This window comes from Ambystoma mexicanum, chromosome 11 (assembly GCF_040938575.1).
Source record: "Ambystoma mexicanum isolate Mex_15411 chromosome 11, UKY_AmexF1_1, whole genome shotgun sequence".
Taxonomy (NCBI): Eukaryota; Metazoa; Chordata; class Amphibia; order Caudata; family Ambystomatidae; genus Ambystoma; species Ambystoma mexicanum.
Genome location: NC_090934.1, coordinates 200447517 through 200591695, shown reverse-complemented (window position 1 = coordinate 200591695; position 144179 = coordinate 200447517). Strand labels below are relative to the sequence as shown.

At 47.0% G+C, this 144179-nt stretch overlaps 1 protein-coding gene across 2 annotated transcripts; it reads right to left on the bottom strand.

Annotated features, from left to right (window-relative positions):
• Positions 1-27719: 27719 nt before the first annotated feature.
• On the bottom strand, positions 27720-89703 carry LOC138503240 (uromodulin-like). 2 transcript variants are annotated; one of them, XM_069622829.1, is made up of 10 exons: positions 89580-89703; positions 53182-53257; positions 49677-49772; positions 48422-48633; positions 47458-47618; positions 39167-39415; positions 36285-36438; positions 32300-32383; positions 30575-30607; positions 27720-29190 (listed from the first exon to the last, which is right to left on the bottom strand). In XM_069622829.1, the coding sequence occupies exons 2-8, from the start codon at positions 53228-53230 to the stop codon at positions 32363-32365; spliced, it is 942 nt and encodes a 313-aa protein (XP_069478930.1). In that variant the 5' UTR covers positions 53231-53257; positions 89580-89703; the 3' UTR covers positions 27720-29190; positions 30575-30607; positions 32300-32362. The 2 variants fall into 2 exon arrangements, with proteins under 2 accessions (XP_069478930.1, XP_069478931.1); XM_069622830.1 differs by lacking the exon at positions 89580-89703 and adding an exon at positions 86200-86298.
• Positions 89704-144179: the final 54476 nt, after the last annotated feature.

Sequence of the window (144179 nt, the reverse complement as noted above, 5' to 3'; positions counted from 1 at the left end):
TAGAAACCCCTCCTGCATCTACGAGAAGCGGATCGAAAAGCGGCTCGAAGAGGCGGTAACGAAGGCAGTGATCCCGAGCGTCCGAAGAAGAAAAACATGCGAACAGTGAATAAATAGACCAAACAGTGTGGCAAAGGGATGCATGCATAGTAAATAATGGAGAGTAACGGAGGGAGGTGGGATAAAATATAACGCAAGAGTAAGTGTATAATATATATGTATATGGGAAACAAGATATTGAATTGAGTGTGGCCGAGCAATATATATATAAAGAATAATAGTTGTCAGTGAGGCCATGATAAGAGGATATGCCCTGTTCCTAGACTTCAAATAGTGCTAGCAGAAACTTCAATCTAGAATGCCATAAGTGGATGACGTAGGAGACGGGATCAATTAAAGACGATCCAGAAAGAGATAGGTTTAAATTACAATTGGAGCAAATTTTAGAGGGCAAGGTGAGTCTTGAGAATAAGATTGGGAACAGTATATGTGGCTGATCAAGTTTGTCTGTTTGTTTAATGTGATTGAAAGGTGTGATGACGTCAGATTTGAAAGAAAATTCTTTATGTACTAGAGAAGCGTGAAATTGAGACACGGAAATTGATTGTTTTAAAAATTGTATGTTGATGGTTGTATTTTAGCAAGATGAAAGTAAAAAATTGTGTTATGACGGGATTGGAGCTTGTGACGATTGGTGCTCGCTCATAAGTGTATTTTGATTTAGACATATTTAAAAAAATATTGTGATTGAAAATTAAGTGAGTGGTAGCAAAGAGAAAAATGAAAGGTTAAAAATGGAAGAGGTTACTCCATTAGTGCATCTTTGCAAGCAGCTGCCGAAGCACGTGCTTATACTTAAACAATACAGTGCAGAGTGGATTAAAGGAACCGCAGATAAAATGTTTATGCCATGGCCACAAGGCAGATCATTATCGAAGGCAGTCCTGTAGCATATGACGACACATTTGCATGCACCGTATACAGGAAAAAAGCTAGAAAAGCACCTAGCAAGTCTAGAGCTTTGGAAAATTTACCAACAAGAAGGGAAGGAGGAGCCTCCTTTAGACTGGATACTAAATGTATGTAAAGAGGAGGGTGAAGAGCCTTCTGCTCTGCCCGCCCCGTCTGAAATAAAAGATGAAACTAAGAATGATGATGGGTTATACCCATTAAGGGACTAAAAGCAGCAACGGGATACAGTAATCTGTCATATGAGTCAGCTACGCAAAGTAGTGACGAGGGCACAGAGAAAGATACAGAGAAAGATGTAACCTCCAAAATCCCGAGGGACAATAAGAGAAGCGATAAGGAGAGAAGTGATCGCGCAAGCACATCTCTAGATATAAGGAGAGAAATAAAGAGATGGAAAGGAGACAAGGATAAAACTGATGAGATTGCGCTCTTACTGAATGGATGGGAGGTCAGATTTTACTTAAACTCAATGGTAAAGGCATTGAGGATGTAAGACAAAGGGGAGATCAAGACGAACGATACAGATAGGACAAAGAAAGGGAGGAACGATTGAAAGATGAAGGAGTGAAAAGAAAAGATAGACAACAATGAGAACAGTTACATCAAGATGAGCAAGCTAAAAAAACAAAAGAGAGCAGAAGAGCAAAGAAAACGCAACAACAGAAAAAGAATAGAAGATGATGAACAGGAATGGATAAGAGAGAAAAGAATACAGAGACGAACGGATGAGGAGATATGAAGGGCATATGAACGAAGGGATATGAAAAAGAAAGAGGAAGGCAGAGTGAGAGAAGAAGCAATAAAGCGCAGAAAAATGGATGATGACATGGAATGCAAAAGAAAGCAGAGAGCACGCAATCTCGATTATTTGGAAAGGGAAGTAAGAAATCCCAATCCTCAGGTAGCATGGGAAGACATAGAGAATTTTTTTCCCGAATCCGAGTCATTACCAGGCACATCTAGAGCAAATCGAGAAGACAAGTTTAACTTGCAGAGTATTGGGGAAGCGATCGATAAAGTATATCACGAGAAAGAATCAAACCGGAAGGGAAAACATGATCGTCTGGAGAGCACACAGTTGTATGACACGGAGGAAGCCTCCTGTCGTGCGAGACATGAGGAGCTGTCTTTAGACAGACTAACATTGAATAGAGATGATAACAAGAGAAGTTGCATGACTTGGTCACAAGAAGTATCAGATGAAGAAAGGGAAACCTTCCAAAGGTAAGAAAGAAGTAATGTATGTGGTCCAGAGGATATTCGCCTATGGATAAGTAAGTAGGATGGTCGGATTTAAATTACCTATGTTTAAGGCATCAGAGCCACTGACACAGTCAGACCGACATAAGGGGCAACCACATAGTCAGAGGGGGGAGTCCCCGCCTTATGTAAGCCGTTTAAGATCATTGCCAGGTAGATGACGATGTGGGAATACTACCCCGGCGGTAGACAAATGAGAGATGAGACCGAGTTTGGGGCGTCCCAATTTCCTTTGCTAGAAAAGGGAGGGGAGTTCCCTTTAGTCCTGAACCCATCTACAATTATATGTAATATACCTGTTGATGCACGATATTTCACGGTGATTGACTTGAAAAATGTGTTTTTCTCAATCCCATTGCATAAAGACTCACAAGATTTGACATTGTTTACTTTTAGACAAGTGTGATTAAAAATCACAAGGCTGCCCAAGGGGTACTGTGAGTCTCCATCAATTTTCAACAGAATCCTTTAGATGGACTTGCGCAATATTGCTTTAGAAAGAGTTGTGCTGCAATAGGTAGATGACATTTTAGTTTGCAGCACCACAGAGGAAGAGTGCAGACGCAATTCTGTTCAGCTGATGATTATACTCGCTGACAAAGGATATTATGTTGACAAGGAAAAGTTACAATATTGTCAACAAGAAGTGTTGTACAAATGCCAATTGATTTCACATGAGGGAAATAAAGTTACTCCTGAAAGAGCTGAGGCCATTTTAAAAACAGCTAAGCCACACAAGATAAAACAGATGCAGAGTTTTTTGGGACTATGTAATTATGTCAGGGCCTGGGTCTTTGACTATAGCTTGTATACAAGGCCTCCCTTATAGGCCTTGAAGAAAGCACAGGCGACACAAGAAAATATTGTGTGGACTAAGGTAAAGGAAGGCAATCTGCACAGTCCCAGATCTAGGGATCCCCAGTTATGCAGAGGAATTCTTTTTATTCTCACATACAGATGGCACTTTTATGACAGCGGTAATCACACAGAGAACTACATTGGGGTACAAACCCCTTGCATATTACAGTGGAATCTTAGACACAGTAATGAGAGGTTACTTTCCATGCAAACAAAGCATGACAGCCACTGTGTTCGCCATAGAAAAGCCTACAAGTATAGTGATGGGATGCTGTGACGTTATTTGTTGAACACGCAGTATTTGCCATTTTGCAAAAACCGAAATGCACGTTGACTTCTCAAAGGGCTTCTGCCTATGAGATAGTCATATCAAATCCAGCGATTAAAATAGTTTGATGTAAAATAGTGAACCCAGCAATATTTATAGCTGAGCCTATTACAGAAGAAGCGCCGATGCACGACTACGCGAAATATGAAGAGTTCTGTGATGAGCTCCCTAGAGTAAAGGAGAATGCACTAGCAGGGGGAGAGATTGTTTTCATTGACAGGTCTTCAAGAATCGATCAAAATGATGGCCAAAGATACACAGGTGCCGCTGTGGTGAAACATCTGGTAAATGGAGAATTTCGAGTGCTCGTTAGTACTTGATTGCCATCTGATTATTCAGCGCAAGCTGTAGAATTATTGGCGTTGATACTCGCGATTGAGAATCACGCAGACCAGGAAGTAACAGTGTACAGCGACTCCACCTATGTGATGTCGACGGTGCATGCAGGATTAGCACGATGGAAAAGAAGGGGCTACCTTTGAGCGGACGTCACGCCAATGCAGCACACAGCCTTATTGGACAGGCTTATTAAGGCACTACAAATCCCAGTGGGCATAGCAGTCGTTAAATGCGCAGCTCACACCAAAGGAATAGATTTTATCTTGCACAGAAATCAAGCAGCAGACGCTGAGGCTAAACGTATAGCAAATACAGATATAGGGATGATGAATGTGGAGACTTTTGATGTGAATGAAAGGATGACTGAAATGAGGATTGTAATGGAAGGTTAATGGAGCTCCAAAGGGAGGCACTGCAAGAGGAAAATAATTTGTGGAAGCGAAGATGGTGTTCTTTACACCCCTCTGAAGCATTGTGATGACAAGACAGCACTAGTGAACCAGTGATGCCTATAGTCTTATCATGGGTGGCACTGGAACAGCTACACTACCCAGCGCAAACAACTAAGGAGAACCTTGCTGTAACTATTGCTGAGAGTTGGTTTGTGCCAAACCTAATAGAACTTGTTGCATTTTATTATGGTAAATTGTATTATTTGCCAAGAACTCACAGCTGGGCATACACTGTGCATAGTAAGGGGAGACATTCCGAGACCCAATGGCCCTTTACAGCACTTACATATCAACTATGTCGACATGATACAAGTATGCAATGGATATAGATACTGGCTTGTTGTAGTGTGTCCTTTCTCAAGACGGAGAGAGGCAGGTCCATGGACACACCCAGACTCTATCTGTGCAGCCAATGCTTTAGTGTGAGAAGTGTTTGCTAGAAGGGGAGTGTGAGAGGTAATGAGATCGGACCATGGACCTCATTTTGTTAATACAGTTTTCGAGCAGATCAGCTTGTTGCTTGGTATAAAGCACAAGTTTTCTTCGGCTTATCATCCACAAGGAAATGGAATCTGTGAAAAGCTCAATGGCCTGTTAAAAGAAAGAATAGCCAAGTTGAAGCTTACCCTGAAGATAGCATGATTGCATTGCCTACCACTGGCATTATATGCATGGTGGAACCAACCAGGTTCTGACCACCATCTGACGCCACACAAAATCGTTACAGGAAGGTGAATGAGAACACCCTAAATGCCTCCATCCCAAGTTAGAAGTGATGCTCAGCCAACAGCAGAAGTTCTAGGATTGGAATTGCAAAAGTATTTGAAGACTCTAGACCCTGGCCACAACCACCACAGCATATCACACCCCTGATGGCTTATAACTCAGTATCACTCCCATTGATTGAACATTTTTACCTGCAGCATATGCTCAATTTTAAAGTCTGCTGACACCACGCGTTTCCTTAGAACAGTTTCAACTTGCCTGCGCACAGCACGGATGGCAATACTATCCTTAGGACACCCCTCATTTTCAGTAATTACGAACATCCCGGACAGCGCAGGCTTGGCTAATACATTAGTACCACCTGTCACCTAAATAAATGCAGTATTCCACCCATCTCTTCCTCCCTAAACCTCCCCAAGCACTCTTGCACAGCAAAACACTCCCCAAAACTGCATTTCGCCTCTGTTCGCCGCCGCGCTGTCGGCGGATCCAAGATGGCAGGCGCATCGGAACAATCTGACGCACATCACGCCTCACTCCAGTCAATCGGCGGACACGTCGCTTATCCGTGGACATGACACCAGCCTATTACCCAATCGGTGTCCTGTCCGTGGAGTGAACATGGAAGTGTCTCTGCAGAGCGAACATAGATATCACTAATTTTTTTAGACCTACTTGTTCGTCATTTTAAAGAAAACTCCTGGACGGATTGTCACCAAATTTACAAAAGCACACTTTCGGGGACCAAGCCCCTGCTCCTGTTTCAAATTTGGTGAAAATCCATCCAGCGGTTTGGGCTGTAGGCGTGCACAAAGTTTTTCCCCCATTCAGTCTATGGGAAAAAATACATTTTGGGACCCCCCCTATAACTTCTCCCCCCTGGACCAAGCCTCACCAATCTTTGCAAATTTATTCAGAGTGGGTCACATACTTTGCTTTCAAAGTTTGGTGAGGCTTCGTCCAGGGGAGCGGAGTTATAAGCCGCCCAAAAAGTGCTCTTCCTACGGAAACAGCAACTTAACCATAACTACACAGCCACTAGCGTGGCTGTGTAATACATATGGACAAGTAAAGGATGGTTGTTTCCACTACACATATAAGCAGTACCGAACAAAGCAAGAAGGCCTCATTTCAGTGTCGCAGTAAAGAAAAGCAATTGAATTTACAGAAGGAATCTCAGCTAAAAGAGTTCACTGAGCCAAGAAAGCCAAGGCCTTATCAAACTGGAATTGGCTGACATTGGATACAATTAATGTGAAAGAACAGAGGCTCCTGTTCAGAGTGGTCAAGCAAAACAAAAGACATCAGAGGACTATTGGAGAATAAAATCAAATACACAAAAAGGCTCAATTTCATGGTGTCCAGGCCCGTGATAGAGGGAAGTTGGACAAATGAGATGGTCAAACCTACGCACAGAGGCCGGCTGGTGTCCATACTCCTTAAAAATTCTCAGAACACAATACAGACTTAAAATCAATTTCAAAGCACTAATTGATACTGAACCATTGAAGTGATGATGGATGATATGCTAATTGGTGGGAAGCTGGTGCTAAGAGGAGCTCACCCGCACCTGGTTGTTCGGTCTGCATGCTGCTAGACGTAGGTGGAAAAGTACTGCCGGGGGTTAGGAGCTAACCAATTGCAGGGGACCACGTAGTTAGGGGTCCTATAGCTTGTGTAGCAAATGGGAAGTCATACATTTAGTGACGTTCATAGTTGCCATTTTAAAGGGAAGGTTTTAATTGCCCCACCTGATGTTAATTATCCTACCACCTTCTTTCGTTACTCCATACAGATATAGAGCTTATAGTTAGAACTTTACTTAGATCCAATGACACCTTCTGTTTTTGTAGTTTGCCATGTAGGATGATGTTGGTAATGACGCAGGTCAAAAAGTCAATGATGACCAATTATGGATACAAAAGCCCCGTTTTTTTATGAAGTAAGTAGAGTCAGGGTTTCGAGAGATTGTTGATGTTCGTTTTACTCCCTGTTTTAGATAATTGACATTAAAACAGATTAACTTTGCCAAGCTATTTGTGTTGGCTTTTTATGAATAAAGTCTGCATCTCCATCCATCTCCAGGGTATTGCTCCTCATCTTAAAGGGCTGTCTGGGAGAACTCCCAGCTCACTTGGTAGAGTTGGATGGTTACATAATATAACCATTGGCCCTCAACATAAGTAACTTTAGAGTCTCAGCAAAATTGCACAGCCTTTTCCATTTGGCTGACAGGACGTGAAGCTCCCCATAGATAGTGGATAGAATAAACAACTCCTTGCAAGGTACGGTTTGATAGGAATCCTATTTTCAGATAGAAACCCCTCCTGCATCTACGAGAAGCGGATCGAAAAGCGGCTCGAAGAGGCGGTAACGAAGGCAGTGATCCCGAGCGTCCGAAGAAGAAAAACATGCGAACAGTGAATAAATAGACCAAACAGTGTGGCAAAGGGATGCATGCATAGTAAATAATGGAGAGTAACGGAGGGAGGTGGGATAAAATATAACGCAAGAGTAAGTGTATAATATATATGTATATGGGAAACAAGATATTGAATTGAGTGTGGCCGAGCAATATATATATAAAGAATAATAGTTGTCAGTGAGGCCATGATAAGAGGATATGCCCTGTTCCTAGACTTCAAAGAGTGCGAGCAGAAACTTCAATCTAGAATGCCATAAGTGGATGACGTAGGAGACGGGATCAATTAAAGACGATCCAGAAAGAGATAGGTTTAAATTACAATTGGAGCAAATTTTAGAGGGCAAGGTGAGTCTTGAGAATAAGATTGTGAACAGTATATGTGGCTGATCAAGTTTGTCTGTTTGTTTAATGTGATTGAAAGGTGTGATGACGTCAGATTTGAAAGAAAATTCTTTATGTACTAGAGAAGCGTGAAATTGAGACACGGAAATTGATTGTTTTAAAAATTGTATGTTGATGGTTGTATTTTAGCAAGATGAAAGTAAAAAATTGTGTTATGACGGGATTGGAGCTTGTGACGATTGGTGCTCGCTCATAAGTGTATTTTGATTTAGACATATTTAAAAAAATATTGTGATTGAAAATTAAGTGAGTGGTAGCAAAGAGAAAAATGAAAGGTTAAAAATGGAAGAGGTTACTCCATTAGTGCATCTTTGCAAGCAGCTGCCGAAGCACGTGCTTATACTTAAACAATACAGTGCAGAGTGGATTAAAGGAACCGCAGATAAAATGTTTATGCCATGGCCACAAGGCAGATCATTATCGAAGGCAGTCCTGTAGCATATGACGACATATTTGCATGCACCGTATACAGGAAAAAAGCTAGAAAAGCACCTAGCAAGTCTAGAGCTTTGGAAAATTTACCAACAAGAAGGGAAGGAGGAGCCTCCTTTAGACTGGATACTAAATGTATGTAAAGAGGAGGGTGAAGAGCCTTCTGCTCTGCCCGCCCCGTCTGAAATAAAAGATGAAACTAAGAATGATGATGGGTTATACCCATTAAGGGACTAAAAGCAGCAACGGGATACAGTAATCTGTCATATGAGTCAGCTACGCAAAGTAGTGACGAGGGCACAGAGAAAGATACAGAGAAAGATGTAACCTCCAAAATCCCGAGGGACAATAAGAGAAGCGATAAGGAGAGAAGTGATCGCGCAAGCACATCTCTAGATATAAGGAGAGAAATAAAGAGATGGAAAGGAGACAAGGATAAAACTGATGAGATTGCGCTCTTACTGAATGGATGGGAGGTCAGATTTTACTTAAACTCAATGGTAAAGGCATTGAGGATGTAAGACAAAGGGGAGATCAAGACGAACGATACAGATAGGACAAAGAAAGGGAGGAACGATTGAAAGATGAAGGAGTGAAAAGAAAAGATAGACAACAATGAGAACAGTTACATCAAGATGAGCAAGCTAAAAAAACAAAAGAGAGCAGAAGAGCAAAGAAAACGCAACAACAGAAAAAGAATAGAAGATGATGAACAGGAATGGATAAGAGAGAAAAGAATACAGAGACGAACGGATGAGGAGATATGAAGGGCATATGAACGAAGGGATATGAAAAAGAAAGAGGAAGGCAGAGTGAGAGAAGAAGCAATAAAGCGCAGAAAAATGGATGATGACATGGAATGCAAAAGAAAGCAGAGAGCACGCAATCTCGATTATTTGGAAAGGGAAGTAAGAAATCCCAATCCTCAGGTAGCATGGGAAGACATAGAGAATTTTTTTCCCGAATCCGAGTCATTACCAGGCACATCTAGAGCAAATCTAGAAGACAAGTTTAACTTGCAGAGTATTGGGGAAGCGATCGATAAAGTATATCACGAGAAAGAATCAAACCGGAAGGGAAAACATGATCGTCTGGAGAGCACACAGTTGTATGACACGGAGGAAGCCTCCTGTCGTGCGAGACATGAGGAGCTGTCTTTAGACAGACTAACATTGAATAGAGATGATAACAAGAGAAGTTGCATGACTTGGTCACAAGAAGTATCAGATGAAGAAAGGGAAACCTTCCAAAGGTAAGAAAGAAGTAATGTATGTGGTCCAGAGGGATATTCGCCTATGGATAAGTAAGTAGGATGGTCGGATTTAAATTACCTATGTTTAAGGCATCAGAGCCACTGACACAGTCAGATCGACATAAGGGGCAACCACATAGTCAGAGGGGGGAGTCCCCGCCTTATGTAAGCCGTTTAAGATCATTGCCAGGTAGATGACGATGTGGGAATACTACCCCGGCGGTAGACAAATGAGAGATGAGACCGAGTTTGGGGCGTCCCAATTTCCTTTGCTAGAAAAGGGAGGGGAGTTCCCTTTAGTCCTGAACCCATCTACAATTATATGTAATATACCTGTTGATGCACGATATTTCACGGTGATTGACTTGAAAAATGTGTTTTTCTCAATCCCATTGCATAAAGACTCACAAGATTTGACATTGTTTACTTTTAGACAAGTGTGATTAAAAATCACAAGGCTGCCCAAGGGGTACTGTGAGTCTCCATCAATTTTCAACAGAATCCTTTAGATGGACTTGCGCAATATTGCTTTAGAAAGAGTTGTGCTGCAATAGGTAGATGACATTTTAGTTTGCAGCACCACAGAGGAAGAGTGCAGACGCAATTCTGTTCAGCTGATGATTATACTCGCTGACAAAGGATATTATGTTGACAAGGAAAAGTTACAATATTGTCAACAAGAAGTGTTGTACAAATGCCAATTGATTTCACATGAGGGAAATAAAGTTACTCCTGAAAGAGCTGAGGCCATTTTAAAAACAGCTAAGCCACACAAGATAAAACAGATGCAGAGTTTTTTGGGACTATGTAATTATGTCAGGGCCTGGGTCTTTGACTATAGCTTGTATACAAGGCCTCCCTTATAGGCCTTGAAGAAAGCACAGGCGACACAAGAAAATATTGTGTGGACTAAGGTAAAGGAAGGCAATCTGCACAGTCCCAGATCTAGGGATCCCCAGTTATGCAGAGGAATTCTTTTTATTCTCACATACAGATGGCACTTTTATGACAGCGGTAATCACACAGAGAACTACATTGGGGTACAAAGCCCTTGCATATTACAGTGGAATCTTAGACACAGTAATGAGAGGTTACTTTCCATGCAAACAAAGCATGACAGCCACTGTGTTCGCCATAGAAAAGCCTACAAGTATAGTGATGGGATGCTGTGACGTTATTTGTTGAACACGCAGTATTTGCCATTTTGCAAAAACCGAAATGCACGTTGACTTCTCAAAGGGCTTCTGCCTATGAGATAGTCATATCAAATCCAGCGATTAAAATAGTTTGATGTAAAATAGTGAACCCAGCAATATTTATAGCTGAGCCTATTACAGAAGAAGCGCCGATGCACGACTACGCGAAATATGAAGAGTTCTGTGATGAGCTCCCTAGAGTAAAGGAGAATGCACTAGCAGGGGGAGAGATTGTTTTCATTGACAGGTCTTCAAGAATCGATCAAAATGATGGCCAAAGATACACAGGTGCCGCTGTGGTGAAACATCTGGTAAATGGAGAATTTCGAGTGCTCGTTAGTACTTGATTGCCATCTGATTATTCAGCGCAAGCTGTAGAATTATTGGCGTTGATACTCGCGATTGAGAATCACGCAGACCAGGAAGTAACAGTGTACAGCGACTCCACCTATGTGATGTCGACGGTGCATGCAGGATTAGCACGATGGAAAAGAAGGGGCTACCTTTGAGCGGACGTCACGCCAATGCAGCACACAGCCTTATTGGACAGGCTTATTAAGGCACTACAAATCCCAGTGGGCATAGCAGTCGTTAAATGCGCAGCTCACACCAAAGGAATAGATTTTATCTTGCACAGAAATCAAGCAGCAGACGCTGAGGCTAAACGTATAGCAAATACAGATATAGGGATGATGAATGTGGAGACTTTTGATGTGAATGAAAGGATGACTGAAATGAGGATTGTAATGGAAGGTTAATGGAGCTCCAAAGGGAGGCACTGCAAGAGGAAAATAATTTGTGGAAGCGAAGATGGTGTTCTTTACACCCCTCTGAAGCATTGTGATGACAAGACAGCACTAGTGAACCAGTGATGCCTATAGTCTTATCATGGGTGGCACTGGAACAGCTACACTACCCAGCGCAAACAACTAAGGAGAACCTTGCTGTAACTATTGCTGAGAGTTGGTTTGTGCCAAACCTAATAGAACTTGTTGCATTTTATTATGGTAAATTGTATTATTTGCCAAGAACTCACAGCTGGGCATACACTGTGCATAGTAAGGGGAGACATTCCGAGACCCAATGGCCCTTTACAGCACTTACATATCAACTATGTCGACATGATACAAGTATGCAATGGATATAGATACTGGCTTGTTGTAGTGTGTCCTTTCTCAAGACGGAGAGAGGCAGGTCCATGGACACACCCAGACTCTATCTGTGCAGCCAATGCTTTAGTGTGAGAAGTGTTTGCTAGAAGGGGAGTGTGAGAGGTAATGAGATCGGACCATGGACCTCATTTTGTTAATACAGTTTTCGAGCAGATCAGCTTGTTGCTTGGTATAAAGCACAAGTTTTCTTCGGCTTATCATCCACAAGGAAATGGAATCTGTGAAAAGCTCAATGGCCTGTTAAAAGAAAGAATAGCCAAGTTGAAGCTTACCCTGAAGATAGCATGATTGCATTGCCTACCACTGGCATTATATGCATGGTGGAACCAACCAGGTTCTGACCACCATCTGACGCCACACAAAATCGTTACAGGAAGGTGAATGAGAACACCCTAAATGCCTCCATCCCAAGTTAGAAGTGATGCTCAGCCAACAGCAGAAGTTCTAGGATTGGAATTGTAAAAGTATTTGAACTTCCAGTTTTTCTGTCATTTCAGGACAGTTGCAGAGACGAGGGTGCAGAGCAGTACAGAACACAGAAGGAGATGGTTCAACAACCCAACCTCCGGAATTTCGTCTTCCCCAACTTTACCCCAGAGATGCGGTCCTAGTTCATAAACACACAAGGAAAAAGTGGGACGAGCCCTGTTTCAACTGTCTTTTTGTCATTGAGGACATAACGCCATCTGCTGTCAAATTGCAGGGTAGGAGCACTTGTATCTTCTTAGGAGACATAAAGATCTACTCTGGAGGAACCCCTCTGCCTACACCCCTACGCGAAGAAGCTACAATAATCATGGAAGAACCACAGCACGTGCAGTCGAGATCTATGACGAGGAAGAAGGACGCATAACCTGAAAAGTGGAACGAGTAAAGAACCTTTTAGTTGGACTGTGGCTTGGCTTTGGACACTCCCTTTTGAGCTATAAATAAAAGGGTCAAAGGACACATTTGAACACTCTGTGCATCTTAGTCACAGAGTTAAGGGAAGATATGCATTCTTAAAGCCACAGTAGCTTATTGACTTTGGACTGAGGCGTACTTAAAGCCTTGATAAGAAGAGGAGTATGCCAGATTTTGATTGTGGATACAGCAATTGGAAGAGGGTACAATACCCTGATTCTTTCCACACAGAGTTCTTGTTTGGATCTACTCATGGTGTTACGCAATGATGACCTTTCTAGGAACATACTCACATATTTTTAGTTGGTGTTGCGTTCCTATCCTTCACTGGTGGGGAGAACTTGCCGCATTCCAGCTTTCATTCGAGATCCTGACAATGAGAAAATTGTAAGAAGATTGCTTGTAATCATCACTGAAGAATTCTTGAAGTTACCTGAGTACAGTGAAGAAAATACAAATGCCCTTATCAGCCGACGTAGCACATAGACTAGTGAGTGTGGTGTTCTTTCGTATAATTGGAGAATACACACATCTTGTTGGAAGATAGACAGATGTGTTAACTTTTCTGAGAGATTCAAGAAACACTGCAAAGCTGAATGTATTCTTTGAAGGGATGATCATTCAGGTGAGCTTCTATTCTGAAAAAAATCACAGAGCAGTATAAAAAGTTTCCACCGAGGGACAGATTGAGGTAGTGAATAAAAGACAAAGGGCCTCATTATAAGGGTGGCTCTCCCGTAATGAAGGGGGCGCTGATTACAAGCTTCCCTTTGCGGGACCCGGATCAGACGCCTGGTAAAACCAGGCATCCTTTCCGGGTCACGCGAGCGGAAGAGGGAGGTAATAACGGGCCAGATGTAATCTGCCCGTTATTACCTCCTTCCCCATTCCCATTGAGCCCTATGGGGGCTGAAATGGGAATGGGGAATGGTTCCTGCAAGGAGGAACTACCGGGTCCTCCTATGTCAGAATGACCCGGTTATTCCTCATTGCAGGAACCCGGTAAAGGAGCCCTGTTTGGAGGCAGCCATGGAGCTAAGAGCTCCATGGCTGCCTCCAAACTTATAATGAGGCCGAAAACCTTTTGTTCATGTTGAGAGGGAAGCAACATGTCATCTGGACTGAAGCAAATTTGAGGTATTGATTGGGTGCTGATATAGGAAGCAGAGATCATTTTTATTCACGATAAAAGAACATTTGCATCTCGGTGAAAAAAAAAAAACTGGTTCCAGATATACAGACAATGGGCCTCATTACACGGTAGGCGGTGAGCCATGGCGCTATTAGCGCCATGGCTCATGCTGGTAAAATACCGGCACCGCCTTGGCGGAAAGGGGATTTACCGCCCCATTCCAAGGTTGGAGGGGCGGTAAATCCCCTTTCCGCCATTGCCCTTCCCCATTCCCATTTCTGCCCCATAGGGCTCTATGGAAATGGGGAAGGCGCTAATTACAAGAAGCAGGCGTTATATCCTCCAACCCGCAAAGGGACCTCGTAGTACGGCGGTAAGGGTTAACGGTCACCGTTGCCATTAACGGTGACCGTTAACCCTTACCGCCTTCCGTGTAATGAGGCCCAATGTCGTTGTTAGCATCCAGAAAGCAGATAACTGATCAAGGACGAATGCTGAAGAAGACAGCAGCTTCCACAAACAAGCTAAAAAGGCAGAACCATTAAAATATGTTTTTCCTTCCTTAGCATCAAATGGGGAATTTCAACAGTAGCATTGTATTGCCCCATGAGGACAGGCACACACTTTGTCCAAGAAGCAAATGTTGCAAAGTGACATACCTCTGTGTTATCTACACCCTCATTGTGTTTATAATCATATTGCTTTCACTAACTGTGAGAACTGCATTTTATATAGGAGCAAATGGAGCTCAGACTCCTGTATATGTTTCTGAGCAGAAGGAAAAGATGAGTGTGGCGACTGCAAGGCAGCCTATACCCTACATAGTTATTCCTGTCCCAAGAAAAAATGACAAGATACCAGAGCTTGAAATGGATGTTGTTAGTAATCAGTCCCACACAGCACTTGTTTCAGAGAATGCTTTTGAACGCCGGAGACTGGGTCAGCGGATCAGGCAAACTAAGGGGTTAATAAAGTTTGGGCCTACCCAGGTAGTGCATGCAGACACACCTGGTCCAGTGACACAGGATTCAAGCACAAGTCTCAAAGAAAAGTCACGCATAGAGATTATAGCAGAATCTTTATGGCCGTCATTAGCTGCTGCTAGAAAAAGGCAGATGGATAGAGAAGGACTTGCTGAACTTTCTGCTACACAGGGAACCCGGACGGATGTCCCTGTAAACAAACTCATAAGCAGCTATGTTGATACATTTAGAGACACAGGGCCTCATTACGATCCAGTCGGCCACGGAATGTATGGTGCGGGTAAGGGACTGGTACCATTCATTCCGGGCCGCCCTATTATGAGGTCTGCAGTGGATCCTGCTAAGGAACACCTGGTCAGACCAGGCATCCTTAGCGGGAACCCCTAGCAGACGAGGATGCTAACAACGGGCTCGTCATTAACCAGCCCGTTGTAAGCATCCTCCCTATTCCCATTGAGCCCTATGCAAATGGGAATATGGATACATTTTTACTGGGTCCCATAAAAGGGCAATTACCATGTCCGCCAAGGTCGGCATGACCCGGTTAGTGCCCTTTTCTGGGACCCGGTAAAAAATCATTACCGGCGGCAATAAGGGCATGGCTACTGCCAGGGTCGTAATGAGGCCCATAGTCATAGAAAACTACATGAAGAGTTTGAGAACCAAATGAAGCACACAAGAAGATAATTATGAACTAAATAATTACCTGGACATTACAGCACACTTGGGAAATAACATGTGGTACCAACACATGAAAGAAGTTGGAAGAAGGATGTCAGATGAAGAATGCTTCATATGTGCACTCTTGCCATACAGTATGGGAAAATCAAAAATCTTCATAGCAGTTGAAATTGATGTCCAAACAGCACATTGTGTTTCACACATAGCACTTTGCAAAACAAGAGGCCAGTTCATGGGAAGCAGTGCTTCTCTCAAATGGGCAACTGAAAAGACAGATCCAGTTGAAGATGAGTATGTTTAAAATATAAAGACATGAAACAATGCAAAGACAAAGAATCACGTGATAAGATATGAAAACCGTGGAGTAAAGGAGCAGAAATCAGAAGAGAAGTGAACAAAAAATGGGGGAACACAGGAGAAACGGCAGAAGGAGCTCCTAGATGGAAGAACAGAGGTCATATGTAGATCTGGGGAACAATACTATCACCAGATAGATGGGAAAAAGGAATGATGATCTGCAGAGCCCAGATGGTAACTAATCGTCCTGAATCCACTATTTTGAATGTCCAGGAGATATGCAAACCAGTGTGGTCAAAACTTTCTAAACTATTGACAGGGGTCAAAGACAGAGGAGGACCCTTGCAAATAGTGCCTTTGGACAGCTCGAAGTTGTGTTTTAGACCGAATGGTACAAGAAAAGTTGGAGAAAATCAGAAGTGCGATCTTATCTTTGATACATCAAGAATGGTGCATGGAACAGGAGTAATCATGGATCATTATTGGGCTTGTGGCTCCAAAGCATACATCAGAATGTCAAAAGATTGGGGGGGAATCTGCACATTGGTGAATGTCCATGTTCCTGCATTGGTGATTCCAAAAAGTGATTTGAACCTTGACATTTTCCTGAAAGCAGATGTTCATCTGAGAAAGAAGAGATTTGTGGAGCTGATAAATCGAATAAAGAGGGAGAGCTAATCGATAGAAGCCTTTGATGCTATTCCATATGAACACAGACTATTCAGCCAGACTTCTTCAGTGTTCACGTTGCTCTTCATCCCAAGGATCCAGGTTGGAGCAAATACCAAGTGGCTTCAGATCACCAGATGGGAATTTCTGCAGACGAATAATACTACCATAAAGGGATTCAATGCAATCAGAGAAGAGATGACAGCCATACGTCTGATGACTCTCCAGAACAGATATATTTTGGACATGATCACAGCTCTGGATGGAGGTGTTTGTGCAAAAATTGGAGAATCATGTTGCACATGTATACCTTCTCATGATGACGAGAATGGAAACTTGACAGAGGCCATAGACATGCTGACAAAACTCCATGGCCAGATGTTAGAAGAGGTAGAAGACATTGCTGATGACAGCTGGTTTTGATCACTCTTCTCATGGGTTCCACAATGGATGGCAGATATGTTAAATTTTTTTGGAGCCTTGTTGTTATTAGTGATGCTTGGATTCTGTGTCATCAAGATGATCATCTCTCAGTGCAAGAAGACAGCAAAGAAAGCCATAGGGATGAAAATCATGATTGATGTTGAACCAGGATGGAAGCCTAAAGATATGACTGATGAAGAAATCAGAGACTTTGTAAAGGCCAGTATTCATGCAACTGAGGGAACAATGTTCCTGTATCCAAAGGACCATAAGAAGTATGTGGGAAGATGGATATATTGCAGTCCAAGTGGACAGTGCATGCTCATGGCATGGAACAAGGATGAGCATGTGAAATCAGCTGGATGCTTGAAGGGAGTCATAAAAATATGGATCCCTAAGAAGCATTTCTTCAGACCAGGATTTCTAGATGTAAAGGATGATGTGAGAGTGGTTGATGAATCACCCAGAGGGGGGAGTGTAGAGGAGGAGCCAAGTACCCCGACTCCAACTGCCCCACCTACATTACCTTAAAAGTTTGAACCAAAGTATGTGACGTATACTGAACAGTTAAAACAGCAAAGTGATGAGAGTGGACTCTGTGCACTACCCATATGAATACCTATACCTAAGAGACTATGGGAGGTAAAGTACCATTGAGGAAACCATACTGGCATACAAGACAATATGATGGCCATTTGAACGAGATCTCTGAAGAAGCAGAGAAACTAAATGGCAAGGATGAATGGTGACATCACACAAAATCAAATTAACACCCATTGAAGAGATAAACAGACCAAAGGATGCAGACGATTCGTAAACATCAAGAAGTGCCAAGGATAAGTGACATATTGGGATCAAGGTAAAGAACCTTATGCCAGAGACCTGATGAAGACAGTTAGTTTAAACGTGTACAGATGCAATGAAATGCAAGCAGCAAAGAAATCATGAAGATAGCCACATTGTTATATCTTAGTACATGAACATGCATTTAGTTAACACCTTTATATGTAATTGTGGGACAGTGATGTAATAGAAGAGGTAATATAGAATGTGGAACTCAGGAGAAAGGATGCTGATCTGAGTGAACTGAGAGAGGAACGAGCTGTGGTGGAGCCAGTGGGTTTATCTATGTATCTTGAATAAACCAATTTATCTACAATACTGTGTGAGCCAATACTTCACACATGCTTTTGAATAGTTAGACCACGGCAAGCGCCAACATATTCATATATAGATACATATGGACATTAAAGAATGGTTGTTTCCACTACGCATATAAGCAGTACCGAACAAAGCAAGAAGGCCTAATTTCAGTGTCAGAGTTAAGAAAAGCAATTGAATTTACAGAAGGAATCTCAACTAAAAGAGTTCACTGAGCCAAGAAAGCCAAGGTCTTATCAAACTAGAATTGTCTGACATTGGATACAATTAATGTGAAAGAACAGAGGCTCCTGTTCAGAGAGGTCAAGCAAAACAAAAGACGTCAAAGGACTATTGGAAAATAAAATCAAATACACGAAAAGGCTCAATTTCATGGTGTCCAGTCACGTGATAGAGGGAAGTTGGATGAACTAGATGGTCACACCTATGCATGGAAGCCGGCTGGTGCCCAAACTCCTTAAAAAATTCTCAGAACACAGTACATTCTCACGGCCAACTTCAAAGCATTCATTGACACTGGACCATTGAGGTGATGATGGATGATATGCTAATTGGTGGGAAGCTGGTGCTAAATCAAGTTCACCCGCACCTGTGTGTTTGGTCTGCATGCTGCTAGAAGTAGGTGATATAGTACTGACAGGGGTTAGGAGCTAACCAATTGTAGGGGACCACATATTTGGGGGTCCTATAGCTTGTGTAGCCAATGAGACATCATAGAGTTAGTGACGTTCATAGTGGCCATTTTAAGGAGATGGCTTAGTTGCCCTACCTGATGTTAATTATCCTACCACCTTCTTTCGTTACTCCATACAGATATAGAGATTATGCTTACAACTTTACTTAGTCTCAATCACACCTTCCATTGGGTTTTTGTAGTTTGCCACGTAGGATGACGTTGGTAATGACACAGGTCCAAACATCAATGATGACCAATTATGGGTACAAAAGCCCTGTTTTTTTATGAAGTAAAGTGAGAGTATCAAGCGATTGCTGATGTTCGTTGTACTCCCTGTTTTAGATACTTGACATTAAAACAGACAAACTTTGCCAAGCTATTCGTGTCATCTTGATTACTAATGTATCAATAAAATCTGCATCCCCATCCATCTCCAGGGTATTGCTACTCATCTGAAAGGGCTGTCTGAGAGAACACCCAGCTCAGCTGCTTTCGGAAAGAAATTTCTCTCGACAGAGGGCGCTGTATAAAATGATGTCCCTCGAGTGCCTCTGTCGAGAGTCGATGTCATTGTCAGTACAAATAGAGCATGCAGCGCCCAATGGCTTCAGTTCTGTTTTTTCCTTTCCCTCTTATTCGAGGGATTAACCAGGCATATCCAAGACCATAGGTTCTCATAAAGAGCAGAGTGTAATACACGTAAATTGAACGGCGGGGTAGGCTGGGAGGGGCGATGAGGAATACGTGGGAGAAACATCCTATCGAAAGAATGTTACCAGGGGTAAGTAACTTGTTCTTCGAATTGATTGTGTCCTCCCACATATTCCTCATATTATGATAGACAGTGACAATTTGGAGGTGGGAGTATCAATCAATTTGATCATGGACCGAATGGTGGACAGCCTTTGCAAAAAGTCTGCCCTGACTGGAGGAAGAATCCAGGCAGTAGTGTTTGACAAATTTATAAATGGATGACCAAGTAGCCGCTGAACAGATGTCATTAATTGGGACACCACTTTAAAGAGCTGCAGAGGTTGCCGTGCCCCTTGTGGAATTATCCCTTAGGACTTCCGTTATGTCCTTTCCTCCAAGTCTATAACATTCTCCAATGGCTAGTATAATACACTTGGATGTTGTTTGTTTTGTGACTGCCAGTCCAAATTTGGGGGCAGTATATCCAATAAAAAGTTGATCATCTTGTCGGAATTTAGCCATTCTTTAAATGTAAAAGCTTAGAGCCCTTTTCAGGTGTAGCCTATGTAGTCTCTCTTGCTATTTGCCTGAATGAGGAGGAGGATAGAAAGTTGGTAGTGTTATCTTCTGCCACAGATGGAAGTCAGAGACTACCTTCGGTTGGAATGATGTTTTTACCCTGAGGATGAATTGATCTTTATAGAAAGTAGTATGAGGAGGCTTGAAAGAAAGAGCCTGCAACTCACACTGCAGGATGATGTTATTTTGAAAGGTAGGACTGTTTTAAATGTTAGAGCCTTAAAGTATATGAATGTAAAGGCTCAAATGGGATACATGACAGGAATTTTAATACATTAAATGGAACTGGAGAGTATACATTAGTAAGTCCCTTTCGAAATTGTACAATCAAGCGGATTTTGAAATAGGTAACCTCTTCTGAAGAGCGCTTAAAAATGGAAAGCGCTGCAAGGTATCTTTATATGGTTTAAATTTGGAGGCCCAGATTGGCTAAAAGCAACAGGAAAGAAATCGCCATAGGTGTGCTACATTGGAATGGATCCACATTCTTATCCTTTCACCAGTAACTGAATTTATTCCAACGACACCGGAACAAGGATTTGGTTGCTGGTGTTCTGGTCGAAAGCAACATCTCCATTACGTCATCTGAGAGGTCCCAATCCTTGTATCTCAACCTCTCAGAAACCATGGATGAAGGCTGAGTATTTTGACCTCTGGATAGAGAACCCGACCTTCCTCTTGCGAGAGAATATCCTCCCTTTGTGGAAGACGTATTGGAGGGCAGATGGACATGTCCAGAAGGGCAGGGTGTCATGTCCTCCTGGCCCAATCCAGAGCAATTAGGATCATGGATTTCCGAAACTATCTCAACCTCCTGATCACTTGAGGAATGACGGGGACTGGAGGAAAGACGTACAGGAATGGACATTCTCAGTCCACTAAAAACGTGTCCCCTAGAGCTCCTCTTAGGGGAAATTCCCTGGAGCAATACAGTTTGCACTTCCGGTTGGTACCAGTCGCAAACAGATCCACTTGAGGGGGTCCCCAAAGGGTGAAGTTCTCTTGAAGGACTTCCTGAGCTAGTTCCCTCTCATGGGAGACTGTGCTCTGCTTGCTCAGAGCATCCGCCACCGTGTTCTGCTCTCCGGCTAGGTGAACTGCCTATAGAGAGATTACTTCTGGTATTGCCTGGAACCAGAGCTGCATTGCCTCTCTGCACAGTGGTAGTGACCCTACACTTCCTCTCTTGTTGAGGTATTACATGGACACTGTGTTGTCCATCATTATCAGGACATTCTTTCCCAGTGCAGATGGCACAAAGGCCTTCAGTGCTAACTTGATTGCCCTCCGCTCCAACAGGTTGATGTGTAGTTTGGACTCAGATGGAGACCAACGACCGCTGATTGTCAGTTCGTTGGTGTGGGCTCCCCACCCTGTAAGTGAGGTGTCCCTCACTATCGTTATCACAGGCCATGGTTGCCAAAAAGATTCTCCCTTGCGAATGTTGTCTTTGCAAGCCCACCATAGAAGATTCTGAGCAACTCTGCTCAGAACCTGCAGTTGGTCTGACATATTCCCTGAGAATTGAGACCACTGAGTCCTGGAAGCCCATTGAAGGGATCTCATTCTCAATCGGGCCTCTAGCACCAGAAAAATGCAGGATGACATGAGACCGAGCAACCTGTGAAAATAGAATGGAATTTTGTTACCATCTGTTGAATGTATTGAGCTCTCACCTGGGGAGGCGAGGCTTTCCATGAGGAAGTATCCAGTACTGCTCCAATGGATTGGAGTCTTTGGAATGGTATCATATGGGACTTCTTGTAATTGAGGGAGAAGCCCAGTCTGTGAAGGGAGTGGCAGGTGATACTGAGATGTTCCTGGGCTTGTTCGGGTGAATGAGCCGTGATCATCCAAATAGTCCTGGTAGGGGTAGACGTGAATCCCCCCATTCCTGAGACTTGCTGCCACTACCGCCATCAACTTGGTGAAAATCCTCGGGGCGGGGGTCAGCCCGAATGGCAGAACTCGAAACTGATCATGAAAACCACAAACCGCGAACCTCAGGTACTTTCTGTGCTTGAGATGGATTGGTACATGAAAGTTAGCATCTTGAAGGTGCAATGATACCAACAAGTATTGGAGTTGGAGAGCCTGAAGGACCTGAGAAAGGGTAACTATCTTGAACTTGCGCTTCCAGAGGAACTTGTTCAAGTTTCTTAAGTCCAAGATGCGCCTTAATCCTCTGTCCTTCCAGGGAATGAGAAAGTAGGGGGAATACCAACCCTTGTTTCTCTCTGCTACAGGTACACATTCTATTGCACCTTTCTCTAGCAAGATTAAAATGTTCTGCACAAGGAGCGGATCTGAAATTTTAACAGAGTTGGATCACGGTGGAAGATTTTGAGGCGTTTTTTTAAAAGGAAGGCAGTAACCTTGGGCTACCGTTTCCAAATAAAGACCCACCATTTGTTCAGATGCTGAGAAATTCTGCCTTCCTCCAGGGTCTTGTGGATCAAGGCCTCAGAGTGGCTTAGAGGCGGCTGCAGTAGTGGCTGAGGGTAAAGTTGCCACTGCTGGGGCTGATTTAGCACTCCTTCTTTGTCCACCACGAGGGAATCTTCTTTGTCCCCTTTGTCCGGCATGTCCTCTTCCTCATCCAATTGAGGAATAGAAACAAAAACAATGGCCCCTCCAGGAAGACGAGCCTGAATAGGGTTGTTGAGATTGTCGAATGGAGGCGCTAAGGGATTTATCTGCCGCCTTAGAGGTCTGCAACTTCTCCAGACTTTCATCCGCCTAGCTCTCAAACAACCTCGAAACATCAAAGGACATGTTCAGCAGTCTGGCCTGCACATCCGGTGCAAACCCTGACTTCTCCAACCACGCAAACCTGCATATTACAGTGCTAGCAGCCATTGATCTGCTGATGCTGTCATAATTATCCAAACCTGATTGGAGACATTCTCCTATTACCTCCTTTCCATCTTTAACTATAGCCAGGAAGCCGTCTCTTTCTTCGCTTTCCGGGATGTGATCAGCCGCCATGGCAACACAGTCCCACAGGGTATAAGTGAATCTTGAAAGAGTACAGGAGACGTTGGTAGATTTCAAGGCCATTCTGCCTGACGTGAAAATCTTACGTACCCAGGCACCTACCTTCTTGTCATCGCTATCTGGGGGGATAGAGGGGTAAGCCGATTGCCTGGTTGATGTGGCAGACTGAACTACCAAGCTCTCAGGTGTTGGGTGCTTGGTCAGATATTCCGGATCGCTGCTGGAAGGCCTGTACTTCCTTGCAAAGTTTCTGTTAACTGCAGATCCAGATTCCAGGGCTTCTCAATTTGCAGTGACCGTACTCTGAAGGGCTTTGTGGAAGGGCAAAATTGGATCCTTCTGAGGCCCTTGGTCTAGGATGTCACTCATATCATCCTGTTCATACGTAGGGGATGCTCTGCTCCAACCCATATACTCTGTGACCCTATAAATGATATTTCTATTGGCTGAATCTGCATGTTCCAAAGGGTAAGGCCTGCCAAATTCCAGTTATGTCAAGGTTTCAAGACCACTAGCCGACTGGAGAGAATCATAAAGGTCTCTCATTTTGGACTCTTCATTAATGAGTTCTTCTGGCGCATTCTGAGTGCCAAATTGTAACCCCAAAAGGAGGGAAATCCTCTTCAGAGGGCTGTGCCTCCTCATATATTGAAGACATAGGGCCTCATTCCGAGTTTGGAGGCAGCCATGGTGCTAATTGCACCATGGCTGCCTCCAAACCTGTGTCCAGGACCGGGTAGGTGGAATGGGGACTTACCGGGTGATTCCAACCTTGGAGGACCCGATATGTCCCCATTCTGAAAACCATTCCCCATTCCCATTCGAGCCCCCATAGGGCTCAATGGGAATTGGGAAGGAGCTAATAACAGGCCCGCAAATAGCATGCCCATTATTAGCTCCCTGATCACTTAGCGGGACCCGCTAAGGGACCTCGGAATGCAGCGGTAGGGGATTAACGGCACCAGCATCCTTACCGGTGCCGTTAACCCCCTACCGCCGTACTTGTAATGAGGCCCACAGACTTAAAAAAGTATTTCTTCGGAACAGGTTTGTAAACCTTGTCCTGAATGGGCAAAGGCCTCGACAAAGTCGAAGTGGCCGTCGACAGTGTCGAATATGGCTTCGAAAATGGTGCAGGTTTACTCGGCATCACCTTCGAATTTGGCATTGAGATGTTTGACTCACTATCGAGTCGACAAATTCGTCGAGTTCTTCGAAGATTTGTGTTTTTTCATTGGTATCCAAGAAGGACTCGGTTTCCGAGTCGATACTCTCAAAGACTTCTCGTTGGGTCGAGAACTGTCTCAACATATTGCCGGCTTCATGCACAGCTTCTAAGTAGTAGTCTTCGACTTCCGTAAGTCGTGCAAAGGAGCGACCGTGGCATGGATTTTGTGCGATTCTTTTGAGGGGGTCAAGGATGCGTTCTCTAAAATACGCATCATCTCTGATCTAAAAGCATCCCATTTTCTTGGGGAATCAGATTTTTTCAGGCATCTGATTACCTCAGTAGAGGAATCGGATGATGAAGAGGGAGACCTATGGCATCTCTTCTTTGCCTTCCTTGAGGAAGACGAAGACTGCCTCGATCGACTCCTCGATCGGGACTTCTTCGATTTCTTATGCCGGGAGGAGTCTATAGACTCGCCTGACTTTTTTTCTTTCTTCGAAGAAGATTTCAAATCCACCCTCCCCACTGCCAGTTTACCTCTGCGCTCCCTGAGAGCTTTCTCTATCATGGCCTGACAGGACCCGCAGCCGTCGGTACAGTGCCAGGAGCCCAGACACCACAGGCAGAGGCAGTGAGGATCCAGAATAGAAATTTTTTACCCACGGTCGTACCATATTTTAAAACCAGACTTTGGTGTCGAAGGAGTCGATGATGAAGACATTTTCTTACGAAAAAAACGGAAGTGCGCCGTTAATAACTGTCGGGAGAAAAAATATTCTGAAGCAGCAAAGCTGCTGAGATATAATATCATAAGATGAGGAATACGTGGGAGGACACAATTGATTCGAAATGTATGACCCTTTGCTAACTCCCTTAATGAACACATAACTTTCAAACGAGTGCATATGAAAGTCCTTTAATTGGACCCCTTCAGCTCTTTTGATTAAATCCATCTTGGGTCAATCTTTGCCTAGCATGTTTTCGCTTAGTGGCCACCTTCCAACTACAACCATCAGTGAACAACAATTCCATAATGGATCCCCTTTCGTCCGGCTTCTGTCTGTCCTATGGGATACAGAAACCTCTGATAAATGTTACTGGCGTGATGATGCATCTTTGAGGCACATCTGGCTATTTTGTTCTTGTCCTCCGTCACATGGTGAAAGGCTTTTTCATCCCTCACAATGACATCCTGATCAGCTGTTTAGATTATGCCGTGGGTCCGTCCAGGTCTCGCTTTTCTTGCTGATACTTTCTTTTAGATTTAATGCCATTGCAAGTGATAGTCAACCATTGGATTGATAGGTGTGCAGGGGACGGGGGGCACCAGTCTTTCCAGCCTTGTTTACTGTTTATGTTTGGCAACCATGTGATCTGTGGAGACCAACAGAGTTGAGATTCTTACCTATACAGCTCCACGTTATTCTTGAGGCTATACAGTGTAGAGGAGGAGACAAGTACCCCCACCCCAACTGTCCCGCACATATTACCTATATGTTGGAAACCAGAGTATACGACATACACAGAACAGTTGAAAAGACAAAGGCCAAAAGGAATACTAGAGGCAAGATTTGCATTGAGAAAACCATACCTGCTTACGAGAAAATATGATGGTTGTTTAGATGAGATCCTTGAAGAAGCAGAGCAAATAAACGGTAAAGAAGAGTGGTGACGTCACCAACCATCACCAGTAAACGATACACAGAGTTGAGCTGAGGTATATAGAAGATGCAGAGACAAGAGAAGGAAGATATTCTATAATGCATCAAGAAAGTATCAAGGATGTCTGGGGAGGATAGCTTAGGGGCAACGTGCTTGCCTTGGAAGCAAGATGACACGAAGCAACACAGGTTCGATCCCTGGGTCCGCGCTTAGAAACCTCTGGGTATTAAACATGTTATAAACATCGCATATTATATCATAAGTGACATCTCGGGATCGAGGTGAAGAAGCTTATGCCACAGAAACAGATGAAGACATCAAGCTATTTTACACGTGTACCTGATGCAAAAGAATCACAAGCAGATGAAGTAATCTTGAGGCTAGCTTTATAGCAAATAGATTGCGGCAAGTGCCAATATATATATATATATATATATATAAATATATATATATATATATATATATATGGGCAAGTAAAGGATGGATGTTTCACTACGCATTATAGCAGTGCTGGACAGTAGAAAGAAGGCCTAATTTTTAGTATGTCGCAGTTAAAAAACAATTGAATTACAAAGTGAATCTCAGCAGACAGGGTTGGATGAGCCAAGAAGCCGACGTCTTACCAAACTGGAGTAAACTGACATTCGATAAAAATCATGTGAAAGAACAGAACTCTTGTTCAGAGGGCATGAACAAAACAAGAAAGATGTCAGAGGTTTCTTAAAACATAGTATTTTAAATGCACTAGAAACTCCATTTCATGGTCTCCAGTCATGTGGAAGAATGAAGTTGGACGAACGAAATTGTCACACCTACACACAGGGGCAGACCGTGCCTTCACTCCCTGAATTTCTCAGAGCTAAGAACACTCTCATGGCCGAGCTTCAAAGCCTAATTGACAGTAGACCACTGAGGTGATGATGGATTGATATGCTAATTGGTAGGAAGCAATGGTTAAGGCGAGTTCACCAGCACATGGATGGCCAGCCTGCATGCTGCTAGACGTAAGTGGAAAATTACTGACGGAGGTTAGGGTGCCAACCAATTGTAGAGGACCGCATAATTAAGGGTCCTATAAATGTGTAACCAATGGGACGTTGTGTATTTAATGACGTTCATAGTGGTCATTTTTAGGGAAGGGCTTAGTTGCCCCACCTGATGTTAAGTAACCAATTACCTTCACTCACTATCTCATACTAGTATGAATCGCATACTTAGATGTTCACTGAGAGCCTATCACTCATACTCATAGGTTTTTGCAGTTTGCAACCTAGGATGATGTTAGTAAACACGAAGGTTACCTTCACCGATGACGTGTTTTGTGTCTAAAATATCATTTTTTTCTAGAATGCATTGAGTAAGAGGATCGAGAGAGTACGTTGATGTTCGTTGTACTCCCTGTTTTAGATAATTGATATTAAAACAGCCTTCCTTTTGCCTGAGTCATTTAGATTATTGTTGTATGAATAAAAATCTGCATCCCCATCCATCTCTGGGGTACTCATCTTCAAGGGCTGGGTTATCCAGTACAACATCATCAAATGTGATAACATTTGGGGGTTATGGTCTTCATTTCGTACTTCATAGCCAATTGGATGCATGCCTGCAAACTTTTACCATAAAATCATTCACCTGTGTTCTTGGAGTTGTGGACACTAAATGCTTTGGGGGAACGGTGGGTCAATCTAACGCTGCTCCCCCCCACAGCACTCCTTACTGTATTTTTTGTTGTTGCTGTAGCTCCTTTAGATGCACACCTTACAGTCCTTTTCTCCATGTCCTTTATTATTTGAAGTTCATCCTCGTCACCAATGTTGTAAAGCCTTATGCTAGACATTCAGAGTGCACTTCTGAATCACAGACCAGATGTATTCTAGATTGGTTCCAGGTAGGTTTTATTTCACATATGTACAATCTGTACAATACTCCAGTTACTCTTATTGTATTTACAGCACGCATAGACATAGACAGGAACATGGGAAGGTATAACATTACTTATAAAAGAGCTGACCCACCAGCCATCCATTCAACCCAGCTCATGCCCCCAACTGACACTCAAAGGACATTCACACACAGAGCCACCCAACATTCTCCTGAGCTACATTCATGCAGCAACATTCTACAGCAAGCACACAGGCCAGTGGCAAGACAAGACTACACTACAACAGCCATCATCCTCCTATTCTTCCGGCGGGTAAGAGTGGTGCAAAAAAGAGTCTGTAATAGCCGGAGGCTCATGGAATGGCTAATCTTAAAGCTGTAGCCTCTGGAGCATAAGTGGGTACTGGAGCACTGACAGATAATGACCTTCATGGACTATTCTCACTCACTGAGAGGGCCCCAAATCTATTGTGCTACATTCTCCTGTGGGTTAGTTGGTTGCATGATCTCCACTTTCACTGAAGAGTGTCTATGCCATCCTCCACAAGTATCAATGGCTTCCTTTGGCAAGAATTAGGGACTGTGGATTTTCACCCATAAAATCTAAATCAATCTACACTGTCTCTTGCCCAACTCCCTGAAATGGATGCCCATATTTAGAGTATTATCCATCTACAGCATGGTCACCCTTAAATGTACTGTGCTAAGGAGTGCATTTTATAAAATGGGCACTCAATAACAGCAAATAACATAAGATGCACAATACAAAACACGGCAAAGCTGCAATTTCTATAAAGTTTATTTAGTGCACGAGAACGAGTGATTACACTTAGAGCGGCCCAGTGCATATTGCCTGCAGTCCAAGGAAATATAATATAAATTAAAGTCATTATTGAACTGAGGCGGCATGGAGGAATGGTGTGTTCTGCTGAGTGAAGGCTGCAGCCCCTGCACGACAAATGCCAGTCCTGCAACAAAGCTCCCCTTTCCACAGACCTATTACATGTGCATCGCTCCCACACACAGATATGCTTAATAAAGCATTCTTAAAGAAACCCTCCTGCAGTCCCACATCATGTGCAGATCCTTTAATGGGTATCGGTACCCCAAGGCGGTCACAGAGAAATGTATAGTCAATTCAAGAGGCAAGGTCAATGTCCGTAAAAGGTTGCAAGCAAGGCTGAGATCTAGCCCCTGCCCCCATGTCGGATGGTAGTTTCGGAGAGCGGTCCCTGAGAGATCCAGGACTGCTGCGGATGGAAGAGGAAACCCCTTGGCCAGTTACGTGCTCCATCCGATATCCTGGAGGCTTGAATGCAGTGATGCCTGCTGACCAGTCACAGTTCCAGGGATGGATTATGAGAATGTTCCTGCGTTGGTCAGCGGTGGACATTCTCTGTCATTTACAGGAGTCTCAGTCTGAGCAGGGAAAGCACAAGTGAGTTCACGGTCCAGGTCCAGGAGAAGCCTAAAATCCAAACATAGTTCATTGAATTAATGTGGTTCATCCATACGTGCATCACATATCGTCTCAGTTATCCAGTAATGAAGATCTCTGTGCTGTTGGCTTGAACAGTCATGCAGTGTTGAGAGCCAGGCTACACATCTACACCTGAGAATCAGTAGTTAGAGGAGCCTAAGCCAAGGGATTGTGAATGTTTTATGCACATTGATAGAAAATGACATAGGTCCCTATGGATATATATGATGACATGATGAGGAACACCTTCATGGAATCTTTCCTTGGAGGCTCAGACCCAACTGTTGGTTTCCTGGCAATTGGCAATGTACCAAAGGATCCAGCCTGACCAAAAGCTCTCTTTCACTACCCTTTCCCATCCAGAGTCCACTCCATTCCTATAGCCACCGCAACTGCCCCCTGGAAACCAGATGTCCTAGACACCTCTCTCGTATCACGTACTAGAGACACCTCTACTTCTTGTCTATTAGCAATTTGAAAAAAATACAAATCTCTCCAGCCTTAACAGAGACATCTCCTCTTCCATGCTAACAGACCATTCTTAATATTGTCGCTAAACATATCTTATTCAACACTTACTAAACACATATTGTATTTTTTCTGTGAACCTCCACGGTTATGTCACTATTAATCATTATCCGCTAATCCACAAACCGCTAGCCCCCAAACCTGCAACAGACATCCCCCACACTTTTCTGTCACCCCCAACATCAACACCCCAAAACATTAGCCTCTACTACAGCAATTCCGTCACCCAGAGAATGACCAGTGGAGGCCCTGATACCTCATCTCATTCAAAGCCCAAAGGAGGGCTGATAAAGGCCATCACACATCACTGTCAGCCCAAATTACGGTCTAGCAGGGCCATGACTTCTCACAGCCTGCCAGATTGCCATTGCTTCAATGACACATCACTGTTAGTACAGGGGGTGTTCAATAGGAGCCCTGACTACCCACCCCACCCAAAAATAACCAAAGGGATACAAGGCATATTAGAGCTAGCCCAGGGGGAAGGGGGTGCCATGCAACCTCAATCAACTGAAGGATTGATACTGGGGTAATGCCAAGTCAAAAGGTGACCGTTTGGACTATAAAATGGTGAATGAGGTCCAAAACACTTTAATGACAGTACATAGAACATGTCCAACTTCACTTGGAATCATTCACTAAGGTTTTCAGTGAGCAGGCAGTTGTGTCTCTTCTCTGCATGAACCTGTGAAATCTTGTACAATAGTTCTCACTATATGAACTAAACGGCAAGGGCGACTATTCTTTGGTGCAGTTTCCCTGATTCAAACGTTAACCTTGGGCTTAGGCTACATCTTGCACCTAATGGTAACTATAAAAAATAAGAAACGCAAGTCATACTTACGGTCAGAAGCCCCGGATGTTGGATCTGGTGACACTAAAAGAGAAAAGGTGGGATATATTTACTGGCATCACACATAGTACAATACTTTATCTTTCTTTATTATCCCTGCTTAGCAGTTCTCATTTCATATCAGACAAATAACCTATGGTGGCCAAAACCAAACCTGATGTATGTTTGTAGTGGATAACCTGGCCAAACAGGCTCGGACGATCCCACATCCGCAGAATTTCCTCTGTATTCGGGGATTCGCTGCCCTTCTCAAACCTTTAAGAGATTTGGCCAAAGAATTTCAGGCATCCAGATTGGACTCTTTGTAAATAACTTGGATGTGGAGATCTTCACCAGTTAATTAAGTTTTTCAGAGAGGTAGGAGGGTGATGTTATTTGGTGTTTGAAAGCTCAAGCACTTTATTTTAGGCAAGGCTAATAGGCATTGATTTCTTTGTGTGATTTTAGAACCGAACATCCTGTGATTATATTTTTTAATTTTAAAAACATATTTTGATGAAATTATCTGTATTTCATAGAAGGGAAGGCTAACCAAGCCTTGCTAGAGATTTTGGGTTTTGCTTAAGACAGATTACACTTTGCCAGGCCAATCTTTTGCTGGTGGCTTGATTGAATGCACGCTCACAAACGATTAGTGGCAGGGTGATTGGGTGCGTGATGCAACACACCTCCTGTCTAGATGCAGGAGGATTTGCACCGGGAAGGCTTGATTGAGCGCGTGCCCTCACACATGACATAGTTTAGGGAAATAGCTTACCTGATCACATGCATTTCTATCATTATTAGCACACTTTCAGGAAGAGAACATATTTGTTGGTGTGCTGGAGATCGGTTATTTGCTGTTCACTCAAATGTTGATCAGCCTCGCCTCACGTTCCTGCAGTTTATCTCAACCCACAAAGTAAACAGCAAGTTGTGCGTTTCCCATATAGGCATCCAAACTCACTTCCCACCTAAAAGCTCACCTGAATCGCACAAAAACATCACAATCTCAGCTGAGATTCTAAAACCTTAGCTCTGAATCTTGGGAATGGCTTCCCTGTCTAACATAAGATACTTGGATGTCTGGAGTCATGTACAGGCTCTCCTGGATCCACGTAAATCCAGTGGTTGAGTCTGCAGGGATTCTTGGATGGGTTTTTGGGAGACTTGCCCAGGGCTCGTAATGGCTACTCTTTGCACATTAACCTTTGTCTCATTCATGTAGCTACACTCCCTTTAGTTCCCATTTCCTTTTGACAGTGGCGATGCTGTCATCTGAACTTATTAATTGTCCCTTGTATTATAGACATCCTGGTATCTCTGCAACTGAAGGCATGATCAGACCTTGGGCCAGAACAGGGTCTCAATGTTGCACTGCTCGCCATTTATGGTTTCCTGCCACAATAACAAGCAGTAATGTTGGAAAACCATATGATTGCACGTTTTCTCCTGCATGATCAAGTGCTTTAGAAATTAAAGGATGCATTAAACCACTATTTGTAGCATCTCAAATTAAAATAATTAGGGAAAAGTTAATGCTGCCTTCTCTTCTCTTAAGCATTTTAAGATGCCCCCCTTATTGTCACATGTATCTACCGGCTTCAGCGGGAAAGCGGGCAGGGTGCCCTGTGCTGTCAAGGAATCTGACAGCAATAGCGCATGCTCCAGGAAAACCTTTCTAGTACTAGAGGTCAATGTGTGCAGAGTGGAAGGCAAGACAAGGTGGTCACTCACTTTCTTCAAAGGGCCCAGTGCCCACTTGGCCTGTAGATGAGTCTCCAGTCTTTCCGATACAACCTAGCGTGCACCATTGCAACCCTACAAAACAAAGCAGTGCGTTACTAAAAAATGACAATATCTGTGGGTGATACCGGTCTACCAATCAGTTAACAAGAAAGGGCAGCAATCAGCCACAGTCAGGGTGGGTCACATCTGTCAATCAATTACCCAGCTAGTACAGCAAATCAATTGAGGACACGTGTTTATCCATCAGCAATCAAGCATCAGCAGAGGACATCCCATCCATCAGTCAGCCACCTATGTAGGTCGGCACAAGGATCTATCAGCCAACAGAAACAGACAGTTCATCTTTCAATCAGCTCTCGGAAGAGGAAAGCAAGCATCTATTGATCTGCCTCTTTGGAGGGCAGCGTGCATATCAATGACACATCAATAGAGGACAGCACTTTCATCAATTAGTCAACACCAGGTGGCAGTGCATGCCTGTCAATCAGATACCAAAGGAGAACAACACACCCATCAATCAGTCATTAAAGGGGGACAGCAAGTACCAATCGGCCATCAGTGGAGGATAGCAGGCCCGCAAATTAGTCAACATGGAGGCTGCAAGCACAGTGCCTGCCAATCAGCGATGAATGGATGGCATCATTTCTATCAATCAGACAATGTTCATGGATCGGTTATCAGCTCAGGGCAGCACATTTAGGCTCTTGGTCCTTTGCCCAGTGAATCTGGGCCTTCGCCGGCATTAATCTCCCGGTATTTTTGCTTCTGTTCTCCCTTATATGTGTGCACTACTTCATCTTTACTGATATCCTTACACATTTTTGACAGAAACACTGCGACACGCAAAAACGTAGACGCAATGTCATCGTCAACGCAAGTACAGAGTGGGAGAAACACTTGAGGGTGGGGATAGGTTGCAGCAGAGAGTTGATACTGGAGTGAGTGGCCCCATAGCTGCAGGCCCTCTCCGTTTGACTGTGCCTGGCTTCAGAGTGGCTTCTCTACTGAGTTGCTTGATAACAATTAGAAATGGCGATCCTGCTTATGAAATGTTTTTTCTTTCAGCGGCTTTGTGGATCAGTTATGGAGGTGTCGACGGGGAAACCCTAGAGGAGGCGCCCAGATAACAGGGCAGCGTCATGCTTCCTCCCCCCTGGGCAAGGGGGTGGGGTTGGGCAGGTGTTAAGCCCAGAAAGAGCTTTCAGGGGGCGGTAAGCCCCCAAACATGATAAGAAGCTAATGAAAAGGCAACAAAGGAAGGGGCGTGCCCTTTAGGATATGCCAGCTCCATCTGTTCACCCAACGAACATAGGAGGAACGAGGCCGGGGGCAGTTATGTGTTTGGAGCAGTTTGTTCATTGAGAGACGGTGCGTGTGCCAGGAAGCTGCCGTGAAGATCAGGAACATGCCGACCGGAATCCAGCAGTGAGGAAGGGCTGGCGTGGAAGAGCACTGGTGAGAGGGAGCAGCACGGTGAGTTGAAGGTGAAGAGGGGGTACCCCTCCGTCACTGCGGCACAGCGGGTTCACAGCCTTAAACTGCACCCCGGCTCGAGGAGCAGCAAAGATCAGAGTGTGGGCGGGCTGCAGGCACCGTCGAAGTTGTAAGGACCAACTGGCTGCAGCGGTGAACACTTGGTATAACAGCACTGCTGAGGAGCAGAGTGCATAATGGGCACAAACAACAAAAGTGGCTGGTGGCGGTGAAGTTTGTGAAACAGCTCTAGGGGCAGTGCGTGTCCTCCCGCAAAGGGGGACACCAATCAGGGCATTCATATTGATTTGTGTGTTTTGGGTATTTCAGAAACAATAACACTCCACAACAAATCAGCATCTTAAAAAGAACTATAAGGGATAACAAGTGAGGGAGCTCTTTTAAAAATCCTTCAGGACACACAAGATGTCGACCCAAGGGGCGGGTACACCAGGAGGAAGCAGTGCCGAAAAGGATCTGGAGCAATTTATTCAAATAGCAAGAATGGCAGCAGCCAGGCACGGGGCAAGCTGGCCACAAAGGGTGGCAGCAGAACTTGATGGAGAAGTAGATGGTCCTTCAGATGGCAGGTCATAGTCCCCTTTGTTGTTTCCCACCTACACGGAGGAACAGGCCATGCAAGAGTTACTGGCCATTGAAGAAGAGGAACCTGAGGCCAAAAGAAGGACATTAACTCTGAAAGCGAAGGCGATTAGGCAGCAAACTGAAGCAGCCAAGAAACTAAGAGAGGCAGAGAAAGCAGCTGGGGGAGATAAACGCAGAGGGAAGAAGCAGGGGCCTATTGCCAACCCGGCGGCTCTTCCTGCAGAGGTTCCATGGACTAGCCGTGGGAAAGCGTGAGAGGTTTTCGCTCCTCTCGCAATCAGCGTTCCTCTGAGGCCTAGCAGCAAGGGAGCTGGAGGTATATCAATGAGGGTTCGGCTTCCTCTGGCAAAAACAGCCCTCCTCCAGCCCAGGACCACCTGCAAGGGCAGGCGGGCACAAACAATAAGGGTTGGGGGAGCTTTGGCCTATAGTGGACTTGGTTGGAATATGGGGGAATCAATGTTTTGAGATGGAGTAGTCGGCTTGTCGCCGCACCTGGAGAACGATTTCACAAACTTGTCGCATGTAGTGTTTAGTAATGTTGTGATAATAAACCTGCAGCCATTTATGACAACAAAAGAAGAATGTCTCCATCTGCCCTTTTTCCAGAAGAGGGAGGTAGGGGTAGCGAATGGAAAGAGCAATAAAGTTGGTATAACTGTGGACAAATGCCCAGGTTATGTGAAGGCTGGAGAACTGATCTACCCTTCACACATGGGAGCTGCTGCTGACGTTCAGCAGCTGCACCAGCACCTGAACGGGGGGGTGGGTGGGAGAGGTGCAGCTGGCAGAGGGCTGTCCCTCCGGCCCTCAAGTTGCCTACACTCCTCACAAGGGAGGCCCGGAAATGGGAGGCCGGAAATGGAAGGGCAGAGCCGTTGGGGGGGGGGGATTTACTGGATGATCCTAATTCACTAGAAATCAGGCTGCGGATGGTAGCCAAGAGCATTAGCGCTGGCTGCAGAAGCCAGGGCAGTCACCCTTAAGGACAACTGGACTCCTTAACAACTGCAGAGTGGCCTGGGATCTGCTCCATACAGGAGTATGGGATGTACAGACTGTCCCCAGTAGGAAAGGATACCTGAGGCGTGTTCTAACTGAGAAGGACTTACCTGGAGTTCACACTGAAGGGTTATAAACCCTTTTTGGAAAGCCCAGGAAAGGAGAAGGCCACCAGGGATTATGCTCAGGACCTGCTTTACTAAGGGCTGGTGCATTGCAGGGATCACAGGGATTATGTTTAGGGCCTGCTTTACTATGGGCTGATGCATTGCAGGGATCACATGGGTTATGTTTGGGGCCTGCTTTACTATGGGCTGATGCATTGCAGGGATCACAGGGGTTATGTTTAGGGCCTGCTTTACTAAGGGCTGATGCATTGCAGGGATCACAGGGGTTATGTTTAGGGCCTTCTTTACTAAGGGCTGATGCATTGCAGGGATCACAGGGGTTATGTTTAGGGCCTGCTTTACTAAGGGCTGATGCATTGCAGGGATCACAGGGGTTATGTTTAGGGCCTTCTTTACTAAGGGCTGGTGAATTACTGGGATCACAGGGATTATGTTTAGGGCCTGCTTTACTAAGGGCTGATAGATTGCAGGGATCACAGGGATTATGTTTAGGGCCTGCTTTACTAAAATTGCCCGTAAATTGACTCGTTAAAAAAGTGACCTGTGTTGTTCCAAAAACAACAGCCTGTAAATTATTTAATGTACACTATTCAAGGGGCCCTAGAGGGCGCTATGCTCGTTCTGTGTTTTTTTATGGAGATTTTTAACTGGCTTTTCAATGAGTTGGGAGGATGGGAAACGGCGCCAGGAGACTAGAGAAGAAGGGCGCAGGCCACATACACAGCATTGCATGCACAGCGGAACTCAGAGCCTGTGGTACTTACCGGGATACACTGAGCCCGACAGATGGTAACGTCGGCGAACAGGTAGAGGTAGTCGGAGTTGGTGATCTTGAACACTTTGATCTCAAACCGAGCCTCGCTGGAGTTTCCGTTGTTACGAATGGTCAATGAATCTGCCAGGTCAGCAGAGGGGCACCTGCAGAGGAGGAAGAGGAGGGAGCCAGGTTTACATGCAGACATTCAGTGCCCATGCCTAGGTAGAGAAAAACCCTGGTGCCCATCTTCCAGGCAACCGATGCCCATACATAAACACAGCACAGCCCTGGGGGTCCACGGATCTCTGATACATATAATGTCTGTCTCCAGACCCCATGCTGCCACTGGTGCCCAGCCCCCAGGCGTGCATTGTCCATCTTCGACACAGCACTGCTCCTGGTGCCCACCCTCAGACATGTGCTACCCATCCCTGAATATGGGCCACCTCCTGCACCAGAAGTGCAGTGCCCATCCCATGACATAGCATTGCTCCTGGTGTCTACTCTCCAGACTTCCAGTGGCCATCACAAGACACCATAATACCACCTGGACATGCAGTGTCCATCTCTAGAGACAACACTACCCCTGCAGCCCACCGTCCACATATGCAGTGCCCACCCCCAGAGCGTGCAGTGCACCTGGTGCCCACCCTCCAGACATGACCTACCCCTCCCTGATCACAGGACTCCGCCTGCTGCCCACCCACCGAACATGCGGTGCCCATCCCACCCACTACCCAGCATTGCTCATGGTGCCTACTCTCCAGGCATCCAGTGCCCATCACAAGACACTGTAGTGCCACCCGGCCAGGCTTTGCCCATCTCTAGACACAACACTGCTCCTGGTGCCTACTCTCCAGACATCACAAGACCCTGCACTGCTACCTGGCCCTTAGACATGCAATACCCCTCCCTAAAAACTGCACTATTCCTAGTGCCCACCCTTATGATATACAGTGCCCATCCCTAGAGACCGTGCAGCGACAGTGGCAACCACAAAACACAGCACAAACACTGGTGCCAAGCTCTATGACAAGCAGTGACAATCTCTAAAGCCAACATTCCCCCTGCTGCTCACCCTCCAGACATGTAGTGGCCAGTCCTAGGCACGGACATGCTCCTGGTGCCCACCCTCCAGACGTGCAGTGCCCATCCCTGGGCACGGAGATGCTTCTGGTGCCCATCCTCTAGACGTGCAGTGCCCATAACTAGGCCCAGAACTACCCATGTTGCTCACTCTCCAGACATGCAGTGCTGTGCCCATCCCTTGCGTAGTACCTGGCCTGGTGCCCACCCACCAGAAATGTAGGGCCCATCCCTAGACACTGAACGTCAATGAGTGCCCATCTATAAACATGCAGTGCCATTAGCTAGGCACTTCTCATCCCATGTGAAGCAGCAATGCCATCCCTTTCACTCAGGACGCTGACACCATATCAGCTTCAAGAGGATGGCGAGCGGCGCCCTCACTTCACCTGTCACTGCCATTCACACTGCAGGATTACTGATGGAGGACACCCCGTGTCATACTGCAGCGGGCAGCGGCCCTGACAGTAGGCCAGACCCTCACTCACACTGCAGCTGTCACCACAGTAGACCAGACCACAACTCGCACTGCAGCTGTCAGTGCAGGAGACCTACAGGAAGGAAGAAACACCCACTCACACTACAGCGATCACTGCACGAGTCCTAACAGAGGAATCCCCCACTCACACTTCACTGTCACTGCAGGAGAAATACTGGAAGAAACACCCACCCACACTGCAGCTGTTACTGCAGGAGAGCTACTGGAAGAAACAGCCACTCACACTGCAGCTTTGAGTAAAGAATCGCTCGCACTGTAGCAGATCAATTTAAGACTTCTGATAGAGGAGATGACCACTCACACTGCAGCGGTCACTGCAGGAGACCTACTGGAAGAAGCATCCACTCACGCTACAGCAGTCACTATAGGAGCCCGGACTTCCACTCACACTTAAACTTCCACTGCAGGGTCCCCACCAGAAGAAACACCTACTCACACTAATAAAGAATCGCTCACACTGTAGCAGACCAATTCAAGACTTCTGATAGAGAAGATGAACAATTACACTGCAGCGGTCAATGCTCAATGCAAGAGTCCTATCAGAAAAAAACTCACACTCACACTGCAGCAGTCCCTGCAGGAGCCCTGACTTCGACTCCCACTGCAGGGGTCCCGCCAGAAGAAACAATTCCTCACACGGGAGCCATGAGTAAGCGAGCCCAAACTGATGAGATCTCCGCTCACACTGATGGAACCACAGCAAGAGTCCTGACAGAAGAAGCCCCCTTTGCCAGTGCAGTAGTGGCTGCAAGGCCCCTCAAGAAGGAAACCCTGGCACACACGGCAGCGATCACTGCAGGAATATTAACAATGGAGGCTGTAAGCAGACGCCAGCATCAGAGAGGACGGCTAGCACTGCGCTCACTAGAGGTACACTGATAATTCAGTGTGAAATGTGCAAGAGGACGATTGCTGGATGACCCAAAGGCTGCCCTTCCTTTATGTTGTCCTCTTTCTGTCTCGTATTATTAATATTACTAACAACACTGCGGCTAATAATGGAAATACTAGTGATTATAAACATAATAGCCATAATACCTCTTGGGAAGCCATAGTGTAATACCAGATTGTACAGACTGCTTAACCAAATGCTGTGCATTGATGAGTATTGCTACACTTGCACTGTCCTGTCTTTAAAACTTTATTAAACAGACGTTTGAAACAATCTGCAATAATGGCTGTACTTTGGCCAGTTTTGTATGTCGGAAGTGTGGGTGGTCTGCCCATGGAGGTAAAGGCACTTGGACATGAGGCCAGCAGGGCCTTCTGCTTTGGCATATGGCGGGACCTGTTATGAGACTTACCTATCGGTGATGATGTCATATTGCGGTGTCGCGTTGGGATCGTTGACGCCGGTGGCGTAGAGGCGCGTGACTGCCAAAGAGAATGACGCAGCGTCAAGGTCCGGTATAATGACGCTAATGTAGAGGGGGTCCTCGACATTCAAGGTCAGGGTAGCTCCGGTGTAAGGGACTGCGAAGGCAGGATCTGTGTAGCCGAGCATCATAACAAATACTGTGCCGACCCCTCCTGGGAGCTGGATATTGCTGACGCTGGAATAGAAATAGACGATTAGCTGTCATGTCTCATGTGCTAAAGCAACAGGCCTCAGTGGTGCTGGCTGATATTGCATATGTTACGCGCTATACAAATAACGCATCATCATTATCGTCGCACAATGAAGATTACCCCTGCTAATAGCACAGGGAGTCTTGATTCTATTAAAGACAAGGAAGCGAGCATTATGCGTCACATGTATTGCTGTCTCCAGCAGTTTCAACAAAACCAAAACGTTATAACTTCCCAGATGGGAAAAACACATTTTCTTTTTTTTACATTTCTTGAAAAACTACAATTACCTTAGTTCCAGTCTTTCTGTAGTCCATCATGCCTGTGCATGTGATCATAGTCCTTCCTGTTCCCGTCATCTCCCTCTTCTTTAATGCTCTTAACTGCACTCCAACAAGGAACTAAAAACTGTGACCTTGTCCACATACAGAGCCTCCTCTCTCATCTGCACTACTCTGCTTGGTCTCTGCATAGGCCTGACGGGCTTCGCAGCTCGATCAGCCTATGCTCTCGCTAGCCTGACTCAGTTGTTCTTCTGGTCATCTCCTCCAAAAACATAAAGAGCATGTTAGGGACATAGATACACAACCCTATCCCAAGAGAAAATCCATCATAAACATAATCATAGACATTGACATTAACTCTCCTGTGTATCTAGGGCAGGAAGGTAATGCTCGCCTCCTTGTCCTTAATAGAATTAAGACTCCCTGTGCTATTAGCAGGGGTAATCTTCATTCTCTGTCAAGACCGGAGGTGAGCATTATGCTTGTTCAAAGCTTGTCATTACTGTCGCTGCTACTGATTGCACAGGTGTGAAATAGAATGTTCTAAACATAGTATCGCTGGACCAGACGGCTGCTTGCAGAATATCTTGCAACTTCGCGCCTTGCGCTGGTGCCTTTGCAGCCATTGCGCACCTCACGGAATGCTCTCCAAATCTAGACATGTCTGCTCCTACTAATTGCATCACCTTGCGCACCCATCTTGCTATGGTGACCATTGCGACTGCTTTGTGAGACTTCCTGCACGCTATAAACAATTGCGTTGTCGCCATTGGTCTTCAAATACTCGTATTCCTTTATGCAGGCTTCTACACACCATTTGGGGTTATTTAGCAGGTATGGGTAAGCTATTGTTGTGGAACCGGTCTTTGTTCTCCTGACTAATGTACAGGAACCTCCTTCTGCTCCAGATGCCTTTTTTGTTCACGTCCAGCACTCTGACGTCCAGTACTCTCCTACAGGAGACTAGGGATAAAAGCATTGCTAGTTTCCCTGATGGTTGTTTCAACAACAGGAATTTGTTTACTGGCCAGCCGGGGAGTAGTTTCAGAACTATTGTCACATCACATAGGACGTTGTATCTTTGTTCTGGTGGTCTCCAGAATCGTACTCCTCTAAGGAGACGAATGACTGATGCGTTCTCTTCTACGGGCATGCCCTCGACGGGCAGATGTCCTGCTGATATGGCAGACCTGTACACTCCTATTATCCTGTACGTCTTCCTGCCTTGCAGCAGCTCTGCCAGAAATATTCAAGACCTCCACTACAGGGGCCGAAATGGGATGAAGATTTCTCCCTTTGCACCATCGAGACCATCTGCTCCAAGCTGCATCATTGCTCCGTCTCGTGGACGGCGCCCATTATTCTGTGATGAGGTGAGCAGCTTGTGACGAAATACCCAGGAGGTTACAGACAGCATCTTCTGCTATCGTGCACCCAATCAGCAGGAGAGTCCCTCTAAACTCTTAGAGGATGATATGACCCAGCTGTGTCTGTGAGTAGGTTGTCTCCTGGCAGAAGTACTCTTGGGTAATCGGTCACCAGTTTCATCATCATCGGGAACCATACTTGCGACTTCCATATTGGAGCCACTACTATCATCTTCGTTTCCTCTCGGTGGATTTTCGCTAGCACTCTGTTCATCATCATGAATGGTGGGAAAATGTAGTGCGTGGCTCCCATCCTCTCTTGAAGGAAAGCGTCTACTCCTGCCGTTGTCGGATCTAACCTCCAGCTGGATCTGACCTGCTCTTCTGAGCCTTCAACGTGGATACAAATTGGTCCATGTGGACCGGTCCCCATAGCTTCTCGATCTGTTGAAAAATACTCTTGTCTATCATCCAGTCACTGGAGTCTGAGAAGTGTCTGGAGTTCTAGCCCACTACTATATTGAGCCAGCCCGGAAAATATTCTGCTACAACCAAGGTCCCTGATTCGAGGCAGAAGTGCCAACAATCCTTGGCTAGCTCCACCAGCAATCTGGATTTCATGCCTCCTAAGTGATTGATGTATCTGACCGCTGATATATTGTCCATCTTCCGCAGAATACAGGAACTCACTTTGCCTTTCGTGAAAGCTTTGATTGCGAATGACACGGCTAGCAGTTCCAGTTTTTGTGCATCTTGAGCTCTTCTGCGCTCAATTTTCTCCCTGTTTCTCGTTCCACGCAGGGGGTTCCCCAGCCTGCTCTGCTGGCGTCTGACTGTATCATCAGATCGGGTCAGTCTATGAATATGACCTTCCCATTCCAGGCATCCGTATTTTCCAGTTCTGTCCTGGATTCTACATTGAGGGGTTCTGTTTGGTGGTACTTTAGCCCCTGTTGTAGGTGCTTTATCTTTAGTAATTGCAGGGCCCGATAATATAGGGGCCCTGGAAATATCACGTGAATTGATGCAGCAAGTAGACCCACTACTTTCGCTATTGTCCTCAGGGACACTACGCTCTTGTCTATGCAGCTTCTTATCTCTCTTTTCATATCTCTTACTTTCCTCGCCAGTAGTTCTATCATCTTGGTGTCTATGATGAACCCGAGGAAGTCTATTAGCCTTGTCGGGATCTTCTCTGAATTCACTAGGAAGCCTAGTGATGCTAAAGGCTCCTTCACCCAGCCTGTCTGATACTGGAGCGTCTCTCTGCTGTTCGCTAGCAAAAGGATATCGTCCAGGTAAATAATCACCCTGATCCCTTTCTCTCTGATTGCTGCCTCTATCAGCTTTATGCACTTCGTGAAGTCCAATGGCACTGAGGCTGGCCAAAATGGCATTGTCGTGAATTGCCAAAATTGTCTGTCGCAGTCGAACGCTAGGAAGGGTTGGTATCTCCTTTGGACTGGTATTGTGAGGTAAGCGTCCTTTAGGTCGATCCTCTTGAGCCAGTCGACCTGTCTGTGGATATCCTAGAGCTGGTGAATCCCTTCCATCTTGAAATGGTGGTTTGTTACCCAGCCGTTCAGCTCTTGTAGGTTTTTTATGGGTCTTACTTTGTCTTTCCTGTGCACCAGGAACATGTTGCTTATGATTTTGGGGTTGTGGTGCACAGCTCTATGGCTCTCTTCTGCGCTAAGCTTTGCAGTTCCGTATATAAAGTCTCTTTCTCTACCTGCGCCATGGGCATTGGTCGGGAGGTTGGGCCTGCGTGGGTACCCATATACATTCTAGTTGCAACCCTTTGATTGCAAAACTCAGGCGTCACTGGAAAGTGCGCGCCCGTTCTCCCAGAAGCATTGTGTTCTCCCCACAACTGGCGGGTACTATGTATGTCTCACCTGTGGGGAAGCTTTTTCCTCTTCCCTGATCTCCTTCTTATCTTCCTCTTGGGACATGCCCTCTCATGGGGAAGAAACAATCTTGCTGCTTTTTGTCCCAGTAGTGGGCCCTGTTATTTTGAGGCCTTCTTGTGGCTTGATATTGCCTGGTCGCTCGGCCTCGATGTCGACCGGTGCCAGAGAAAACTCTGCCCAGGAATATCTTTTTTATAGATGCTTGAGGCTTCTCTAGGGAAGTGTAAGAGCCTACAAATCTCCCCATCTCCTTTCTGAACGTCTCCCAGAACAGGAGTCCCTGCACTACCTCCCCCGCTCTGTAGGAAGCTAGGTCCCCAAGCTGGGGGTCACTCTCTAGGAGGAGGCCGCTCCTGCGCTCTGAAGATATGATGCAGTTCGTGTTGCCTAGATGGCAAATTGCCCTTTGTGCCCAGCTAGTTAGTATGTCTGGGTCCACCTCTTTGCCGGTGTCTCGGGACCTCTCTGCCAGGTCCAAAATGTTGGCCAAGCACCCTGCAATATCAGGTACCTTTTCCTGACAGCTACTCCACAACATATCTATCCCCTTCCAGGGGTCTCTGGTGGTCTTTGACACAAAGGCCAGCATCTTCGGGTCTAGTTCTGGTGCCTCTTCCACCTACCACGGCAGCTCTGGCCTCGGGCATTCAGACTCATGCGCTGCCTCACTTCCCTTTTGAGGGCCTTGCGCAGCCTCTGTATCATGTATTTCGTGCCTCGTGGTGAGGGCAGCCAGTCTAACGATTTCGGGTTTTGGATATTCTCTGCTAAAACATGTCTGACATCTCATCATTTTCCTCTATGTTATTCTCCTTCCTTAGCTGTTTCTTGGGAGGCGGTTGTGTCTCGTGCTCATCGGCTCTGTCTGCCTCCTCTTTTGAGGATTGTGGGGTCTCTGTGGGCTCTTCCTCTGAGTCCTGCCCCTCATTTCCCATATTTTCATCCCTTGGGTAGAGGGAAGTGAGGCTCAGTACTCGCGATTTGTTTCTACTTTAATTCATCCCTTAGTTTCATGAAGGTGTCGGTAGCCTCTGTGGCCTCATCAACTGCCCCATCTGGTTGCGCCCGGTGAGTCAGAAGAGATCTCCCTCTTCTGGGTCTAGTTATACCCCTGAGGGCCCTCTGTCGTGGCCCTTGTGGACGCGCTTTCCTTATCGTTGGTGCCCTTGCTCTTCTGGCTTAAGAAAGTCTCAATGGTCGCCAGTCTCTCTTGCAGGGGTCTCACCCCTTGTGCCACTGCCTTTACCAGTGAGTTGCCGAGCACTTCTTGAAAACTATAGGCCAGGTCCGCAGCCTGTTCCTCCACTCCATTCGAATTCTGTCATGTTAGTATGGTCTGGGTCTGTGCCTTGTGTACCTGTCTTCAGGTGTTGTGGCACGTCCACTCTCTCACTGTGTTCTCAGCTTGGCTGCACCAGTTTTTTCCTGCTGTGCAAGCTTCAGCACTTGCTCTGAGCTTTCTGTATCCTGCAGCACAAGTCTTGCTGCTAATCCGGGTAGCGGTCTGCCTGCTGGTAGTGAATGCTCGTGTTTATTTATGCAAGCTCTCCCCACCTAAGGGATATTAAATAGAGTGCTACGGCGTGTGCAGCTTTGCTATTCAATCACTTGCGCTTAACAGCGTGTGTTATTCGGTTCTGCCGGTTGGAATATTACGTTCTGTGGAATTCCGTCTTGATTTCCGTAGAGGGAAGCTCCTCCTTTCTGAGGTTGGGGGCTACTGCTCCCTTGCCCTGATTCGTGCTATTGATGCACTTTCGGATTGTTTCGGGCGTTGCTGCCCCGCCCCCCCTGAGGGTGGGGGCAGTTGCTTTGCCTTTCCTATGGAGGGGCTGGAGCTTCCTAGCTCTATGCAGAGTTTGTTGGAACCCCAAGCATGCTGTGAGTGTGGCACGGGCCGCCAAAGTCTGTATCTCTAAAACGCATCAGAAAGTTATACTATTACTGACAATAAGGCGCGCGCACTTTACGGCTTTAAATATGCTCTGCGTGCGCTCTATGACAACCATAAACACATTTAATAGGTACTGCGTTAGGTGCTAAGGAAAAGTTTACTTACCTGCTTGCAGAGCAATAAAGAAGAAGAGGGAGATGACAGGAACAGGAAGGACTATAAATACGTGCACAATGCATGATGGACTACAGAAAAGAGTGGAACTAAGGGAATTGTCGGTTTTCAAGAAATGTAAAAAAAAATGTGGTTTGTTTTGTTGAACCTCCTGGAGACAGGAACACATGTGAAGATGGAGCATAAGGCTCGCCTCCGGTCTTGACATAGAATGACCTTTATTTCAACCCACTCCAGTCCACTGGAATCTGTGGTACTCTGGATCTCCTTATCGGATCCCTTCCTCCATCTAGAGCTAACCAGGATGGTATCCATCACCTGCTGCACGCGGCCTTCCAGATTGCCTGGGCTGCTGGGCACGCTCTTAGAAGGGGAGGGGCTTCTTTGGGGGATAATGGCTTAGTGGTGGTGTGCTTTGGCCTATTTTAGGAGATACAGCCTTCTCAGCCACTTCTCAGCCCTAGCGCCCCTCTGCTACATCCGCCTGTTCACTTATTCTTATTATTGTAAACGGGTTACTGGATAGGTCGATAACGTTTTGGAGGTGAATTTAAACTTTTGCTTACTTTGATTTTCCCCCAGTGTTGAGAAGGCTAATTTATAGAGGACAAGCCATTTTCAAAGCCAAACAAGCGGGAAGGAGGTGACACACCCAGAGGTTCCCTATGAATTATCCCAGAGGGAACTGCTCTTCTTCACTAAGTCTCGACCACTACTACTCAAAGGTTCTGTTTTGCACTTGCCAGATGCCCTTTTGCCCATGGTCCTGGCTCTATATAAATTGTTTTTACATTACATTACATTGTCATTAAAGTTTCTTGCATGGATTCTTGGAAAAAATGGTGCAGGGTTAGGGGCAGCAAAGATAATTAAAGTGTAAGGATGAATGAGAATGAGGCCGTAGATGGATAAGAGGGAATAAGGTTTTGGGTAGGTAGGCTAACCTAACACACCAACCACAACCCAGACAGGTTCCTCCTGACCCCAGCAGCCAAAGCGCCCCCTGCATTCCTCCTGGTTCTTGATTCCCTGTGGCCTGCAAGTCTGTTGCACCGTATTAGGTGACTTGACAGTGGTTTAATACCACAGGCCAAAAGGCTGCCGCCAGCATTCCCAGTCTCCCCACTTCACAAGGAAGAGTGGCAGAGGTTTAGATGGTCGATGAAAGGAGGAACCACTGTACTGTACGGGTGTGCTCACCTGCCCAAACGCCCCCCAAAATGGAATGGCACCACCGGCGTTAAGTGTCAGAACCTAGCCAGACTGTCTGTTTGAGCTCCCTGTGATCTCTTTCTTCTTGCTCTCATTATATCACACTGTCACCCCCTAGTTCACCCTCCACCCAATTCATGGCACCCTAGAACAGTCCTAGCATGTGAATACCTCCCCATGAGTGGCTCTGCAGCCCCTTTGGCAGAGTGAGAGATCCCCACTTCCTATAATTGTCCGGGTTTTCAGTGCCATCCTACTGATGTGGCGCTGATGAGTGATGGATTGACAGGTGGGGGGTAGTCAGGTGGGATACTGCACAGAAAACCACATTTACAGATGTGTCATGAGGTAATAACTGGCAGACAGCACAGTAAGCCCTATTTCTGACCCTTTAGGGGCAAAGCAGATGAGGCTGAGTTGGTGTCTGCATTGTCCACTACAACATGCATTCATGAGGAATCACATTTTTTATAAGTATTTCACCTTCTAAAACCCTTAACCCTTAGGCCTTCTCTTGAGGAGATGAAAGCAACCCCTAGTCCATAGCAATCGCTGAGCCAAAGCATATCCCCGAGCTCATGGATACCACTGTTCCCGGGGCTATCACTAACCCAGGTCCACCACCAAGACAGGTCCAGCTGCTGAACCCAGGGTAATCGCTGAGCCAAACGATACCCCCGAGCTCAGGGATGCTACTGTGCCTGGAGATATCACTGAGCCTAGGTCTATCACTGAGGCAGGTCCTGCTTCTGAACCCTGGGTAATGGTTGAGCGAGAGGATACCCCTGAGCTCAGGGATACCACTGTGGCTGGGGCTATCACTGAGCCCAGGTCTACCACTGAGCCGAGGTCTACCACAGAGGCAGGTCCTGCTGCTGAACCCAGGGTAATCGCTAAGCCAACGGATACCCCTGAGCTCAGGGATACCACTGTGGCTGGGACTATCACTGAGCCCAGATCTAACACCGAGGCAGGTCCTGCAGCTGAACCCAGGGTAATAGCTGTGCCAAAGGATACCCCTGAGATCAGGGATATTACTGTTCCTGGGACTATCACTGAGCCCAGATATAACACCGAGGCAGGTCCTGCAGCTGAACCCAGGGTAATTGTAGAGACAAAGGTGATCCCCATTAATGAACTCGGAGAACCACTCACTCAGTGTCTGCCCAGAGAGCTACTCACTCCAGGATTGGTATCAGTGTCGTTAGTAGGGTGACTGACATATTGAGAGGGTAGGAGCAGGAAATGTTGTAGGTGAAGTTTTGCTTGGATACGAGTCCACTTTGAGAAACCGTCGCTGGTATGAGGAGCTGATTGCTGTAGGTCGCATGCGTGCCATTCACCTGGAAGGGAGCAAGAGAGAGCCAGAGTGAATATGGAGCGTCCCAGACAAAGTGCACAATGTCACTCTTCAACACTTTGTCCAATGGGTGCTACGGAGGCGGGGCTTGGATGCCTTCAGCCTTGGAGAGGTTGATGGAAGCACATTGTGTCAGGCAAATGCAAGAGGGGACTGGGTACAGAGGATGCTCAATGGTCGTCATGGCGAAGAGTGATGTCCCTGTGATGGGAGCATGGGTAGTCAGTCAAAATCTCGAAAACAAAATATCGAATACAAAAAGACCGAAAAGAAAAATATCGAAAAAAAAAATATCGAATCAATCACACAGTAAAGGAATGGTCACTTATCATGGAAGGGTGGCGAAGGGAGGAGGGGCTATCGAATGCATGGGGTCTTGTCCTGAACACATTATGTTTAGTTTAATCTTATTTAAAACTCCCAGTTTAAATAACAAGCATTTTAAAAATACATCAAGAACAATACAACAACAATACGTACTGAAAGCACCTTATCCCTGACCTGGGATGTCTCAGAGAAGAGGTAGAGGTGCAGTGGAGCCTTCAGTGCAAGCCTGGGCATTCATTTGGGTCTGCCTAGCCATGCACCACCGCTGCACTGAAAACTAGAGTACTGAAAGCACCCTATCCCTGACCTGCAATATCTCAGAGAAGAGGTAGAGGTGCAGTGCCGCCTTCAGTGCGAGCCTGGGCATCCATGTTGGTCTGCCTAGAAATCACCACCCACCCAAGCTCCCTTGCAGAGAACCTGCTGTGTGTGGATTAGGGATCCAGTGCCAACCCTCACCGTCAGGGTGTTCCCACAGAGGGTGGAGGTGGTATTGGTGGCGACGACGACCGTAGCATTGGCATTGACATCAATCACGTCGATCCCCATGCAGGTGGGGTCCCTCAGGTGCAGGTTGTCCGAGTTGAACCCACTCCTCTCCAGCTGGCATTTTCCCTCAGAAATCTTCATCTGGCCAGAGAGGCACTCCACGATAGGGGTTGGAGGTGTAGCTGTAGTGGGACAAGAGCAGACATTCAGAAAATCGATACAAATAATGAGAGAGCAGCTCGAGTCTGGGAAATACAGGAAAAAGCAGAGAACGAAAGAAAGAAAAACCATCAAAGAATCTCGGATTATTGTTCACTCTCCCATCATCTTGACATCAAGGCTGGACTCGGGAAATCATGTGCACTGTTTGAGCCCATTTGGATGTCGTGGTAAGAAATACCATTAACCCGGAAGTAGATACTTGGAATACTCGCTACCGAGTCTTCCACCTGCTGCTGCCACTTATTGTTTTGTGCCAAATCTAGTGTGCAGTGGGATTTCATTCTGCAGTTGTTGGCAAACCAACATATTCGGACGGCGTCCAATCACATTGTAGCATTAGTAGAAAAGGATTTTTACGAGCACATCCACCTGTTACATTGCACAACTACACTCCTTATTCCTTCCCCTGTATGACGTCGGAGAAGATCACGGTCAAACCTTCCTTCCAGAAATACTCCTGCAATAAATATAGGCAATGGGTAAGGTCAAACAGTGCCTCGGAGCATGCTCCAGAAGGAAACGAAGCAAGGTTCAAGGTCAGGTGATGTAGCAAAGATCCAGTTCACATTGCTTCCAGGTCCTGTTCCTGCAGGTGATGCAGGTCTAGTTCATAGTCACATTACACTTCTAGACGTTGCCCCTGGAAGTTACGGGAGTATAATACAGCGCTAAGCATTACTTCTTGGCATTATTATCAGAACTGACTGTGAATCGGATGTTCTGCTTTTTGGCCCTACTCCTGAAAGTGGCCTAGGTAAAGGTCAAAGTCAAAAATTACTTCCAGGTGTGTCCTCACACGTGACCAAGACAAAGATCGATGTGAAGCATTGCTTCAAGAAGAGATAGGTTGGGAAGTGACAGAGCAAAGATCAAGGAAAAACATTGCTTCCAGGTCATGTCTCCAGAAGTGACAGAGGAGTATACTTTGCAGCCCAAAGGTTTCCAGAGAGGAGCCTGTGTGCCCTGAAACCGTGTGGGGGTGTGGGGTGGCAGGGTGCGTTACCTTCAGAAGTGTACAGGGTCAGGTTGCAGCTGCATGTGTTCGAGGTGGCATTCAAAACCTCATCTGCTGCACACGGTGGGGCGTGTGTAGACGCCGCTGTGAGAGAAAGAGAGGGAGAACAAGTCAGTACAGTGATCCAGGCCCTTCACTCCCATCACCTCCCTTCATTCTCATCACCTCCCTTCACTCCCATCACCTCCCTTCACTCCCATCACCTCCCTTAACTTCCATCACCTTCCTTTACTACCATCACCTCCCTTCACTCCCATCACCTCCCTTCACTCCCATCACCTTCCTCCACTCCCATCACATCCCTTCACTCCCATCACCTCCATCCACTCCCATCACCTCCCTTCACTCCCATCACCTTCCTTCACTCCCATCACCTCCCTTCACTCCCATCGCCTCCCTTCACTTCCATCGCCTCCCTTTACTCCCATCACCTCCCTTCACTCCCATCACCTCCCTTCACTCCCATCACCTCCCTTGATACCCATCACCTCCCTCCACTCAGATCACTTCCCTGCACTCCCATCACCTCCCTTCACTCCCATCACCTCCCTTCACTCCCATCGCCTCCCTTAACTTCCATCACCTTCCTTTACTACCATCACCTCCCTTCACTCCCATCACCTCCCTTCACTCCCATCACCTTCCTCCACTCCCATCACATCCCTTCACTCCCATCACCTCCATCCACTCCCATCACCTCCCTTCACTCCCATCACCTTCCTTCACTCCCATCACCTCCCTTCACTCCCATCGCCTCCCTTCACTTCCATCGCCTCCCTTTACTCCCATCACCTCCCTTCGCTCCCATCACCTCCCTTCACTCCCATCACCTCCCTTGATACTCATCACCTCCCTCCACTCCCATCACTTCCCTGCACTCCCATCACGTCCCTTCACTCCCATCACACCCATTCACTCCCATCACCTCCTTTCACTCCCATCACCTCCCTTCACTCACATTACCTTCCTTCACTCCCATCACCTTCCTTCACTCCCATCACCTCCCTTCACTCCCATCACCTCCCATCACTCCCATTACCTACCTTTCACTCCCATCACTCCCATCGCCTCCCTTCACTCCCAACACCTCCCTTCACTCCCATCACCTCCCTTCACTCCCATCACTTCCCTTCACTCCATCACTCCCCTTCACTCCCATCGTCTCCTTTCACTCCCACCACCTCCCTTCACTCCCATCACCGCCCGTCACTCCCATCACTTCCCTTCACTCCTATCACCTCCCTTCACTCCCATCACCTCCCTTCACTCCCATCACCTCCCTTGATACCCATCACCTCCCTCCACTCCCATCACTTCCCTCCACTCCCATCACATCCCTTCACTCCCTTTCACTCCCATCACTCCCATCACCTCCTTTCACTCCCATCATCTCCCTTCACTCACATTACCTCCCTTCACTCCCATCACCTTCCTTCACTCCCATCACCTTCCTTCACTCCCATCACCTCCATTCACTCCCATCACCTCCCTTCACTTTCCTTACCTCCCTTTCACTCCCATCACTCCCATCGTCCCCCTTCACTCCCATCACACCCTTTCACTCCCATCGCCTCCCTTCACTCCCATCACCTCCCTTCACTCCCATCACTTCCCTTCACTCCCATCATTTCCCTTCACTCCCATCACTTCCCTTCACTCCTATCACCTCCCTTCACTCCCATCACCTCCCTTCACGCCCATCGCCTCCCTTTACTCCCATCACCTCCCTTCACTCCCATCACCTCCCTTCACTCCCATCACCTCCCTTGATACCCATCACCTCCCTCCACTCAGATCACTTCCCTGCACTCCCATCACCTTCCTTCACTCCCATCACCTCCCTTCACTCCCATCGCCTCCCTTAACTTCCATCACCTTCCTTTACTACCATCACCTCCCTTCACTCCCATCACCTCCCTTCACTCCCATCACCTTCCTCCACTCCCATCACATCCCTTCACTCCCATCACCTCCATCCACTCCCATCACCTCCCTTCACTCCCATCACCTTCCTTCACTCCCATCACCTCCCTTCACTCCCATCGCCTCCCTTCACTTCCATCGCCTCCCTTTACTCCCATCACCTCCCTTCACTCCCATCACCTCCCTTCACTCCCATCACCTCCCTTGATACTCATCACCTCCCTCCACTCCCATCACTTCCCTGCACTCCCATCACGTCCCTTCACTCCCATCACACCCATTCACTCCCATCACCTCCTTTCACTCCCATCACCTCCCTTCACTCACATTACCTTCCTTCACTCCCATCACCTTCCTTCACTCCCATCACCTCCCTTCACTCCCATCACCTCCCATCACTCCCATTACCTACCTTTCACTCCCATCACTCCCATCGCCTCCCTTCACTCCCAACACCTCCCTTCACTCCCATCACCTCCCTTCACTCCCATCACTTCCCTTCACTCCATCACTCCCATTGTCTCCTTTCACTCCCACCACCTCCCTTCACTCCCATCACCGCCCGTCACTCCCATCACTTCCCTTCACTCCTATCACCTCCCTTCACTCCCATCACCTCCCTTCACTCCCATCACCTCCCTTGATACCCATCACCTCCCTCCACTCCCATCACTTCCCTCCACTCCCATCCCATCCCTTCACTCCCTTTCACTCCCATCACTCCCATCACCTCCTTTCACTCCCATCATCTCCCTTCACTCACATTACCTCCCTTCACTCCCATCACCTTCCTTCACTCCCATCACCTTCCTTCACTCCCATCACCTCCATTCACTCCCATCACCTCCCTTCACTTTCCTTACCTCCCTTTCACTCCCATCACTCCCATCGTCTCCCTTCACTCCCATCACACCCTTTCACTCCCATCGCCTCCCTTCACTCCCATCACCTCCCTTCACTCCCATCACTTCCCTTCACTCCCATCATTTCCCTTCACTCCCATCACTTCCCTTCACTCCTATCACCTCCCTTCACTCCCATCACCTCCCTTCACGCCCATCACCTCCCTTGATACCCATCACCTCCCTCCACTCCCATCACTTCCCTCCACTCCCATCACATCCTTTCACTCCCTTTCACTCCCATCACTCCCATCACCTCCTTTCACTCCTTTCACCTCCCTTCACTCACATTACCTCCCTTCACTCCCATCACCTTCATTCACCCCCATCACCTTCCTTCACTCTAATCACCTCCATTCACTCCCATCACCTCCCTTCACTTTCCTTACCTCCCTTTCACTCCCATCACTCCCATCGCCTCCCTTCACTCCCATCACTTCCTTTCACTCCCTTCATCTCCCTTCACTCCAAAGCATCAATATTTGAAATAGAAAACCACAACAGAAAGAGGATGGTCTGAGTAGCAGGATGAAGCGCGCTCCGCTCATCTACCCCAGCCAGAGCAATTCTTCAACAGTACGGAGAGCGTTTATGCCGCCTGTACCATCTGACACAGGGGGGTGGGGGGGGATGGAAGCAATAGCCAATCAGAGCGCTCGGCAGCTCACCTGAGCTCAATATGCAGAGAACGATAGCCAGTCCCAGCAGGGGAGTCATCTTTCAATTTTCTGTTTGATGGAGAACCTAGAAGAGACACCTTCAAGCTTAGATTCTTTGCAGCCAATGACGCCAGGAGTCAAGACTAAGACACAGTGGGGAGTCTGGGGGCTCCTTAGAATGGTAGTGTCCCAACCCCACAGCATGTAAACATCATGCATAAAAATATGTTGGCATGTTTTTCCTGAACTGTGCTTCTTTGTAATGATTTGCCAGGCGGAGCGGTGGCACAGATCGAAATTAATATGCTCTCCCCAATTGCTGTGCCTCACACACTTCAGCACCTCCACCCGCGTGTAATTTGGATGCAGGTGAAGATGCTGTGGATTCCTGTGGAATCCGCATATTTTTTGCAACTTTACGCAATAGTGGGGTTTCCATATGAATCCATGTAACTGGCGTCGGTCATGCATGGGCATGGCGGGTGGCATTTACACCCATTTGGTAATGGTCTGTACATTTCACAATAACACAGAAATACGGAATTTCCCAGATTTCATGATATGCCTCTGAGAATTGTTAAAACGGATAAAAATAGCAAAGAAGGGACTGCTGGGACAAAAGTGGACTCATGTTAGAAACTCCTGACTCTTGGGAGCTCCAGATATCAGCAAAGCCTGCCCCCACCTCTGTCTTTTATGGTGATAATGGGTTACTTAGAGTCCCTTTTATGAGACTATTCTATACAAACATAACCTGCTGATCCTTGCGGGAAGAGTGCATCCAACAACTCTAAGCACAGCTCATCTCTCCAACACCCTCTGGCGATAGTACTGCACACTGGGCCTCATCACGAGTTGGGCAGTAACGCCCAATAAACGCGGCGCTAATAGCCCTACCGGCAACCCCCCTATTAGTGCCGGATCACGGGTTTGGCGGAAGGGTTATTGCCAATTCCCCATTGGGCCCATTCGGGAATTCCTCATTCCCCATTGGGCCCAATGGGGAAAATTTGCGCTATTACCGCCGGCGGATTTCCCTCCGGCGGTAATCGCGCTAAAAATCGGCAATTTTGCCACAGATTTGCCGCAGATTTTCTCTCTCTCTCTCTCTCTCTCTCTCTTTCTCTCTCTCTCTCTCTCTCTCTCTCTCTCCCCCTCTCCCTCCTCAGCCTTTGCTGCCAGCTACACATCCAGAGAAATAAGAGTGGAGTTCTTGTAGCGACACGGACTGTTTTTTTTGTTGCAAAGGCAAATATAAAAAAATAGGAAATCATTTTATTGTGCTAATATTCCCTCTTTTTTCAGCTCTGTCTGTCTCTCTCTGCACTCTATCTCTGTCTTTCTCTCTATGCCACTGTCTCTCTATTTGGGTGAGGGCTGAGTTGTCTGGACATCTGCTAGAGCCACCCCAGGCATTGCTGTCAGCTCTGCGACCAGAGGGTAAAAGAGATCTCTCGAGGAGGAGGGCGGGCTGTGCTTTTTGCTAAAGCATCTGTTACAAAAATGTAATAGTTTTCAATTGCACCAACATTGTAACCTGACACTTTCTGAAACGTTTGCATGTGCATGTTTAATAAATGCTTTCAGTATATACTGTAGTTATAATTATAAAGTTACGTGTCTTATCTCACCGAGCAAAGAACTTTATCAAAATCTAGAATAACATATACATTATGTTATATAAAGTTATAGCCGGTGTATGGGAGGACTGGTCCAGGAGAGCCCCCTCCCCTGCCTCTTCTCCCCCGGTGAGGATCATGGCTCATCAGTTGTCCTTCCTGCCACCAGGGCCCAGGTGGTGGGTGGGGCACTGGCTGAAGACATTGACCAAACCTGCTCAATTTAGCTAGGCCCTGGAAACCATTTTGTCTAAATAAAAATGGCTTGAGCCCTGTGCACCGCAGCGCGGCCCCCACCCTTGGAGAGTGTCACTTCTCCCTGTGGCCGCAGTTCTCTGGCAGATGCGCTGCGAGCCCGTTCCCACGAACAGACAGACATGAGCTAGTGTCAGATACCAACACTGTAACATTTCACCTTCCGCAGTGTATCGCTGTTCATAGTATGACCCGGTCAGCAGGGCCGGGGTGGGAAAGAACTGTAAAATGGCCCCCTGACAAAAGCAGAGTCCCCAAATACTAATGAGTAAACCACCTGTGTTGAAACTTTTCTCTCCACGGCCCTTCTGACTAAAAACCGGTAAATTCCATACAGATGGCCGAATGTGTGTGTACATGACATTCGGGATGAAGTACCCACATCCCCATAGCTATGCGCAAATAGTAAAAGGTGTCCCGGGGGGCTTTTTGTGTTACGTGTTTCATCAAGAAGACTGCACCCCACGGTCCCGCACCATAAATGAACTAATGCTGCTAGAGTGCAAAGGAAGACAAATGTAACCATAATGAGAGCTCACGCAAGGGGTGAAAAATGCACCATATGTATGTCCAAGCTCACTATGTGCCACTGCCGCCTGTCTCATTGGTGGGCTGTTCCTGCATGCTCCACCAACCTTACTAGTACCTCACTTACCGCGCAGGTACAGGCATATAACAACATGTTGTAATGTTAGAAACGGCCGATTCATGGAATAATTAGCGCGGCGCAAGTGGGCAAAAACGTGCGAATCGCAGTGGAATAGCGAAAATCGCAGTGCAATTGCGAAAATCGCACGAAAAGCAGCGCACGTTGATTCATGGAAGGCCGTGCGCGAGAAAACCAGCGGATGTGCGATAAAAAGTGCGCGGCGCACGTTGGCGCACAGGCCATCTAACAGCGTGCGCCAGGCACAAACACGACCGCCACAAGAAAGCAGGCGGTAGCGTCTCTGCGGCTGTAAGAAATGTGCGCCAAAAGGTGCGCCAACAAATCGCACCTATATACTGCCATGATGAATGTCCCATACTGTGGCCCTCCAGGAAAAAAGACGTGCAAAGGGGTACCCACAAACACGGACACCCGCTGACAAAAAATACGTGTGCGTGTATACCGGGGTGCGCGGGAAGTCTAACATGCGATTTCAGCAGGGTACGTGCATCACAGGGGTTCGCGTGAAGTTTCACACGCGATCGGGTCTGGGGGAGCGGGCTACGTGTATATCAGGGGTTCGCGTGAAGTTCCACACGCGAACAGCCTGGATGCGTGTATTTCAGGGGTGCGCGGGAAGTTCCACACGCGAATAGCCTAGGCGCGTGTATTTCAGGGGTGCGGGGGAAGTTCCACACGCGAACAGCCTGGGCGCGTGTATTTCAGGGGTGCGCGGGAAGTTCCACACGCGAACAGCCTGGGCCCGTGTATTTCAGGGGTGCGGGGGAAGTTCCACACGCGAACAGCCTGGGCGCGTGTATTTCAGGGGTGCGCGGGAAGTTCCACACGCGAACAGCCTGGCCGCGTGTATTCCAGGGGTGCGCGGGAAGTTCCACACGCGAATAGCCTGGGCGCGTGTATTTCAGGGGTGCGCGGGAAGTTCCACACGCGAATAGCCTGGGCGCGTGTATTTCAGGGGTGCGCGGGAAGTTCCACACGCGAACAGCCTGGGCGCGTGTATTTCAGGGGTGCGCGTGAAGTTCCACATGTGATTTGACAGTGTGGGTCCTCCCAGGTGTACCCTGTACACCCTCCACGGCCCCTGCAGGCAGCCCACACCACAGGGGACTACCCTGCATCCCTGGTCATGTCCCGCAGGCAGCCCACCCACCATGGGCATGCCCCCCAGCAAAGGCACATGTCTCCTTGAACTAATGAACACCAACTCATGTCCCCTTGCACCCCCACCCCCCAGCACTGTGGGGCACCTGCCAGCAGGCCCCCACCCATGTCCAACTCATGTCCCCCACCCCCCCACCCCCCAGCACTGTGGGGCACCTGCCAGCAGGCCCCCACCCATGTCCAACTCATGTCTCCCACCACCCCCACCCCCCAGCACTGTGGGGCACCTGCCAGCAGGCCCCCACCCATGTCCAACTCATGTATCCCACCACCCCCACACCCCAGCACTGTGGGGCACCTGCCAGCAGGCCCCCACCCATGTCCAACTCATGTCTCCCACCACCCCCACCCCCCAGCCACCAGGGTCACCCTCCACCAGGCCCCCACTCATGTCTCCCACCACCCCCACCCCCCAGCCACCAGGGTCACCCTCCACCAGGCCCCCACTCATGTCACCCACCACCCCCACACCCCAGCAGTGCAGGGTCACCCTCCACCAGGCCCCCACTCATGTCACCCACCACCCCCACACCCCAGCAGTGCAGGGTCACCCTCCACCAGGCCCCCACTCATGTCACCCACCACCCCCACACCCCAGCAGTGCAGGGTCACCCTCCACCAGGCCCCCACTCATGTCACCCACCACCCCCACCCCCCAGCAGTGCAGGGTCACCCTCCACCAGGCCCCCACTCATGCCTACCACCACCCCCACCCCCCAGCCACCAGGGGCACCCTCCACCAGGCCCCCACTCATGTCACCCACCACCCCCACCCCCCAGCAGTGCAGGGTCACCCTCCACCAGGCCCCCACTCATGTCTCCCACCACCCCCACCCCCCAGCCACCAGGGTCACCCTCCACCAGGCCCCCACTCATGTCTCCCACCACCCCCACACCCCAGCACTGTGGGGCACCTGCCAGCAGGCCCCCACCCATGTCCAACTCATGTATCCCACCCCCCCACCCCCCAGCACTGTGGGGCACCTGCCAGCAGGCCCCCACCCATGTCCAACTCATGTCCCCCACCCCCCCACCCCCCAGCACTGTGGGGCACCTGCCAGCAGGCCCCCACCCATGTCCAACTCATGTCTCCCACCCCCCACCCCCCAGCACTGTGGGGCACCTGCCAGCAGGCCCCCACCCATGTCCAATTCATGTCTCCCACCACCCCCACCCCCCAGCACTGTGGGGCACCTGCCAGCAGGCCCCCACCCATGTCCAACTCATGTATCCCACCACCCCCACACCCCAGCACTGTGGGGCACCTGCCAGCAGGCCCCCACCCATGTCCAACTCATGTCTCCCACCACCCCCACCCCACAGCCACCAGGGTCACCCTCCACCAGACCCCCACTCATGTCTCCCACCACCCCCACCCCCCAGCAGTGCAGGGTCACCCTCCACCAGGCCCCCACTCATGTCTCCCACCACCCCCACCCCCCAGCCACCAGGGTCACCCTCCACCAGGCCCCCACTCATGTCTCCCACCACCCCCACACCCCAGCACTGTGGGGCACCTGCCAGCAGGCCCCCACCCATGTCCAACTCATGTCTCCCACCACCCCCACCCCCCAGCACTGTGGGGCACCTGCCAGCAGGCCCCCACCCATGTCCAATCCATGCCCCCCTGCACCTGGGTCCCAACATTCCCCAATCATGTCCGTAATGCCCATCCTCCCCTGCCAAAAGGCCCAACCAACTATCACACCCACCCACATATCAAAGGCAATTACATGTTACACCCCCAATGTAAATAATGCAATTTAACACATGTCTGTCACACACAATGGCTGCAAGTGAATGACAAAACACCCAACATGACATGCCTGAAAGCAATGAGATGATACGACACATTGAATATTAAAAAAATAATATGTATTGAACAGCAAATAAGAAAAAACACAAAGCAAATCAAACAAAACAAGATGAATGTCCAAGAAAAAATTCTGAAAAATTAAAATAAGCCAATTAAGAAGATCATCCTGGGTCCATGAGCCCTACCAAATTAAACCTAACTGACTACTAACTAAAAAGTGAACTATATACAAAAAAGTGGTGCATTGTCCAATCGCAACCAAAAAAAAATCAAAAAAACAAAGGAAACCTAACCCTAACTATACAACTATATACAAAGGCAGCGGGCTATTCGAACGGCTCACTGGTTGTTGTCATGGGCCAGGGCATCATCGAACTCCTGGTCAATGGCTTGGAGGCGGGCATGTTCCCTGGCCCCGAGGTCCCGCAGGGATAACGCAGTGTCCAGCTCAAACTCCCTGCGAAGACCCTCGAGGCACTCAGCCCGCCTCAGCGCCCTCCGCATGGAGTCCTCCGCCTTGACCATCATGAGCCGTTCCTCCTCTGCCCGCTGCCGCTCCGCACCTATCCGCTGGCACAACCTCTCCCACATGGAAGCCACTCCCATTCCAGGGTTCTCCTGCCCTCCGGCCGATGCCTGCACCCCTGATGTTGATGGCCCCGAGCCATGATGCCTCCCACGTTGAGCCTGCTGCTGCCTCCGACGCAACTGCCTGTGCCAGCACGACGGCATCCAGGCTGATGGAAACCACCGACGCCGTCGTGCACGTGCCCTGCCCGATGATGCCGTCACATCCTCCATCTGCTGGGGTCCAGTTGCTCTGGTGTCCACCCCTGCTGGATCTCTGACTCCCGACTGTGGCAGGGATGGGATCCCCACCGAGCTGGCTGCATTGGTCGGGGCAGGTCCACAGGGGGCCCTGGTGGCATCTGGGCTGGAAGACGGCAAGGAGAACGACTGGTGGATAGCCTGCACAGAGGAGGAGAGGGCCGCCACATTGGCCAACACATGCAGGAAACCCCCGAACATGGCCGATCCCAATTGGGCCACGTCGGCACGGTGCACTTCGTGATGACGTGCGTGATCCTCCCGGGAAGCACGCACGGCATCACGAATCACAGCCGTGCGCATCGCGACCCCAATCAGGACCTTCTCCGCACGGCCAGGGGTTCCCACGTCCGCAGGTGGAGGGGAGTCAGGTGACATGGACATCCCCTCTACCTGCGGACAGGCCTGGGACGGGGCATCCCTGCTGGTGCATGGTGGTGCACTCACAGGGTCAGGGACAGCGACATGCACAGGCCCCTCCACGGTGACCTGTGCTGCCTCCTGCCCCTGGCCCTGGACTGCACCACTTGCACCAGCAGGGATGCCCCCACCAGGCCCCATGTGTGCCCCAGTGGCGGCCTCCTCCTCCTCTGTGCAAACCACCAACCTGGATGGCTCCTCACCGTCTCCCACCGTAGCAGGCCCCTGTGGGGGCTCACCCACCCCTTCCGCTGCAGCCGTGGGGGCATCCCCGCCGCCTTGCTCCACAGCGCCGTCTCCGCCCTCTTCTTCACTAGCCGCTGCGTAGAGGGAGACAAAGAACACAAGCATCAGGGCACTGTACAATGGTCCCCTAGACAGGAAGCAATAGCAGATGAGCACCACTGTCAAAGTACACTTCCATCATGTCCCTCCACAACACATGGGTCAGTCCAGGCAAAACACACACAGTAACAGGCATGGTGCATGCCATGGACATTTCCATGCATGTCCAATGGACTCTTGAAACATTCAATGATATGTAACTCACATGCATCATGCCTCATGCCCATCACATGCACACACTTCACCTCAGTCACATCCATCTGGCCCCAAACACACCAAACACAGCGGTTACAAGGGTAATTTGGCTGCTTTACTGAATCTCTGCATTGTCACACACATGTGTCATGCATCCATGGCATGCACAAGTCACAGACACGCAGGTCAGGCACACAGACATGGCTACCATATATGTACCTGGCATCAGCACCCATCCCTCACCCCCACCCATGTCCAGGTACAGAGACTGGCATGCTCTCATGTTCAAAATCTGAATAGGGCTCCCCATGCGGCATTTCAACACATGCAACAACCATGTGCATCACACATCACTGGTCGCACATGCATTACCATGATGTCCCTGCACACATACATGCATACATGGCCTATGGCACACATACAGGCAAGTATCATAGAACCAGCACACCGCAACATGCCCTGTCTCACACAGTAATGCATGGACACTTACCGCTCAACTCCAGACGGGCCTCCCTCTCAAGGATCTGGGCGTGGAGCGCTGGGCGTACGCGTTCCAGGACCCTCATCTGGATGGAACTCATGCGGCCCCGGCCCCCCTCCACGAGGCGCCGGGCCTTCACAAGGGTCCTGGACCTCAAGTCCTCCCAGCGCTTCTTGATCTTCAGGACGTCGCGGGTTGCCACCCCCTCCGCGTTGATGGCAACCACACAGTCGGCCCAGATCCTCTGCCGTCCTTCCTTGCTGGCGCGGGACGATCCAAAGAGGGCATCATACTGCCCCAGGACATGCTCCACCAGGACACCAACTTCGGTGACAGTGAAGCTGGTGCCCCTCTGCCCCTCTGGCCTGGGGTTGCCACTGGTGCCAGATGTGGAAGTGCCCGACATGGCAACCCCAGAGGCAGGTGTGGGTGGGCAACTGGGTCCTGGGGCTGGGCTGTGGAGCGATGTAATACCAGTCGGGAGTCTTCAGTTCCAGCAGGGGTGGACACAGCAACTGGACCCCTGCAGATGGCTGATGTGCAGGCACCAAATGGCAGGGCACGGTGGCAGCAGGCAGGCAGGCAGGCAGCAGCAGATGGCAAGTGGGAGGCTGCTCGGGGCACTGGGGGGCAGTAACTCGGCCTTCTGGGCAGGAGCGTGGGCTTCAGTGTGTTTTCACGTGGCCAGCTTGATACGGAGTGATTTGGCACGTGAAAATCCTGCACGTCAGCGTGAAATCCGAGGAAAGGCCCTTAGCGCGTAAGCGCGTCAGCACGCATACGCGATTCTATTGGACCAGAGTCCCTCAGCGCGTAAGCGCGTCTGTGACGTGACCCGCACGGGTGTTCCCCACTCAGCACGTGATGACGGGGCACACGTGGAGATACTGCACGTCAGAGTGTCATCGCGTGTAATTGGACAAAAGTGCGCGTACACGCGATTGGCCTATGTACGTGTATTTAATGGGTGCGCGGCCACTTACACACGCAAGTACGTCAGCGAACCTGTATCACGTGGTGCGTGTGAAATTCCGCACGCTATTGGACTGGGAACTGGATTCCAGGGGTGCGCGGGTCACACGCTGTATCACGTGGTGCGTGTGAATTTCCGCACGCTATTGGACTGGGAACTGGATTCCAGGGGTGCGCGGGTCACACGCTGTATCCCGTGGTGCGTGTGAATTTCCGCACGCTATTGGACTGGGAACTGGATTCCAGGGGTGCGCGGGTCACACGCTGTATCCCGTGGTGCGTGTGAATTTCCACACGCTATTGGACTGGGAACTGGATTCCAGGGGTGCGCGGGTCACACGCTCGCCTAGAACACGCGCTAAGCATAAATTGCGGACTTTAACAATAACAAGCTCAGACGCCAGGATGAACATACCGTTCCTAGCAGCAGTGGCAGTGGGCTACCAAAGGAGGAGGAGGAGGATAGTCAGGGCCAGAATATTTACACCCAGAACCAGCCTTTTCGGGATGCCTGATGACCAGGTGTATGGGAGGTACAGGTTTCCACCACACATCATACTGGACCTGGTGAGTGAGTGGGAGGATGACCTCACATCACCTACCCTGTGCTCCCAAGCACTCAGCCCCCTGGAGAAGGTCCTCAATGTACTGCACTTCTTAGCCACTGGATCATTTCAGCAGACAAGTGCCATAGTGGGTGGGGTGTCACAGGCCACCCAGTCACGCTGCCTACACCAGGTCTTGAACATCATGACTGCACGCCCATCAGTCCGCAGGCACATGTACCTGCCCAGAACACCTGCAGAAAGGCATGCTGCCGCCCTGGATTTTTACGCAGTGGCACGATTCCCCAAAGTGCTAGGTGCCATCGACTGCACCCATGTGGCTCTACGTCCCCCCAGGGCATCTGAGCACATCTATAGGAACCGCAAGCACTGGCATTCCATCAACGTGCAGGTAGCATGTAATGCCAAGGGAATCATCACCTCAGTATATGCCAACTATCCCGGCTCCACCCACGACAGCTTCATTTACCGAATGTCCACCCTAAGCCGGGACCTAGAAGCTGGGCGGCATGGCGATACATGGCTGCTTGGTGAGTATGTATGCCACTGCACATGCATGCATGTTGGATACTGAGCAAGGTCACAACCTCACCAATGATACCAATCCCCACCTCCACAGGGGACAGTGCCTACCCTCTCAGCCCCCACATGATGACGCCAATTCGGAACCCCACCACGCCACCCCAGGTAAGATTTAACACAGCCCACATTACAACCAGGGGCATAGTGGAGCGCACATTCGGAGTGCTGAAGTCACGCTTTCGCTCCCTTGACCGTTCTGGCGGGCAGCTGTTATACGCTCCCCCAGTAGTGTGCAGGATCATAGTGGCAGCATGTGTCCTGCACAACGTTGCAACACGCCGGGGCCTGGCCGTGGACATGGTGGTGGCCCCACATCCCCAACCACATGCACAGCCGCTGCGCATGGGAGGGGAAAGGGCACGGGGGGAGGCAGCCCGTACACAGCTAGTGGCTAATTACTTCACATAGAAATCACACCCCTGTGGAGTGCACACTGCCCTGGCACATTCCATCTGACAATCAATGATGACTCAACCTGACACTGATCCTGAATGTCTGGAGAATGAACCGGGAATTCCATGTCAGCCTGAGATTGTTCACCTGGAAGTGTCACAATGTGTGCATCCCTACCCACACAGACACCACCAATGCAGTTTTGTGAAGTTACACATTGAAGCAGCTAAAATGAATACCCACTTGCAAAATGCAACAAGAGGACAGTGCCATGTCAGCCAACCCAACCCCAGCACTGCCACACGACACACCGTGCCATGTCATGCTAATTGCAGGTAAACAAAGTAATCCCCACAACATGACATCACTCTCACTATGTACAGTGGCACTATTAGAAACCTGCAACACCTAAAATGCTCACAGCAATGCCGGACCAACAACATACTTGAGCACGTAGTACCATTAACATGACATCAAAAATGTTACATATTAGTAGTCTCACCACCTGGAAATGCCTGCACTCCCACCACTACCAACTGTGCAGTGTTGGCGCCATGTAGAGTTGTAGGTGCACTGCTGCCAACATGGTCCCCATCGCCAGACTAGAGGTCCTTGTGTGGACTTGAGGAAGGGACCTGCAAATTGGGAGGTAGACACAGAAGAAGAGTTACACATCAATGCAACATGCAGTGTACAACACAACAGCAATATGCACTATGAATGTATACACAGTATTGACTACAGACTGGCCACACAGCTCATGGGAGTCCAACGTCACTGTGTAATTCACTGTCACTTGGGCACACCCTTTGCAAGCCCATGGAAACGGGAAGCAGGAGGGGTGTGTGTGACTCAAACCCAAGCATCTGAACCAAATACATTACAAGCCTGCATGTGCCCAGCCACAATGCAGCGTATGCCCACAGGAACCACGGAAGCCAACACATCGAAGCCAACACATCGGAGCCAACACATCGGAGCCAACACATCGGAGCCAACAGATCGGAGCCAACAGATCGGAGCCAACAGATCGGAGCCAACAGATCGGAGCCAACACATCGGAGCCAACACATCGGAGCCAACACATCGGAGCCAACAGATCGGAGCCAACAGATCGGAGCCAACAGATCGAAGCCAACAGATCGGAGCCAACAGATCGTCCCAAAAAAATTGGGAATAAAAGAAATCAAAATAAAAATAAAAATAAAAAACAATCAAAAATGGCCATTGATGGGCCCGGGGGGGTTGGGGAGGCCACCCAGGAGGTCCGAGGACAGGATGCACACCAGAACCCACCTGCGTGGATCCTGGGAAGATAAAACACCTCCATGGGCTCATGGCCCACACGGCTACCCTATTGTGGGAGTATCACTGCTGTCGCTATTATCACCCTGTGCAGCTGCATCCGGAGGTGGTTGCACTATGGGAGGCAGCCCACGCAAGGCCCTAGTCTGCTCCTCCATGGCTGCAAGCATGCGGGTGTGGTAGGTCTGGTTCTGGAGGATGAGTGTGCGGAGGTCCCCATGCAACAACTCACGGGATGCCCGGACCTCCGCCCTCGTTGCCTGCATCTCAGCTGAGAGCGTACGGGTGAGACGCTCCAGCTGCTGTTCTGTCCTTTGGTGTGTTGAAGCCTCAAGCTCAACAAGAGTCGTCCTGAGGTGTAGGAGCTCCTGCCTCAGGGCTTCCCTGTGGCCCTGGGACTCAATGGAGATGGCCTCCTGCAGAGTCGCCAGTGCCGCCCGCCTGTCCCTGTTGGACCCCAACATGTCCTCCCTGTGTGACTGGCAGATGGAGTCGGTTGCCTGCTCTAGTCGCTCCATCAGCCTTTCTGGGGGGACAATGGAAGTGGCCACCCTATCCATGGCCTGAGCCATCATCTCGGATGATGCAGCCTGTTGGGTAGCCATACCGTAAATGGATTGCTCCCATGCGGTATTGCCGGGTGGCGTACGGCCACCACGTCGGCGGGCACCACACCTGTCTGGGGCAAGGCAAACTGCGCCTTGCTGTGCCGGCACTGCCTGAGGCTGCAGGACTGCATTCCCCCTCTGATCTGCTGGCCCAGGAACAGGATCAGATGTCGCGGAGTGTGACCCTGCATCCGTAACCACCGAAGGCGTAGCTGCCAACACTGACATCCCCATGGAGGGTACTGACCCTGGTGCAGGTGGGTGAGACAGAACAGAATCCCTCCATGGAACACTCACCTGCGACGGCACGTAGGTCTCATCCGAATCAACACCTGAGTACAGCTCGGGGGAGGTGCAGCCAGAGACACCCCTTGAGAGCACGACCTGCAGCACTTGTGGGTTCTCCCCCACCACCACACCACGTCCCTCACTGGTGGTTGGTCGGCCCTGGGACACCTCCTGGGTCTGCACCATCTCCACAACCCCAGCAGTATCAGGTGCGTCTTCCCCTGCAAAGACATGAAAACAAAGTAATGGAAACAGGCATTAGCACCACGGCACACATTGAGGGCTGAGAAGCAAGAGAACCAGTACTTGATTGACACATGTCCCACATGACTAAAACCCTCCCATGCATGCACCCTCACTGCGTATGAAGTGCAGGCAAATGGCACACACTGATGACACCAAGATGGAAGATGAACAAATTTTCTGCATGCTGCCTGGCAGTGGCATCACACATTGGCCTGTGATTGGCAGGTGAAACACACATGCCATCACACAGATGGCATGTACCATTGCTATTGAGTGAAGATGGAGAGGAGGGCAGCACCTATTCATTCAGTCCAGTTCCCGCATGTAATAGCTTTTCTGATTCTAACAGGTCAGATTTTTCACCTGGAGCTGCCAGTCTGAAATGGTCAAATTGCACAGGGACATGTGTGTACAAATGATATCCAGGTAACAAAGTCACTCCACTTTACCATACCCATGTCAGACATGTGACTAGTGGACAGCGACATGCCTAGTGAAAGTGGTGGAATGCAAACAAACTGACTGAATGAACAGTGAAAAATAAGCAAATATGTTGTGTCAAGGTGACACTTCAAGGGCAACTGGCGTGCAGTTGTGCTAGATGTCTACTGTTGGCAGAAGGGATACTGCTATGGCCAAATGCAGCTGCGCAGGAAGTATTGCATGAAGCACATGGCTGACCCATACGACTGAGGCGCACACACTCTCACCTGGCACCCAAACAGAAGCCCTCACACACACACCATGCACATGGATGACACACACATGCATGTGCACTCACCGGACAATGCCTCGTAATCAGCCAGATCTCCCACGCCTTGGATCTGTTCCTCCGTGACGTAGGTCCCAGCGACTGACTCATGTGGAGTGAGTTCCATGTCTACTACTGGAGACCCACCTCCAGTCACTAGAGTTGCGGCATGACTTGAGGCCAGCTTACTCTTTGCCCTGCGCTTTAGGTCATTCCAGCGCTTATAGCAATCATTGGCTGTGCGCCTCACGATTCCAAGGGCACTTACGATGTCCGCAACGGTCTGCCAGTGTGCCTGGCATTGTGCAGGTGTGGTCTTGGATCCTGCAACAATGACCATCTCGTTGTCATGTCCGGACACATACTCGACAAGTGCATTCAGTTCGTCATCCGTGAAGCTGGGCTTCCTGGACGGGCCGGACTGTGTAGCCGTGTCTGGGGCATCAGCCTGTGCCGGACGAGCACTCTTCCTCTTCCGCTTGGAAGGTGGTGGTGATCCTGAGTGTCCTGCGCCGCTCTGGACACTAGGGGCAGGAGCCCTGGTGGACTCTGTATCAGGAGTGTGGGATTGCACACTCAGCATGGGAGTTGGTGCAGGCATTGGCTCTAGTGTGATGGTGTCAGGGGGAATGTCAGCAGCATGGACTAGGACCGACACTGTCCTGGCTGGGTGTGTGAGGGCAGGGGTGGATGGAGCCGCAGCTGCCCCTGCAGCCACTCCGCCCTGCCTCCTTGGTGCAGCAGATGACCTTGCTGCCCCAGATCCACGTGGCATGATGGCATCAACGTGCACCAGCGCACGTGTCGTAGCCCTGCTGACCTGGAAGTCAGCCATGGAGTCAGCCAGGTCTGGTGCCACAATGGGCTGGTCCAACAAGGGCTGAGCATGGATGGTGTCAGCCACTTCAGCCTCAACGGGAGGGGGGGAGGGGGGGGATGATGGGTGCCCTTGACTGGTCCTCCACACATGGGGGGACAGGCTCACCCTGCAAGTTACGACCACGTCCCCTACCGGATCCACCACGGCCACCACTTGTGGCTCTTCCACCTTTGCCACCCTTACGGAATCCTCGCCTCCCAGCCATGGCACTGATATTAATGTGCGTATGGGAGTGGCTGTAGACAATTGTCCTGGGCAATTGGGGGTCAAAGGGGTTGGGTACCAGATGGTAATTGTACCCTAGTGCTCTAGCACGGCTGATTGTAACCCCTGGGGAAAGATGACGGGTCACGCAACGCACAGGAGGCCCAAAAAAGGGAGATGACGTGCACGCAACCCCTCCTAGACCACGTGTGCAGAAAGAAAAACCTGCACTACGCTGTGGCACCCAGTAACACAAGAATGAACGTATGCGTGTCACACGCAGCCTAGAATGACCTCTGAAGGGGTAGGCTACACACGGGGCAAGCACAGAAGTTGGATACGTGCGTGACTCACCGTCTGCCAGGTAAAAGAGCGTGAAGAATGAGCGCGTTTGGCTGGCTAAACCCCCGCCAAAAGAAGATGTGTACGCTGTCTGAGAAGACAGGACAACAGTAGAAGGGGACACTGTTTGAGGGAACAGGCCCAGGTAAACCAGTAAAAGAGAAAAAAGAGAAAAAGCTGTCAGAGGTAACAGGGAATACGAACTGGAAACGCTGTGAAGTAAATCGCGTGTGAAACGACAAGAAGTACAGAATTCACCCACTCGCTCTCCACGAAAAGCACGTACAAGGAAATGGTGTTCTACATGTACCTTATATACAGGCCCACACGTACAGCGTCACTTACGCGGCGTGTACGTTCACCAATCACACGCTTTGTCACTCCTGCGTGTAGATCCATTTTCACCAATCACACGCTTTGTCACTTCTGCGTGTAGATCCATTTTCACCATTCACACGCTTTGTCACTTCTGCGTGTAGATCCATTTTCACCAATCACACGCTTTGTCACTTCTACGTGTACATCCATTTTCACCAATCACACGCTTTGACACTGGGACGTGTCACGCAACAATTTCCTGCACGTGCAGGTGACTATAGGCGCGCATATGCTGTTGACGGGTTTACGCGCTAAGGGCCTTTGCTGACGTGTGGGATTTCACTCCCTATCAGGCTGTCCACGCGTTCACACACGAGAGACCACGCTCCTGGCCAGGAGGCCAAATTACTGCCCCCCAGAGCCCTGAGCACGCTCCCACCTGCCATCTGCTGCTGCCTGACTGCCTGCTGGCCACGTGCCCCACAGTGCTGGTGGGTGGGGGTGTTGGGAGACATGGGTGGGGGCCTGGTGGAGGGTGCCCCTGCACTGGTGGGGGTGGTGGGAGACATGGGTGGGGGCTTGGTGGAGAGTGCCCCTGGTGGCGGGGGGGTGGGGGTGGTGGGAGACATGGGTGGGGGCCTGGTGGAGGCTGCCCCTGGTGGCGGGAGGGTGGGGGTAGTGGGAGACATGAGTGGGGGCCTGGTGGAGGCTGCCCCTGCACTGCTGGGGGGTGGGGGTGCAGGGGGACATGAGCAGGTGTGCAGGGTAGTCCCCTGTTTTGTAGGCTGCCTGCAGGGGCCGTGGAGGGTGTACAGGGAACACCTGTGAGGACCCACCCAGCCTAATCGCGTGTGATGATTCCCACGCACCCCTGTAATACACGTACCCTGGCCAATCGCGTGTTAAACTTCCCGCATACCCCTGTAATACACGTACCCTGGCTAATCGCGTGTTAAACTTCCCGCGTACCCCTGTAATACACTTACCCTGGCTAATCGCGTGTTAAACTTCCCGCGTACCCCTGTAATACACGTACCCTGGCCAATCGCGTGTTAAACTTCCCGAATACCCCTGTAATACACGTACCCTGGCCAATCGCGTGTTAAACTTCCCGCGTACCCCTGTAATACACGTACCCTGGCTAATCGCGTGTTAAACTTCCCGCATACCCCTGTAATACACGTACCCTGGCCAATCGCGTGTTAAACTTCCCGCGTACCCCTGTAATACACGTACCCTGCCTAATCGCGTGTTAAACTTCCCGCGTACCCCTGTAATACACGTACCCTGGCCAATCGCGTGTTAAACTTCCCGCGTACCCCTGTAATACACGTACCCTGGCTAATCGCGTGTATAACTTCACGCGTACCCCTGTAATACACGTACCCTGGCCAATCGCGTGTTAAACTTCCCGCGTACCCCTGTAATACACGTACCCTGGCCAATCGCGTGTTAAACTTCCCGCGTACCCCTGTAATACACGTACCCTGGCTAATCGCGTGTTAAACTTCCCGCGTACCCCTGTAATACACTTACCCTGGCTAATCGCGTGTTAAACTTCCCGCGTACCCCTGTAATACACGTACCCTGGCCAATCGCGTGTTAAACTTCCCGCGTACCCCTGTAATACACGTACCCTGGCTAATCGCGTGTATAACTTCACGCGTACCCCTGATATGCACGTTACCCGCTTTGCGTTCCTTGTTTGGCAGCCCTGTAAACTGGTCCAGGGTTAGCGCAGCCCTTTGCGATGATTTAGCGATTTTGATGGCTTTTCCTTGCGCGAGGGCGTTCTTGGGGGCGTTACTGGCGCTGCTGCAGGGTCGCTGCGATACTCTGCGCCACGGCTGGTTTGGGAGCATGAAATCCATGAATACGCTGTGCGCGGAAATCGGTTTTAGCGCACGTGCCTGGCGCAGTCAATCGCACACGGACACTCTGCGCCAGCCGCTTGCGACACTTTTCAGCGAAATTCTATGAATTACCCTGTTAGTGTATACGTAATATGCTCGAATTGGCCATATGGATGGTACAAGCAACGTCAAAAACGTGAACTTCGAAAAGACTCAATGAGTATTGTATCTTATATGAATGTTTATGTCTCTTCCACCTAAAATATGCAACACACGAGGAAAATACCTTTGCAAGCACATGCAAGGCCATTCCCCCCTTCACCCCCCCAGTAAAGCCTGCCAGACAGAAAAAGCAGAGGCCTGTGCTGCCCTGCACCACCTCCCCCAAGTCGGCTGGAGCCGCTTCAAGCATTCACATTCCCCCGCAGCACCCAAGGCCACGGCTTGCCACCTGAATTATTTATAACCCAGCAGTAAACCCCGGCCTTAAAACACAGATCCAAAGGCGCCCTTTCTTAGGCTCCACAACCCATCGGCTCACCGTAGATTAATGGCCACTGTAAAATTAGGACACCCAATATTATGGCAACACTACAGGAACACATCCATAATGACTTCTAACAAGACATGCGAGAGCAGACCACTCGTCCCATGCCCTGAGACCCAACCCCGCGACCTATGATACCCGGTCAACAGGACAAAGGTAACCATGTATTGATGTATCGCCACACAACCCCCCTCTAGGTGCATTCCTCCTGTGTTGCGTTAACCTGTAGAATAACCTATTGGAAGATTTACCAGGGAAGATAATAATGCAATGTTTAATGACTGCGGTGTGCGTGGCCCTAGGGCAGAAAGTCAGGAAAGACATTCATCTCTGACACTGATCACGGTTGGCACAACAACACCGCCCGGATGAGCCCAGCTGACCTGCCAGGCCCAGCCCAACCCACGAGGGTAACCAGTGACGTCCTCCAGCTGTGGCAAACCACATCGAAGCAGCACCTATAACTAGTCATCGCCACCCAATCCCCACGAACTTGTGCCCCCTATAGCATGTAGGTTCTTATGACGTTTTTTGTAAATATATACGCCTGTCTTTGCTATTGTCAGACAGAGCACTCTCGGAGTTTGCAGAGTTCTTTACATGGCCTATTTTGATTGATAAACTCCCATTTAAGCTCACCCTCAGTTTGTCCTGGCCTTATTCCCATCCTGGGAGAGTCCATTATTGTCTCTCATTGTCGGGAGGATCGTGCTATCTGGGGACGCTTGCCTTCAGTGGTGACCCCGAAAGCGTGATTTTAATTTCTCTCCTAATATATATATATCCCTACCGTCCCCTTTGGCACGAAAATATCCAGTCGAAAAGGGATACGCACTGTGCGCCGGCTCCGGGAGGCTGCCCGCCAACGGCGACTGGTACGCTCAGAAGTGCGCATTCACCAGAGAGAGGGTACGGGATCCCGGTTGAAAAATCCCCTTTGAGTACCGCTCGCCGGAGCCGGGGCTGACCGTTGAGCAAACGGCAACACTGCCTGGACGGACCCAGTTTCGGAGACTCTCGGTTCAAGATGGGCACGTGAGTATTGAGTGCGAGAGACCTTAAAGGGAGTAGGGGAGGAAATATAGGACAGGGGACGAGACGGGTTGAAAGGGTCACTTTGGGTCTACTAAGGACCACTTTAAACTTTCCTCGCTTTTTCTTCGCATATGGCCATTAGGATTAAGAGGTGAACAGAGATAAGGAGACGGGAACCTAGCTCCGCAAGGGGGTGGAAGGCGGCGCCACATAGTGCTATCTTGACTAGTACTGGAAATATATAAAGAAGTGGAATATGAGATAAAGGTGTCTGGTAAAGGAAGACACGGAAAATATATTAGTGACTGCTACTATTTCTATTTTTCTCTCTTGGTTTACGGGAAAATAAAAGCGGGTTAGTACAAACAAAGATATAATGTAAGTATAAAAATAATTTTACATCAAAATTAGGAGACGAATATATATATATATATCAGATTAAGACGGACAGGGACAGTTGGCAAGGGAGGAAAGGGAGGACAAACTGGGCTGTGAATAGAGTGCTGCTTATGTGTGTGTATGCATCGTATATGTCAGAACATATTTGATATAATAAGTGTGTAAAGGTGGTCAGAAATACGTAATTGTGGTATGGTTACGGTAAGGGTGACCAGGAGAAATATCAGAAAGAAGAGTGTAATGTGGTAAAGTGAGTGTTCATTTCCTTAATCTGCTGGGTTCAATTGTCACAGTTGTTGATGGTTTGCTCTTGTACATGCCCCCTAAAGAGTATAGAATAGAGGCTGTGTGCAGCCATTCTCATACTGTACAGGTGGCGGGAAAACACGCCTACGCACAATAAGACATAAGTACGTGAATTCATATGGTGATACGTCCATATTAAGAGACAGACATACATAGAGAAGTACACTAGTATCCAGTAAGTACGAAGTATGGGGGCAGAAACACCCTTATCACATATTTGTAAGAGCCTACCTGGGTACGCAGAACGGATTAAGAAATATCATGACCAGTGGATCACAGAGTTGAAGGGGGAAGGATTACCTCAGATATGGCCCGAAGGGGGATCATTTGACAAGGGCGTCTTAGATATGGTAGCCACATGCATTTGTTTGAAATATAAGGGGAAGCAGCTACACAACAGTAGAGAAATATTAGACCTATGGAGACTGTTTGAAGAAGTACCCCACCTAAGAAAAGGGAATTAGATAATGACCTACCATTTACTACTGACAACCCATTACTGATACCAAAAGATGACAAGGTATTTCCGAAGGGAAGCCACCGATAGAGGTAACTAGGCTGTACCCAATACTAAATAAGCCAGTGCCCGCAGAGGGATATAGTGACCCAACTTATATACCCCCAACGACAACCACTACCACTCAAGGGCCAACTGCACCCCCACCATATGAGAGTCATAGGGAACGAGAGCAGGTAAGTACACCAAGGGTGGATATACAGAAATTGACAGGAGATCTAGAATCAAGACTCTCCATAGCCAAAGACGAGCTCTCGAGAATAAAAAGTATATGTGAGCGGACTGCAATCAATGCCGCTAGATCAGAGCCTGCATCAGGAGCGCAGAGTGAGAATAGGACATTTGGAGAACGGTGGAAAAAAGGAGAGATACTGTTTAGGATAGAAGAAGAACCAACACGGATAATTGAACAAGAGGGAAGACAGGGGTGTACTGGTGATGAGGTAAGGACCACAGGAGGCAGAGAGGAGCTATTGTGTTATATAGGGGATGACTTAGAAGAAGGTGAAAGGCTAAGTGTGGCAATGGGAGGGGGTAGCGAGGAGTTGGATGGCGCATGCTCAATGAGAACGATGGATGAGGAGTGGACAGGGCGACTAAGGAACAGGTTGGGAAAAATGGCGCCATTAGGAAAATCATGAGTAAAGGTGGGTGCAGATACAACGACAAAGGGGAAGTTACAACTCCCATTAATACATAGAGGAGGAGGGAGGCCGAATTACATACCCTGGGCTCAGATGGATAAGGCCAATTGTTAAAATTATTGCCCCCGCTATCAGGAGGGGCAAGCAAGTGGATATATGCCTTTGAGAAACACACAGCCGGGGTACCTCTAGCAATAGGCGACGTGAAGAGTTTGCTAGTATCAGCAGTTGGGGATCAAGCTGACAGAGTATTGGTAAAAGCTGGCTTCCCGGGAGTAACGTTAGACTGCGACCGTCATGATGGTGCCTCTTTTCAATACAGTACGTGCCAGGGTGTGGGATGCCTTGCGGGAAACGTTTCCAGATATCCCAGATTTGCAGTCAGTAATGCAATGTACAATGAATGACGGGGAAGATGCTATGGATTACATTTTCCGGGTCCAAGAGATGTGGAGAGCCGAAACGGGCACGCCCTGGTATCAATCAACATCATTTATAATAAAGAGGGGGCTCCCAAAAGAGGTGCAAAAAGCACTTGACAAAATAGCAGGTATTGAAGCAAAAGGTTGGCCCGAAATTCAGAGCATAATAGTTCACCACTGCAAACGAATAAAAGAAAGGGAAAACGAGGTGGCGCAGAGAAGATTGGCAGACGAAGCGAAACTAGTACAAACAAAGCTGGTGAAGGTCGCCGCAGCAGTAGGCAGGGAGATGACGAGGAGGAAGGGCTGGTAGCAATACAGGGGAGGATGGCAACGAATTGGGCAGGAGTAGGGCCACGGCAGTGGAACGAACAGGAGCACAGTGGAAGTCCGCAGTGGCAAGATTGGGCCCCTTGAGGGGGACGAGGTGGGTACAGGGGCCGAAGAGGGGGCGGACAAGGGTACGGGGGAATGGGAGGAAGTGAATGGCAGGGTCCCAGGGGTGCGCAAGGAAGTTGTTGGAACTGCGGGAGGTGGGGACACTTTTCCAGAGAGTGCAGGAATAAAACAAACAATGGGTTTCCAGAGGTAGAACTATATGGCCATCCTCATCCGGGGAGCCCATATGGTCTCCCAATGGGACAACTACAAAGGGACCCAGGGCAGGGGTAACCGGAGCAAAGGCAGGGGCACCAATACAGAACACAGAATCACCAAAAGAATAATGACACTATGCACCACGCCCCAGGTAACCCTTTCGCGACAACAGCAACTGGGGCCCCAGTACCAGCCCCCTATAGTGGGGTATCAGTAGTTTCAGGGAGCGTGTTCAACCAGGGGGGGAAATGAGACACCCCGCATAGGACAGCCCACAGAGAACACTTGCGTGTCCAGTTCTATCTACAACCTACGATGCAGCAGAGGAACCATTGGTAGGGGCGCAGATAGGAGACAAGCAGTTCATATTCATGGTGGATTCGGGAGCGGAGAAATCATGCATTAAGGAGGGCCGGTTTCCGTTATCTAACCGGAAGTTAGAGACGCAGGGGTTCTCTGGGGCTGTGATTGAAGTTTCTTACACAGAAGCTTTGGATGTGACAGTGGGGGGGTAAAACTGTAAAAACACCCTTATTGTATTATGAACATTCGCCAATAAACTTACTAGGAAGGAACCTTCTTAGCAAGCTTAACATGACAATATCATTCACAGAAAGAGGAATAGTGTGTTCGACACCAGGAATATGTTCATTACGTTTAATGCTGGTAGTGCAGGCTCACACAACTGCTCCGGAAATACGCAGCCTGCCAGTGGACGAAAGAATGTTCATTGAGGGTTTGAAGACACTGGCTCAAGTAGTCCCTGAGCTAAAAAAGCTGGAGTGGAGAATACCGGCGGAATTCATCTTCCGCCCAATAGTACACCCAGACATAACACCAGGGTCAGTGGTATCCTTAGACTTACATGCTGTACAGGTGTCAGCCAAAAGGATTGCTGTAATTGGGATGGACATAGACGGGTGTGAATGGCGCACAGTACTGTGCATCAATGCTAACATTGCCCTACGAGTCTTATCTAATGAGGATCTCTTCTCTGATTCAGAAAATGATGGTGAAATAATAATGGAAATAGCAATGCCCTGTGACATTTTGATTCAGGCTAGGCAAATTCCCGTTCAGTTGATGGCAGTAGTGGGAACACCACCGTCATTTTTTGACGAAGACATGCGACTGGTGCCAGGCAATTTGTGGACAACAGGCCCCCATGATGTGGGGTTGTTGCATGGAATGACGCCAGTGGTCATACAACTCAAACAAGGGGCAATCCTGCCCCGAGTAAAGCAATATCCATTGTCCCGTGAAGCTGAGGAAGGGATAAAAGAGACAATAAATGCATTATTAGCTCAGGGAATAATAGTGCCTTCAAACTCACCATGCAACACCTGTATCTACCCGATTAAAAAGCAAAGGGAGGGGCTTGGAGGATGATCCAGGCTTTACGCCCCTTAAATGACGTCATACAGAAAGAGTTCCCTTTGGTCCCAAACCCTGCTTCAATATTATGCAGTATCCCAAAAACGGCATCACATTTTACAGTGGTCGATTTGAAAAACGCATTCTTCTCCATCCCCTTGGCTGAAGAAAGAAGATACCTGACGGCATTCACCTTAGGGGGAAAGAGATACAAACATTGCAGATTACCACAGGGATACTGTGAGAGCCCAAGTATATTCAACCGCATACTACACGAAGACTTGAGTAATTTATCAGTTGAAAGCACAATCATTCAGTATGTAGACGATCTGCTCGTCTGCGCACAGAATGAAGAAACATGCAGAAAAGACTCAGTAACACTCCTGTCACTGCTGGCAAACAAGGGGTACAAAGTGGACAAGGAAAAGCTACAATACTGTCAGGAAGAGGTCTTATACTTGGGGCAGCTGATATCGAAAGATGGAAAGAAAATAATCCCTGACAGGGTAGAAGCAACAAGATCAGTAAGAGAACCCACAACAGTGAAGGAGATGCAGAAATTCTTGGGAATGTGCAATTATTGCAGAGCATGGATATTAGATTATGCAGCCTACACGAGACCATTACTGCAAGCACTCAAGGAGGCACAACAAGAGAACAGGAAAATAGAATGGTCAGAAGAGATGAGTGACTCATTCAAGTCACTAAAAGAATTGATTTTGAGTGCTCCAGTACTCGCCAACCCTGATTATGAGCGCAAGTTTTTCCAATTCTCACATTGTAAGGGAACACTCATGACAGCTGTACTGACACAAAAGACTTCTCTAGGACACAAACCGCTGGCTTACTATAGTGGCACTTTGGATGCGGTGATGCAAGGACACTTTGCATGCCAGCAGTCTCTCGCCGCCGCCGCGTTCACCATTGAGAAAAGTGCCACAATAGTAATGGGATGCCCTGTCACATTGTTTGTGGAACACTCGTTATTCGCAAGCTTGAGAGATCAAAAAGTACACTGACCACACAGCGAGCGACTGCATATGGAATAATACTGTCCAGTGCCAATATCCATGTGGTACGATGCAGGACAGTGAATCCAGCAACATTCATCACAGAAACATGCACACTGGAGGACATGCAGGAACACAACTGTGCGACTTACACAGAGGAAAAACGGGAGGACACAGTGGTGTGCGAGAATGCCCTGAGCGAGGGGGAGGTGTACTTTGTGGATGGGTCAGCATCAATTGACATGGACACGGGAGAGAAACATGTGGGGTTGGCAGTGGTGAGGTTAGAAGAAGGTGAGTATGAGACACTAGTGCAGTATCGCCTTCCATCCCATTTATCAGCACAGGCAGCGGAACTCATTGCCTTAATAGAAGAACTACATGCAGCTAAAGGTTGTGCAGTAACAATATACACAGATTCAGCTTACATGACGAAAACAGTACATGGAGGTCTGGCAAGATGGGGGCGGAGGGGGTTTCGAAGAGCAGATGGGACTCCAGTGCAACATGCAGAATTGCTGAAGGAGTTAATTGAGGCCCTAAAAGACCCAACAGTGGTAGCAATAGTGAAGTGCCAAGCACATACGTCAAACACAGACGTTGTGTCTTTGGGGAACGCGGCAGCGGACACTGCCGCCAAGGAAGCTTCATACTTTGAAAAACATGAAACAGGTGAGTACATGCTACAGCACAAGACAAACGTAGAGCTCCCAGAAGGATACAATGCGATGCCCATATCACAAATACTAGAGCTGCAGGAAGGAGCAAGTGGTGATGAAAAGATGATGTGGGTAAAACGAGGGTGCAGCCAATCAGCAACAGACTTGTTATGGTGACAAAACAACTCAGGGAAAGTGGTAGTGCCGGTCAAGCTATTGTAAATGGCATTTCAGCAATTACACTTTCCAGCCCACAACACGAAAGAACACATTGCAGCAGAGATACAAGAAGACTGGTTCGTGCCCTGTCTCCAGGAGCATGTATCAAGATTGACAATGGAGTGCACAACGTGCCAGATATACAATTCTGGAATGACGTTACGTACACTCAGGGGAACAATTCCACAACCAGTAGGACCCTTCAGGGAGTTGCATATTCACTACGCGGATATGGGAGAAAGGTGTAATGTGGCACGCTACATGATTGTGGTTGTATGCCCATTCTCGAGGTGGGTGGAAGCAGGCCCATGTGCACGACCTGATGCTAAAAGTGCTGCAAAGTTCCTGATGAGAGAAGTATTCCCGCACTGGGGAATTTGCGACATAATTCGCTCAGACAACGGCACTCATTTCGTGAACGAGCTTTTCAAAGAAGTGACGACCTTATTGGGAATAAAACATAAATTATGCTCAATTTATCATCCTCAAAGTAATGTTGTGGTGGAAAAGATGAACGGACTGTTAAAAGGGAGATTGTCAAAATTATTTTTCTCATTAAAGAAAAACTGGATTTACTGTTTACCCCTTGCGCTGTTTGAGCTGAGGAATCAGCCAAGCAAGGACCACCATTTGTCCCCGCACGAAATCGTGACCGGGAGACGAATGCACACAGCAAACTTGCCACTGCGCCAACACTCAGACGCGCACAGAAGCGCTGCGATATTGGGAGATGAATTCACGGAATACCTGAAAAAGCTAATTAGGGCGGCGCGCGCCATATCAAAGCAGCTCTCACCACCGTTCACAAGGGAAGAGGGGAACACAACGGAACCTGAAACACCGGTACAACTGATGCCGGGAGAGTTCATTTATGTCTGGAGCTTTGTGCGCCGGTGGAATGCACCACGGTTCCACGGACCATATGAAGTAGTATTTTGCACCCCTACAGCTGTAACAGTTAAGGGCCTCAAGTACTGGATACATTTGACGGATGTACGAAAAGCATATAATAGTGTGCAGGAAGAGGTGGATGAGGAGGCACAGACAAAAGCAAACAATGCTAATGAAAATGATGAGTGAATACAAAAATGTGTGTGGATGAAGTATACCTGCCAGAGAAAATTGTTAACAAAAAACCTTATATTACAGGTTATCTATAATGATGAAGGATTGAAGGATTGCAAAAAAAAAAATAATAATAATGATGGGTTTATGTGTAAAAAAAAAAAATAATGTGAAGATTACGTATGTTGTATGCTCCCTTCTCTGTACATCCCAACCCCCCTGCCCTACCCAATCCTATTCCCCTTCCATGATACCTTGGCACTGGTAGTGCCAAAAAAAATGTTTACATGCACGCACTTAATGCACTTTTATATCTCAAACAGGAACTACCATGGCATCTAACGGGCAGCCTACAACGGATAGACTTATTAGATACAGAGAATTTTTAGCTGAAAGATGTAGATATTCGTATGAGTGTGGATTGTCTGTTTGCATTACATTTTTCTTTACAATTATGTTTGGCCTGGTTACGTATTGGTTCATAGCGTTCAGCTCTATTGAGATGAACGAGGGGGGAGGGGTTAACGGAACTAATGTGACAAATGAAACAGCAATTATAAATACTAAAGAAGGTGATTTTTTGGTATGGGATGGAACTAAACTGGTATGGGGATATTACACAACACCATCCAATGTTGCTATCTCGCAAAATGAAGGCCTGCGGGGGGAAATGCAAAACAGTACAACTTCCCCACCAAAAGTATCTAATTACAATGTTCACAGTCTAAATGATCGTAACCCCTCTGCTATATCCTGGTTATATAACAACCATCACCAGCCGGCCCGCTCCCATAACAAAAAACACACTGTTAGATAGCATGAAGAAAGAAAATGAAGAAATGACGAGGTACAAAATATTATATGATGATTGGGCGAAGGGGGGCGAGAGGGAGAAAGGGGGGCCCACACTGTCCATTGCCCATGCAGCTGGGAAATACCTTAGAAAAAGAAATAACAGACGGAAAAGGGAGGCGGGGAGGAGAAAGTATGATGAGTATTATGGGTTAGGATTAGACAAAATGAAGACCCACGACACCCCCACCAGACAAATAAATGGTATGCGGACATGAGTGCAACGGCTAAGCAAACAACGAACGAGAGCTGTTATGTCTGCTCCCTCATTCCCCATGCTTCAGGTACACCCAAAGTATTGTTACCGAAAGAGTTGCCTATTGTCGATGCCCAGTGCCTCCTTCATCTCACGTTGTGCAGAATTAAGAACACCTTCCAGGCACATGAGGTAACTTTTAGGATGCTGCAGAACGAGAAGACCTGTTACCCAAAGGCAGTAGGAGTGGTATGTTTGGAGGAGCCATTTTTTATAATACAAGGGACACTTTTTTCGGACAACAAGTGGAAGGACGAAGAAATAATGTGCAAGGCTGAAGCACTGTGGGGTGTGGTACCAGAGAAACTGCAATGGATAGAAGAGACATGCACACCCATATGGAAGGAACACATCTCAAAATTGACTTGGGTAACGGCCATCGAAAAACCCTTCAAGCTGCAGAAGGAAATAAACTATGAACTTTGTTTCAAGGGAGACGGGAGAACCACCATGAGGGCAAACAAGAACTGTAACAAGACCCTCACCATCCCAGATATGAGAAAAGGGACAGCGGCCCTAATGGATACCTATTGGGTATGTGGCAACCAGGCATACCTACACCTCCCACAATCCTGGGGTGGCAGCTGTTCATTGGCCACCCTGCACTCCGCGCTAATGGTAATCCCGGAAAGCCACATTGATGGGGGCAAGGAGACGCGAGGAAAATCTCAACAGAGTGAGGCCCAACCAACTGCAGAATCACAAGTATATGTCCTGTCCTCCGGAAACAAGGAAGGGGCGCTGTCCCGAAACAGACGATCATCGAACTACATATCAAAAGCATCATCAGAACTGCTGGCACAGATCCCGGATAAATATCGATTATTCAGCTCTGCAGAAACTTTCTCCGCCTCACTCGTCCAAACTATCCAGGCGCGAGCAAATGCAAAGTGGCTCCAAATCACACGTTGGGAACTGATCCAACTGGCAAATGATACTGAAGAAGGGTTTAACGTAATAAAGGTGGAACTCCGAGCACTACGGCTAATGACCATGCAGAACAGGTATGTCTTGGACCTGTTGACAGCAATGGACGGAGGTGTTTGCCGAAAAATTGGAAGTGCCTGCTGCACTTTCGTACCTTCTGAAGACGCAGATAACGACTCCCTGTCCCATGTGATCGAAGCAGTACACAACCTAGGAGAAAGAATGAGAATGGAAGGTGGAGCAGAAGAAAGTACATGGTTCGACAATATCTTCTCCTGGGTCCCATCATGGCTGGGAATGACTGTCAAGTTTTTGATGCCGGCTGTAGTGTTCCTCCTTTTCATTTTTTGCCTATGCCAGGTGGGTCTTCGATGTTGTGCCAACGCAGTGCCGAATGGTGCAATGATGATGGTGACAATGGTCAACGCCCGCGGTACAATACAAACTATGCAGGAAGCACAGGTACAAACGGGAACAGATTACACGTCAAGATTCCAGATGGTGCCCATGTACCACGACAAGGATATAGTAGATAAGTTATGGCACACTACAATTAAATAACCCCGTGTACTTGAATGGTATGAGGAAGTGTGGGTGGACCTAGAAGGGGAGAGCGTTGTATATACCTGACCTGTACCCCAGATGAATATGCTAGGAGAGGTGAAAGCCTGCGAGGGGTGTGCAGGGCATGGATGCCCATAAAAGGCACCCCTGCATGGGATGACGCTATAGCTGACGAGGAAGAGTGCAGGAGGTTGGAGGATTTAAAGTTTTCGTTACTTAAGTAACGAAAGGGAGGAAATGTATGGGAGGACTGATCCAGGAGATCCCCCTCCCCCGCCTCTTCTCCCCCGGTGAGGTTCATGGCTCATCAGTTGTCCTTCCTGCCACCAGGGCCCAGGTGGTGGGTGGGGCACTGGCTGAAGACATTGACCAAACCTGCTCAATTTAGCTAGGCCCTGGAAACCATTTTGTCTAAATAAAAATGGCTTGAGCCCTGTGCACCGCAGCGCGGCCCCCACCCTTGGAGAGTGTCACTTCTCCCTGTGGCCGCAGTTCTCTGGCAGATCCGCTGCGAGCCCGTTCCCACGAACAGACGGACATGAGCTAGTGTCAGATAGCAACACTGTAACATTTCACCTTCCGCAGTGTATCGCTGTTCCTAGTATGACCCGATCAGCAGGGCCGGGGTGGGAAAGAACTGTAAAATGGCCCCCTGACAAAAGCAGAGTCCCCAAATACTAATGAGTAAACCACCTGTGTTGAAACTTTTCTCTCCACGGCCGTTCTGACTAAAAACCGGTAAATTCCATACAGATGGCCGAATGTGTGTGTACATGACATTCGGGATGAAGTACCCACATCCCCGTAGCTATGCGCAAATAGTAAAAGGTGTCCCGAGGGGCTTTTTGTGTTACGTGTTTCATCAAGAAGACTGCACCCCACGGTCCCGCACCATAAATGAACTAATGCTGCTAGAGTGCAAAGGAAGACAAATGTAACCATAATGAGAGCTCACGCAAGGGGTGCACGAAAAATGCACCATATGTATGTCCAAGCTCACTATGTGCCACTGCCACCTGTCTCATTGGTGGGCTGTTCCTGCGTGCTCCACCAACCTTACTAGTACCTCACTTACCGTGCATGTACAGGCATATAACAAAATGTTGTAATGTTAGAAACTTAGTGTATACGTAATATGCTCGAATTGGCCATATGGATGGTACAAGCAACGTCAAAAACGTGAACTTCGAAAAGACTCAATGAGTATTGTATCTTATATGAATGTTTATGTCTCTTCCATCTAAAATATGCAACACACGAGGAAAATACCTTTGCGAGCACATGCAAGGCCATTCCTCCCTTCACCCCCCCAGTAAAGCCTGCCAGACAGAAAAAGCAGAGGCCTGTGCTGCCCTGCACCACCTCCCCCAAGTCGGCTGGAGCCGCTTCAAGCAGTCACATTCCCCCGCAGCACCCAAGGCCACGGCTTGCCACCTGAATTATTTATAACCCAGCAGTAAACCCCGGCCTTAAAACACAGATCCAAAGTCGCCCTTTCTTAGGCTCCACAACCCACCGGCTCACCGTAGATTAATGGCTCCTGTAAAATTAGGACACCCAATATTATGGCAACACTACAGGAACACATCCATAATGACTTCTAACAAGACATGCGAAAGCAGACTACTCGTCCCATGCCCTGAGACCCAACCCCGCGAACTATGATACCCGGTCAACAGGACAAAGGTAACCATGTATTGATGTATCGCCACACGACCCCCCTCTAGGTGCATTCCTCCTGTGTTGTGTTAACCTGTAGAATAACCTATTGGAAGATTTACCAGGGAAGATAATAATGCAATGTTGGATGACTGCGGTGTGCGTGGCCCTAGGGCAGAAAGTCAGGAAAGACATTCATCTCTGACACTAATCACGGTTGGCACAACAACACCGCCCGGATGAGCCCAGCTGACCTGCCAGGCCCAGCCCCACCCACGAGGGTAACCTGTGACGTCCTCCAGCCGCGGCAAACCACATCGCAGCAGCACCTATAGCTAGTCGTCGCCACCCAATCCCCACGAACTTGTGCCCCCTATAGCATGTAGGTTCTTATGACGTTTTTTGTAAATATATACGCCTGTCTTTGCTATTGTCAGACAGAGCGCTCTCAGAGTTTGCAGAGTTCTATGCATGCCCTATTTTGATTGATAAACTCCCATTTAAGCTCACCCGCACTTTGTCCTGGCCTTATTCCCATCCTGGGAGAGTCCATTATTGTCTCTCATTGTGGGGAGGATCATGCTATCTGGGGGCGCTTGCCTTCACCGGTCAAGTGGTACAGCGAGTACAGCGCTCGCTTTAACATCCGTGCCGACGCAGGTTCCAATCCCGGCAGCGCTCAGATACCTGAGGGTTTGTAGCGCTATATAAATGCGAAATAATTTTCATTCAAATGTATACATTCTGGTACACTCTTATTGTGACCTTTCAACATACCCCGTGGGAAAGGGGAAAGGGACAAACAGCACCAATGTGTATTCCTGCTGCTTTGTATAACGAAGAACAGAAGAATGACCACATATCTTTTATATTTGATGACATGTGTCTGTGATAAAAGGGACGTATGCTTGCATCCCTAAGTGCATAATGCAGACTCGGCTTGATGCTCATTTTATTCTTCATAACACTCACCTTTACAATAAAACATTTTCAGCATTGAAGCATATACAGCTATTTCAGCAGCATCCAAATGTTCATTTGAGCATACATAGCTATCACATCACAATCCATTGGGAGCAAGTGCCATCCAGAGACAATCTTTCCTTTCATGTACTTGATTTTAGGGTGTTGGCTGTGCACAGGCTCAGTTCCCAATGCACCGAAATCCTGAGATAATTATATATGTAGAGGACAAGGGGTGCACATGCTGAAGTTGTCATACCCCCACTGCCCACTGTGATTTAGACCCCTGTCCAGTATAGATTTGGACTGGCACTCCTTTACAGGTCCCCTGTACAGCAGTTTCATTAGCTGCATTTACAAGGATTCAGGTGGGCACTGGACTCTAGACATCTCAGTGGCCATTTATAAGTAGATGCCAGGGTTCTAGTGCTGTGTGGCATTGCTTGTAGGTGTAGTCACGCGGGCTGACGGGCAATCTACTGTACTTGAACTAAGGACTTAGAATCGCAAGAGACAAATACACCCAAAAGCTATTTCTCAGAAATCAAGTGGGAGTGATTTAGGAAGTAGCCCGATTTGTATAAGGCACAAACACACCTGTTGTTTCATTCCTCTATGCCTTCAGAAAAATAGGTTCTGCCTCATACAACGTAACACAAATCAGAAGTGCACTACTTTATAAGTGTTAGAGTAGTGTGCTGTGTAGAAAAAGAAGTGTAGCATATCACACATCAGATGACATGAAGGATAACATAATGCCAATGGATGGCCAGGCCTGGACGCTTCCCAATGACACATTGAGAGAGCAAAGAAACTGGGACATCCTGGGATGAACAGGTGTGTGTGCTGAGGCCAGGAAGCAAGACAGGACAAACCAACTCCTTACATGGGCATGTCCAGCTCCATCACCAGGCCCTCTGAGCATCTCTTCATACAGTGCATGGAGAATCATGGTCTAGACCTTGGCGCTACCTGAGTGTAAAGTGAGATGACCTGTAGTTAGCACCCCTAGATACCACTATACGGCTGGACCCCCAACCTAAAAACTAGACAGTCAGGGGACAGTACTCACCTGCAACCAAGGGAGTACTTGGGGTAACTCCTTCCCAATGAAGGCAAGGGTATCTGGGTGCAGATTAGGATTGCTATACTGTGTGTGGTGCATGGCTTGATTCAGCGCCAGTGAACTCAGGAGGGTCATTTCCAAGACACTGCAGGGCCATTGCAGGTTACTCCCAATGTTGAAGTTTTAGTCTTACAGTTCCTGGTACATGAATGATAACAGTTCATGCAGATATGCAACATCTGGCATAGTCACATGCAACATCAGAGCAACCATTAAATTATAAACAGCTTCACCAGAGACGACGGAGCTCAACAGGTAAGGGATAAAATGATTCAGTAGATCCTGCAACATACCTGACAGCATATCCGACCAGATCAGATTAAATATCCACTAAATGTATACACCATCCTAAATGATACCCCATCACATACTACAATGGGTCAAACCATGACCCTACAAGATGGTACCCCACCATGAGATAATAAATACAAATGGAAAATGTACCCCATCAGATAATCAGTAGCACACAGAACAGAACAGAATGGAACAAAACACCCTTACATTCCATCAACTACGCAACTGAACATGTGATGAATAGAAAATACATCAGATTAGATAACATACCCTATTGTATACAGCGAACTAAATTATACCTGCTATCAGATAATGCATTGAAACACCTAATGATCAGAAAATGCAATTTATCAGATATCACCACCCACAGCCCCACTCCCCCATACATCCCATCTGATAAGTCATGAGTGCAACGGCTAAGCAAACAACGAACGAGAGCTGTTATGTCTGCTCCCTCATTCCCCATGCTTCAGGTACACCCAAAGTATTGTTACCAAAAGAGTTGCCTATTGTCGATGCCCAGTGTCTCCTTCATCTCACGTTGTGCAGAATTAAGAACACCTTCCAGGCACATGAGGTAACTTTTAGGATGCTGCAGAACGAGAAGACCTGTTACCCAAAGGCAGTAGGAGTGGTATGTTTGGAGCCATTTTTTATAATACAAGGGACACTTTTTTCGGACAACAAGTGGAAGGACGAAGAAATAATGTGCAAGGCTGAAGCATTGTAAAATATTCAGCATACTTATGCGATCAGAACACAAAGTACATTCCAATGCATCAACCACCTCTGTGATAACTCGGCTATCACTGATCTAGCCCTGGCTAGGCTGACCTCTTTCCTCTCCGATCAACCTTCCCAGGTCCAACTTGGGTTCTTCCTCTCCTCTATCTCTACCTGTGGTATTCCCCAGGGGTCTAACCTCTCTCCCTGGCTGTTCAACCAATACCCGACTCTTCTTGCCCACTGCATTGCTGCTCTCTGCCCCAACTTTCAGTGCTATGCGGAGGACACTCAGCTCATTTTCAGGGTCACCTTCAGCCACCTCCTCTCCTTCTCTCATCTGTGACTGTCTATCTGCTATCCAGGAGTGGTGTGCCGCCAATGATCTCTGCCTTAATGCCAGTAAGACGGAGATTCTCCTCATCAGCTCACCTGCTCCCTCCTTTCTTGCCTGTCGCTCTCTGGCTGGCCTCTCTTGGCCCTCTTCCTGTCCCACAGGACTGCAAAACTTGTCCTTGGCCTCATGCCCTGGGATCGAATCTCTCCAGCTCTGAAATCTCTCCATTGGCTCCCAGTGGAAGCAAGGATTACATTCAAAACCCTCTGGATGGTCCACAAGACTTTCTGGGGCCTGGTTCAAAATACCTTCAGCTATGCCTCTGCAAATACCTCCCCTCTCGAGCTCTTCTCTCCTCTACCTCTAACTCCCTCCATGTCAATCGTTTTTCAAAGAAACGAGCTGGGGGTAGATCTCTATCTTTGGCTGGGGCCTCCCTCTGGAAAAGCCTCCCTGTCACTCTAAAACATGAGGCGAACCATCTCCGGTTCCGGAAGCACCTCAAGACCTTCCTCTTTGCTTCTGCCTTCGCGCCCCCTCTCCCCTGCTTATCTGCTCTCTCTTGGCACTGTGCACCTGGCCACCCTCTTTCCCCTGGGCCAAGCTACCTGATCACCTTGCCACCCTCCTGCCCTGCCTCTTGCCACCCTTCACTGGGGACTGTCTCTGTACCCATACAGCCCCCACCCCCATTTTCTTCTTGTTCTGCACTTATCAGACCTACCCAGTCTGCTACCTTAAACATAGCACTTGCCACTTGCTGGCTGCACTACCACTGTTTATTGCCTCCATTTTCTATTTATTTTATTTATTATTATTTATCTGCTCTCCTCTATTCCACACTTTCCACTCTTCCCCTTCCATGCGCTTTTCCCTTTTCCCTTTCCCATGCACTTCCACGTTCTCAATGTCACTGGGCCTAGTAAGATCATTATTGTGTTGTTTCTCCCCTGTTGCCCTCCCTTGCCTAGTTGCGCTCTGAAACACCTGTGTACGAGTACGATACAAATAAAATATCATATCATATCATACCTGTGAGGCTAAAACCTCAGGGTCATCTTCGACTCCACTCTCTCCTTCTCTCTTCACATCTCTGACGTATCTAAGAAGTCACACTACCAGCTGCACCTCCTCAGAGGTATTCTTCATTTACTCTCCTTCCCCCAGAAGCTCACTGTCTCCAGAGCTTTGGTTCCCTCTAGGCTGGACTACTGTAAAAGCCTTTTCCTAAATCTGCCTGCTTCTACTCTCCACCCTCTGCAACTCATCCAGAACATGGCTGCTAGACTTGGCCTTGGCCTCAAGCCCAGGGATTGTATCTCTCCAGGATTGAAATCTCTGTACTGGCTCCCAGTAGCTGTGAGGATTAAGTTCAACACCCTCTGCATTGTCTACAAGGCCTCCAGGGGCCTGGGGCCTCAATACAATCAACTCTCTCTTCCTAAATATCTTCCTTCTCGAGCTCTTTGCTCATCCGCCTCCAACTCCCTCAGGGTCAGTCGCTTCTCCAAGCAATGAGTTGGTGGTAGATTTCTATCTTCGGCTGGGGCCTCCCTCGGGAACAGCCTCCCTGAACCTTGAGGAGAACCATCTCTGAATCCGGGAGCACCTTCAGACCTTCCTCTTTGCTTCTGCTTTTTCTCCTCCTCTCCCCTGCTGTGCTCCTGACTGAAACTGTGCTGGTCACCTGGCTACCCTTGGATCTATGCCCAGGTCCCCCATCCCGCCAGTTGAACACCTGCACTGCCTCCTGGGCAACACCTGAAATTGGGGGCTGTTTTTGTATCCCACAGTCCCCTACCAGCTCTTGACACTTGATGTATGCACTTACCCCTGCACTTGCCACATGACGGCCACACTTTTACCTATTGTTCTAATTTATTTTATTTATTTTACTGTTGATCCTATGTGTTGCACTGCCCCTTCCCTCTTGTCCCCCACACGTTTCCCTTTCCTCCATCCCCTGCATTTGCGAGATTTCAATGTCACCTGCCTAGTAAGATCATTTTCTTTGTCTTCCCTCTGTTGCCCCTCCCTTGCCTCGTCACGCCTTGAAAAACGTGTGTATAGGTGTGTTATAAATGCCATATCATATCATATAATCATATCACACCTGCCATAATGTGATGGATCAGACCATGTGATACATACATTGGCACTGTATTTAGGTGCCATCTTTTGCACCTTATATCACACACAGACAACAGCAGATCAATAATAATAATACCTCATATCAGATGTTCAATCACATCTGGCAATACACTCCATCGGGTGATACTTCCCATCAGACGATATGCTCCATCCGATAATAGCACCATCCGGTACTACACCCCAAAACATGATACATAGATAATACATCTCATTAGATAACACATCTTATCAGATAGCACTGTTCATCAGCTATGTTCTATCTGATAATATATTGGCTTTTAGCACACATGCCATGCTAAATCAATCAATACATCACATAGTGCAGTCCATCTGGATGAAACACACTATCAGATAGTATAAACCATCTGATGATGCATCATGTTCAATAATACCTCCTCAGATTTTGCACCCCAGCAGATAGTACATGGCATCCCACAATACCTTGTCAGATAATACATCCCATCATAGAATACTTCCCCTCTGGTGACGCACACCTCAGATACTGGAATAGACAATGCAATATGTTCAGTAAAATAGTCATCAAATAATACAGCTAATGTTTTAAGTAAAATAGCACACCTCATTGGATTATACAATAGATCCGACTGCAAAGCAAAGCCACCGCCTGCCTCTCGGTCAGGAGTGAGCGAGGCCGCCACTCACCTGAGAATGGATTGGAGCAGTCTCTGTATGGGCCTCTCTTGGGGTATCTGCAGGTGTCTCTCTTCAGTTCTTTCCAGGAGACTCCTCTTCTGAATTGTACTCCCCAGTCACTCCCGTGCCTTTTTATACGCCCCTGAGAAGGGGGAGGGTAGGTCCTGACCCCTGAGCATTGCGCAGGTGAGGGGTGTGTACGAAGCACTACACCATGAAGTCACAGACACTGGAATGTGACATTTACCTTTAATTCCAGTGCCTATCCCCGAAGGTGACAGTAGACGCCAGCAGGATGGGCCGGTTGGTGGGTGCGTAACAGTCCCCCAGGCCACAATGGGCAGTGGTGTCCTGTTTCCGAGGTGGGGCCTGAAGGTCCGGGTTATTTTCTTATTGTCATGAGACCTTAAGAACTGTTCAAATGCATGGACTGACAGGCTGCCTTCACAGTTATATCAGTGCACCTCAATACTGACCTACGCCCTTGACCACACGCAGCTCTGCCACTGTACCTCTATTCTGACCAAATGCTCCTGTTATTTCAGAATGGCGGCCACGTGCAGCTCTACCCCTATCATTCAATTCTTGAGCCCCCCCCCCCTGATTTCAGAACTCTGATCACGTGTACACAGCCCTGAGAGGCACCTCAATCCTGACCTGCTGCCCCCCTGATTACCGAACTCTGATCACATGTACACAGCTCTGTGATGCACCTCAATCCTGACCTCCTGCTCCCCCTGATTACAGAACTCTGATGACATGTACACAGCCCTGCGAGGCACCTCAATCCTGACCTCCTGCTCCCCCTGATTACAGACCTCTGATCTCATGTAGACAGCTCTGCGATGCACCTCAATCCTGACCTTCTGCCCGCTGATTACTGAACTCTGATCATGTGTACACAGCCCTGCGATGCACCTCAATCCTGACCTCCTGCCCCCTGATTACAGAACTCTGAAGACATTTACACAGCCTTGTGAGGCACCTCAATCCTGACCTCCTGCCGCCCTGATCACAGAACTCTGATCACATGTACACAGCCCTGTGGTGCACCTCAATCCTGACCTTCTGCCCCCCATGATTTCAGAACACGACATGTACACAGCTCTGAGATGCACCTCACTCCTGACCTTCTGTCCCCCTGATTCCAGAACTCTCATCACATGTACACAGCTCTGTGATGCACCTCAATACTGACCTCCTGCTCCCCCTGATTACAGAACTCTGATCACAGGTACACAGCTCTGTGATGCACCTAAATTCTGACCTCCTGAGCCCTGATTTCAGAACTCTGATCACATGTACACAGCTCTGTAATGCACCTCAATCCTGACCTCCTGCTCCCCCTGATTACAGAACTCTGATGACATGTACACAGCTCTGTAATGCACCTCAATCCTGACCTTCCGCTCCCCCTGATTACAGAACTATGATCAAATGTACACAGCTCTGTGATGCACCTCAATCCTGACCTTCCGCTCCCTCTGATTACAGAACTCTGATCACATGTACACAGCCCTGTGATGCACCTCAATCCTGACCTTCTACTCCCCCTGATTTCAGAACTCTGATGACATGTACACAGCTCTGTGATGCACCTCAATCCTGACCTCCTGCTCCCCCTGATTACAGAACTCTGATGACATGTACACAGCTCTGTGATGCACCTCAATCCCGACCTCCTGTCCTTTCAGTTCAGGAATGACGTCACATCCTCGGAGGCCGCGTTTGATGCTCCGCTAGCCCTGTCTTTTAGCTGCTGGTAGTTTGAATTCTTGGGATATAGGAGCAGGGCTATCTTACTTGCTTCTCACTGAAGCCTGGAAGGGCCATAATGCAAAGTAACTTAAGCTTCGTAGTAGGACGCCCTGGAGAACTTTACATCTCTGCAAACTCTGCTTCTGCTTTGAGAGGAGGAGTAAGCTCGTCCTATTTGCGTAAGGACGCATACTAGCCAAGCAGGTAAGGGGTTAAAGTCACAGAGGATCCTGTGATTTAGCTCTGGCTTGCACTTCTCATTTGATAGCGCGATGCTGCTTGCTGCCCTGCATGTTTTCCCCACTATTCATGTCTTCATGTGTACAACATGCAGTCATCATGGAGATGGAAGAGGCAGAGCTGAACAGCTTATTCATTAGTTCGGGCTTCTAGGTGGCACTTAAGCACCACCTTTAAGCCGAAACTATTGCATTTGAGCAGAGACGTTTTTATGGGAGGGCAAAAGGGGCACTTGCCCAGAGCCCCCACCTTGGTATGTACTAGAACAGCAACCCTTTTGTAGACTGCTAATGTTGGCCTTCTTTATCATTCTGATTGGAGCAAGAATAAAGAGGGCAAGGGGACCTAAAAGGAGTAAACCTGCTTATTATGCTGTGAGACAGCATATCAACCTATAGGAGGTGAGCGCGACGGGTGTGGGAGTCGCGACCAGTAATCTTGCTCCCTTATTTTGATTTGGTGGAGGGGGGCCCCAAAGATGTCCGTGCCCAGGGCCCAAAAATGCTTAAGATGGCCTTGCATTTGAGTATAGATAAGGAGAATGGCATATGAGGAGGAACACACTGCGTGCAGGTGTTGTTTGGTATTTGGCCACCCATGGCCAAGCTAATCCCTATGCCCAGTCCCACCCAGTGGCAGTTCCTGCTCCTTCCCGCCCAAAATGCCTCCTCATGGGAACTCTTTGAGCTCGCTTTATTCATGCCTTACCATCAAACTTAGCACTCAAAGTGCCTGACAGTGTTTTTTCAAAGCAGTCTTCTGAGAGCTAATGACTTAAATGGAATATTAACCGTGCTATTGGTGTAATACAAATGCCTCTACCAGGTCTGACTTCAGCCACTCGATTTTTCAGCACTCTGCATGTGCTTCACTGAAGTCCTGCTAAAAACAAGCATTGGCAAAGCCAACAGTTTTTGTTTCTGTATATGTGTTAGGCATTTTCCAGGCACTGCTACGTGCACCATTTCCTGCCTGCTGCCATCAATGGCTAGTTAATACCACTGTGGCAATGCTGGGAAAGTGCCTTTCCCATGCCTACACGAAAGCTCTTAACTGTTGCCTTTGCAATGCTTGTTTGATTTTGTGTTCGACTCTTTCATTGGAGCAAGATATTGAGCAGCCAGCAGGGGGCGCTGTAGGGTTTTCCTCTGAGCTTCACATGTGCAGACACCAAAGTCCAGGGGACCAAAATAACCAAAACCGGGTGACAACAAGTTATTACAGCACAGCCTGGGCTCCTCACGTGTCTCCAGGCTACATAGGCTCGCACTTTACTGGACACCGCCCCTTCCCCCCTGCTGGCCTAAGGGGAACATAACACTCACCACAAATATTGTTTGTGGACTCAAGTGCACCTTCAGCTTGTGCCGAGTTGTTCATGTTGAACACATCTTTAAATTGTCTTCCAAAAGCCGACACTTTTGAAAAGGCGACACTTTTGAAAAGGCGACACTTTTAAAATAATATAATTTTTGTGTTAACAGGACACTGCTCCTCCTCTTCTTCGTAACTAGATCTTTCCTAAGTAGTGCTTTTTTCAAGTGTCAATTTTTTCCCTGTTCCTAATTCTAACCCCATATAGGTTTTATTCTCTCTTTTATGCTGCTTTGTGATTTTTAGATCATGTTTCCACCTCGGCCCTTGGGGCCTTTTACCGGTCTCACTCGTCCGTCTCATTTTTGGAGGTCAACCTTTGGTCTGTGGGGGGGGGGGTGCTATATGCTTGTTTCAGCTTTAACTATTTCATAATACATGTTTCGTAACTTTTAAGAAAGAGCCCAATCAAGCACTCCAAACTTTCAAAAACCCAATAGTTACTGCCCTGCAAAGAACACAGAAACCATACACAACAAGCATTGGAAAAGCCAATAGGTTTTGGCTGTCATATGTTATGTTATTTGATATTTGTATAGCACCTACTGCCATTATTATGGCTTCGAAGCGCTGCGATTTATGAAGCCCATTTGGAAGACCGTAGTCTGTGCAAACATCAACATTCAAAGAACATTACATGCATGTGAATAGTAATTAAAATGTGGTGTCTATTCCATTACTAGCAGAGATGACTATTTAAAAACATTGTACAAATCAAGCAGCGCATTGTGTTCAGGCGCAGAGGTAACTGCTATGTCAGTGACTATGCGACAGCTCGACCACATTTTATGTGCGACTCAGCTCTATTCTATGGGTTGCAGTGCAAGAGGGGGAGTGGGCATTAGAAATGACCTATCAACCCCTAGAGCAACCGTCTATGGTTGAGGGCTCTGCTAAACTTTATATGCAGAACATATGCACACTGAATGACATACATCCACATGCAAATTTAATGGACAATTGTCAGATATGTCCAAGATATATTCAATGCATGTTCTCTTGCTTCTACCCTTGGGTTATTGCAGACTAGTTGCTAGGTCTGGAAAAGAACTGGGGCTAAGCCGATGTCGGAACTGTTGGGACTGGGGGCTAGCTAGTCTATTGGCTGTAGCTCCTGAGATTCTCTCCAGGGCTACAACCAAAAGATCAGGGGCTATAGCCCCCTTAGCCCCCCTAGCATCGCCCCTGATTGCTGTACACATGTTTTATACTGGACACAAATGTGGTGGCAGTAATAGATAACCACCTATAGAGTAGAATTCCACCTCGTCCTCCATGACATCACCAATCTCCAAGACACCGGGTGTTCCAGAGAAAAAACACCTGCCGCCATCCCCCCACCCGAGTCTCCGAATATCCATTTCCCTGCCTGGAGGAGTCCTGTGCCCTGACCTTGGGCTAGTGGGATTCTTGGGAAATAGTCTGCTCCTGTTGGGATCCTGCAATTCCCTTTTCACCACCACAAGCTAACGCTACACCACAAGCACAGTGACAAGGCAAAATCCACATGCACACTTGGGAGTTACATCCGCGACACATTGCAACGCACGCCCACACATCGTGTGGACCCTCAGGTATACTCAGACAAATCATAGTTTCAAATGAAGTATGTATAAATGGCAATATATCAGTGGGAATACATTATCCTGAAATATCATTCTGAAATATATTGTATGGAAACCATCTCTTACCTACAAATCAAAGTCTTAAATATAAATGAAGATATTTGGGTGACAAGCTCATCAGTGTAAAGCTTAACGTGTCAGGTAGTAACCTCAAAGTGTGTATTGTATAGAACCTGCCAGTGTTATTTTTCATTAGTCTTCTGGAAGTTTATGCCTGAATTGTGCATGTAAAGGAGTTCCTGATGTTGTTAAAGTAAGACAGATGCATGTTCTTGCATCTGTTCCTTGCACTTAAGAACAAGTGCTAACAAAGACTATTGTTTACACTTTTGTATAGGTAATAGATGGCAGCGCTGCGAAATATCTGTTCTTTAGATGTCAAATAAAGCTTCAGATGCCCCAATAAAATTCATATATAAAGAGAACATAAAAGACGGCTACCACATTCTCAGAAACAACTTTTTAAAGGTTAGTGCATCATCACAAACTTGCAGAACACTGAATCCCAGTTTCAGAATGACTGTACCAAATCCATAAAAATATAGAAAATATAAATGTTATTACAAAAGTATTGCAAACAATCTACTAAAACATATCTCGGAATTACCGCATTTACAGATGTTATGTGCTTAAAAGAACCAATATCAAAAAACAAAAAAACATGTGGGGTTAGTAGGTGAATCGAATATTTTCCAAATTCAGCAACCGCTGTATTCAAAAGATCATCAATTCTCAAAAGCTACAGATGTTGGTGTTGCATCATCACAAGTTGGGAAGGAGCTGAGATCTGGTGTGTAAAGTCTCTGTCATATAGGCTAAAATGCAACACCAACAGGTACAGCGTTCACATACTAACCCCACATGTTTTCTTTGTTTTTTGATATTGGTTCTCTTTTAACCACATAACATCTGTACTTTTAGTAATTCCCGGTGGTTTCTTTGGTAGATTGTTTGTAATAGTTTTGGAATAAAATGTATATTTTCTATTTTTTTAATGGATTTGGTACGGTCATTCTGAAACTGGGATTCAGTGTTCTGCAAGCTTGTGATGGTTCACTAACCTTTATAAAGTCGTTTCTGAGACTGGGGTAACTACCTTTCATGTTCTCTTTATATATTTCTCTTCCCCTAAAAAAGGCCGTCCCCCAGTAACAAAAAATAGGGGCCACCAATTGTTCTTTCACCAATAAAATTCATGCCATAACAAAAGGAGAGAAATAAAGTTCACACAATTACAAGTGATAACAATCTGTAAAGCACTTCAAACAAAACAGGCACGTAGGTAAACATTTTTTTTTAAACTACAGCAAAATAAACACTTTATTGTCGAGCCTCGGACATCTGGGACATTTTCCATTACAGGCCGCAGGGGGAAACTATTGCAACTAAGTCACACACAGAATGTTCACCTTAAGAAACTCACAATGCCAAAACATACACAAGGGGTGCATAATGACACATCACTGCGGTGTATGTGTATGCCTACACATTTGCCACCTATCACTATCCATAACAAGAGTTTTTGTTCCACTAGGTGTCACTTAAGTTTCAGTCAAAAAAATAAAAAACGTGAAGGCCTAAAAAAACATAACAATTAGAGAAGGGCTTCGTACACCAGGCAAGTGGAACTGTGAACATCAGAAGAACAGGCAGTACTCAGGAATGAAGCCAAAGAGGGCGCAGCCGTTAATTGGTCAAAAGAATTTGACAAACCGATGCAGATTGGAAAGGAGAGCTCAAGGCCAAATTCCTGGAGATTCAGCACTCAGCACATCTCAGAAAATCACTTCTAAATGGAAGACAGCCTCATACAGCAGAGGCTTTTTTGTTGTGCCACTACACACTACAATCTCAGTGTGCTGATATCAGTGTGCTGAAAGTGTCACAAACCAGCAGGGAGCAACTCACTTGTGACCATGCCGCCGAGACATCAGGTGTAATGACCATGCCACACTTCTGTGGAGACTACACACTTTGTCAATAATGTAGCAGCCTCACGCCCATGTTCATACACATCCCTACATGGCCCTACATAAACACATGTGCAACCTGCACATTACCGGCACACCATGACACGCACAGCGTACTATCAACATGCATGTACACTTACCGCTCGACTCCAGATGGGTCTGCCTCTCATGGATCTGGACGTAGAGCGCTGGGCATATGCGTTTCAGGACCCTCATTTGATGGTTTGACAGCTGGCCCCGGCGCCCCTTGGCATCCGCTACCTTAGCGAGGCGCCAGGCCTTGTTGAGGGTCCTGGACCTGAAGTCATCCCAGTGCTTCTTGACATGAAGTAAGTCGCGGACTGCCACCCCCTCCGTGTTGATGGCAATCACGATGTCCATCCAGATCCTGGTCCGTCCTTCATTGTCGGCGCGCGAACTTCCAAAGAGGGCATCATACTGCCCCAGGACTTGCTCCACCAGGAAACCAACTTCGGTGGCAGTGAAGCTGGTGGCCCTCTGCCTCTCTGGCTGGGGGTTTCCAGTGCTGCCAGATGGTGTTGTGCTGGACATGGCAACCCCAGAGGCAGGAGTGGGTGGGCAACTGGGTCCTGGGGCTGGGCTGTGGAGCGATGGAATCCCAGTCGAGAGTCTTTGGTTCCAGCAGGGGTGGTCACAGCAACTACACCCCTGGCTGACGTTCAGGCAGCAAATGGCAGGGCACGTGGCCAGCAGGCAGTCAGGCAGCAGCAGATGGCAGGTGGGAGCATGCTCGGGGTTCTGGGGGGCAGTAATTCGGCCTTCTGGGCAGGATTGTGGTCTTCCGTGTGTTTTCACGTGGCCAGCTTGATACAGAGTGATTTGGCACGTGAAAAAATTGCACATCAGCGTGTAATTCGAGGAAAGGGCCTTAGCGCGTAAGCGCGTCAGCACACGCACGCAATTTCATTGGACCAAAGGCCCTTAGCGCGTAAGTGCGTAAGTTACATTACGCGCGCGGGCGTTTCCCTCATAGCACGTGATGACAGAGCACACTTGGAAAAACTGCACGTCTGAGTGTCATCGCGTGTAATTGTAGGAAAGCGCCCGCGTACACGCGTATCTGACGTGTACGTGTGGGCCAATTTAAAAGCTACGTGTAGGACGCCATTTCCTTGTACGTGCTTTTCGTGGAGAGCGAGTGGGTGAACTCTGTACTTCTTGTCGGTTCACACACGATTACTTCACAGCGTTTCTAGTTCGTACTCCCTGTTACCTCTGACAGCTCTTTTCTGAATTTTTGTTGGGCCTGTTTCCTCAAACAGAGTTCACTTCTCCTTTTGTCCTGTCTCCTCAGACAGCGTACAATTCTTCTTTTTGTGGGGGTGTTGCCAACGCGCACATGAGCGTATTTTTCACGTTCTTTTTCCAGGCAGACGGTGAGTTCCGCACGTACTTACCAACTGTGCTTGCCCCGTGTGTCGCGTTCCCCTTCAGAGGTCATTGTAGGCTGCGTGTATTACACGTACGCTTAGTTTTGTATTTCTGGGTGCCACAGCGTAGTGCAGGTTCATTTTTTCACGCACGTGGTCTACGAGGGGTTGCGTGCATGTTAATTTTTGATTTTGGGCTGCCTGGGCATTGCGTGACCCGTCACCTTCCCCCAGGGGTCACAGACAGCCTTGTTAGAGCACTAGGGTACGAATTCCATCTAGTACCCTACCCCTTTGACCCCCAATTGCCCAGGACAATAGTTTACTGCAACTCCCATATGCACAACAACATCAGTGCCATGGTTGGAGGCGACCAAGCGGTAAGGGAGGCAAAGGTGGCTGACCTTCAAAAGGTGGGCGTGGTGGGTGCGGTAGGGGACGTGGCCTTGATTTGCAGGGTGCCCCTATACCCCCCATGTGTGGAGGAACAATCAGGGACACCCCTGCCCCACCCATGGTCGAGGGAAACGTGGCTGACACCATCCCAGCTCAGCCCCTGTTGGACCAGCCCATTGTGGCACCTGACCTGGCACAGGATGACTCCCTGGCTGATTTCCAGGTCAGCAAGTCTAGGCCACATGTGGCGGTGCAAGTTGTTGTCACCAAGCCATGTGGATCTGGGGCAGCTATGTCATCTGCTGCCCCAAGTATGCAGGGTGGGGAGGCTGCAGGGGCAGCTGCAGCTCCATCCGCCCCAGTTCTGACTCTCCCAGCTAGGACAGTGTCAGTCCAGGTCCATCAAACTGACATTCCCCCTGCCAACATTACCCAGCAACCAATGCCTGCATCAAGACCTATGGTCATTGTGCATTCCCACACTCCTACTACCCAGTCCACCAGTGATTCTTCCCCTACTGACCAGAGCGGCGTAAGCCACTCTGGCTCTGCTCCACCTTTAAAGAAGAGGAAGAAGGGTGCTCTGACATGACAGGCTGAGACCCCAGACACGGCTACACACTCCGGTACCTCAAGGAAGCCTAGCTTTAATGATCTGGAACTTGATGCACTTGTGGCCTATGTGTCAGCACATAGCCGCGAAATGGTGGTGACTGCAGGGTCCAAGACCACACCTGGTCAACGTAGGGCACACTGGCAGACCATTGCGGACCGCATAAGTGCCCTTGGATTTGTAAGGCGCACAGCTGATGATTGCTACAAGCGTTGGAATGACCTGAAACGCAGAGCAAAGTACAAGCTGGCCTCAAATCATGCTGCTACTCTGGTGACTGGCGGTGGGTCTCCACAAGAGGACAACAAACTCACTGAACATGAGTCTGTTGCTGGGGCCTTCGTCACAGAGGAACAGATCCAAGGTGTGGGAGAACTACCTGATTATGATGCATTGTCCGGTGAGTGCCCATGCATGTGTGCGTAATGCATGTGTATGTTGTTTGGGTGACGGGTTCTGATTGAATGCCAGGTGCGGGTGTGTGTGTCTGAGTGGTATGGGTCACCCATGTGCTTCATCCGAAACATTCAGCGTACTTGGATTTGGGTGTGACAGTATCCCTTCTGCCCACAGTAGTAATTTAGCGCAACATTATGGCAGTTGCCCTTGAAGTGGCATCTTGCAACAACATTGTTTGTATTTTTCAGTGTTCGTTCAGGCTGATTGTTTCAATTCTTCCACTTTTTCTATGCATTCATCAGCCCTATTGTCACATTTGTGACATGCCTCTGTCATTTATGAACCCCACATTGGCCCACATGTGTTACCTTGTTAGGTGAATGATTTGACCATTCAGGCTGATTGAGTATTGGCCTGATCACATAAAATTTTGGGGCCTGTTTGAATGTGGAACATGATAGTTGTTTCCTGTCATGTTGAAGTGCACAACCATTGATGTGTACATCGGCCTGCAATCACTGTATTTTTGTACACTGGATGTGTTGAAGTGTGTGGCACATGCCTATTTTGTAACACTATGTAGCATTTTCATCTCATCATGTCCATCTCACATGGATGGCTGACAGTATTCATTCACTGACATATGGATGTACTTGTGGAATGTACCATGGCTATGGTACATGCCATCTGTGTGATGGCATGTGTCATGTATGTGTATTGGACATGCCTCTCACAGGCCAATGTGTGATGGCAGTGCTACCCAGCATGCAGCAAATGTGTTGCTCTTCCATCTTGGTGTCATCAGTGTCTGCCTTTTGCCTCCCCTTCCAACTCAGTGACAGTGCATGCATGGGAGGGTTATAGTCATGTGGGACATGTGTAAATCATGTACCGGTTCTGTAGTTTGTCAGGCCTATTTGTGGGAGCGATGGTGCTAATGCCTGTTTCCATTTTTTGTCTTTCATGTTTTTGCAGGGGATGACACACTTGATGCTGTTGAGGTTGAGGAGATGGTGCAGACCCAGGAGGGATCTCAGGCACGACCGGGCACCAGTGGGGGACGTGGTGTGGTGGTGGGTGAGAACCCAATCTTGCTGCAGACCATACTATCCAGGGGTGTCTCTGAGTGCACCTCCCCAGACCTCTATTCAGGTGCTGATTCGGATGATGAGACCTATGTGCCCTCGCAGGTAAGTGTTTCTGGCAGGGATTCTGTTCTGTCCAACCCACCTGCACCAGGGGTAGAACCCTCTATGGGGATGTCAGTGTTGGCAAGTCCGCCTTTGGTGGTTACGGATGCAGGGTCACACTCCACAACAACTGATCCTGTTCCTGGGCCAGCAGATCAGAGGGGGATTGCAGTCCTGCAGCCTCAGGCAGTGCCGGTACAGCAAGGTGAAGATTGCCTTGCCCCAAACAGGTGTGGTGCCTGCCGATGCGGTGACCGTACGCCACCAGGCAATACCGCATGGGAACAATCCATGTACGGTATGGAAACCCAACAGGCAGCATCAGTTGAGATAATGGCTCAAGCAATGGAGAGGGTGGCCACTTCCATTGTCCCCCTGAAAGGCAGATGGAGCAACTACAGCAGGCAACAGACTCCATTTTCCAATCACACAGGGAGGACATGTTGGCATCCAACAGGGACAGACGGGCGGCACTGGAGACTCTACGCCAATTGATATCAATAGAGTCCCAGGGCCACAGGGAAACCCTGAGGGTAGAACTCCATCACCTCAGGGAGACTCTTGTTGACCTTGAGGCTTCCACTAACTTGAGGACAGAACAGCAGCTGGAGCGGCTCACACGTTCACTCTCAGCTGAGATGCAGGCAACTCGGGAGGAGATCCGGGCATCACGTCAGGTGGTGCATGGGGATCTCCGCACTATAATCCTCCAGAACGAGACCTTCCACACCCGCCTGCTTGCTGCCATGGAGGACCATACCAGGGTTTTGTGTGGGCTGCCTCCCATAGCACCACCACCTCCTGTGGCAGCAGAGGGTGATGAGAGTGACAGCAGCAGTTCTCCCACATTGGCATAGCCGTGCAGGCCATGAGCCCATGGAGGTGTTTTTTTTTCCCAACATCCACACAGGTGGCTGTTGGTGCGCACCATGTCCTCGAACCTCCTGGGTGGCTTCCACCCCCCTAACCCTCACATGGCCATTTTTGATTTTTGATTTTTTTTTTACAGTGTGTTGCCTTGTGTGGCTCCCTTGGACATCCACTGTATTCCGGCTGGGCTCATGCAGGCTTGCCCTGAGTTTGGGTTAGATGCTTGGGTTCAAGAGACACACCCCTCCTGCTTTCCGTTTCCATGAGCTTGCAAAGGGTGTGCCCAAGTGACAGTGACTTACACAGTGACGTTGGACTCCCATGAGCTGTGTGGGCAGTCTGTAGTCAATACTGTGTATACATTCCTAGTGGATATTGTTATTGTATTGTACACTGCATGGTGTAGTGATATGTGCTTGTGCATGTGTATCCATGTCTTCCTCCTAATTTGCAGGTTCATTCCTCATGTCTTCACAAGGCTGTCTACTTTGGAGATGGAGTTCATGTTGTAAGCAGTGCACTTACACATTTGCGTGGCAGCAGCACTGTACAGTTGGAAGTGTCCGATGTGCTGGCCTAATCAAGTTGTAAGACTACCACTACTTTAACTTAGTACTGTCATGTTTATGCTATGTTTGAGGTTGTGTAGCTGCATTGTATTGTTGGTAAGTATTTGGTCATGTGTGTTATTAGTTCTACATTACTGGGAACATATTGTGTGTGGCCAGTTTCCATTAGGGACACTGTACTTTGTGACACTTGTGTCATGTTTTGGGGATTGCTTTGTTTGCTCTCACATAGCATGACATGCCATGGTGTGTTGGGTGGCGGTGCTGGGGAGGGGTTGGGTGACATGGCACTGTTGTCATGTTGTATTTTACAAAGGGGGTAATGAATTTAGCAGCATAGAAGTGTGTCTTTTGATGACACAGCATTGGTGGTGTTTGTGTAGGTAGGGATGCACACAATGTAACACTTCCAGGTGACCAATCTCAGGCTTGTATGGTTGTAACAGTTGACTGTCAATTGTGTCATCATCATTGATTGTCAGATGGTATGTGCCAGGGCTGTGTGCACTCCACAGGGGTGTGATTTTAGGTGAAGTAATTAGCCACCAGCTGCGTACGGGCTGCCTCAACCTGTGCCCTTTCCCCTCCCATGCGCAGCGGCCGTCCATGTGGTTGGGGATGTGTGGGCACCACCATGTGCACAGGCAGGCGCCGGCGTGTTGCAACGTTGTGCAGGACACATGCTGCCACTATGATCCTGCACACTACTGGGGGAGCGTATAACAGCTGCCCGCCAGAATGTTCAAGGGAGCGAAAGCATGACTTGAACACTCCGAATGTGCCTCCACTATGCCCCGGGTTGCAATGTGGGCTGTGTTGTAGCTTACCTCGGGTGGCGTCATTATGTGGGTGCCCAGAGGGTAGGCACTGTCCCCTGGGGAGGTGGTGATGGGTATCATTAGTGGGGTTCTGACATTACTCAGTATCTGAGATGCATGCATGTGCTGTAGCATTTATACTCACCTAGCATCCATCTATCGCCATGCCGCCCAGCTTCTAGGTCCCGGTTTAGGGTTGACATTCTGTAAATAAAACTGTCGTGGGAGGACCATGGACAGTTGGCATATACTGAGGTGATGATTCCTTTGGCATCACATACTACCTGGACGTTGATGGAATGCCAGTGCTTGCGGTTTCTATAGATGTGCTCTGATGCCCTGGGGGGACGTAGAGCCACATGGGTGCAATCAATGGCACCTAGGACTTTGTGGAATTGTTCCACCCTATAGAAATTCTGGACGGCAGCCTGCCTTTCTGCAGGTGTTCTGGGCAGGTATATGTGCCTGCGGACTGATGGGCGTGCAGTCATGATGGCCAAGACCTGGTGTAGGCAGCGTGACTGCGTGGCCTGTGACACCCCCTCACTATAGCACTTGTCCGCTGAAATTATCCAGTGGCCAAGAAGTGCAGTACATTGAGGATCTTCTCCAGGGGGCTGAGTGCTTGGGAGCACAGGGTGGGTGATGTGAGGTCATCCTCCAACTCACTCACCAGGTCGAGTATTATGTGAGGTGGAAACCTGTACCTCCCATACACCTGGTCATCAGGCATCCCAAAAAGGCTAGTTCGGGGTGTGAAAATTCTGGGCCTGACTATCCTCCTCCTTCTCCTGCGGTATCCCACGACCACTGCTGCCAGGAATGGTATATTCATCCTGGCGTCTGAGCTTGTTTGTTGTTTGCGCGCACTTTTATGCTGCGCAGGTCCACCTACGCCTGCTTCCTGCTGGCGTACGTGTTTCCGGATTAGCGCGTCTTTTTTGGCGCACGCGTCGGCCCCTTTCAAATCCATGAATACGTGTTCTGAACGTGTGTGTGGGCGTTCCGCGAATTTGCCTCCTGTACTTCCCCCGTGATGCCCACATTTTCATGCGTTGTTCCCCATTCTGCGTGTCATGCCCTCTGTTCCTCCAACTTTTGTTGTGTGCGCTGCGCTATGTGCGATTTCGCTGTGCGCGTAGCGCACGCTGTTTGGAGACATGTGTGCCAGCGTGCGCCACGCAGAATTTTGGTGCACATCCTGGGATTTACACGCGCACGGATTTCCATGAATCACTGTGTGCGGGTTTCGCTGCGATTTTCGCACTGGCACTGCGATTCGCACGCTTTCGCACGCTTGCGCTGAAAATTTCAGCGCACATTAATTCCATGAATCAGCCTGAAAGTGTTTAGTGCAAAATGTGCAACCCTTCACATATTTCAGACAGCTTAAAACACAAAGGTGCAGGCCTACATTAATGCAAGTGAGTTTTCCTCAAACTGGGGATTTCCGCTTTCTTCTAAATGATTGTATATATGTTTTGTTATTTTGATTTATACCATGCACCGCTGCTATTTTCATGGCTCCAGGAACTCTATTTGGAGCACAATACCAAAAAGTGCATAATTGTTTACATATTAGAAGGAAAAATGGACTGAAACATTCAGAAAGACTTTTGCTTCCCAATGGACTTAAAAAAGAAGTACTACCCAAGCAATTACATTGCATTATGGTAACCAACACCTGCTGATTTAATAAAGCGGTCTAGTCAAGAAACGGTTGCACACTTATCAGTGGCAACATGGTATCCAAGGGCTTAACAATCGGAAGATCAGGGTGATGAATGTTTTGTTAGAGAGAGATGCAGAGAAATGTAAAAAGAACATGTATAGCTTGTTTAGAAGTGAAGGCCATGGCCTGATTTCCTTGGGATTCATGGCCACTGCCTGTGAAAGTAGGCAGTACGCATGTGTATTTAGTACATTGCAACATAATATGTATCAAACCCAATAGTTAAGGATCCACACGTGTGTGTGTCTGAGTGTTGCAACAGTAAAATGATTGCTTACGTTCAGGCTTAAGTACTAGTTCTTAATTTGTAAAGCAGTCAACACAGGCCGATGCATATAGCACGAGGAATCCTCCCCATGAATGGTGAAACATGGCAAGGAAAGGTGTGATCGTCTTGAATCTGTGAAATGTGAGAGCATAGGGAGAAGAGATGAAAACAGACAGCGACTGATTTGTAGCAATTCAGTTTGGAGATCTACCATCAGCTGCAGATCAAAACGTGCAAGAATGCCTCTATGCGGAATCCTAGCAGGAGTCTCTCTGTTCAGAATACTAGCAGGAGTACCTGCTATTAAGTTGAGGGTGAATAGTACTCATGTTGTGGGAACCGCATCAGTTTAATATCTAGATGATGAAGGTGATTGTTCTGTCTCAAGCTTCTCAGACACTAAAAACGGCAAAGAGACCTTGTTCAAAATTATGGAGCAGTTCCACATAAAAGGTCGGGTACAGGTCAACGCATATTCCACTTTGTAGAAATGTGGCTATAATTAGAATTCTATTTGTTAGGAACCAGCTGAAGAGGGCACCTGAAATGGTTGAGCATCCAATATTCCCCCATGTGAGCATGCTGAAGGACTGGCACTATTCTAAATGACTTTGCATGGTCTATCCTGCTGGCAATCAATGAAAGTGTCAACACAGATACAAAAACGGTTTACTCTAGAACAAAGATTCTTTTTCAAAACCAGGGCCTATGTTTTTTCCTGATTGTGATGCATGTCCCTTCAAAGATACATTTGTGTCGGCACTAATAGACATTATGCATTCAGTAATGCATCTAACATTACCCACAGCAACATTTACATCTATATACATATTACTTACCTCTGTTCCATACCAGAGGCTTCTAACACGTCCTGATGCCTGGTGTCTGTACCGAATTTGGCAATTACAGGGATAGTGCCAGGCTCGGAGACAAGTCGCAAGGTGCCAGAAGCTCAAACTGACTGTTTCCGTGGTGTACCGCTTACAGACAGACGTACTGGCTGAAAGCGGCATCTGATTGCCAGAGTTGCTCCACAGGTGGTACCGGAAGGTTTCTTATGCAAATCCAGCGATCCAAAATTCAAGCCCTTCCTTCATTCCCCTTCAATCCTCATGAGTAAGGAAACATATGAGATTTAGAATCTCATAGTGCTGTTACTCATTCCCTTCCTGTATGCCGTTACTGCCCTTTTGTGTCAAGTCAGTACTTTCGCCACTCCTAGAGAGCTTGTGTTTCCTCCTGCCATGTTTGTCTATCGTCACACTCGCTGAACCCTCCAAGATAACATTGTTAGGTACAAGGCCTGGTTTTCACAGCTATCTAGTATGTGCCCTTTGGTAAATACAATTACAGGGCTTGAACAGAAGGGAGGGTTGTTCTCTCTTATAAATAGATATTACAACCTTTTCCTTATCTTTTCAGATCAAGGGACTATCCAACCAATAGCCATACCAGTTGTACCTCTTGCTTTCTGTTATGCTTTGGATTTGCCATCCTGCTTCTTGGATACAACATCTTGCCACAGCCCCTGTGATCTCGTGGAGATTCATTGATTGTCTATTCAGCCGGCCGCAGCCCTTTGACGTGCCTGATTGGTCGGGTTGAGCTACATCTCACTTCCTGGCCCCGGAGCAGGCAGGCAACACCCGCCGCCTCAAAGGGCCACCTTTAAGGGCTGAGGCTTTCCCTGCCGGGCCTGTCTGGGACTGGAGGGGGCCTGCACCCTGCTCGCCGCTCTCATCCGTGACCATAATCCCGCCTCCATGCCTGCATGTACACTGAACTGGTAAGACCCTCTCTCTCACCCTCCTCTTCCACCCTCACCCACTGCATGTCTCTGAGTGTGTCACAGGGCGCATTTCGACTTCTCCTTCTGAATCCCCTTCTAAGTTCCCCCCTGGGTGTGCCCTCACACATCCTTCATCTCACAGTCTGCTACTTCTCAACTTTCTGCCTCATTCATTTCTCGTCCTTGCCACAGTGCATATTCCTCGTGCTTAAAAAAGCTGGACAATGTGCCAAACACCATTGCCAATAGAAACTTTAAAAACCTTACGTCAGACATCTTAGCCAGCACCGTTGCCACCATCCTGTCCTCCACAACTAACAAAGATTCATGCGACGATATTGTTCAAAGGTACAATACACACTTTCAGAAAATTGTCGACACTCATGCTCCACTCAAACAAAAACAAATCAGATCAAACGTCATCCACCAAAATTGGTTCACTAATGAGACAAAAGCCCTTAAAAAAGAAAAATGCTAACTAGAGAGAAAATGGCAAAAAAAATCAGACGAAAACAAAAAGACATGGAAAGAAATTGACAAAAAATACAAAATGAAACTAACTGAGATTAAAAAAGACTTATAACCAGCAGATTTCCACAGCCTCCAACTGCTCAGGCAAACTCTTCCAAATCCTTAAGTCAGTAGAAAAACCACCCCGTTTGTCACCTCCTTTCCAACCTACCCAAGCAAGAAAACTGCGAGAAGGTTCAACTTGCATTCTAAGAAAAGATTCTAAAGGCTCGGCAAACCATCAGCCTCTGCCAGGTAGTCACCACAATACAACCTACTTTGGACATTACAGACCCACCCATTATTCATGAAAAATAATTCAAACCACTCACCTTAGACGACACAAAAAATCTTCTCACATCACTTAAGTGGACATCCTGCGCAGAAAACATTCTACCGCCAAAAATTTTACTTGACAACTCAGACATATTTTTTGTAAACACCTCTTTTAAAGACAAGAAAGTACCCAACACTATCAAAGCAGTGACAGTTACACCTTTAGTTAAAAAACCAGGCCTCGACCAACAAGACCCTAAAAACCTCCGGCCAATAACTAACTGCAATCTACTTCTTAAAATTCTAGACAAAGCTGCAACTAAACAACTGCAAACATACATGGACGAACCCAATCTGCTTGATGCACAACAATCCGGATTCAGAAGCTCACATAGCACAGAGACCGCACTTCTGGACTTACAAACCAGAATGCTGGACATCTTGGAAAAGGGAAAGACAGGCATGCTGATGCATTTAGACCTATGAGCAGCGTTTGACCTGCTAGACCACCACAAACTCCAGGAAGCACTCGGCACATCAGGAAATTGCTCACAAGAGGACATAGTCTGGATCTCCTCTTTCCTTTCAGATCGTAGCTCCAAAATTCACTGGAAAAGACAACATTTCCAACCCCATAAGTATAAACTATGGTGTGCCAAAGGGAGCCAGTTTTTCTCCCCTCCTTTTTAACCTTCACCTTCGCTGCCTCTGCACCCTCCTCAATAATTTAGGTGTACTATTCACCAACTTTGCTGACGACACTGAGCTTATTAAAGAGTTGAGTGGAACCTACGGTACAGACAGCACCAAAATAGCCACCATCTACAGCATAATCGAGGCATGGCTGAAATCTAACTGGCTCTGCCTAAATAGCTGTAAGACAGAGCTTATGATCTTTGGCTCCACCCAGGCAAGAGCAAAATTGAACTCGGACTACGCCCAATTTAACATAAAGAACTCTAGCATTCCTACTTAGGACAAAGTGAAAACCTTTAGAGCTAACGCCCATGTAGCATATCTAAAAAAGAATTGCAGATATTACCATAGACTAATCTGGCACATAAGACACTTCTTAAATAAAGAAAACAGCACAACCATCGCTAGAGCTGTCATCCTTTCAAGACTGGAGAATAGTAATGCCCTGCTATTGGGAACAAGCAAGGGTTGCATCGACCAGTGCCAAGTCATTCAGAATGACGCAGTGAGAGCTATAAAAAAGAAACCCCGACATGATCACATCACAGAAGATCGCAAAGCCTTACACTGGCTGGCGGTAGAGGACTGCATTACATTCAAAGCAGCCTCAATCATCCATCACTGCCTCTCAGGGCTGGACTGGGAACCAAAAGTGGCCCTGGAAATTATTTTCAAAGTGGCCCCATATTTCTCCAAAGGAGCGAGCACAGTGCCTGAGCCCAACCCTTCTATGAGGGGATTGCGAGTATCCCCCAAGACGATGTTGAATCAAATGAGTTCAAATTAGTGCATTTAAACCATGTTTTAATCATATATGGATTTAAAAAATGCATGTTTTAAATAATTTCATGATCTCGCAAAGTATATGTTCATTGATAGATGGACAAACCACAAGTGCAATATCAGTCTCAATAAACGTAAGAAACATATCAAATAAAGCATGGATTGTAACAAATGTTTGTAGACCTCTTCACATTTTGTACTATGGCAGTTGCCATGACGTGAGGCTTTGCCAGTCTGTATACACACACCTATTAGGTCTCATATGTTTATCTGCAAGTCTGATGTAGCCCCCATACCATGAGGTGGGACTTTACCAGTCTATACACACACACACACCTACTATGTCTCATATGTATTTCTACATGCCTGATGAAGCCCCTCATACCATGAGGCAAGACTTTGCCAATCTATATACACACCTCTAGTATGTCTCATATGTGTAACTGCAGCCCTGATGTAGCCCCCATACCATGAGGAGAGGCTTTGCCAGGTCTGTATACACACACCAATTCGCTCTGTAACACCGAAGCATGCTCTCGCACTTCACTAATGTAATGTGCACTTTCTGTAACTGGCACCTAGATGCATAAGGGTTTGGTGCACTGAAATAAATAAACAGATGCAACCATTCCTGTATTCCAAGCAAATTCTGTATTTAAAGAGGACAACTCAGCCCTTTCCCAAAGTCATTGATTCCAGAAGGTAAATCCCACCCGCAGCCAGGATCTTGTCACTGCGCATTCTTGAGTGTTTCCTATCCTATGGAAAATATGGGAAAGAATACAAATGCCTTATCCAGGGGTCCGACTATGGTGTCATCAGATGTGGACCATGTAGACTTTTCCCTCCCCAGATTCACACAGCCCTCCTCCTAGCACTTTCCAGCTCTCACAGGAGATGTACATTACAGGAACATAACACACTTTTATCCTGTGAGTCACCCTTTGCTACTCACTTGCTAGGAACTAGCATCACTTCATCATGGGCCCACTTAGCCTGAGGAAGCACGACATACGGGCAACATTATATCGGCAACTATGAGTTCAATCGCAAACAGGAAGAGTTTAAAGCCCACTATACAGGATGTCTGGGACACAGGGTGAGGGAGGGCCGCAGGGAGTGGGGAAAGAAAGAAAGATAGAAAGAAAGAGAAAGAAATGGGAGAGCAGAGGAAACACATGGATATTGAAAGAGGAAGGAAATAACTTGAGAAAGCGAGAAATAGGGAAGAGGGAGGACATTAAGGAAGGGATAGTTAGGGAAAGAACATAGAAAGGACGAAAGGAAGGGGGGAGGAAGGAAGGAAGGAAGGAAGGAAGGAAGGAAGGAAGGAAGGAAGGAAGGAAGGAAGGAAGGAAGGAAGGAAGGAAGGAAGGAAGGAAGGAAGGAAGGAAGGAAGGAAGGAAGGAAGGAAGGAAGGAAGGAAGGAAGGAAGGAAGGAAGGAAGGAAGGAGCAAGCAGGTTCGGCTAGGAGCTGCACTTTGTAAAAGCTAAATGTCAGGAAATGAAAACAAGATCTATATGCACTGAGGCTCCAGCTGTAGTTGTGCTGGAAGCAAGTTCCAAAGGTAGAGGCCTTGATGATGATGCTGGGTGCATTGTGACTGATGCAGGTCCAAAAGATGTTACCCACACCTGGTCTCTGGGAGGCGTTGGGGCACGGTTGCAGCCCTCCCTGAACTTGAATCACCCCTTCAGGCCTCCCCCTCGGTAGAAAAGCTGTGAGTGGTGGTACATGGTGATACTGCTCCTGCATGGAGATAAGAGTGTGTGAGTCCGCCAATCTGTGATTGTTGTACCTCTCAAACCCTTCTCCCCAAAGTACGGTTTCTGTGAGCATACGCCGGCCAATAAAGCTCACCTGTGAATTATGGAAGGTAAGCTCTCTGTCCTGCCACTTCTGGCAGGGGCACGTTTTATGGGATCTAGTTCCTTCACTGATCCCTGATAAGGATTAGTCCAGTCCAGCTGTGACTATGCTTCTCCTTATGATTGGTAAGTGTCTTTTGAGCTCTTGTGATTCTGTTCATTCTGTTTAATGTCTTTATATGTTGCTCCTTATGCCTGCAATAATGTCTCTCTTCTGTTTTCTTCCCTTGGATGGAAATGCGGCCTCAATGCAGCTGTGAGACTCGAGACGCGGCCAGATGGAAGATTGATGCTACCACAACGTTTGACAGCAGGTAAGTGATGGTTTAAGGAAAAGCACGAAGTATGGCGAAGCGCAACCTTAAACTGACAGTTTTTTCGATGTCTAACCTTCTCTTCTGTATTTCCTTGCAGGCGCTACTGTCGACGATGGAGCGTGTCGTGCTGCAGTGCCAAGATGAAGATTTTGAAAGTGTAAAGATGAATGCTTGGTTCGCTGAAGAGATGTACAGGTAAGAACAGCTTCCCCCAGTTGGTAAGTATGCTGGCAGGAAGCAGGATGTCCAGGAAGCAGGGTCTTCAAAGGTAAGCAGTTCTAACCTCAGGCAACGGTGAGCGTTACGCTGCTGGTAAGTGCAGAATAACACGAAGCGTCTGTCTTGAGGATCGGGGCAGATTATATAGCTGAGATCATAGGCACGCCCATTAGGGCCAGTTTACCAGCCACACCCTGCCACTCCTAGAGAGTGAGCACATGCAAAGGCAATCCATTTGCAGCCACACCCAAGAATACACTTGGGGCTGCTTAATAGATGGAATGTTCAAGGTTAATGCCTCTGAAGTGCTTCATGGATGGAATGTTCAAGGTTAATGCATCTGAAGTGCTATGTCCATAATAAAGCTTTTTCGTGTTAAATGGATGTTCTTGTTTACTTTGGTAAATGAGCCTGGCGCCAGAGGCACCAGGACAGTGTCCACCCAGGTCTCCTGTTCATGCAACTCCTGCATGCATGTGCCCCTGACTTCATGACCATGACAAAAGATCATGGGCAGACGACCGTTGGCATTTGGTCATTTGGCAGACTCTGCAGTGCCTTTCCTAGTACTTCTTTCTAGGTCAGACACAACAGCTTGAAACAGATGCGTTGTGTGAAAGCTAACCAGTGTAGTCGCCTAATACACATAGTCACACCATCAGATCTTTTCAAAACAAAGATGAGCTGGGAAATGCCTGCGTTACCTAACAAATAGGTAAACTGCAGACTCTCCTCTCACCGTGCAGACAGATTCTGGTGATGAGTGACTGGGAAGCATCACAGGTGAGCTCCCAGTCGCTCTCGATCGACCTGTTGGAGACCCTGGCATTTATAAAGTGGGTTTGCTGTGGCAGGGAACTCTGCATAGATTCCATTTCAGTAGAGTCAGGGCGGGACTACTGCCAGGACCGGGCCTTTAGTTGTGGAATCTATAGGGAAGGGAGGACTCCTCTCACAAGCCTTTGGTGATAGAAGGATGATTTTGGGGCGTCTTTTGTTTGTGGTATGAAGGAGAGGTCTGTGTTGAAGATGACCCCCCCAGATTAATAACGTGTGCGTAAAGGTGCTCTCAAATTGGAAGGATATGTAAAAGGGAGATGGGTGTGAGTGACAGGTCCCTGTAGAACAGTTCCCATTTTCAGAGGTGCTTAAGCATAGATGATAGTCAACAAGGGGGCAATCACCTCTAACAGTTTCTTACAGCTTCAGATGAAGCTAGGTGCCATCTCACCTCAACATGAAAACCAACATCTTAATGTTGCGGCTCCGGGCCAGTAGAGTCATATAAACATCAAAAATGATTATTGACAGAGCTGGGCCCTGGGGCAGTCTGCAGTTATTCCTGACTGGTGAAGAAATAAAAAGGCCTACTTTAGTTAGAGTGATTGTCGCGAAAACCTAGGAATCATTTCAGTGATGTCTCTTCGACACTGATAGACCAATTCAAACTAACAAGGAGGATGGGATGGTCAACTATGTCAAGAGCCGGAGACAGATCAAGACGTTTCAGACCACTTAAAAGACCTAGATCTCTGGTTTGGAGCTGCTGTTCCTTAATGTTCATGAGGGCTGCATCAGTGGTTGGGGGGGCAGAAGCTGGATTGATAAACACTAAATCATAGGTTTTGTACTTTGAAGTGGGCAGTGGATAGAGAGCTGAACCTGTATCTATGGTTTCTAGGTCCTTTGACCTACCAGAGGCCAGAGTTGGATCGGAAATCGGAAAGGACTGCAGTATCAGCCAGGGGCTTTTTGTGTAAGAGATTACGAATGCATGTTTAAGCTTGCTAGATATATTGATGGTGCACGAGGACGGATTTGTAAGATATTTGATGTTCATAGCTATGATAAAAAAAGAGACCTAGTTTGACCATCTTTGCATCGCAAATGTTGAAACAATGTCCAGAGCCGCTCTGTGCGCTTTATAAAGTAAACATTTTTTTTTATAACGTGCTTAATACAGAAAAGGTTTCTTAGCGCCCACAAGGGATTCGAATATGGTTTAATTGCCAATATTGTTTTTGAGATCTCAACAATTGTGCCTGAGGTAAAGACTGAGAAAGTTAGGACGGGTGGGTGGGAAGGAAGGAAGGGAGGGAGGGAGGAGGGAAGGGAGGGAGGGAGGAAGGAAGGAAGGACGGAAGGAGGGAAGGAAGGAAGGAAGGAAGGAAGGAAGGAAGGAAGGAAGGAAGGAAGGAAGGAAGGAAGGAAGGAAGGAAGGAAGGAAGGAAGGAAGGAAGGAAGGAAGGAAGGAAGGAAGGAAGGAAGGAAGGAACTCTGGTTCGAAATTTGAAAATGTGAAAATAGAGAACAGGAGGGAACCACTATATATATATATATATATATATATATATATTCAATAAAACATAAAACAACTAAATTTGGGAAAGAAAGAAAGAAAGAAAAGCAATGCACACATTGTTAAAAGACGAGTGATACAGCAATCGTTGGGGACTCAGATGAGAATGGCCCTCATTCCGAGGTTGGTGCTAGTCATGCCGCCGGTACTGCCACCAACGTGGCGGTATGGGGACTTAACCGTCCATTCCGCCCTTTGCGGGACCGGTAAGTCCCCATTTGAAATGCCATTCCCCATTCCCATTTGAGCCCCCATGGGGCTCAATGGGAAGGGGGAAGGCAGCAATAACGGTACAGCAAATTGTGGTACCGTTATTGACCCCGGTATCCCTTTGCGGGTCTCGTCCTTAACGCCTGGTAAAACCAGGCTTTAAGGGAAGGACCCACAAAGGGACCTCACAATAGGGCGCAAAGGGATTGCCGGCACCAGTGTCATTACCGGTGCCCGGTATCCCTTTGCGCCCACCTTGGAAAGAGGGCCAATATGTATAAAAACGATGTTTCAGTCTCAATCTTACCCGCTTTTGAAACGTACATTTAAACACATAGCCGGAGCTTTGTAAATGTGAAACTACAACATCCCGTCCAATGTGCAACTGTTACAATCTGCAAAACCTGAGACGGTGCTCTGATGTGCAACTAACAGTTCCAGTGTGCGACAGCTGTGCAAACACTCAGTATGCAGCAGTCAAAGTTGTAGCCGAAAGGCTGATCGTAGAGCAAGCTTCTCAGTATGTAGGAGCACGCACTAGTTCAGGAGTCCTCTCTGTCATGACAGGATATGAGTGTCGTGCCTGTACTGATCACGCGGTCCTACCTTTCTGTGCAAACTCTCCCTGGACGGGCACGAGTCTCTTGCATGTTCTACACACGGGTTCCCTTGCTCAACAAGCGCACAGTCCTCCCTATCGCTCTCTGAAAGGAGAGAGGTCCCCTGGAACAGGCTCTGTTATGAGCTGGGATGCTGCGCTGCATTACAGGTGAGAGGAGGGAAATGATAAAGTGATAGCTATGGCCGGGCTGCTTTTCATCAACCCTTACCTCCTGCATCGCCCTGCGCCCCCCCAAACTCCTTCGGTGATACATTATTGCAGATCTCTGGCCATCATTTGTTCCTATTTGTAAAAGGGTACAGCCAGCTGATACCGGGCACATGTTATGTGCATGTATCCTTCCGCTCAAAAAGAGGCCCTACTGGCCAGAGGCCTACCGGGGGATGTCCCGGTGGGGCAGTCCAGCCCTGCTGCCCCTATGGCTCTGCCCCAACCTACCTAAAGGAACAAATAGCCTTGTATGAACCAGGACGATCACTGAGATCAAAAAACCAAGGTCTAGTCAAGATCACCTAGACAAAGCAAACGGAATGGGACTCTCTTTCCCAGTTAAAGCATCCCTAAAATGGAATAGCCAGCCTACCATGCTCAGACTAGAAACCAACTTTCAGAATTTCAAAAAGAAATTGAAAACATTGTTCTTTAAATAAAGTTATCTAATATTTACTCGTAGTCCTCTGCCTTTATGTCCGTGCCCTGATGCCTGTGGGTTTTTGGCGCGTAACAAAAATAAGTACAAATACAAATACAAATTGTGTAGTGTCTCGCTCTACGTTTCTCTCTCCACCTCCACCATGGTGCTCTCCATGTCCCCTATCTACTCTAACTGTTACTCTATCACCTATCCTATCCCTCTCTCCAAGCCTTGATTAGAAACCAAAGCTTTTAATTTGTTCTTGGCTATTCATTAAAACATTCCTCACGTTGTTAAATTAGTTTTTTAAAGATTTTAATTCAACCTTTTTTTTATTTACAATAAATGTAGTTCTGGCCAGAAAGAGAATAACAATATCAGACAGACGAGGGAGTCATTACGAGTCGGGCGGTAAGGGATACCGGGCACCGGTAAGGAGACCAGTGCGGTAATCCCTTAGTGCCCGATTCCGAGGTCCCTTGGAAGGAACCGTAAGGAACGTGTGGTCTGACCACACATCACTTACAGGTCCCGCTAAGGGACCAGGGCGCTAATAACGAGCTTGCCATTCGTGAGCCCGTTATTAGCGCCCTCCCCATTCCCATTGAACCCTATGGGGGCTCAATGGGAATGGGGAAAGGTTTGTTCAATGACGACTTACCGGTCCCGCCAGGGTCGGACTGCATCGGTTAGTCCCCATTGAACAACACCAGTGCCGGACCCGGTATTGGAGGCAGCCATGGCGCAAATAGCGCCATGGTTTCCTCCAATCAAACCTTAACACATTTGCTAGTCGGTTGTGTACGCCAGATGCCTTTGTGTTTGCACATATTTAGAAGAAGACATTACATTAATGGCAGTCCTATGTTGGTATCGCATTTTAAATGTGCAGCAAATTTCACTACATATTGCTGTTTTAACTTTTATCAAACAGGTTCTAAATTGTTAATTGTAACTGATGTATTTGTACTGTTGGCTGTTGCCGCCCGCCTGTGGAACGCTTTCTGGAGGACTGCTGAAGGACTCTTGTAGCCACTGTGCACTACGAGGCATTGTGTGTGAGGAGGACGTCTTTTCCCGTGACGCTCCTTTTGCCTGACCAAGGAGGCTCTGTTGGAAGGGTGGCTCCGCCCTCCCTGCGTTTCAGACGCTCAGCCTTCTTCTACAAATACTCACTACCCGGCGCACCTGCGCCGCGCACCAAGTACAAGCCAAGTACTGTTGGCTGTTGTCGCCCGCCCGTGGAACGCTTTCTGGAGGACTGCTGAAGGACTCTTGTAGCCGCCGTGCACTACGAGGCATTGTGTGTGAGGGGGTCGTCTTTTCCCGTGACACTCCTTTTGCCTGACCAAGGAGGTGACTGTCTGTTTCTCTACGCTGCTGTAGTTTTTTTTTCTTTGCTCTTGCCCCTCTTGGCCTGGCTTGGTCCTCCCTTTTGGCTCCCAGTGGCCCCCTCTGCCCCTGTGTGCCCTGTGTGCACTCCCCTTTGAGATTTACTCTGGGTGGTGTACTCATAACACTTTTTTCTTTTTTTTGTGTCTTCCCACTCAAGGCTCTGGTGAAAGGGAGGCTCCGCCCCCCGCGTTTGAGACGCCCAGCTTTCATCTACAAATACTCACTACCCGGCACACCCGTGCCGCGCACCAAGTACAAGCCAAGTACTGTTGGCTGTTCGCGGAGCGTGGCGCGGGCCGCGGGTTCTTTTTGCTATATAATTTGATGGGCCTCACTGTTTATGTGGGTAACAAACAACAGAACTAAAAACAAGGAGAAGAAAATGAAGCAGCAAGGTGGAAATGGTTGAAAAACCTGATTGACGACAAAATGAACACTCAATAACATAAAACTGTAAAAAGTGTGGGTTTGTGGAGCCTTGCAAGCTGGAACACAAGAGGCTCCAAACACCTTTTTTACTAACGATGTGCTTCAAAAAGAGAACTTTAAAGTGTTGTGCCTACAGGAAACATGGCTGTTGCAACCACCTACACTAGAAGGATATGTGGTACTGCTAAATCCAGCCGTAAAAGGCTTAAGAGGAAGACCGATGTCAGGTCTACTAGTAGCCATCAAAAACGACCTGAACTGGCAAGTGCTGGAAGTGGTAAACCCAAACCCATTTATCCAGATGTTAGTGATACAGCCAGATAAAGAAGTCAAGAGAGTACTAATACTGATCAATATATACTGGAATCCAGCCAACACTCTAAATGAAAATTTGCCAGATGAAATAGCAGAACTAATTGATGAACAGAGAGAGAAGTGGATTGATCCATCCTACATATTAGTTGGTGATCTAAACTGCACCTGTTTGAACAAGGAAAATCAACCCGAGCACGATACATTAACAGCAACAGTGAAGGAAAAAAGAGGAACAAGATGGAATTGTATGTTGCAATCAAGAGACTGCGTCATACTAAACGGAAAGGTGAAAGGCGATCTCCCAGCGAAACCAATTTGGAAGGGGGTACAATCAACAGAGATCCTGGATTACATTTGCATCTCAAACAACATGTCAGACAACATCCAGACCTTGGAAGTAATAACAACAACAGAAAGTGACCATAACTTGATGAAACTGACATCCAAAAACATCAGCAACAACAAGATCAGTACTTACAACCAGGACTTAGTCACAACCAAAGAGGAACGAAACTAAAGATCAGACCGGAGAAAATTAAAGAACTAAACCATAAACTAAAGCATATGATCTTGATGCTCGAAAACGAAAAAGATCCACAAAGGATTGACTACACACCACTCTTTAGAGCCTTTGTTATAGAAAGAAAGCCTGGAAGCAACCATCTAACTAGGAACCACCAACATCAGTACAATAGTAGAATACGAGAAAAGAAAAAAGAATTAAGGAGAAACATCAGACGATTAAAAAAGGTCAAATTCAACAACCCTAGTAAAGAGATAAATAAACTAAAACAGAGGTACCGAAACTGGCTCCTCTTACACAAGAAGACCATGCTAAACCAGGACGCAGAAAGAATGTTAGAAAAAATAAGAACTAAAAATACCGCAGAAATTTGGACAATTATCAACGATGTGGAGAAGCCTCAAGAGATAAGCCAAATTAATCCAATAAGCGCCACAACATGGTGTGAATATTATACACAGCTGCAAGGGGAAGTCTACACCGAACCCAAGAGGAAATCATTGACAAATAAAAAAGAGGCAATAATAGACATTAGCATTGAGGCAATTGAAAACATCTTAAAGAAACTAAAGGATTCAAGAGCCCCGGGCCCCGATGGGCTGACGAACGTAACATTAAAAAGCAATGTATGTGAGTGGGCAAAGTTTCTGCATCACTTGTTCAAATACATATTACAAACAGAAAAAATTCCGGACTCCTGGAGGAAAGCGGTAGTGGTGCTGATCTTTAAAAAGGGTCTCAGAACATCAGCAGACAACTATAGACCGATTGCACTACTGGACGTTGTGGGGAAGGTCTTTCCGTCTACACTACTGAAAGCTTTGGACACCTGGGCAAAGCAAAGTGGACGACGTGATCCCTGGCAGTCGGGTTTCGTGAGAGGGAGAGGCACTGCCCTTAACATCTTCCTGATTAACCTAATGAAAGCAAGAACACAAAGGAATAAAAATCAAGTAATCTACATAGCTTTTGTCGATTTGTCCAAAGCCTTTGACACAATAAAAAGAACTAAGCTGTGGGAGAAATTGGAGAGTTGGGAATGTCCGCAGACACTGGTGGAGAACATCAAAGATCTGTATACAGATTCAAGCATCAGAGTCAGGCTGGACAAAGCAGGAACGCTAACAGACCAAATTTCGATAAGAACGGGCCTAAAACAAGGATGCCCGCTGGCCCCAGAACTTTACAACTTGTTTACGTCAGACATTGACGAGTCCTTTGATTTTCCTCGCTGCTTTCCACCTAAAATAGCAGAGACTCCGATAGGGAGACTGCTATACGCAGACGATATTGTCCTGATGGACCAGACTCAAATTGGTTTGCATAGACAGCTTACAACATTACAATCGTATGTGGATGCAAACGACCTGGTAATAAATCCAGAAAAATCCAGGATTCTAAAGCTATGTCCAGGAGGCAGAAAAAACAGACCTAAAAAATCAAGCTGGTCACTGAAAAGCAAAAAAATCTTGGAAGTGGAGGCGTTCACATACTTGGGAGCATGCATTGATAACACGAAAAACAACGTGCCAAGAATTGAGGGGCTAAAAAGGAAAGTAAACAACTTATCCGCTCAAGGGAAAATACTGCTCAAAAGATACTGCAGATTTACCTTAACACCACTAGTAACCTTTTACAGGATGAAAGTTGTGCCCATACTAATATATGGTGCCGAATCACCAATGCTCTTAGCGCCTCAAACATGGTCAACTTTGGAGAGCCTGTTTTGGCGGAAAGTATTACAATTGCCCAAATCGGTTCCAATACAGCAAATAAGGAGAGAGCTGGCTTTAACCTCACTTAAAACCATAGCGGTATGGAAAATGTTAAGCTTCTACCGAAAATGTCTAGAGGAAAACACAACTGGAGGATTCAGTGTGCTGAATAAAGCCTTAAAAGAACAATCCGACGGAATCTTAACAGAGTGGCAAAAGATGTGTTGAGTGACACTAGTGAACCTTAACGAGTCAGAGGACGATCTATGGATCAATCCAGACAAAACCAAAAAAAAACTATACATGGCAGACTGAATAGAAACCCAGGAAAACAAATGCAAATACAAAGGCTACGAAGACTTCTGGGCACAACCACGAAAACTGAACCAGATCCCGAGTTATCTGACCTTATTCCCGAACTGGTACTTCCGAGACCTTTTTCTGAGATTCAGACTGAACATCTTAACGACGGGAGAAATATTGCAAAGGAGAAAAAGGTTGGACAGTCACGAAAGCTGCAGAATGTGCAGGATAAAAGGAGAGAAAGAATCTCTGAAACATCTTACACTATATTGCGTCGGATTAAGGGAAGACCGTGAGCAGTGCTTGGGGGAAGTCCTGAGAAGCTTCACGACAAGGAGCACTGAAGAGTGGTGGAGGACTCTAGTGGAAGGAGAAACAATGAAGACGAACATAGCGCTCTTAAGACTAATGATTTTAATACTTAAGAAATTGGAGGGGCTCAAAAGCGGGACGAAGCTCGAAAAACATTAACAGGCCCAGAAACATCAGACCAAGCCCGGCAAGTCAGACAATGCAAATCAAACTGTTGATAAACTATGGAAAACTGGACATGATCAGGTTAAAGGTTTCAAACATGGAAACCATACAAACTGTGTAAATAAATTTTAAAAAAGGAATTATGTGGGTAGCAAGCATTGGGTACGATTCTGCTGTTAGGACTGCTTCCTGCCTATGGAGCTTGTGATAAGGTACCGGCAGCCGGGTAGAGGCTGTGATCTCTTGCATCTTATTGATTTTCGGTGCTTTTTTTTTTGTTTTGCACAGATCGACTGTGTTCCTATAGGAGGAACGAATGAATATTCATTGCTAACGGCTCATTCAAATTGCTCCTGAAAGTGAGGCTGTTTAACTTACTGGTATAAGTTTCTGTGTATTGGATAACTCTAGCAGAAATAACAACATGAGAAAGAATAAACTACCTATACTGCGCAAGGAAGCTGGGGCTGACTTCTTTGCAGCAGTTAGTACAAGAAGGGTCAGTCTTGCGCACGCTGTGGCGATGGCGCTGCCTGAGATGGGAGATGAGGAGGAGGCGCTCCTACAGTGTGCGCAAGACTGCTCGAATATGGAGAAACAGGGGGAACAACTTATTGATCCCTCCCAACTGTTGTTTGGGGAAGAAGATATGAATAATGACATGCTACATAAATCTCTTATCCTGGATGTTGGTAAGGATGACATGCCCCATATTGAAAAAAAGGATAATAATGCCCCAAGTGTTTTCAACTATGATGACATGATAGACTGTTCTAACACCTTGCCGGTGCAGGACAAGACTGACGCTGTGATCCCCTTAAATAATCAGCGAGAAGTCACTACTGACTTCTCGGTAATGATGAGTCTATTTAATAGGTTACTGCTGGCAGAGTCACGCAAGCAGACAGATGCAATTAAGGGCTTGACATCTGAAATACTTCTACTACCAAATAGACTTGCGGACACTATTGGTAACATACTGATTGAAAAGTTTGGCTTACCTAAGCAGAAGATTGTGGATGTATATAATGGTCCCTGCTCTGGCTCTGTTACGACTCCTGAAGAGATTATTGTAATAACCTCAACTCAGGAAGACACAACTGAACTGGATCATGAAAAAACTGATCCAACTGAGATGGTAAAAATAGACCTGACAGTGAGTGCACCGCAACAAGCAACAGAAAGGTAATTCTAGAGACAAAAATGTCCAAAAGACAGGGGAAAAATTTAGCTAAACTAAAGAAAAAAATAATAACAACAAAAACGTATGGGCTAATAAGAACACGTCGAGAAAGTTTTTGAACTACTGTGATATGGACTGTGATGAAGTGTTGGTTGTCCCTGATCCTAAAAAAATCAGGAAAAAGGATTGGTGCAAGGGTTGAATGATAACAATTCCAAAGACCAATCCACACAGAGTGTATACACCATGGGAGATTTGCCTCTAGGTGATATCATGAAAAAGAAAAAAACAGACTTAGAGTGATGACATGTTTGAAATATTTAATGTAAGAACAAATAAACGGAATCGTCAAGACCCGTTTATTCAAATGAGGGGGGTTGTCGATATGAAAACAATTAATCATGGGCTAGCCATGACAGAGAGTAAAACGACCCCGGAGGATTGCTTTCGGGGGATCTCTGTACCTGTGAATTCACGGGTGGGTATTACAGTAAATACAGGTCTTGGCAGTACTGGCTGGAAGGTGCGTGCTGAAAAGGCCAGTTTTGTTAGTGGTAACATACCTGACCAACGCGATGGCCTTAAGAAAAACCAGAGCCTAAGATCTTTTGACGGGGAGGTCCCTTCAGGAGTCTTGGGTAGTGTGAATTATTCCTCAAACTTAAACAGTAACCCGCACTTAGGGTGCACGGCTCAGATTGACCACGATACCACCAATCAATCTGTACATGTTGAATTGGGGGGAACTGTCTCTAATTTAAAATCAGCAGGTAGCATTAATAATCCATTTGATATACACGGTAGGAGGACGGTCTCTAAGGTGGATGGTATTCCTGACTGTAACGACCCAATGGGGCCGAGGGGTACTCTCCCCAACATAACATACACTGCCAATAGTACGTCCGGGCATTGGGGAGGGTCCACAGCTAATTTGGTTAAATGGTCTTCTGAACTAGAGAACTCAACGAGTCTGAATGGACCGGCTATTAAAAAAACAAGTTATAAGGAGAACTCAGATCCTAATATGGTTGACACAGTTCAGGGTTCAGTTACGAGGCTGGCTCGTAAGGATGATGAAATATATCATACCATAATGAGGGTCCTCAATGAAAGGCACCTACATGACGTAAGACTACCAATGGTGGGAAAGGAACTTGACAACAAGTCAGAAGAAACGTATGAGGAGTACTGTGCGTCTAGAGGTACAGGTAATGTGGTAATTAATGGTCGAAGTAATGTGGTGAATAATGGGTTGAAGAATGGAAAGGAAAGTGGGGAGTTGGAACCATCTCAGGATGTACATGTACTTGAATTAAGGGAGCCTGTTAGGCCGGAGTTACCCGGGCTGGTTCTCACGACCTTATTTAAGGACTTGGACAATATATCTCTGAATAGGCCCTATATTCTATCCCTTTTTAGCCAAATTAAGGAACTTAATCTGATTTCATCTGCAGATATAGAGCTTGTGGACTATATTCACAGGCATAGACTGGATTATGTAAGGTTGGTGATTCCATCACCTTTAGTAAGAAATGTACTATTAAATAGGGCAGAGAAGTTACAATGTAGGGGCTTTGATATCTTTGAGTTTGTCTACACTATGCCTACTACAAACAGGAAATTCAACTATAATATATACCGCTATGGAACAATCTCCTCTGCAGGGGGATGGTCTAAGATTGAAGGTTGATGACAATACAGAAAAACAGGACTGGAGATGGCTAGCCCTATCTCTCTGTGAGTCAATTGACTCACTAAAACAACTGAAGTCCCTCTAGCTGGTCCAAAACACTTACACTCTTGAGTTGGAACTCGAGAGGTTCAACCAATCTTTTACACAATGTGTCTTTGGTGCAGGAAACGTCTAAATGTGATCTTGTGTTCATCCAAGAATCGTGGGCAAGGGTGCATCTATGTTGGGAGGGATACACGGTCTCAACTTTGTGTGCACAGGGGGGTAGAGTGGTTCGTCCAAAGGAGGGACTTATTACCGCCATTAAGAATGTCAGCAAGCCTAGAGTTAAAGGGGAGTGGTATTTTTCTCATCACTTATTAGTGGTGGGATATAAGTTGATGTTTAACACCAGTGATACTGCCTTTTTGTTCATCAATGTATACTGGAACCCTGCAGAAAAATTAGACCTACAACTTGGCGAAGAACTCCATAAACTGGGGTCCTTAATAGATACCTGGTTGGAAGTCAATCCTGGTGGCCACATAGTAATTGCAAAGGATCTAAATGCAGACTGCATGGATGAGTCAGGTTTGGGTGATTTTTATATCTCCAATTCTGCATCTATGGACCTCTCGGGAGGGAATCTCAAACTGCGGGGTAGGATCTGGCTACACTTTGTTGAGGTGTGGGGTATTGAAATGCTTGTAAACAATCTCCCAACCTGGAAAGCGAGAGGCTGTAAGTCCATTATTGATTACATATTTTGCTCTGGCAATCTCTTTAAATGCCTGGGGAAGTTTGAGTGCAAAGGAAATGATTTTAACGATCACTATATGCTTAAAATCGAAATTCACTCCGTTGTTCGTACAACGGAGAACAGGACCTATAAATATAGTCTTGAGACAAATTGCACAGGCAACAGAATAAGATGGTCTGGGGAAAAAAATGAGAAATGTTATGACCTACTGATAAAGGATCATGAAAGCTACACACATTACTAATGGGTTGAGTGTTATTCTCCCATTCATCACCTCACTGACTATATTGATAGGGCTTTGCAAAAAATGGAGAAGTCATTCAGTACGCAAAAGATAGATAAGAGTTATAAACTACACAGTTTTGATAAAGAAGTCTGGGAATATAAACGCAATATGAAGAAGGAAATGCGTAACATTACTAAAGCGGGGTATTCCATTGCCTGCACACTAGTTATGAGGAAAAAATTAGACAGAGATACAAAAACTGGTCCATACAGCACCGTAGCTTAAGAACACAAAGGGATGGTGAAGTCATGTTAAAAGCTCTGAGAGGATCGAACACTGCCAATTTGTGGAGCCTAATTAACAACATGGATAGGAGTCAAGAGAATGTACTTTTGAACCCAATCAATGAAAATCAGTGGTTGGGTCACTTTGCTAATTTATACGGAAATAAATGCAGCAAGCCTGTGGGAAGCCGGAAAAGTTGCTCTCCCTGGCTTTTGGAATATAGTGAGAGGGACATTTTTGATGCAATAACGAGATCTAAAACCTCGGGGGCACCTGGTCCCAACAAATTATCCAACAAAGTATTAAAGAGAGACCCTGAGATTTGGGCAAAAGTATTGCTCGTTGTTTTCGACCTTATACACATTTCCAGAACCATACCTCAATCATGGAGGGTGTCCATAATTGTACTCATATTTAAGAAGGGTTCACGCCAATGTCCCTCAAGCTATAGGCCTATCGCAATCTCGAACCCCGAATCCAAACTATTCACGTCAATGGTTTTAAGAGATATCCAGACTTGGATTGAGGAAAACAACATTTTAGATTTGCGCCAGATTGGCTTTGGGAAATGTACTGGTACCGATTCTGGGGGTCTGGTGAAACATAGTCTCATAGCTCAATTTCTGAGGAAGGGTGCCAGGTCGACTTTTGTCACTTCAATGGACCTCAGCTCTGCCTTTGACCTTGTAGACAGAGCTACATTACGGGAGAAATGATAACATTAAAAATGCCACCGTTTCTCATAGACATAATCATGGCCTTTTACACCGACACTGGTGTAATGATAAGATTGGACTCAGAGGGTAATCTGATGAAAGAACTTAAAATCTATAATGGACTCCGCCATGGGTGTAGGTTGGCACCTACGATTTTCAACCTATACGTAAGTGGTGCGGGTGTGGCCTTGTCAGACAAAGGCCTTCTTCCTCCTAGAATTGCGAATACTCATTTGGCATGGATGGCTTATGCCGACGATTTCTTACTTATTGATACTACCAAGGTGGGATTGCAAAGATTATTAATAGCCTTTGAGGATTTTATTAAAGGAATCTTTTTAAAAATTAACCCTGCCAAAACTGTGACTATCTGTTTGGGTAGAGTCAATAAAAAGGAGAACTCCTACATATGGACATGTGGTAATAATAAGTTACAAGCAAAGCCTCTATTTAAATACTTAGGCTTTGTAATTTCAGGAATGAATTCAAGAGCCTTATTTAAGTCTCAACTAAAACTAATGGCTGACATTGCCATTCGGCAAATGAGAGCACTTGAGACGAAATATGTCAAATTTACTATGGTTCCAATTAGGGAATTTTACCTGAAACAAGTTATCACTCACCTGACCTATGGCTCAGAATTTTAATCGATCAGCTGGGAGGCCGATTTTTCTTACATTGGGAACTATATATGGAAAACAGTTCTCTACTTTTTACCAAAATATTTACCAGGTGAACTGGTTAGATATGAATTTGGATTAAATTCACTGGTTGCAAACGTAAAATGGAAAAGACTTGCACTATGGAGGAAATGTAACTGAGGGACCGAAGGGTCACTGTACTCGTGTGTGGGGCAGGATACTGGAAATCTGTTTATCCATACTCTGACTGTGGAGACTTTACATTGTTTAAAAAAGATGGGCATGTCTGTTACCTCCTTGAAGAAAAACCTCTGCGGGTAAAAGAGAGCTTAATGGGTTTTGATTGGTTAAATACAAAAGAAAAAATTGTAGAATCTTCACTGTACCACCAAGCCTGTTCTATATATAAATGGTATCCACTTATTGTCATGATGCCTACCTCTAAGGAGCCAGGCCGGGCCCAGCAACCCCAGAGGCAGACATCATTTTCCCCAGGGAAGCCTCAGCGGGCCCAAGTCGGGGCCCTTTGGACTCAGTCCTGGTGCCTTAGGCGCCAGGCTCATAGCGGACCCCAGTCCTGGCGCCTTAGGCGCCAGGCTCATAGAAGAGGATATGTGTTTAAGTGCTTGGGTGCACACTTACCTGATGCAGACCTTGCTGCTTCATCCAGGCCCTCTTGAGGCCTGAATGGGACTACTTAACCTGTAGGACTACTTCACCACCCGGGTGTGGTCGGGGAAGGATACATACCTGATTGGTGGAAGGATACATACCAGGAACTTCTTCCAAGGCTATTTAAACCCCACCCGAACAGCCACACATGCTTCGCGTTGTTCTGCACCTAGCAGCTGGACGCTCACCGTGTCAGCTCCTGCATCCTGACTTCAGCCACGCCTGCCAGCACCCTGGAACACCTGCAAGGGGAGAAAGGAAGAGAATAGGAGAAGAAAAGCCCTTACCTGCTAAATCTGCATCCCGGAGTCATTTCTACAACGGCCCTGAAAAGGAAGACATCATTTTAAAGGCATTTCGTTTCGATCGCTGCAGCGCTGCATTTTACTCACCTTTGCAAGGCGCTTCCATCTTCAACAGCGATCTTCCGGATTCAGCTACGCACCAGCGCCTAGAGGAAAAAAGACAAGAACAAAGGTGAGAGGGAGAAAAGGAATAAGGAAAGCTCCGTTTCCTTTTAAGTCTTACCTGTTGGATTATTCCCACTGCATTTCGGGTCCTGCGGCTTCCTGGCATCTCCAGACCCCGGCCCCTATGGGGAAAAAAGACAAAGACATTGAATGAGCGAATGCAAAGACATTACCTGAGCGCTCATCCAGAACTGTTTCACTTCGGGTCGGCGCCATATCTCCGGCACTCCGAACCCCGGCCCCTAAGGGGAAAAAGACATAAGCATTAGCGCTTGCTGCAATTAGACAACGAACATTATTATTAAGCTTGAACTTTTGAACAGAACTTTTACAGCGCCTTACCTGAACAGTCAAGCTTACCTGAACTCCCATCAATCCTCAATCCAGTGAAGTAACTGGGTTTCAACGTGCCCCTGCATCAGAAGCAGGATGGAGAGCTCATCCTTCCAAACCCTAAGGTGAGGCTTCATGGGGAATCGTGGAGGAGGTATCGTGGAGGGTTGGAAGGGGGTGGGAGGCTTGAGCATTGTTCCACAGTTGGTAATACTCCCTTTTCACGCACAGGAGAGTATCCAACGAGCCAGGGAAGCCAGAATAGAGGGGCCCTTCCTGTCCATCTTCAGAGTTCTGCGCCTTCGATGCCGCGCCTCCGTGGGAACCAGGTGAGCGTTACACTTATGGAAAGATTCTTGCAAAAATACCCCAGCAAACAGATCAGAAATGATTACATGCGTTTCAGATTTAATGTTGTTTTAACAAATCAAATCAATGTTATTAGAAACAACTATTCAGATGACTGGAGATGGTGCAGATTCTGTAGAGTTGAAAGCATGGTTGAATCATTACAACATGTTTTACTTGTATGTTCGGCACTAAAACCTGCTAGGGTAAATTATTTTGCAAAATACGTACGTGACACTGCCAATGTTAATAGGGACTTCATTTGGACAAGAATGTTACACAACTGTGAAGATAATCTGAACATTAGAGTGGTTACCTATTTGAGGAATGTTTGTGCTATCTTTTTTTAGAGGATGATAATTTATGTGTTTTGTAGATGTTTTAGCTGTTTTTCTGTAGACTGAGATATGGAAAATGAATAGGAATTGAAATACAGATGGTTCTGTTTTATTTTATGTCAGTATGTACTGTTTGTAGATTGAAATATTCTTAATGGTTATTTATTATGAAATGACACATATTTAGTATGAAATTACTAACATAAGTTCCTTTTTTATGCTTGTATATGGGTTCTTTCTTTTAGTATAAAGTAATGTTCTCTTTTGTTCTTCTTTGTAAAGGTTTAAAACAAACCAAAACAATAAATTAATAAAACATAAAAGATTTGTGTGATGTATGCAGTGTGCGAAAGAGTATCTGAAACCATTAAATAACAAATAAATAAATATATACAAGAATGAGGATTACTTCATCTCACCTGGCATGAACATGAGTTCTTTGTACCACTCTGAATACTACTTTATCTCACTGCACATTAACAGTGTGCAGTACTTGTGCAGTACTTCATGTCGTTCTGCATCAACAGTGAGGGTACTTCCTTTGAGACCTGCAGCAGCAATAAAGAATACCACACTTCAACCTGCATTAACACTGACAAGTACTACATTCCACCCTGCATTTACTGTGAGTGGGTATGTCCTCTCAACCACAGAGTAGGAGTTCGTAGTACCTGTTTCCACCCTGTATTAACAGTGAGAGGTACTTCCTCTCAACTCTGCAGTAGGTGTGAGGAGTACCACATTCTACTCTACATTAACAGTGTGGGATACTTCTGTAAAACTGCAGTAACAGTGAGGAGTACCTCATTCCACCCTGCATTAACAGTGATGGGTACTTCCTCTCAACTCTACAGCAGGATTTCAAAGTACCTGTTTCCACCCTGCTTTAACAGTCAGAGGTACTTCCTCTCAACTCTGAAGTAGGAGTGATGAGTACCGCATTCTACTGTACATTAAAACCGCAGTAGCAGTGAGGAGTACCGCACTTCACCCTGCATTAACAGTAATGAGTACTGCATACCACCCGGCATTAACAGTGATGGGTACTTTCTCTCAACTCTGCAGTAGGAGTTCGTAGTACCTCTTTTCACCCTGCATTAACAGTGAGTGATGCATCCTCTCAACCCTGGAGTAGCAGAGAGGAGTACCACATTGCACGCTGCATTAATAGTGAGTGATAAGTAATCCTGCACTGCAATATTTGTGTGGGGTTCTTCAACACAAACATCAGCAATGGGGCTACTTCATTTCACAGTTGGATAACAGCCAGGGCTCAAATCAAGAGTATATGCGGGTGAACGGAGTCCTCCCACTTTTTTCAGGTATCCCCCCACTTTTTTTGGTTGGCACCTTGATATGCTAGTTTCTGGTGACGTCAAATTCAATTGGTATGTTAATGAGTTGTAGAGGAGGTCCCAAGTACAGCCCGCACTCCAACCGTCCATTTTGAAGTACCAGGAACGTTCATGCCAAAGAACGTGACGTATGATGAGCAAATAAACAAGCAGAGAGCCGCAGTGGGGCTCTGTCCAGTACCCATCAGAAGAACAGCACCTATTGAAGTACCGACACCAAGTAAAACATGGACAGTAAGGTACCCATTGAGAAAACCATATCAACAAATGAAACGAAATGAAGATCGTCTAAGCACAGTCCCTGAAGAAGCCAACAAGGTTTTAATGGTAGATGAATGGTGACATCACAAGAACCCAGACTGACATTCATATAAAAGATATGACTACCTGTGACGTAATGAGACGAAACGCCATGGACAAGGGACATTGTGAACCTAAAGTGAAGGGACGATGTCAAATGCCATGAACATGATGAAGATATTCGACCAGTTTACGCATGTACACATGCTTGGAACCGCAAGAAAGCTATGGAAATCATGCGGCTTGCTATGCTTAGTAGTAATATAGATTGCGGCAAGCGGCCCCTATACATTTCTACCTCAATAGAAGCATGTTATATAAGTATGCTTCCACTATGCACACGAAGCAGAATCAACCAAAAGTTACTAGAGGCCACACGAGGAGAGTTTCATATTTAGCAAATCGAGAATAAACGGCAGAAACGAAACTGAGCAGAGGCAAATCGTGCCAGAAAAGCCAAGGTCATATTAGATAAAATAGATGAACAGTAGCTACAATTAATGAAGCAAAGAACAAAATATCCTTCTCAGAAAGGTCAAGATAAGAAACTGAAGGCAGGTGGTGGGAATAAATGAAAATCAAATACACGAATTACATGAAGAAGAGTTAAATTCACGGTGTCTGAATCACCTGATCAGCCGAGCGCGAAGTGAGACTTTCACACCTACACATGGCAGTGGGCCAGGCGAAGATATTAGAACTTTTCAAGACAGGAGATGCAGTCTCGAGGCCAACCACAGTGAAATAATTGACACATGGCCACTAAAGTGATGATTGATTGTAACAATAATTGGAGGAAGGCCGGGAGGAGCTGGTGGGCACACTGCACCTGGCCGACCATTCTGCATGCTGCTAAGCTGGCGGAAAAGTATGAGTGGGGTTGATGCCAACCCAATCATAATGGACCAAGTAATCTACGATCCTATTGTTAGTACAACCAATGGGACGTCGTACTTTTAGTGACGTCTACAGTAGCCATTTTGGAGGAAGGGCTTAGATGCCCCACCTGACAGTGTTTACCCAATCCCTTTACTCCGTTACCATATACAGATATAGTACCTACATTGAAGTCACCTTCCTAGAACCAATAGAATTGCATGCCAACTTTTAAACGTTAAACGTCAGTGATGACGTATTTTTAGTAAAAAGTATGTGGTTTTTATGAAGTTCATTGGAGTTGTGAAGCGAGAGAGAAGAACACGCATCCACTGATATTCATGAGTCCCCCGTTTTTTGTACTTGTTATTAAACGGACTCCCTTTGCCAAACCTTTGAGTTGTCATTATTGAGTTGATGCTTGAATATTTATCTGCATCCCCATCCATCTCACGGGTGCTGCTATTCCATCTTAAAGTGTTATTGGGCAAACCCCAGCTCTGTGGGTTAGTTGGGGGCCCTGGTGCACAGAGTCCCCCCTCATTTCTTTTAGGACTTGACCCCTGATAACAGCGAGGGAGCTTCAACTCAAACTTCAATAACAGTGAGGGTGTACATTGTACTCCTACTAACAGTGTGAGTATCAATGTGGTATGATTACTCCCTCGTCCCAGTCATGGCTCTTCACACATGGAAAGCAGCATTTCAGATATATTTCTATGTAGTCCGCCTGATTTCTTCTGGTGTAGAAAGACAGCTGACTCCATGGGAATCCACAGCATTTGTGCCGGCATCAAAATCCATGCAGGCGCGAATGCTTTAGCATTTGAATGGCAGAGAGGAAGGGAGCGGCGGAAACGTAAGTTACGTTCTGCCCCATCCTAACAAAATAGCACCCGCGGGCATTAACTTAGACATACAATCTCCGGGGGCATGCATACTGGGATTCTTCAGGAGAGGCAAGTAACAAAAAAAAGCTATTGGGAAGATAAAAAACCTAATATATTCGCTGGTAAGCTTAGGATTGCTATGCAGTTAAAGGCCGATAGAGCCCCAAGTATTAATAGATGGTGAGAGGACCTAAGGAAATGGGTGACAGCTGAAACGGAAGTGCGGGACAAGGCTCTCGGGGAGCAAAAACAAGAACTTGGGGTAGATATACAGCAGTGGAGTTCACTCACGGTAACGTTATTCAGTCAGGATAAGGGCAAAAGTTTGGACTAAATGGTGCAAGCCAGGGCCGGGGCGATTGTGGACAGGATGAATACTGATGGCTGCGGATTGCATACAGGCAACAGGGGGTTGGGGAAAGTGAAGTTGAGTATTCAACGGGATTACGCAATTTGTAGCTGAGGTAATAATTCATGATGTTGCATTGTAACCAGTATATGTTTGAGAAAGTTATTAAAGATATTTAAAATAATACCTTGTGCCCCATCCTCTCTGCCATACAAATGAATGAGAATGAGCCGTGAAGGGAATCTAGTACATAAATGTCTTGCGCAAGGATATTACATATTAGATTCTCATTATGGTCTCATTGAAAATTAGTTCCATTATGTTGGCCAACAAAATCTGCCATTTCAATGCATTACTGAGAGTCTGAAATACAAGAGACTCACACAGCAGATTCTTCTCTCCAGATGGTATAAGTAGTTAGATTTGAGCTGGAGATTTGCCAGAACCTCTGTTATACATGGCTGACTTGTGAGAGTTGGCCTGCTGAGGCGTGCAGCCCAAGACATAAGGTCTGGAAGCATTGAAGTCTGCGGTCAAACTCAGAACTGGGTGAAGAGTTTTCTCAAAGGTTAATTAATCACATCTGAATAAAAGTGTTTCAGATATGGGCCTTGTGTATAGTGACTGTTTCAAGGCCTTTCAGCTTTTTGCAGTCGAAATGTGCCCTAGGCACTGGGGGGCCCAGAGCAGCTGCCTCATGTTGGCAGTCTTCTGACACAGAAGCATGTCCTTTAATCTGGGACATTAAATATGTGTAAAATGAAAATTATAGGCTGCCTTTTGCTGGCACACTCGGGCCGTCACCTCCCTCTTATCACATCATTGACTTTTTGCTCTGGTTTCCCGATATTAGCACCCTGCTTTCAAAGAGTGATTAATAGCTTTTCAGCAAACATTTGGTGTTTCTGCTCCCTGCTAGCTGCTTCCCATGATAATCTACAACTATTCTTTTGACTTAATTATTATATAGCACTCTGAGACCTATTGGAGTGTAGTGCTATATTAGAAATACGTTATTATTATTAATATTATTACTATTATGAGCACCCCACCGATGCCCTGGAATGTTTTCCCAGTTGTAAGGTGGGGAAGGGTTCCTCGAAACACCATGTTGAAATCTGTCCCCACCAGCACTGACAAATCGTCAGTCAGCCCTGTTCATCTAGTGAGGCCTCCCCTTCTGCTGTTGGCAGGCAGATTAATATGTAACCCATAGCTTCTATCCCTCCCCCACACCAATACTGCAAGGGTGAGAGAGGTTACTCACTGCAACAACCTTTCCGCCCTTATACCCTGCAGGTGCAGCAGGAAGTGTGGAAAATCATGGATGGCAAAAAAAAAGGCGAGTGGTTGTGCAAAAGGTAAATAAGAAGTGCCTCACGAATGGACAAAAAAACCTAAAATACTAAGGTGAGTAGAATATGAAGCAGGTGCTCTGCACATAGTATCCTTGAAGAATGCCACCCTATGCATAAGAAATACAGGCATAGAAAAATAAGAGAAAACAAAGGATTTAAACACATTTCTGATGTGCCTGGGATGAAAGTAGGCACAGCAGTATTAATGGACCATTATTGGGCTTGTGGTTCTGGAGCACGAATGCAGCTCTCAGGGGATTGGGAAGGCCTGTGCCCCCTAGTGGTAATAAGTGCACTGTCCCTAATAGTGCCGCAGAGAGAGATGCAGATTCGTGATTTTCCCCAGATGAACGCACATCTAAGAAGTAAGTGGTCCCTCTCCCTTAAATGCACAAAGAGATATAACTATTCCTCGGTAAAAACAGCAAAGGTTTATGGCAACATACCAGACAACCATACATTGTTCAGTAGAACAGAAATGTTCTTTACATCCTTCTTAACTGCCAGGTTGTAGGCACATACAAATGCGAAATGGCTGCAAATAACCCGATGGGAACTGCTACAGACTATAAATACAACTGTGAATGGCTTCAATGACATAAAGGAAAGCTGAGAGCAGTCAGGCTCGTGACTCTCCAAAACAGGTATGCCCTTGACCTTATTACAGCCATGGAAGGAGGTATGTGTGAAAACATTGGCCCATATTGTTGGCATACACCCTGCTCATGATGAGGAAAATGGGACCCTCACTGAGGGAATAGCCACCTTAAAACAACTTCACACAAAAATGATGGAAGAGGTGGAAGACACTGTGGATGATGACAGGTTTACCTACCTGTTCTCATGGATGCCCACCTGGCTGGCTACCACATTCAAAATAGTAGTGTCCATACTGGTACTAGTACTGCTAGCTTTCTGTATTTTGAGAATAGCAAGAAGCCAATGCAAAAAGACTGGCAAAAAGGCAGTAGGAGTGAAAATAATAATAAACTTTGATACTCACGTGCATGAGTATACACACACGGATGACTTCCGTGTACCCAAACAATGGAAAGCTCTATCAGACCTCCTAGGTGAAAACATACATATCCTCAAGATCCCCACAATTGCACTGGGTACAGCACTGGGTAAATTGTTACTCACCCGGGAATGTTACTAAATGCCCTGGAGTGCAGAGGAACACATTAGACGTGGAGGTAGCTTGAGGGGGTGAGTAAAATATGGATCCCCATTGAACTTCATCTGGGGGCGATTCAAAGAATGTGTGCGTTTGAGGACTTAACCAGACGAGGGAGTGTTGGGGAGCAGATGAAAATGTCATCCATAGCTTCTGCCTCTTTCCTGCACCAATACTGCAAGGTTGAGAGACGTTACTCACTGAGACAACCGTTCCACCTTTATCCGCTGAAGATACAACAGGACTTGGGCGAATATGTGAGCTGGAGATGGCAAAAACATTCAAATTAACATTGTAACAGAAACAGCACATGCATTTGACATGAATCAAACATACAGTCCACATGAAGAACAGAAAAGGTAATATATGCACTTAAACATGAAGAATATTAACATACCATCCACAGATATGAAGAACACTAACATGACTGATGTATAGGTTGAATGCAACATGAACGACAAGTGAATTTAGCTTGATAACACCGAAACAAGAGTGTATTTGGGCAGCCATCTTTTTAAAAATGGAATCCACAGTGAACTGGATGGACCCCAGCCGGCCCATAAGACTGAGGGTCTCCAAACAGCCCTTTAAAATGAGTCGCAGCACCCTCGAGATAGATGGGATGCAGATTCATACTCTTGCATCAAATAATAATGACAACCCAATAGTTTGGTAAAGGGAGTCCATTTAATGACAAGTACAGGAAACGGGGAGTTCACTGAACATCAGCAACCACTTGTTCTTCCTTCTCGCTTAAATTCCAATTAATTTCTGAAAAAACACAACCTTTGTACCAAAAACTCATCATCATTGACATGTAATCTCAAAAACCTAACATGCAACTTGATTGCTTATAGGAAGGTAACTTTAAAATAGGTACTATAACTGTATATGCTTACGGGGTGAGGGGATTGGATAATAATGTCAGGTGGGGCAACTAAGCCCTTCCTTCAAACTGGCCACTGGAAACGTCACAAAAAGTGCGACGTCCCATTGGCTCTACTCTCTACAGGACCCTACATTACATGGTCCACTATGATTGGGTTGGCATCGATCCCACACATACTTTTCCACTTGCGTTTAGCAGCATGCAGAATAATTAGCCAGGTGCAGCGAGTAAGTCTGCACCCCAGCTTCCCTCCAACTTATGTTACAAACATTCATCACCTCAGTGGCTGTGTGTCTATTACTGCCTTGTTGTTGGGCCTTGAGTCTGCTTCTTGGTCTCGGAAAGTTTAGGATTAGGGGTATGACAATGCTCCATGCGTAGGTGTGAAAGTCTCATCCCTTTCTACCTGCCTTGCCACGTGACTAGGACACCGTGAACTAGGCCTCTTCTTCATGCAATTTTGTGTATTTTATTTACTTCTGCCAGTCATTTACCATCTGCGGCTTATCTCGACCTTGCTGAACAGGAGACTCTTACTATTTTTCTCTTTAATTGTAGTCATTGCTAGCCTATTCCAGCATGATAGAACCTTGGCTTCTTTGCGTGGTTACCTTCAGCTGGGTTTCTCTCTATCTTTAATTCTTGATTTATTTGCTGCAGTCCTCGCCTCTTGAGACCTTTAGTAAGCTCTATTCAATTCTGCTTGTGTGCATAGTGGATTTTCACTCATCTATAAAGTGCTTTTGAGGAAGATATCTATAGTTGGCGCTTGCTGCAATCTATTTTACTACTAAGCATAAGCAAGCTTCACGATTCTTTGCTTCTTGCGGTTTTCTGCATATGTACATGTATAAACTGGCTTAATGTCTTCATCGTGCATATGGCATGCGTTTCTTCATCTTGAAATCAACTGTTTCACCTTAGGCTCAAAATATCACATATCCATGGTATTTCATCTCTTTGTCAGTATTCTCAGGTGTTAAGGTATGCATCTCGGAGGTGCTGCGTATCTGTTTGTTTGGTCGAAGATCTTGGATTGGCTGCCAAATTGTCTGCTGAAACACTGACGAAGTGATGATGCGGAGAACCGGCCTGACTCCAACCCAAAATAGACACCAGCCTGAAGGTGAACCAGCTCCCAACGTCACAATGCGCTCTCCCATGATTTACGTGACATCAGGACAGTGCAAGCACTGGCAGGAGAAGCGTTGCATAGAAGCAGTCCAATTGAAGATGTAGTAGGATCTGGTAGATGGTCTGACTGGAATAGTAGTTGCTGTTGGACCTCGAAGCACAGGACAGATGGAATATACTGGCAGGAGTAGCAGAAGATTCAGAGTCTCTCAGGCAGGGTTGTAGGCAGGCGAGGAGGGGAGCCAGACAGAGACACAGAGGCAAGGAAGCCCTAACATAAAGGCCAGCGGAAAGGTACTTGGACTGAGGGCCACCAAGGGCAGCAAAGGGGACATGAGAAGGAATTGGAAACTGGGAAGGCTCCAACTCAAAGGGACTGGAAGGGAAAAGGAAACCCAAAAATCAGGAGCACAAGACAGGGACGACAGGAGAGGAACCACAAAACAAGGGGCACAAGGTCAAGAAACAAGAGGAGAAGACAAGGCAGGAGCAAGGCCAAGGCTGGCAAATGGACAGGAGCAAAGACACGATCAGAACATTAACCGCGTTGAGACACGACTAGTAGATTTTCTCTGCTCCATTTATCGGACCACCAGCACCTGGGAGGCTTGGAACACAAGCCGTGTCGTTCCCTGGTGCTGGTGTCCCCGGAATGAGGCTTGAAGAGCAAGCTTCAGCCGCTCGGAGCGCACAGCAAACCACGCATGCGCGGAAGGAGGAACACGGTCAACTGCGCATGCGCAGGGGTCCGCACCCACGGAACACGGAAGCAACCTGGTGCGCGATACCCAAATCACGAAAGCGCGGGTAGACCCGCCAGGACGATACAAGCTGAGAGGGAATGGAATACCCCGGTCTCCGAGTAAGTGGCGTGACATCAGGTCATTGTATCTTCTATATGTGCCTCAGTCTGGTTTCTTATGACGTCATCAGTTGTCTTCTCCTAGTATCTTCTTGGTTTCTTTGGGTATTCCATTCTGACAAACGTCCTTTTGTCATGTCTGTAGATTTGGATTTCTCAGTGGGTACAGGTTTGCTTAGGTGTTGGTACTTCAATAGGTGCTGTTATTCCGATAGGCAGTGGGCAAAGCCCAACTGCTGCTCTCTGCTGGTTTATCTGTTCTTCATACGTTACATATTTTGGTGTTAACATTCCTGGCACTTCGAAGGGGGTGGCTGGAGTGCGGATAATGCCTAGAACTTCCTCTTCACTCCCCCTCTCTGCGATTCATCGACCACTCTTACTTCTTTCTTTGCATTCACTTTTCTGTCATCCTCTGGATCTGGACATCTAGTTCTGCAGAAATGTTCCTTTGGGGTACATTTCTTTATGACTCCCTTTAAACATGCTGCTTTCTTTACGTGTTCATCTTTGTTCCATGTCATTAGTTGTCATTCTCCACTTGGATTACAATAGATCCATTTTCCCACATATTTTCTATGTTTTTTCGGATACCAACACTTTGCTCCTTCTGGTGCATAAATTCTGGCCTTCACAAAATCTCTTATTTCTTCATCAGTCAGGTCTTTGGGCTTACATCCTGACTCAATGTCAATCATGATTTTCATCCCTATGGCCTTTTTCGAAGTTTTCTGGCAATGAGAGATTATTTGCCTGATTATGCAGAATACAAGCAATATCATCACCAACAGGGCTCCTAGGAACTTGAATGCATCTGCCATCCATTGTGGAACACATAAAAACAGTGATCCGAACTAGCTGTTATCGTCAACTTCGTCAACTTCATCAATCAGAGGATTCTGTAGTTTCGTCAGCATAGCTATGGCTTCTGTTAAGGTACAATTTTTGTCATCATGAGATGGTATAAATGTGCAACATGATTCTCTGATTTTTGCACAAACACCTCCATCCATAGCTGTGATCATGTCTAGGACATATCTGTTCTGAAGAGTCATTAGTTGAATCACTCGTAACTGTTCTTTGAATGTATTGAGTCCCTTTATTGTTGTGTTGATGGTCTGCAGTAACTCCCATCTGTTTATCTGCAACCATTTAGTATTTTCTCCAACCCGAACTCTTGGCATCAGGATTGTCGTGAACACAGATGATGTCAAGCTGAACAACCTGTGTATATGTGAGATTGAATGAAAGGCTTCTTCTGATTTGGCAAAGAAGTAATTCTCTCTCTTCATTCAGCTAATCAGTTCCAAAGATCTCTTCTTCCTCATTGGAGCATCTGCTTTTGGGAAACTGTCAATATTCAGGCCACCTTTTGGAATCACCAACGCTGGAACATGGACATTCACCAATATGCATATGCCTCCCCAATTCTTCGGTAACCTAATATCAGCTTTGGATCCACATGCCCAATAATGATCCATGATCACTGCAGTACCATTGTTTCTGAAGCACAGTTTGGAATTCTCCAATGGCACTATCTGTACGGGTCCTCCTCTGTCTTCAACCCATGTCAGCAGTCTTGCCAGTCTCGGCCATAATGGTTTGCATACCATCTGTGCATTTTCAATGGTTTCCTTATAATGCCCAATGATCATCCATGCTCTGCAGATCACTACTCCTTTCTCCCATCCATCTGGTGAAAGCATTCTTCCCCAGATTTTCATTTGACCTCTGTTCTTCCATCTTCACGCTTCTTCTGGAGATTTCCCTTTGAAGTTCAGCTTTTTGTTTGTTTCTCTTCTGGTCATCGCTCCTTTTCATATCTTATCACAATGTTCTTTGTTTTGCCATTGTTTCTTGTCTTTATGTCTTGTACATAATCATCTTCATTTGAATCAGTCGCTTCAGTTGCCCATTTGAGTGAAGCATCACTTCCCATGAACTGACCTCTGGTCTTGCACATTGCTATGTGTGACAGACAATGTGCTGTCTGCACATCCACTTCAATAGCTACAAAGATTTTTGACTTCCCCATGCTGTAAGGTAGGAGTGTAAATAGAAAGCATTCTTCCTCTAAAGTTCGTCTTCCAACTTCCTTCATGTGCTGGTACCATATGATGTATCCCAAATGTGCTGTGCTGTCTAAGTAATCGTTCAATTCGTTATTGTCTTCTTGTGTGCTCCTTCTAATTCTTAAGGTATTCCTGTAATTTGCTATAACCACATCCTTAAACACATCTGCATAGCTTCTTCTGGCTGGAGGATTTTCAGGTATCTTCATCAATGATCCAAGCATTTTCGTCTGTAATATTTGAGTAGGAGAACGTTCAGTAAGTCTTTCTTTATCCCTCTGGTTCTTTCTGGCTCTATTTATAAGCGTCCATATTGATTCTGCCAGTATCTTAGCACTTGATTGTATTGTAGGGCTCAAGCTTGACCCTTTCATCGCTGGATCAGGCATGCTTATCAGTGCTGTCTCTATTTGCGTATTCTCTAAAGTCTTTTGTCTCTATAAAAGTTCAGCTTTCTCCATCTGTCGCTCAACTTCTCTTGGAGTGGAACTTCTCATCATTGTTTGTGCAAGCTTCTCCCATTCCGTGGAATGTGATTTTGAACTTATTGACACTAGACCAGGTGTTTATGTACTCATTATTTGTGTATATGTGTACCTTCCCTCAACCCCTTCTCGGGTTTACTTTGCCGACCCTGTCTCGGGCATTGCAATTCATTTGTTACCCCAGGTTTTGTGAATGTGTGATTATTTATCACATCCATCTCAAGTTCAGTCACTCTGTCATTCTTTCTAGGAACTGGAATGACAATGTAACGTCTGGGTACCTTTGTAGGTTGCATGCCTACATCATTAGGCGGGTGCACGGGAATCTGAACGCTTTGTACACCAATGAAAAATGCAGTTCTAATCGACAGGGACAGTAATATAATACATATTATGCATACGTAAATAATACACTTGTAAGTGAGTTTACATCATTTGTTCTTTGGCCATTATGAACGTCTCTCCTCATGAGGGAGGACAACGTTACTGCTCTGGTTTCCCATCTCGATCATTTAAGGAGCAATACTAACTTTTAATACATGTTAACATTTGCCATTCTTATCTGGGTTCTGCTGTCTCTGTTTGCAGGTTACAGATGGTAAACTGCTTATCCTTTTTGGCTGAATAATAGACAGTCTCTTGTCTCTGGACACAGTTCCTTTTCTAAAAATGAAAGTTCCAAATGAGGCAATAAGTTCAGCAAGTCATTTAATGTGTGTGTTCAAAATAGACTAGTTCCCAGTCACTGTTTCTTATCTGTTTCACTTGAGATGACATGTCGTTCCTTTTTGTCAGCGAAAACAAAAGCGAAGTCTGGCAACACCTTCACGATCTGTCCCTCGACGGAAAGTTTTACGATCTTCTCCAGTGATTCTGCTGATGATTATCAAGTTCGACCTGCATTATGATACCATCTGTATAGAGTTTGCTGGGTCTCTGATGAAAGTTAGGACATCAACACTGGCATGTCTCCCCACAAGTTCCGGAAAGTCTTCAATTAAGCGATAAAAAATGTTACTAGCTAGTCTGCTATCTTCTCATGACAGGGACACTTGTCTTGCCCTCACTGTTTTCCGGAAGCAAAAGAAACTGCTCTGCTATCACTGTGAGCAGCCCCCTTAATGTCTTTTCGTTTTCAGGATCTTGAAGAAACTCTGTTATGCTTATGATTCTTCCCACCAATGACGGGTATAACCTTAATACTAACTCGAAATAGATCAGAATGTCTTTAGTGAGGTCACTATTCCGTGGCATCATGAGTAAGTCCAAATAAGGTTTCTGTATTGAAAGAGTCAGGGTACTGTATTCTCTTCCAATTTACATATCCTCGATCAAAATCTGGCATATCCTTTCTTTTCAAGGCTTCAGGGTGCCTCAGTCCAAAGTCTAAAATCAGCAAGCTATTTTGTGGCTTATACGTGCAATTCTTCTTCTTCACCATGCAACTAGGATGCATAGAGTGTCCGTGATTTTATGTTCTTTTTCCCTTATTTTGCTCAAAGGAAGTGTCCAAAATTAAGCCACAACTTGCACAAAAAGTTCCTTGTCTCTGCTTTGCTGGTCATTTGTCCTTCTTCCTTGTCATGGATCTTGTCTGCACGTGCTGTGGCTCTTCCCCGTTGTCTGTAGTCTCTACACTGTGGGACGTGGGCAGAAGGTCTTCTCCGATGTATGGCTTGATGTCACCCAGAAAGATCCAAGCTCTTCTTCCCTGTAGTTTTTTTGCAGTGGGTGCAATGTCCACCACTCTAAAAGGGGCCGTTGGACCTCGGCTGATCCCACTTTCTTCTTGTGTGGTTTCTCATTAGGACTGTGTCCCCGGGGAATATGGGAGGAACATGTAATTTCGGAACTGGGTCTGTTGTAGTATCTTCTTCTGTTTTCTGCTGCCCTGCACCCTTCTTGTCGTCGCTGCAGCTGTCCTGAAATTACAGTAAGACAAGATGTCACACAATTCAAGTAGTTTTGTATTTCAAATCCTAATTGGCTGGGCATCACATCTATCTCTATTTTGATGTGTCAATGGCATGCACATCCTTCTGCCTGTCACAATTTCGTGTGGCGTGAGATGATGGTCAGAACCAGGCTAGTTTCTGAGTGCATACAGTGCCAGTGCCAATGGAAGACAGTGTAGCCATCCCTTTTTTAGAGTAAGCTTTAACTTGCCTATCCTTTCCTTTAACAAGCTGTTGAGCTTCTCACATATGCCGTTCCCTTGAGGATGATACCCTTAAAAAAAATAACATTAACAAAATGAGGACCATTGTCTGACCTCATGACTTTGCACACTTCCCATCTGGGAAACCCCTCCCTCACCAAGAATTTGGCCGCACAGGTAGAGCCTGGGTGTGTACATGGACCTGCTTCTATCCATATAGAGAATGGACACATCACAACAATTAGATACCTGTACCCGTTACATACTTGAATCATATCGACATAGTCGATATGCAAGTGCTGAAAAGGCCCATTAGGCCTTGGGATAACTCCTCTAATTACACATAGTGTATGCCCAGCCGTGAACTGCTGACCAATTATACAGTTCATCATAAAAAATGCAACGTGTTCTGCCAAGTTCGGTATGAACCAGTCTTCAGCAACCATTGCTGCTAGATTCTCCTTCGTCATGTGCGCTGGATAGTGTATCTGTTCCAGTGCTATCTTTAATAAGGCTATAGGGATCACCGGTTTGCCAGTGCTGTCTTGTCGCCAAAAGCTCTCAGAGGGGTTTAAAGAACACCCTTGTCGCTTCCATAGGTTCTTTTCTTCCTGTGATGCCTCCCCTTGGACCTCCACTAACTGAGTTCTTGCCAAATTGCTATAGCCTTCAGGCTCATTTTATGCAACAATCATTCTCTCATGCACATCAGTTATTTCCGCACTCATGATCATTTTGTCTTTAGTAGCCACATGCTTGGCTTCAGTGTCTGCCACTTTATTTCCACGTGAGATAAAATGTGTCCCTATTGTGATGGCGATGCATTTCATGACTGCTATGCCCATTGGGAGTTGCAGTGCCTTAATGAGCCTGTCCAGTAAGGTTGTGTGCTGCACTGGCATGCCGTCCGCTCGGCGGTAGCCCCTCCTTTTACAGCACGCTAGGCACGCGTGCACTGTTGAGGTCACATAGACAAAGTCATTGTACATGGTCACTTCCTGGTCTACGTGATTCTCGAGTTCAAGTATCAATGCCAATAATTCTGCAGCTTGTGCTGAATAATGTCAGGGTAATCATGCACTAAGGAGTACTCGAGATTCCCCATTTGCAGTGTGATTCATCACAGCAGCGCCTGTATGTCTGTGTCCATCATTTTGATCGATCCTCAAAGAACCATCAACGAAGACGATTTCTGCTCCAGCTAATGCATGTTCTTTCACTCTGGGAATCTCATCATAGAATTTTTCATAGTTCACGCAATCATGTATTTGTTCTACCTCAGTGACTGGCTCTGCTATAAACATAGCTGGGTTCACTATTTTGCATCAAACTATTTTAATCGTTGAATACAATATGACCACTTAATAAGCAGAAGCAATCTGAGATGTCAATGTGCCCTTTGGTTTCTCTAAAATGGCAAATAATGCCTGCTCGACAAAAAACGTCATTGGGCATCCCATCACAATGGTTGTAGCGAACACTGCGGCAGCTAAACTTTGTTCGCACGGAAAGTGACCCCTCATCACTGGGTCCAAATTCCCACTGTAGTATGCAAGGGGCTTGTACCCCAACATGGTTCTCTGTGTGAGTTTTGCTGTCATAACACTGCCATTCGTGTGTGAAAACAGGTAAAAGTCCTCTGCATAATTGGGAATCCCTAAAACTGGTGCCGTGCAAATGGGCTTTTTTAGTTCAACAACCCCTTCTTCCATGGTCTCGGGCCTCGCGATTTTTTCTTTCATTGCCTGTGCTTTCTTTGAGGCTTGTAACAAGGGTCTGGTATAGGAACTGTAGTCAAAGACCCATGCCCTGACATAGTTGCATAATCCGGGTAACCTTTTTCCCCCAATGTGAGATTAGCTGGCCTATATACAGCACTTCTTGTTGACAATATTGTAACTTCTCTTTGTCAACTTTATACCCTTTCTCAGCCAGTATAGTAAATAGCTTAATAGAATTGTGTCTGCACTTTTCCTCTGTCGTGCTGCAAATTAGACTGTCATCCACGTATTGAAAGACAACACTCTCTAATGCGATATTGCTCAAGTCCATCTGCAGGACTCTGTTGAAAATCGAAGGAGACTCACAGTACCCTTTAGGCAGCCTTGTGCTTTTCAGATGAACTTGTCTGAGCGTAAACAATGTCAAATCTTGCGAGTCTTTGTGAAATGGGATTGAGAAAAATGCATTTTTCAATTCAATCACTGTGAAATACCTTGCTTCAACAGGTATATTACATAGGATTACGGATGGGTTAGGGACTAGAGGGAACTCGGCCTCCACTATCTGGTTTATTGGTCGTAAATCTTGCACTAGCCTCCAAGACCCTCCTTTCCCTTTTTTCAGTGGGTAAATTGAAGTATTGCATGACGCCTCAGACATCACTAAGATGCCCTGCTCCATCAT

What these genes read in the sequence shown, in the direction of transcription:
- LOC138503240 (XM_069622829.1), bottom strand. Translation starts at nt 53,230, where the DNA reads ATGACTCCCCTGCTGGGACTGGCTATCGTTCTCTGCATATTGAGCTCA. An exon ending in GACCCTGTACACTTCTGAAG is followed by an intron (nt 48,634 to 49,676) that starts GTAACGCACCCT and finishes GTCCCACTACAG; the next exon opens with CTACACCTCCAACCCCTATC. An exon ending in GTCGGGCTCAGTGTATCCCG is followed by an intron (nt 32,384 to 36,284) that starts GTAAGTACCACA and finishes TTTGTTTTGTAG; the next exon opens with GGTTGCAATGGTGCACGCTA.